This window comes from Centruroides vittatus, unplaced genomic scaffold (genome assembly GCF_030686945.1).
Source record: "Centruroides vittatus isolate TY-2023 unplaced genomic scaffold, ASM3068694v2 contig_361, whole genome shotgun sequence".
NCBI lineage: Eukaryota > Metazoa > Arthropoda > Arachnida > Scorpiones > Buthidae > Centruroides > Centruroides vittatus.
Genome location: NW_027122185.1, coordinates 1004819 through 1132131, shown reverse-complemented (window position 1 = coordinate 1132131; position 127313 = coordinate 1004819). Strand labels below are relative to the sequence as shown.

At 27.0% G+C, this 127313-nt stretch overlaps 2 protein-coding genes across 3 annotated transcripts; both read right to left on the bottom strand.

Annotated features, from left to right (window-relative positions):
- Nucleotides 1–8094: 8094 nt before the first annotated feature.
- LOC136975010 (monocarboxylate transporter 10-like) lies at nt 8095–96843 on the bottom strand. Of its 2 annotated transcripts, none has more exons than XM_067269998.1 (5): nt 96404–96843; nt 11813–12146; nt 10508–10790; nt 9512–9893; nt 8095–9436 (listed from the first exon to the last, which is right to left on the bottom strand). In XM_067269998.1, the coding sequence occupies exons 1-5, from the start codon at nt 96747–96749 to the stop codon at nt 8820–8822; spliced, it is 1962 nt and encodes a 653-aa protein (XP_067126099.1). In that variant the 5' UTR covers nt 96750–96843; the 3' UTR covers nt 8095–8819. The 2 variants fall into 2 exon arrangements, with proteins under 2 accessions (XP_067126099.1, XP_067126098.1); XM_067269997.1 differs by lacking the exon at nt 96404–96843 and adding an exon at nt 38785–39466.
- An 11283-nt stretch (nt 96844–108126) lies between these two features.
- On the bottom strand, nt 108127–114907 carry LOC136975034 (monocarboxylate transporter 12-like). Its single transcript, XM_067270025.1, has 5 exons — nt 114433–114907; nt 113198–113531; nt 112299–112575; nt 111840–112221; nt 108127–108560 (listed from the first exon to the last, which is right to left on the bottom strand). Exons 1-5 carry the CDS (start codon nt 114905–114907, stop codon nt 108127–108129), a joined length of 1902 nt encoding a protein of 633 aa, XP_067126126.1.
- Between the last annotated feature and the right edge of the window lie 12406 nt (nt 114908–127313).

Sequence of the window (127313 nt, the reverse complement as noted above, 5' to 3'; positions counted from 1 at the left end):
TGATACATGAATTTTTTTTATAGTTCTAACGAATTGTTAATTATATTAAATGTATTATCAAGAATAACTTTTTTTGGAAATGATCCAAATTAGTATTTCCCACGCCAGAGACGGTGGCTATTTCTGTTGACTGTAAACATATTCAATCATTTAAGGTTGCTGGCAGCCAAGTTTTCTTATTTACACCCATGCTGACAACAAAAATGTTTTCAGTTCGATGTAATTAACAGTTAAACGAATATTTTAAATAGTTTTAAATAGATAAATGATATATTCATCAATCCTCATAAAGCTCTATGAACGTGAGCTTGCCCCTGTAATGTTTGTTTACCTGGAATGACCTGGAGTTTAACACAAAAAACGGTTCTTTACACGTGGTTTTTATCTAAAACTAATGATTTAAATTAAGTTTTTTTAAAAAAAAATATATATAAATATAACGTTCATTTATTAAATAAATTAAATAAAAATTGTTTCTAAATTTATTTTATTGTTATTTTTAATTAATTTTCTTAAATATAAAGATACTTTTTTATAATATATTTCTAAATAAATATTTTTATTTCATAAAAAAATATTATTAAGTAAATTTAAAATTGCATAATACTTTTTAAATTTTTTAATAAGTTAAAAATTTTATATTTAAGAAGAAAAAATTGTCCTTAAGATTTGAATATATATTGAATTAATTGCTTGCGTTAATGGCGCCATCTGTTGTAGGTGATTGTAATTATTTTGAATTAAATTCTTAATTTATTTATTTTATTTTTATAAAAATAAACAAAAATATTATATAGAAACAATTTAAGAAAATATTGTGATTAATTGCTAATATACAATTAAATGTATTTTAATATCTTATTTAAATTTCGAATTATTATTAAATATTTAAATAAATGAAACCTTAAAAAATGTATTAAACAGTAAAGTTTTAAGAAAATGGAAGCAATTAAAGAAAACCAGTGAAAACACGGAATAAAAAACGCAAAAGAAAAACAGTGAAATCCAACGAATTGAGTAAATTTCCGATCAAAAACACTTAAATCTTTGTGTGGCGCCATCTGTTACGAGATTTTATTTTTAAAATCTTTTATATTTTTAATTATTATAAAATGGCTTAAAGCTTAATTTTGAAGGTAGAGATGAGTTTTATAAAAAAATTATAAATTTCAAAAATAACGAATAAAATCATTAAGTCGGATCGAAATCGAGATATGACATATGACCCCCACCCTCTATCTCCACACCTTCCATTTATACTTATAACTATAATAAAAGACTGTAAATACAGAAATTACTATTGATTTTACCGATTATGTTGCCAAAAAAATGGGGTTAACGTTCATTATATTTTCAATTTTAAATTTCGAATAATCTTTAAAAAGAGAATTAAAGTGGGTTGTAATGTTTTATTTATACACGAACATACTTAAAAAAAAAAATATATATATATATATATATATATATATATATATATATTTTTAGTTCAAAATGTTTTTTTCCTGGAGTTTGATGAATGAAAAGTATTTTTATTTCGTAATTTTTAACGTTGGAATGATAAATATTTAATAATTTTCTGAAGCAGTAATTAAATATCAATATTTAAATTGCGCATTATATACGAGTCACGAGCAAAACAGGCAAAATACATAGAGAGAATGGTCAACAATTTAAAGATGATTCAAGTTTAAAGGACAATAACGTAACCTAAAAATCTATTATACATTCCCACTATCGTATGTCTGTCCGTCTGTCCTTCGTTAATATCGAAACGGAGTTAGATAGATGAAAATCGAGAACAGGTATGGAAAGCTTAGGTGCCGGAGACACTAATAAACTACGTACGAATTTCGGATGTGGACCGAAAGTCAAGTGATTTTTGAATTAAAAAATTTGATTAAAAGTTGCAGACGGTGTTATAATAACATACATTCATTTTTTTTTACAGAAAAAATAATATATATAATTATTTTAGAGTATTTTGTTTTTAATTATGCAATTTGAACATGAAATTGTAAATTTGTGTGTTTAATTGTAAGACATCAGTTTGGTTTTTCCCGAAAAATTCTATTGAACGATAATGTGAAAAATTACGTAAGTACTAACCCTCGCTTTACGACCGCTTTCTTTACGACTGATTCGACTATAATTGTACAAATTTCGTGCTTTTTGGCCATACCTTTTTGACATTATATAATTAAAATTACATTTCTACGAGTGAGAACTCAGTTTATAGGCGAAAGAAAGAGTATGTCTCGCTTTACGACGGCTGTTTTAACTATGGTTTCGCACTAAAAATCTATTATAAATGACAGGATTTATTTATTCATTGTGGCAACTGACATGAAAGTAAGTAAAAAAAATTCAGAACAAGAGAGTTCAAATTCGATTTTTCTTTGGGAAAGATACTTTTGCTTAAGGTAATCTACCACAAGAAGAAATGGAAATCGAATTCGGATCCTTCTGTAAAATTAACTAACAATTTAATTACTTCTTTATTAGAATTATATAAAGATTATATAAATTATTTCTTAAATAACCTTTATAGAAGATTTAATAATTTAGAAATAATGTTTATTAATTTCTGCTAAAATTCCTCACCTTACGCTAACACAATTAGTTTAGAATTTTAAATACAGAGAAAATGGCACTTCTGTACAATTATAAAATAATCTTTATAAGGTTCAAATCTATAAAAAAGATGTTAAAATCTTAATTATAAAATGTTGGATATAAACGGAGAATTTCAATTAAATTTTATATTTTCCTATATTGTATAGGAAATCTTCATCAATGTCTTCATTACAGCTTCGTATAATTTACAGGCAAACAGGAAGCTATAAAAAAGACATTAAAAATAAAGGAATTGATAATGTTTTATAGTCATAAACATAGTTTCACGCATTCTTCGTAACAATAGGAAAAAACAATGTTGAAGACTCAAGAACAATGTTAAACACTCAATAAAAATTGGATGAAAATATACAGTATTTTAAGTATATTTTTTTAAAAAAATTCTGTAATTAAAGCAGAATTTCTCAACTTTTAACGTACTGAAAGATGTTGATATTATTCGCGAATCATTTATTTTATGTTAGATTAGAGTTAGCTAACATAAAACAAAACATTTATAGCCTCAAATGTAAGGAATATCCTCGAACAGGAATGTTTCTCATGGAGAAATTATATCAATAGATCTTTAAAAGAGACACTTATAAACATTTTAATGTTAAGAGCGTTTATATTGGATTTAAGCTAACTTATGAGAATGCAACAAGAAATATTCTGTGCAAAAAAGCAGAATGGAAAGCAAGAATAACAGAAAGAATTTTCTGCCAGGTTGAGCACAAAGAGAACAAAAAATAAGTTGAGCAATGTTCAACTTCACCGATTTATCCTATCCTTCTGTCAAACTGTAGCCAATGGTAACGGTGATTTTGGACGATTTTGGACGTCATACAATGAAAAAATGGCGGAAAGAAATATAATATACTCTTTACTGAAAATATATAAGATTTTTGTGTTTGTAACAGAAAAAAGGAAGGAACATAATAAAAATTTGTTTGAAAAATATTGAAACTGTTGCAGTTTTATTATTAATGTAATAGGAAACTAGTGTTAGCTTTCTAAAAAAAAAAAAAAAAAAATTATTTAGCAACGTGTTACTTAACTTTCCCGGCGACATTTAAAACTGCGCGTGGCGCCATCTGTTATGATATTTAGTAAAAAACTTTTTATATTTTTAATTATTATAAAATGGTAAAATTTTTAATTTTGAGGGTAGGAATGAGTTTATAAAAAGATTGTAAATGTTAATAAGGAGTAAAATCGTTGTTAAGTTCGAGTCTACTCGAGATATGACACATAACCCCCATCTATCTATCCACCCTTTCGAGCTTTAACCACGAAAATTTAATAGCATTAATTCCTCTAATATACAAAAATCTTTGCAAAATTTCAGAAAATTTCGACAAAAAGCATGGGTGTTATTAATCTTCAAAGGGAGTGAACAAAGTCGTGCCTCCCACGTACTAACATCCATACATACAGGGAGAAAAAAACCCGAATTTTTTGTTACATTTCTAGACGTAAAGTTTCCCTGGATTTAAAAATGTAAAAATCTTGGGGTGGTCATTTTTGACCGATTGCCATACTTTCCTTCTGTTAAACATAACAGAGCCGGGAGCCATTTTTTGAATGAGTATCAACCATTACTTCCTATTACGTTAATATTGCGACTTACCAATGCCAAATTACTTGTATTTTTTTAGTTTTGTAAGATAATAACTAAGTAAATTTTGGCAAAAATATTCAGAACAATGGACAAGATCCAGTAGGACCATTCAGCTAGAGCTTTTTACTCTCTCATTTTTAAATTATCATTAAAATATTAATAATATATAATTGTAGCAAATAAAATGATAATTTTTATTTAAACTACTAAATTTTTTTATGATTATAATAGATATTTTTATGATGTGGGATTAATTTTATATGACATTCATCATCGTAAAGATTTTGATGATATAGAATTTAAATCGAATTCTTTGATCAATATTCATATATTTACATTAAATTTAAATATCTTAAGAACTTAATTTAATATTGTTTAATAAAAACGAGACAATAAAATAAAATTTCAATTAAATTAAATTTTTATTGAAATAATATACGAGTAATTTTCGCATAAAATTCTGAAAAAAATTTATTCATATTAATTTATTTTTAGAACTGTTCTTTTTTAAATAAAAAATAAAAATAAGCTTTTTTAATTAAAATTGATTATAGAAAAACGTTTTTTCAATATTTAAATTTGAAAATTTGAAATATTTGTCAGTTTCACTAACGTTCTTTAAAAAAAATATTCTGCCATCTGTTGACGGAAATTATGACTAAATTTATAGAATGAGCTTATATATATATTATTTTTATCGCCAGCAGAGGGCAACCTTGTAGAATGGTTAGGCAGCCATATATAAAACAACATAGAAGCCCTTCAAAAACATTAATTTTCTTATTGTTTATTTGTTAGCTGTAACAGCTCTTAATATAACTCTTAATATAATTTTTGTATTTGAAAGTATCATTTAACTCTTCATGAAATAAAACATTTCATAAACCCATTATTTATTTTTAAAATATAAGAATTTAATTTAATAAAATACTTTAAAAATATAATTTATAAAAATGATTTCTTGTTTCCATTGAAAATTTTAAATATTTAATTTAATTTATTATTTATATTTTAATCAATGCTGTAGGGAAAATGAAATTAAAAAAATTAATTTATATTAATTAAATTTATAATTTTTAATTAAATAAAATTGTAATTTTATTTTCGTTTTGGTACTGTACTTATTAAGTATGAAATGTAGAGATATTTATAATTAAAATACATAAGTAACGCTTGTTTTATAGCTTCGTTTTTATCAATATATAAATACTAACGTAAATATAACATTTATTTTTTATTTACCTGTATATCCTTTAACATATGAAGTTTACTTCAATAATTAGTTGTATGTATATATATTAAAACATTATCTGTACTATGTTAGTGTTCTATGACTATATAACACTAGGGATCCAGGGGACTATAACCTCTAGAAAAAGGACAAGTTGAATAAATACCGTATTTACTCGGATATAATTAAAAATAAAATTAATTTATTAATTTAAAATGTATATTTTTAATTCATAAACACTTTCCCCGATATCTTATTTCAGAAATTTTATATCCAAGGAAAAATTTTTGATTTTCTCATAAATTATCGAACAATTATTATGTAACGAAATAACAATTTTCAATAGGGTTTCATCAACTTTATAAACCAAAAAGAGTAGAAAAAGAAGAAAAATCACAACTGTTAACGAGTAATTTTAACTTAAACAATTAATAATCTCTTGAACATTTTTCTAGAATAATAATAATAATAATAATAATAAGAGATTTAACAAAGAGTTGCACAACTTTCCGGCGAAAAATATTTATGTTTGAGAAACACTCAAACATAAATATTTTTCAAACATAAATGCTTAATTTTTAGAGTAAAGTTTAAAAAAAATAAAATAAAATAAATTGTAAATGCCAATAACGAGTAAAATTTCCATTATGTCTCAGTCCACTCCAGATATGGCACATGACCGCCTCTATCTTCCCACTCCCTCGACCTTTAACCACAAAAATTTATTAGTATCAATGTCCCTTATATACAAGATACCATTCCAAATTTAGTTTGTTAATTTCTACACCGATCCTGAGATATTATACGAAATGACGCCAAAACACATACACAAACACAAACACTAACACAAGCACACATAAATACCTCAGCGGAATTTTTTCCTTGTTTTTATTTTTTATTGCTTTGGTTCAGAGATCTCTAAACGTCGAGATTTTCGAAGAACCCGGAGGATCAAATTTGACACGACTACAATACTTTCTAGTGTTATATATATTAATACATAACACTCGAGAAGGTAAAATTATTTTATAAAAATCTGATCGAATTAACTGATAAAAACTAAAATATTTTTACAGCATTAAAATTATTTGAGACGATTTTTAAGCTAACATATTCTTTAAAATTTAGCTTCTGTCTCAAGTAAGCCGCATCCATAATTTGGGAACTTCACTCAAACGTGTGATGCATAATAACTTCAAGAGATAACGTTGTGAGTTAGTAATTAAAGTGTTTATAAATAACAGTGTTGTATACGCTGTTGATGATGATGATGATGATGATAATAATAATAATAATAATAAAACTAAATATAGTTGAAAATACATGTGATGCATATAATTATTTATTTTTTTTTATAAAGTTGTAGCATGCTAAACATTTTTTACACTTTTTTTTTTATTAATTAATAAATTATCGAGAGGCTAAAATTGCAGAAATTTTATATAATTTTCTTTCATTTTATTATGCATAATAACTTTAAATTATAGTTAATGAGATTCATTAAGTATTAAATATGTTTTTAAAAATGATTAAAATTAATTACTTTTTAAAATACTGAATAATTAATTATGTTAAATTATATATATTTAAATAAGTTATTTATTTTATGTTTAAAAGTTAAGGAGAAAATTTACATTTTAAATAATAATTTTGACTCATAAAAATAAAATTTTTAAATTTTTTTATACTTAATTTTATTATAAAAATTATTAGAATGAAGGGTTATAATGGTTTGATATCCTTCAAGTCTGTTAAATTGGCCAACACTCGCCTACATTAAGAAGAAGAATAAGTGCCTTATTATATTAAAGGCTTTAAATGTTTTATATTATTACAAGAGGTAGAAAGAAGCATTACAAATGTTTTTCTAAACCCATTTTAACATTTGTAATTTGTCTACACAGGAAGCTCTGGAGCGAAATTATCTTTGTCTTATATCTAGAAAATGCACGAAGAACTTTTTATATAAGTAATAAAAGCAATTAACAATAGCAAGATCAACTTTTTATTTCAGAAATGTTATTCTACATCAAAGAAAATAGTGAACAATACTTGTACAAATCACTTAGCTTTGACTCAATGGACGGCCATTCGTTGCCTGCTAACGCCACCTGTCGGTGAAATGGAGAACTAAAAGGCTCATGTATATATATATATATTTTTAATATATATATATTGTATACATATATAATATACTCTAGTAAAAATTTCGCATGTAGCAAAGATAGAAATATATTTTCTTAAATATTTAGAAAGTGACAAAATATCAGATAAATAACAAGATAACAAATAGCATTTTGATTTAAATTCTACTTTTATTTATGCTAAAATCCTAACAATATCGTAGAATTTTTATTTAAATATTTTAACAGTTCATAACTTCCCCTTTTTTTTTCTAAAAAAATTGCTTAATTTTGATTTTCTCTCGTATTAGTTAAACATCAACAATTCATCGATAACAATTCATCAACAATTCATCAATATATTTTGCCACTTTCAAATTTTTTCGATAACTTTCCAACTGATTTAACAATTAGGGAGTCAAACCCTTAAAATTTGAAAATTATAACTGATTTTTAAAACAATTAATTCGGCTTTTTTTTTAAAAAATATTTATAATTTTAAAAATCAATTTTTTTTTCAACTTTCCAACATTACTTTTAGTACTCCTACGTTTCTTTCAATCAACAAATGACAGAAAAACAGTTTATATATATATATATAATTCAGCTTATATAATCAACATCAGGCCTATAAAAGCTCTGAGAAACATTTTAACAATAAATTAAACAATGATTTTTTTCTTTTTTTTTTAGTGTTTTATAACGAACTTTACAAAGTGTAGACTTATACAAGATGATTCGAATCCAATCTTCTACATCTTTGGCTTTCTTACACTAAAAAATACATTACCCTGAAATATATTGCCCTATATGGCTGCAGCAATTTTCTACAGTAAAATACATAGAACATGAATCATATGGACTATTTTACATTCTCTCGAGTCCATTGAATAAGACATCACAGTATGAACCAACGCGTGGCTGGAATTTTTCTACAAAGTTAAGCATATTTATACGTAACGTATGCACAATAATAACAGAATCCATAGACTAAAAATGTAAATACCTAATAAATCTATACAGTAACAAAAGTCTTATATATACATACATATATAAGTTCTTGGACTAGATTTGAAGTCTTCAAAACTAAGGAAGACTTTTGATTATTAAATCAAAAACGTCGTGGAAGACGTAATATTTTCTTTTGATGGCATTTTTTTTTTTTGTTTTTAGATGGTGAATTGAAAAAAATAAAGAATTTTCTTCTTTTGAAGAAATACTTATAACATGGCTAAAGTGAAGTAGTGACTTCCTCAATAACGTCTACGCTGCAAACTGCTCTTGGACCTCTTCTTACTGAACTTACCAAAACTGTATCTTTGCATTCTTCTTGATTGGCAATTTGGCGTTGGCAGTTTGGGCATTGCTCTAACGGAGTTACTACACTGACTTTTTTCATGGGTTTTGTACGTCTTTCGAGGGCTTCTTGAGTCTTATTCAGATTATTTTCGTATTCACTCAACATTAAAAATTTCTCTTCCTTGTTGCATGAAGTAATGCAATCGAGTTCATCCAGGATGTTATCCATTACTACTTCTTCAGATATACATGTCAATTCTGGTTTTTTGATGTCGCCATAATTACTGAAAGTAAAACTTCTTTGATTAAATCGTTTTAATTGGGCATTGCTTCCATTCATTGAATCTTGATACGATGATCTTCGACTTTGAGGATGGCTATAACATGAATCTGAGCATCTTCTATCATTATCTGTAAAGATACTCATTTTTCTCTGTTGAACTTTCCATTTATGTACGTCGATAAGAAACAAAGTGATGCTACCTAAAAGTGTCAGAGCAGATGATAAATAATAACCAGTTTTGTAGCCATATTTTTCGTTCAAGTATCCTGGTAAGAGAGAGATATAAAAAAATTAATTAAATAGAAATAAAAAAAAATTAAATAACTGCAAATAGATTGTACCTGTCAAAGGAATACCAATTACATTGGGCAATGCTTGACACCATTGCACGAATCCCCATGCTCTTGCAAAATTTCTAGCTCGAACTTTTTCGAAAGTGAACATCTTTAGCGAGTAATGATATCCTCCATAGAAGAGCCCATATATCCATACAAATAAAACATAACCGTTATATTCTTCCAATGCCGTGAATGCCAACAACGAGACTCCAACCATAAAAGAAGCAGCTTGGCATAGATATTGTCTAGCTATCATACATTGTACACTGTTTTTAACAACAACGAACCCAAAAGAGGCACTTCCCAGTATAACAGCGAGTCCAATAAACGCTTGAAGAACGAGAAGAGATTGATTATCGATGCCTTCTCTTTCTCCTTGATAGATCTGTAAGTAAATTAATGAAATAATAATTATACAATTCGTCTCATAGGATAATTTATATTGCTAATACATATACATATATTCCCATCTAAATATATCAAAGCGAATTTTACGACTCGGAATTTGCATGGAAGATCTTTCACAAAAACTGACGAAACTTGTTTGAAAATTTTAACATTTCCGATTATGGAAGTAGATCTTTAATCCTCTGGTTCCGTGACGTCAAATTCGGATGAGTTTTAACGACCCTTACTAGAAGAAAAAGTCATAAAAATGTTTATTGTTTTCCGCACATCTGATTGTCGAAGAGTTTTACAGACAGTGGTTTTAACTATCCAAAATAGTAGGTCTCTCCTTTATTTTCTCCATCAAGATTCTATTCTTTTTTCTTTTTTTATTCGAAAAGGTACTTTAGACAAAGAATAGAATATTATATATATATATACATACATAAATTTAGTTTTATATTCGAAAAAATATAGTTGCGTGCAACTTGTTTGAAAAATTGCTTTTGAGTCTTCATCATCAACTCAACGTCGATAGAAACGGGAATACATTTTTAATAGAATAAATAAATTTGAAATGCTGTAGTTTAATAGAAAAATCTAAGTACTTACTAACAGGAATATAGGTACGTTAATACCAAAGGCAGCGAAACAAGTTCCACACATCAAAATTTGAATAGTTCTGGACTTGAGCACTCCAAAATCAAAGAATGGTGGCCTTTCTTTATTTGAACTTTTATCTTTTGCCTTGGAGCGTTTTTGTAATCCTTTTAAGTGAAGGATCGCTCTTCTTTGAGGATGATACAGTGAAGCTGGTCGATAAAAGATTCCAAGTATGAAAGTGACGAATACTAGGCCCGTCACAGCTTGAAGTCCTAGTCTCCATCCTATAGAACTATTTAAAAAATAAGTTAAATAAATTTATAAATATTTAAAAAGAAAATACTGTATATATACCATTAAGTAGCATTATTAGTATTGAAAAATTTATATTTATTATTGAGTATTTGAAAAATTTATTTTTTTATTTTATTTATATATATATATATTTTAAATATTATATATTGTAACCTTTATAAACAGTTTCTTGTCGGCTCGTAAAAGGAATAAGAGGTTTGATTATTTTTATGTATAAGAATTTTTACATCCGCTACTTCTTCTAATTTGCTGAAAAATATTTTTCTGAGTCACAGAAGCATCTTTGAAAACGAATTTATAAATAACACAGATTTTTATTATGGCATCTTTACAATCGTAAAATGCTGAATATGCTCCTTTAGTAACACGTTTTTTGAGGAAGAAAACATCATTATATTTATTTCAACGTTCATTTATCATTTGTAAAAATGTAAATTTAAATATAAACTTTATACAAATTTAAGTACTGTATATAGGTCTATATTACAATGCCTTATAAATGCAGTATCTAATCTAGTGCTTAGTATAGGCCCGATTTACAGAAATGCTAAATAAGCTATAGCTTAGGGCCTCTTACTATATATTTTAAGATACAAGACCTCGTGTATTATTATTTGAAGGAAAAAGAGCCTGTTATATGTTATAGCTTACGGCCATAAGAAGCTTAAAAGCGGCCTATGTTAGAGATAAAAGATAAACTAAAATTATTGGTTTGTTATCATATAATTTACAATATAATGAAATTTTTGAATTAATAAATTCAAACCTTCTTCATAATCTTTAACAATAGGAGCCATAATACACCGTAAAAAATACATAATTACACGTAATATTTGCATTTGTTTCCATTTAAACAATGGTTACACATAAAAAAGAAATTTATATTAAAAAAAATGTGAGTAAAAAATGAGGAATTTGTACATTAATCTTTAAGAGAAACATTTTAAAATAAATTTTATGCCATTGAATTTATTATTGAAAAATTACCTGAATACTTACTTGATAGTTCTAGTAACAAATATAGGCATCAGAGCCATTCCGATACCCATTCCAGCGAAGACAATAATTTCTACAAGTTCTCTTTTCCTTTTGAAATATTGTCCAACCATAATTGTGGAAGTATCTCTTACCATGCTGACTCCACATCCTACTACGATACCGTAACTGAAGTAAAGTTGATGAAACTGTGAAGCAAAGGAGGTGAAAAGATACCCAAGTGTCGTTACTAAACCTCCTAAAACTGCCAGTAATCTAGTACTCTTCCTTCGACAAACGGCAATAATCACAGGTGAAAGGAATAATGTTACTGAAGTTGACATTGCTCCTAACGATACTAGGGAAAATATAAAAAAAATTCAACAAGTAAATTTCGATTTTTTCTTGAATAAATTAAGAAGAAATTAATTTAATTTTCATTATCTCCTTGGAAGATTCACGAAGAACTTTTATGTATTCCTTAGATGTTATCGTATGAAGCTTACAAAATAGGTCATTTTTGAGGATGCTTCATAAATATTAATGTCATAGACCTTGTATATGTTACTCGTTACTTACCTATAGGCCATACCCACGCTAAAAATTTATTATTCAACTATTTTAAAGCCATATTTTACCTTAAATTATATTCAAAATTTATAATACTTTTCTATATAAACTTCTGCATACAAAATAGTAATTTTTATTTATTTAAAAGAATAATTAAAAGAAAACAAGCTTTTAAATCGATTTACAATTAAAAAACAAAACTAATTAAACTGATTTAATTTAAGTTTTCGATGTGGGGCTATCCATTTAAATGTCTACATGTAATAAATAACTTTATACCGAAGATGATTAATCAATAAAGAATATTATTAATGTGTAATTCCCTTCCTCTTATTATTATTTATTATATATATATATATAAATAAATTCTCTAATCTATAGTTCTTATTCAGTATGATAAATTACATCTTAAAATTTCACTTGATATTGATATTCTGACAGGATCAATAATATGTAAACATTTTTGATATAATTTAAGATTACAAATGTTGGATTTTTCGACATCGATTTCGATTTAAACTTCAACATCAGATTTCTTTAGAAATAAAAGAGAAAAATCCTTCCATTTTTTTCCATCATTCAATAGTCAAATCTGTCTTCATTTCATCCATAAACTAGGTCTATATGTTATTTTTATTATTAGCCATTTGTAAAAAGTTTATTCTTCTTCCTTTCCAGTATCCGAATTTCTAGCAAAAATATTGATTTTTCTTGATAATTAGTGTGTTACAACTTCTATATCCCAAAGCTAGTCGTTCCGACATAGATACAAATAAACACTTCTAGCACATCTAGTAGATCTGTACAATCTCTTTGTCCCTCGAGGCCTGATTCTTTCTCTCTATGTGATTAATCTGACTCATGATTTAACTTCGACACCTACATTGCAGCCTTTTGATAATTGTAACTGTCCTGATTTCCAACATGTAGGTGGGGATTATAGTTAAGAATGGAGTTGTTAATCGCTTTGTAAATTATTTTGATTAAAAGTTTATTTAAAAATAGAAAATAAAGATTTAACAAGAGACGAAAGTTATACACTCCTCCCTCTCTTACGGTTCGAATTTTCTCTAATTTATATATATATATACACGAATACGTTTGCGCTGAATCACAAGTAGTCGCTAATTGTTCCATTCTAAATCCAGTAAAAATTGAGTACTCTCAAACGCCTCCTAAATTATAATGGCAAACCTCATACTCATATAAGATCTTTTCCATCGGGAGCTTGATCATTATAAATCCGATCTGTGTAGAAGCCAGTCAACTCAGTTTTTACGATCTCAATTGGCTGTAAATCTTTCTGCTGTCTCGAAGAGGTGGTCAGAAAGGGGTGTGGCTGATAAGATTTGGCGATATAGATCCTTTGCTGTAAACATACCCTGCTCACTTCTATCCAATGACAAGCCAACTTTATACTGTTCATTAAGACAAAAGCAATAAACGAGATATAACGATGCACCCTTCAAAAAATATAATAATAATAATAATGAAAAGAAAAATTTGGCATAAATCTCTTCGATATCATTCTAAAAAAAAATATAATATATATATATAAAGAATCAAATTACACCTTTTACTTAATAATTAGAATATTGATTATTCATCAAATTTTGACAAGAATATATATATATATATATACATTTTTAAGAACAAAGTTTTTATATATAGGAAAAAAAATGTTTTTTACGTTATTCAAAACAAGTTTATAAATATTTATTTTTCGTTGACAACTTAAGAACGATCCGAACTTATAATTTTAAAAAGAAGTGTGATAAGATAATAGCACCGTACGTCATTAAACAAGAGTGTGCAACCTAGGCAATTTAATTGCATATTTTATTTATTTATTTATTTATGTTTTAACGAGAGAATTAGAGAGAAAAAAAAAAATGGAAATAAAAATGACTTCTTTTTAGTCTTTTAAACGTTAATTAACTGTACGTCAACATAATTTAAAACATTTTAGGAATTATTTTATATGCAAATCTGTAAATAATTAACTTATTATTAGATGGCTGCATAGTCCGAAATTCTGTTTAACATTTAAAGCATGTTTCTAAAGATATCAGGTGTTATCAGAATAGTTTTAAAACAAGGCATTAAACGGTCAAACATCTTGTTTATTTATGTTTTTTCTCTATCAAACTACCGAAAATCAATGTACGTTAATTCTATAAAAAAAAACCACATATGTTATGTATATCGGACGGTGAACATGATATATTATGATATACATAAACCTGTTTATTTACCACCTGTGAGGTGCTACATCTTGCGAAATGAAATAAAAGTCCGTTGCAAGACCCTCAGGGTGTTACACAGCTAACTAAAGATATTCATTCATATAGAATGTAAGATAGAATGTATATATATAATACAGGCATACAATGCATTGTATATTATAAAATATCAATTTTTTAAGAGCTATTTATGGAATTTTATGCACATATATGATAAATTTCTTCATATGTAACGGGTGGAGTGCGTTCACACCTTCTACGAAAGGTTTCGGGGTGACCTTAATGACTTTTCTAACCGTTATTCAATTGTTTTTATTTTAAAAATATGTAAAAATTTTACATCCAAAGAAATTTATAATTAAAATTCCTAAAATTCTAATAAATATTTTTCTAAGTAATTATAATATATTTATAAAGAAATGTAATTTGGGAGGAGGATGAATTAATGTGAGAAGAGTAACGTTGTCATTTGTATAATTACACTGCAGATATGACATATTTCTGTCTGCTTTATTATGAATCGCTATTGGTGCTATCATTCATGTGTAAATTGTAATCCATGCCGCATACCGATTCTAAACTAATAATATTGTTTAACAAGTCTGTAACAGTTAGGCTAATGAATATTATATGCAAATAAACAGGGAGAGTATAATATTAGCTACTGTATTTATGCAATCACTTTTTTTAACATTTGATAGGGATCAAATAACTTTTCTTATATCTATAATTATAAAATAAGAGAATAAATTAACACTTTAACAGTTCGAATTATAATTTAACACTTTAATATTCTAGTAATTTAAGTTTTAAACCCATTAAAGAGCTTATATTTATATAATAAATAACAGGCCTTTGCTATAAATTAACGTTAAAAACAAAATAAAATTATGGCCCGGATTTTTTGTAAAAATTTATATATTTAGATTCAATTTTTATATTATAATTCATCTAATTTCTATATTTAGATTATTCATCATTAGACTCTAATTCATAGAAGGCAGTTAATGATACATTGTCACAATAAATATGCTAGTTATTTCCTTATCTCAATTACCATATGTTAAAGGACATTAATTTATTTTACTTTATTTTTTTCTTCAGCTAAAGCTTTGTATTAAATATTTTAAAATATAATAACAAAAAAAAAACAGGGCATTAAAGCATATAATAATAATAATTAATTAACAAATAAATGAGTAATTTCATTAAATTGCAAAACTTATGAACTTGCTCGATAACAGCGTTATATAAGGGTAATGGAGAAATGCTACCTGATACTAAAAGGTTAAAACACGCTTGTTTTGTCATTCATTAGTATTTTATGAGGTATAAAATGAATCAGTAACTTTATATGCAATAAACTTATGGTTATTAACAGAACCGGTGTTAAATTTGCGTTTGATAAAAAGAAATTAATGAGATTCGAAGATGCTACAAGGTTATTAAAAATTGATTGTGTAAGAGGATATTAGTTCAATTCATTATATATATATATATATTTTTTTTTATTTTGTATTTTTTTATACGGATGATCGATCCTCCAAAGAACTTCTATAGCCTATACATTAAAAAAACACAATCGCAGAAATAGGACATCGCCCACAAACGCCAACTATTATAGCAAAGAATGAAAGAAGATAAAAAAATAAATAAAAAAAACTTGCTCGTCCCATTTCGGGAGATTCAAAACGTCTAACACACACACACACGTGAAGCGAGCAACACCTGCAGGCTTTGTCATTATACCTCACCCCAACTGACGCCCCAATGGTGTCAGCATTCAGCCTAATGATGCCCTTATAGCAATTAGAATATTTCTTGAATTTTGGGGTGGTTCTTCGACCCACTAATCTTATCGTCACGTATTTAAAAATCTTCTCTTTAACATTCATTTTCAGACAATTTTGTTTGTTTCTGCTGGTTCATTACCCAGTCATTAGACTCTAAGAAATTATTATTTCTTCATTTACAAATTGATGAGTAATTATTGTAACTAAATCTTCAGCATCCGCATCACACTAATTAATTTTTTATAAATAAATTTTTATTATTATTTCTATACTCACAGCTATTGTTAATTAAAACAAAGATTTAGGCCTACTATTAATATGCTTTTTCTTTACGCTATGAATGCATTTTTCAGCCCAATAATAAACTTTATGATACATTAAACTACTTTAATAAATCACTACTTAAATTATATAAGATATTAATTTATGATATTAATATTTCATATCATAAAGTAACAATTGCTTCAATCACTTCAAGCATCAATTTTCTTTGCTTTTTAAAAACATTCCATCAACGAGTTGCGTGAGCTTGATTTTAAGGGTGAAGATGAATTTTATATATGCATATAAAACACAATTGTAAATGCTAATAACGAATAAAATCTTCATTAAGTCCGACCCCTCGCGAGATATGACACGCCACCCTCTCTATCTCCCCTTCCCCTCGATCTTTAATCACCAAAATTTGATAGCATCAACGCCCCTAATACAGAAATCTCTCTGCAAAATTTCAGAAATTTTCGACAAAAAGCACAGGAGTTATTAAGTTTCAAAGAGGGTAAACAAAATTGTGTCCCTCACACAAGTACACGCTATAACATCCACACACGCAGAAAAAATCCGTAAATTTCTCTTCATTTCTCGACGTTTCAAGGTTCCCCTCGAGTCCAAAAATGTAAAAATCTAGGAGGGGGAGTCATTGTTTGACAGGTGGCCATACTTTCCAGCCAAGAAAGTAAAAGTATAGTATATGAATTGAAGGTAGAAGTAACATGTAAGTATGAAATAATAAAACTAGTAATGGACAGAAATTCTATTTTATTAGCCCATATAAAAAGCAAGAAATCAACAAAAAAAAAAGTGTTTTGTATATTATTTTAAATGTAATTAAATAATAAATTATTCATTATAATTTCTCTCCTTACAAGTCATCGCCGGTGATGAAAATTCAATATTGTGCTAAATTTTCTATTATTTGGTTAGGTTTAATATATTATTTACACATTTTTCTTTATTTTATAATTTAAAAATATACTTTAGTTTTTTTAATATCTATTACAAGTAAATTGATGGCTTTTGAAAGTTAGTAACACGCTAAAAATAAAGAGAAAACAGAGCTTAGTAACATTATAGATTAATAATTCAAGCTGTTTGTTACAGATATTTTGTAAATTTATTCAACTTAACGCACGTAAAGATTTTTATATCTAGATTTTTAAAGCAATGGAGACTCATTTTATTATAATTTTTTAATAAATAAATTTTACTCCGATTTATTTATTAATATGCTCTGTTAAATATATTAAGAGCTAATAACTTATAATACATTTTAAATTGTTTCTCTGTATAAGAAAAAGACGAATAAATTCTTTAAATTACTTTAAAATAGCTTGTAATATTTTTAAAAATTTATTTTATAATTTAAATATTTTTGTTAAAAACTCAGATTACACAGCTCTACTTTAAATTGTGAGTATAATTATATATATATATATATTAAAACAGTAATTTGTGGCTTATATAATCGTAGAAACTGTATATTTTGGATTACATTTGATTATAGATTATAGTTTTAATAGGTTATGGTGTTAATATATATAATATAATAGCTTATATTTTATGGACCTAACAAATACATACATGGCTTAAACAGGGCAGAAACAAGTTTAATTCTATTAATTTTTCAAAAAATTGCGGACAGACAAACAAACAAACGAGAAAATTGGACATAATGCAAAATATAGTTGTTTAAACATATATTTTATATCTTAATTTAATCTATTAAAAAAGAATTAAATTAAATATTTATAATTTTTGTTAACAATCCAATTAAATTACATAAAATTTCGTATTTACTCAATTATTTTATAGCTATTATTTTAAGATATAGAATTAAATTATTAAGCGAAGTATAGAAATAAATACAGTAAAAAAGTGTACAGATGTAGGCCTAGTCTATAAAATCACCACAAAATTTGATTAGGCTTGTTCAAAATATAAATGTTTAAATAGTAAATTCAATTATATATTAAATATCTTCGATTCGAAGACAACAAATTACTCGTATATATAAATTCAATAGAAATATATTCAATTTTAATAAATCTAAAGTTTAAATACACTTGGTATCAAGAGCCTACACCCTTTATAACTAATTTGATCAAGATTCGAAATATATAAAGTGCAAATTCCCTCAGTAGAATATTAAATAACACTGCAATCTCCTAGCTATTTTCCTATTAGGCATTTTATCTAATTCAGCCGTTAGTCGCATCTTTCACTTCCTGTCAAGATAGGATACATTATAATGTATGTGATCAAAGTACAATATTATATATATCCTAAGGTTTCAGATTAGAGTTATTCTATCCGTTTATTAATGTTGATGTTGCCATGTGACACCGTTACTGTTAATCTAACAATTTCTATACTCGATACACAGTACCGGATCTTCGTGTATGTAATCACATGCACCCCTTTCTTTACTTGAATTTCATTATAAAATATTAGTGGAGTATATGTTTGACCCTTTCTGATTTATCTACCAACATTAAAGTAATTTTTAAACAGAATATCCCGTTGAGACAATCGAATAAATTTTCAAAGAGTAGGTCTTAACAACTCTATTACTTGGATACGCCTATCATTTCGGTGAAATAAGCTTCATTTTATCCTTATCAATACTCTAAAGTTTACTTTTAATATGTAATAAAAGCTTTCTAGTTCTAAATAATTTTAATTTTATAGTAATTTCTTTCCCATTTTAAATATTAACACGTTATAAACGTCCCTCAGAGGAGACAAACGTAGCACTACCCATTGGGATCCAGTAAAAATTCTTTTGTCCTTTATATTGTACATTTATATACGTTATGTATGTGTTTTTCATTGATAAATTACTGTATTCTATAATTTACTTGTGGGGGAAAAACCCTAGAAATTAAATAATTAAATAAAAATGTATTTGTCTCCAAGCTTCCCCTCATCCCTGGAAATTTTCTGAGGATGCCACGAACGTCACTAAACTGAATTATTATCTATTTTATTCTCTAATTCTCTTCTAATTTTTTATTAAGAAATTCTAATTATGTAAATACATTGTTAAATATAATTAAATTGTATTTATTAATTTAAAATTTATTTGTAATTATCTTTTAAATAATAAATCAATATTATTTTAAACATTTTATTATAATGAATGTGAATTTTAGGATAAATAAATATTTATACATTTTGTTTTTACATTTTAAAATAAATAATTAATTATTTTTAATAACAATTTAAAAAATAATTTTCAATTGAGAAAAGTTATTAAAATATTCATTTAAATAAGAAATGTTTCGGTATTATTCGAATGAAATAATTAGAAAAAAAAGGAATTTTAATTACCTCTTCTATCAGTGTAGAACTTAATAAAGAATCCGTATATTTTCGTTAATTTTTCATATTATCCACGTTTTATTCACCGTAAATTATTATTAATTTAGATTTATAATTATTCGAAACATTGCTTTTATTCGTGGATTACAATTAAAGTGAATAATTTAATAAATAATTACATTTATACTTAAATTCAAGCTTATACTTTAACATTAAACTATTCACGCTTATGTCAATTTTAGCATCTCCCGAACGTCGAAGTGCAGCTTATTTTCTTATACTTTATTTAAAAAAAGGGTCTTTTTACTGCTAAATCTTATGTAAAGTAAAACCTGCGTAAGTCGGAATCGTACGGTACCGAATATTTCTCCCGCTTTTGGCAGATTTCCGTTTCGAACAGGGCATTTTTAACATAGAAAATCGCTTAGTTAGATCGTTTAGGCATGTTTCCGTTTTATTCGGGTTCCGTTTTGGACAAGTTTTACTGTAATTATGTAGCTAAGAGTTTATATTCTTTAAATTATACACGATTGTTCAATTACGTAAGCTTGACTGATGTTTTTTAGTCATCTTTACAACAATATCATGGAATTTGATGGATTGACATAGAGTAATTGTTCTACTCTTCAGCATGGAAGATGCCTTCTTAAATTGCTATGAAGTGGCATTTAAATCTACGCGACTAAATTATAATCTTTGCAATTAAGTAGGATATTCATCACCAAAGTAATATTTAAGTGTTATAATTAATAGATTTAATCTTTATAATTAAAAAAATTACATTACAAATCCACATATAAGTATTCAGAGCATAGATTATAGGTCTCTAGGCTAGTAATTAAATCATACTAGATATCAAATATTATAGTAAATACTATAAATTCTAAGTTTATAATTAAAATATGAATTATATATCCGAAATTAATTAACATAAATTTAAATTTAATATAATATAGGCCTATCACATTATCAATTTATATTAAATCGTATACAGCTTGTAATTGTGTATCATTTAAAATTGTTTATTTAACTATAGCTTAAAATATTCACATAAAACTTAATGTAAATACAGTGAAACCTGTCCAAAACGGAACTTGAAACCTTCGTAAACGGAAAAAATTCTTTGGAATGGAGAAGTTTTCTGTGTTAGAAAGAAAAATCTGTTTAAAACGGAAACATGCCAAACCGGAAAAAGTATTCGATTCCGGTTTACGCAGGTTTTACTGTATCATATTTCGAATTTAAGATTAACTTTTACATAAGTCTTCGAAGGTCTAGACTCTTATTTTAAAGCATTTTATTTTTAAATTTCCTTCTTAAATTCCGAATATGCAGTACAATACTTAAACAGACTGGCAAAGATGTAATATATATATTTTTTCATCATTTACTCACTTGTTTCTGAAGAAAGATAGATTTTATGATCAGTTTCGAAGTAATTTTGATAAGAAAATTACGAGAAATAACCTGACAAAACCATTGTTTACTATACTAGAATAGAACTTTCTCACCCCTCACAAGTCCGTACGCAGCGTAAAATACTATAAAATTTTTATTATAAGCTAAATCTTATTTTAAGTACAGTAAAACCTGTGTAAACCGGAATAGCACGGTACCTAATATTTTTTTCCTGCTTTTATATATATATATATTTGTTATTTAAAAAAGAATTTTGGCAAAATATCTACTGAAACTAATTAAATTTATGATAACTTTATTTTTATTTTCAATACAGATGATTTAATAATCTTACATTTAATAGAGAATTTAGAAACTGATAAAGAAGTTTTAATGCTATTTTCAACTTTCTAAACATTGTAAATTAAGAGATAAGTATAAATAAACCCGTATTCAATAATTTAAATGTCAGAGAATCCTTTCGATTTCGAAAGGTCTTCTAGGATTTGTAACTTCATTAATTTCTTTATTAAGTTATACAATTTCGTAATTAAAATTAAAATAGAAATTGAAGTACAGTAAAACCTGTCTAAAACGGAACCTGGATAAAACGGAAACCTGCCTAAACGAGAAAAAGTTTTCAGAACGGAGCGATTTTTTATGCTGGAAAAAAAATAACCTGTTAAAAACGGAAAAATATTCGGTATCGTACCGGTTTACGCAGGTTTTACCGTATTTAAAAGCTTATTTAGTAATTACGATTAGGATATTAAGAAAATGATTTCTTAAATTATGTAAACAACATTGAAAATGCTCGATATAAAGCTGCTAATTTAATATATTAAATTTAATATATTCTGTGAAAACAATTGAAGATCACTTGAAAAATAACAATAAATAAATTTCTAAAGTAACTTGATATCCAAGTAATTTAATAATTTCAAAGATAAAGAAGATTAATTCACTAAATTCTTAAAAACATCTTTCAGTACAAGGTCATCAAATATTGTGACGTAAGCTTAACGTGATCTTATGTATAAATCAAGTAATATAAGGTCAGAAGGTCTTTAGGACATGAGGTTAATCCACGATAACCAATCAAAGCAGGCCAAATTTTCCACGACTCCAAAAAAAAAAAACCCCTTATCGTCATAAAGAATTTAAACTTAAAAATATAACAGTATATTTTATCTTTAAAAATCTTAAAATTACATGTAACCTGTCCAAAACGGAACCTGAATAAAACGGAAACCTGTAAACCGGATATTGGGTCCGGTTTACACAGGTTTTACTGTAATTTTAGTTCTTAAAAAAATTAGACTTAGTGCTTGAGATGGAAAGAAGTGAGAACAGGTATTACCAAATCCCAAGTAGGGTCTAGACTAATGACTAAGTGAAACATTACTGGTAACACGTGGAGTGCTGGCAAATGACTGTTTGATACAATGTTCTAATCTCGATTCTTTGGAGCAATTGTTTGGTGAAGACATTAGCAGTTCACGCTCGATAATCGAACTTTGCTTTTTCTTTAACTGTCATTCTATAAGCTCAGCCTACTTTGATTGTGTGTAGATTTGTATGTTCTGATTTAGGAATTTATCTTGCCTAATGTTCTAAATTCTATTTTAAAAACTTTTCCTGTAAAGTTATTAAATTAACACGTCGCAATTGTTTGATTTATGATAATATTTACTAGAAAGATGGACTATTACACACTACTAAAAAATGGAGTTTAATACTTGTATTGTCAATTTAAATTGTCTAACATTTTAATTTGATAATAAGAATAAGCATTTATATATATATATATATATAACTGTAATCTATATTTATATTACTCAGAAAGCAAATAAATGTAAACATTATCAAATGCCCTTCCTTAATCATAAAATCAATATAATCAATGTATATTATATTGATAAATAAAGCAATTTTCTAAATTTCATTTTAATTTTTTCTTTCTTTTTTAACTTTAGATTTACTTTTACAATTTTAAAGTTTATAAATGTAGATCATTTACAATAAGATTTATCGTGTAAATAATTTAGATGTAAGAATTGTTTATATAAGAAATTTATTAATACCAAAATACAACGAATGTAAATTAAGAGAGAAACATTTATATATCCGGATTAATCAATAATAATTTCTCGTTTTTTTTAATGTATATATATTTTTCTTCCTTTTCCTTTCTTGTAAATCGCCCTCCTGATGATAATCCAATTGCTTCCTTTTCATTCAGGAAACCAGCATGGCTGCCACAAAAGACAACCCACGCGACTTGTTCGAATTAAACAACAAAAGACGTATAGAATTCCCAAGACAAAATCGTTGTTTGATTTAACTGAAGGAAGAGAAGAATCCTCTGGATCGCCCACACGAATTTGTCGCAAAGAACCCACACATACCTTTACTACGGCTTACCTTTTCAAATATTGATAGATAACTCATCGTATTTTTTAAAAATAGGACATGAAAAAAAAATAGATACTACAAGTATTACGTCTTTAGAAAAGAAAAAGAAATTCTTAAAATAGAATCAAAAATCCTTAACATTTCTGTTATTTATTTTCAAACATTAAAATAAAAATAAAATTTTACACACGTTAATTTATATGGAGGATGTTAAATAAAATTATATCTATAAAATCTACGATAATTATAAATTAAGGGATTAATAATTATTATTAACAAGAAGATAAGTTAAGGATTTAATACATAGCTTTTTTTTAAACACCGATACGTAGTACAGATCATGAAATTTTCATTAAATAATTATATAAATATTTCTAAATTGTTGTTATTATATTAATACATACAAATATTAAGGAACTGTCTGTGGATAATATTAATATTTAACTAAATGAGATTAAAAAAAATAAAAAAATAATGTTATAAGATTTCTAAGTATAATTCCAGCGAGCGCATTAATCATTCAAATCGTGAGTGGTAAGAAAGTGAACCAATTACAGTCATCCTCTTGACAGAGCTTAATGCAGCCTATACTTTCCACTTGAAAGAAAAGGCTTTAGCTCATTGTTGCAGGTGCATACCAACTTGGCAAATAAATAAGAGAACCAAATAAAAAAAAAAGAAAAAAGAAAAACTAAGGACGAGCATCGAATCACAGGTGTCATTGGAATAAACGGACCGTTAGGTCACTGGCCCGAGTCAGAGAAAGAGGTAAAAAGATGATGGAAGAGAAAGAAGATAAGCTGTACAAAAGAATGGTATGAAGATAAGTCTTTCAAATCTTTTCGTTTTAACACTTCTTGAATGAATTCTTATACAATAACAATTTGATAAAAGCCACGAGTAGAATGGCACTCTCCACGTTGTTGTACCGATTGCTTAAAAACTTGAATTTCCATCCAAATTTATGATAATAAAGATCTCAATCAAGTAAACGTCACGATAAATACCACATCATTCATTATTGACAGTATTAACAAGACTCGGACGAGTGTGGTATTGTTGATAATCATCATTAGAAATCATTAGAAGCAATAAGAGAATATTTTTCTTATACCTCAAGGGAACTTATTAACTGAATTAAAGATTATCTAGTTTTTTCGTATAAATATTATTTATATAAATTAACATTCTAGCATAAATCTTAGCAAATGTATTTTATCGAAGATTATTATTATTATTATTTTTTAAATAATAAATCATTTAATGATACAGGAATGACGCGCAAGATTATAATTCTTATTTTATGGAATTAAATAAATAAATAAATAAATAAAATCGTTGCGGCTTAAAATAATATATTGAAGCGTGTCGTCAATTCATCATTGATGCTCTTATCATTTAAGACGTGTCTTGCAGTAGGCATCTATTATTATCGGTATAAATAAAAGGACAACTTATGGGTCGACGATCGAGAAGTTATTGCAATGACAGAGTACTATTAACATGGCATTGACAGCTTTACAGCCTTCAAAGTACGTTGCTTCTAAGAGAAATGTCAACTGACTGTAAACTATCCCAATTATAGTAAGGTAAAGCATATTCACTTTCTCTAGTTTCCAGTGTAATTTTTCTTTTATTATTATTATTATTTTCCCTTAAACAGATCAATCCTAAAGCACGACCTAAATTAGAGAAAAAATATTTTTCTTGTTTCATCAGATAGCACCTGTGCACCACCAGTTGCTTTAAACAAATCAATTATTATATTAAAAATCTAATAAATATATAAATTTTTATTGTAATTTATAATTTTAATATGTATTTATAATGGTTTAAATGCATAAGGTGAATAGTACTTGGAGTTCCTAGCGTACTAAATCACTTGTAACATATTATTTTTGTATATCTCGTAAATAATTCTAGTAATTTTTTATAAGTAAATTCTAATAATTTACTACACGATTATAAGTAAAATATTTGCGTGTATCCATTCGAACATATTTAAAGCGTATTATTTTATAGAAGAATAGTTTGTTCAATTATAGGGAAAGAGATTGTTGCTTCACCTAAATTGCTAACTTCAGTGATTAATGTACAATGCAGATACATAATTATTTGGCGTATAGAGCAGGGTTAATTGTCACAACATGAAGCCTATACTTCATACAATGGATCGTAAAAGCGCTACCAAAATTGCCCATTTATATAATTGCTATAGGCAAGAATCGAATGTTGGGGCGTAAACTATTTTATATTAAAGATTATTAAACTTTATATCCATTTAAAAAAAATTATATTTATCATCATGAAACAATTGTTCTTTGACGTAAATTAATTACTAGAAGAACTGACCTTTAGCGTTATTTTGACAACATTATTTAAATTCCAAACGTTAATGAAGACTCTTAAAAATAATCAAAGCAATAATTCAATACTAAAAAGTTTAATAAATTAGTTATAGTCTCACGTACATTAAAAGAATACAAATAGATGTTTAAAAATAATGTAATCTTTTTTTTTTTAAAGCTTCAATAATAAATTTTCCTCGTGATGAGGAACACAAAACAGCAATTTAAAATCAAGATCATCTTATGATAGCCCTATTCCATCTTACTTCTTCTAAGGTCGTCGGATCTTAATGAAGGAATTACTTATAGAAGACGTCGACTTCAACTTTAAGCAATTAATAAAATTAATTCTAGAAACATATAAATATATATATATATATATATATATATATATATAATAGAATTAAATATAGATATTCTCAGAAAATTTCGAGATAATAATCTATTAAAAATTGTAAATATACTCAATTGAGAACTTGCGAGAGTTGATTTATTATCGGATTTAAATGTTGAAATTTAGCAGAGAGATTTAATCAAATTTATTAAATTTATATGTAAATAAGACTATTACAAATCAGAAAACTTTTTGTTTGTCTTGTGACAAGATTTTCTATCGATTTGCATATCTTAATATTATATTCATATCTGTTTATAATGGTCGATGCACCTATCCCATTTGTTATAACATTAGTAAGACTGGAGGAACTCAGCCTTGGTATTTATTACTCTTCTCACATGGTGCCGGAACCTCTTATTACCTTCATTTATGGTTCGATTACATCGAAGAGCCCAATCTGATGTAATTCTAAGAAGTTACGCAATGTCGAAACCTGCTTAAGGAGTTTGTATATAAATAGAGTATTTATACTATAAAGACATTTTTATATAATTTTAATTAATTAAACTATAATTTAACAGCTTTTTAAAAGTAATATACACGTGTTACCAATTAAATATACTTTTTTTTTCAATTTTTTTAATTTAAAGTAAATAAGTAAAATGAAAGTATTCCACCAACAAACGATTTGTCATTAATATTATTTATCTTAATTTAAGAAAATAGAAAATAAACACGATGATCGAATCATATGTCAACAGTCAACCAATAGAGACACGCCATTATCAACTAACTAAAACATAGGGAGTCGACACCACCTGTGGCTAAAGGCAATGATTAATGATGTTTGAGTTCGTACCGTAATGTCTGATGACCCAAATTTGAAAGCCCTCAAGGTACAATTATACCAACCAATTTCAGAGACAACATATTGTATATAAGGCTTTGATAAACGGCAAGAGAAAACCAGCAAAGAGGCTTTCTTTAAGGGATGGACTAGTTTGACCTAAATCGAGTTAACTTTCGCTTAAATTCTCGTATATCTAGAATAATTATAACTTCACCCAATGACGTAAAATAAATGATAAATATTTAAGTTTCGTATAGAACTTTATTTATTTTTTTTCTTTAAAGAATTTTTGTAGATTTTTTTTTTTTTTTTAAAGTTTGGTGTGCTTCAAGAAATATCATTTTTATTGGAAAATTGCGGTTTCAGATTAGTAAATGTGATAAATTTTTTATCATTTTTAATGGCAGAAAGCCAAGTTATAAAAGAATTAGAGCAGCGGATTCTAATTTTCATAATTTCTTTTGTTTACAAAAGATTATTTTTATAGCTTCTATAACAAGCGAGAGAAAAATAAATTTCTTTGATATTTATTAATTTATTTTAATTATATACATATATAAGCATACATAAAATATTTTTTATTATTTTATTAATTATTATCGAGATTACAGAAAAAATTATTTAATTTAAAATTATTATTATTATTATTATTATTATTATTCCTCCGTTAATTAATTTTCTCATTTATTCCAATTTTTCGTCGCGAAATTTATTTATTTTATTTATTTATTTTTTTGACAAATTTATACTAAAATAAACAAAGTTACTGGAAAATTACTCATGATTTTATGATTATTTTTGATTGATTGTTACCGTTATTCACACACAAAACGTGCTCCCGAATTCTTCAGAAAATAATTTTCTAAGGAAAATCGTAGATCATAGGTTAAGTTAAAAAGAATAATATCGAAATTCTAGATTTATTATATAAAAATTCAAATATAGAACACCTTCATCCCACATTAAATTTACGCCTACTTAATATGTAATTTACTATCTAATCGATAGAGCGTAACGGTATATAAAGCTTTAAAAATTACATAAAACGCCTACGTATGAGAAAACATCACAAAGTTTACTCAGTCTAGAAGCGAGTAGAGACGAACGAAGATGAATGAATAAATCAATGAATGAGTAATGAATGAATAGAAAATGGTCGAGTAATTATATCGCCTACAACGACATTGTCATTAGCGCTTAAATCCTAATTACAACCCATTTCATTCAACTCCCACATAAAATTTCATCCCTGGTTTGTGAAGATAATAACTTCAGAATCTCATTTACTTCACCTATTACATAAAATAATTAATTTTTTTTTCTTTTTTAAAGATGGAGGAAGGATTGGGCTATTCAATAAGTTCTTTAATTCTTCTGTGCGGGTTACTAAAAATACAAGTAATTACTTGGGAATTCTTCGCGAATGTGGGGATGCTTTACAAATGAAAATTATGTTCAGTTGTATTTTTCTAGATTTTGGATATCCTCCAATACTTTACTATCTCTTTAAGGGGTGGAAGAAATATATCTTCGCACCATTTCGCAACAGTTGAGGCGAACAAGTCAAACTGTATCGAGTCGACTTTCTATCATAGCAAAGATGTGGTACTGTGTACAGTTGCCAAGCTAAACATGATACCAATTGGGTATCCTTCTCTGCTATATACTTCATTTTAAAAATTACTACTTTAAATTTGGTGTGAAAAAATAAATGGGGTATCAAATAATATCATATTTTTCGTAGTTTAATTGCCTCTTGTTTTTTTTTGTTTATATGGTTAAGATGGGGTTACCATCTGACGTGAAAAATCTCAAATTTCTTATTTTAATTTCGATTTTCATGAATTTAAATGTTAAATGGATAATTTTAAAGGTTTAAATTATAAATTATTTAAATCGTTTTTGCTTTAAATTTAATTAAAATTTAATAATAAATTTTTTAAATGTGGATTCGAACAGCGGTGAATCCAATAGGTACTCCTATCTCCGGGAGCCTGTAAAAATTTAGTGAACGTTTATAAAGAAGAAACTTATTATTATTTAAGGATTTTATTGACTTTTTAATATGGAAAAAATAAGGCTTTTACGTAAAGGCCTTATAAGAAAATTGCGCCAAGGACTTCAAAGGAACATATTCTATATATAAAACGAAGAATTGTGGTGTATCTAAGCATCTTTTACACCATTCGAAATTCATTTTTGATCGAATTTATCTATTTAAATATATAAAAATATCAACTTTTGATAGAAATTTCAACCGAAAATGAATGTAAAAGTATAAATAACTTATATGATTTATCCCATAAGAAACGTGGTTTAAATGCAAACTTCGAATCATTGATTTTTAAGTTGCAACCATTAAAATTTCGAATTTTTATAGCTTAACGGTAGATTAAAAGTAAAGTGATGCATGATGAAACACGCTAAGCCAATAAATAATAAAACGTTCTAATGAATAATTTAAATATGTAAAATAAACTTATATCAGTTTATAAATATATCCATAAGGTTTTATAAGAAGACGTATTTTTTTTTTCTTTTATATAATTAATTTTCATTAAGTTTTATCATTACTCATTGTGTCTGAATGGCAGCCATGGTATATAAGTTTTTCTCTATATAAGAACAATGTTGGTTCAGTTCTATTTATAAAAAAGGAATTCGGCATTTTCCCATTAATTCTATCTTTTCTCATTATGGAAGAATAAACACAGATGACCTAATGGGTCAAGTAACTTCACTTTCATCAAAGGAAGCCGATTCTTCGAGGCCTTCTTTAATGGAAAAGCAGTTTTAAAATTCCCCCCTCAAGCTATCATGTCACAAGTGATCATAGAGATAGACATGTTTACGAAAATTATTAAAATATATTATATTTTACACTCGAAAAAATATATGTAATACGAAGATTCGAAGGTAAAGAAGTTGTATATTTAATATAATCTCTGTTTTAGTTGTAGAAATAAGCCATTTTGTACGTAGAAAATGTAAAAAATTGAAGAATTAAATTGAACAGTTTTACGTGTTATCTTATTTCATTGTAAGCCAAGAAGCTGATGTATTATGAAACTATCTTTATTTTTATTATTATTATTTTATTTTTCTTTATTTTCAATTCGTTTCTAATACTTTTTATTGCCCTCTTCATCTTTTTTTAACAACTGTTATTTAGGAATGCATTTTAACTCTAACTACCTCTTATTTCTTATATTTTTTAAGCATTTTTTTTTTTAACTTTAAATGACACTTACGGGTTATAATTTATCCAAAATATCCACTAAACTATACTTTAAGACAATTATATTTAAAGGGGGAAAAATAAAATATAAAATTTAAGTTTATATAAAGTATATACATAGTAAAACCCGTCAAAACGTAACATAAATAACGAATAACCTTCTTCTCTATACCTTGAAACTAAATACTAAATACTTTATGTAATAAAGAATATTTTGAAACTTTAAATATAAAATTCAAACATTCAGAAATACAAAGAAAATATTAATTCTTTTTTGTTTTTTTTTTTTTTAAATTTAAATATAATTTATTTCATATGAAACTTTTAAAAATTCAAATTTTAAAATGGAGCGAAAGAATTGATATATTTTCTGATACCAGGTCATGCTAAAGTGATTCCTGTTCGATTTTTAAAATAAATAAAAATATATATATATATTTATATTCAACTTTTACCAGGACTGAAAAATTTAAATTTACATGCATGTTCTTATTGGCTATACATCATAAACATGATAAGAAAATGTATTTTGGAGAAGCCAAGAATTCTTTATTTACAGGGCAGAAGGTATTGTGCATCTCTTACAAGATTCTACAAAAGAATGAGATACAGAAAAATTCAAATTTATTTGATAAAAATGAATAGAAGCTTCAAAGATGGAGCCATTTAATTTTTAAAATATTGAATTATTATTATTTATTAAACTCTTCTCTGCTATTTTATATATTAGAAAACATTCCTATTATATAATTAAATGTAATGTTAAGTAATAATTCAATAAAACCTGCGTAAACCGGAATTGTACGTTATTAAAATTTTTCCGGTTTGGCAAGTTTCCGTTGTAAACAGTTTTTTTTTTTTTTTTTTTTTAATTTTAGAAAATCGCTTCGTTTTGAAGAATTTTTACTGTTTAGGAAGGTGTTTTATTCGGGTTCCATTTTAGACAGGTTTTATCATATATTTTCTTTAGTTTATGAGATAAATTAAGGTTTAAACTGAAAATTCTTAAAGTTTAAAATTTTTTCAGTATATTTTTTATTTAGTTTCAAGGTATAGAGAAGAGAAAAGGAAGAAGAGAAGAAGAAAATAAAGCAAGTTTAAAAGGAAATTGCATGTTTAACCTAAAAGAAAAAAGTATATTTTATAATAAAAAGACGTAAATAAATCTTAAAGGAACCTATTTCCTATAAAAATGTTGCATCTTTTTGATGTTAAACGTACTAAATCAAGATAAAGTAGGCAGAATAATAAAAGAGATTATGTAAGGTCATAACAAAGTATGGCCACACTTAAGACCCATCTAATATCAAAAGATATGAAAAGTCGAACAAAGTTAAGTATCTCTGTACATTTTCGTTGTGGAATAGAGACATACTGTATTGTAATTTCAGCTTATCCCAATGTTCATCATTCTATATGAGGTTTTGTTCATCACAGCTATAACATCTTATTGAATCCTGACAATCTTTACTGATGATAGCATGTCCGCAATTATAGGGTAGCGCTCTGAATCAATTTTTATTGATCTATAAGTGTCAGAATTGGAATATTTCTAACTATAATAAAAAAGAAAATTCAATTGGGATATTGAAGAAATCGCATGATATTTTTTCCCCTCTAAAATCGGCGTTTTAAACATACCTTCTATGTAAATGATTTAACGTTCAACACGCGAATTAACAAGTTTAAGTCGATTTTTGCGCTTTAAAAATTTAAAATTTGTATATTTTAGTACATAAATTTGTTATAAAATTATAAAAAATAGGACGTTAAAGCGGAGTTAAATGTAATTTAATACGTTTAAACCGTACTTAAAAGTTAGGCGTTTAATCCAAGAAGTGTGTCTATTGAATTTCAAAATTTGAAAAGTATAAGGAGAATTTTTGATGCTGTTTTAATGTTTTGTAATGGATCTGATGCTAATCCTTCTGAATCATCTTATAGTCCATTTACACTTTTCCTGCTGCATTTGATTCGGAAACACATTGGTGGATATCTGATCTTGCAAAGGAAAGGATGAACACTCATCCTGAGCCAGACATAGATTGTGCAGTTGATATACTTTACCAAAAATAAAAAAAGAAAAACAGGAAAGTCTGGCATTTCTTTGGTATTTAAAAGAAAACAGAGAAAGTAATTAGGTGCAAACTTAAAATATAACCATAAATAGGCACAATATCTTTTTAAATACTCATTTTTCACGGATAATTAAGAAAATGTATAATTACTAAAGCTTTATATATAAATTAATAAATATATTTTTAAAGTAATTCTCTTCAGAATGATAAATAAATCTTCTATAAACGTAGCATCCCGACAGAGAAAAAAGGAAATTTCTTCACGGATTTTAAGCTGTCTATTCTTATGAGATGACACTTATGTTATCGAAATTAATTTTGTCACTCCATAAACTTTAAGGATTTTTTTTTTTAAATATATATATATATATATATATTTCTCCCCTTTTTTAAGAGAGGTACTTCCTCTTTACAATCGTAAGTTTTCTAGTTATTTTAGTAAAGCGGTTGCTCAGTAGTTTAGACAAACCTATCAATTAATGCAAAGAAAAGCAAAACCTTGTTGAAAGAAAATGAGGTTGACGTGATTGATTCTCGACGTCTTTTTCTATTAAGACAGAAAAAGATCTGAAAACAGATCAGGGTAATAATATGACCAAAATGAAGTTAAGCAAAATACATTATAAATTCATAAATATTTATAAACGACTTAATGATTAGCCTACTTACTTTTTAAAAAATTGATTTCTTTACCATCAAAATTTAAACAGTTTCTTCTTTATTTTTTATCCTTTAAAATACAGTAAAACCTTTCTAAAACGGAGAAAAATTCTTCGAAACAAAGCGATTTTCTACGTTAAAAAAAAAAAAATCTGTTTAAGACGGAAGCAGGGAAAATATTGGGTATCGTGTGGTTCCTGTTTACACAGGTTTTACTGTATAAAAAAATTGATTTATTAGATACAAAAAAGTGCACTTTTTTCTTCCTTTTTTTTAAAAAAAGTTTAATTTTATAGTTGATTTAATAATTGAATAAATATATATATTTTTATTGAATATTACTATGCTTTTATTATGGCGATTATATCAACTATTGAATTTTATGACTGTATTTGGCCCACTTTACTAAAAGTAAAGTTCCATAAGGACTCGACTTTACGATGTCTGCAATTTTTGGTCGTATCCTGTAAATCATTTTGAATTTTCTACCATAAAAATATAATTATTTATATGCAGTAAAACCTGTCCAAAACAAAAACCCTTCCTAAACCGAACGGAGCGATTTTCTATGTTAAGAAACCTGTCAAGAGCGGAAGAAATATTTGCTATCGCGCTATTCCTTTTTACACAGGTTTTGCTGTATAAATCCACTTTTATTTTATAATTAAAAACCACTTTTTTTAAATATAAAACTGTAATAAATTATAAGAAAAAATTATATTTATAGATAATCCTTAGAGAAGAAAACTAAGCTCGAGGATTAATCGTGTCTTTCCGTGTTTTATTGCATGTTACTACTAATTTTTATATCGGTTAAGATGAATATCAGTATTATTTATGCAAGATTCATGCATAAATAATCCTGATATTTATTTTTTAATTTATCCTGATCATTTTTTTTTTAAATTTGCCAATATCTGATTCTAAAATTATACTAAATTGGATTACTTCTTAAACCTTTACACGTGTTATTAAATCGAATAACTGGAACAATTAAATTATATTTAATTAAATATAGACTTTTATTAAAGTAACTCTCAATAAAATTATATTTAAATCATTATTTTCACGTTAAAAACTTAAAAAAAATTAATCATATTTAACGATAAGAAGTGGCATTAACTACAGTAAAACCTGCGTACGACGGAATTTTCCGTTTTGGACAGGTTTTATTGTATTTTATTATACAGTAAAACCTGTCCAAAACGGAAAATTCCGTTGTACGCAGGTTTTACTGTAGTTAATGCCACTTCTTATCGTTAAAATATGATTAATTTTTTTTAAGTTTTTAACGTGAAAATAATGATTTAAATATAATTCTTCAGTATTTTGTTTTATTATGTTATTAAATTATTATTTTTTTTTTAAAGGAAATTTAAATTTATTTTATCCTTTAATAGTAGAAGAAAAGTAAATTAAATGTGTATGTAGACATTTAGAATTTTGCTTTATTTTTTGAATGCATTTTTGTAAAAATCGATTGAAAATTTTTTTAAATAATTCCCTTTTCAATCTCTGGGAGCAAATTATTTAGACATTCGATTTAATATAACAACCATAAAAAGTAATAAAAAAGAAAAACTATATTATAAAATGGTATCCTGCGGCGCGTATATCATGCCAAAGTTTTCTTATCCTTTACAACAATCTTAATTTATTTTGACCGAGTTGATGACACCAATCTATAATTAATTACACTTTAACCTGGCTTTAACGATATTATGTCAATTCTGAATTTTTTTTCCCTTCCCTTAAAAAAATGTAATTTCTTCCTAAAAAGTTTACACGAAAAATTAAACTATGAACTGAAAAAAAACCATTAAAAATCTTACTTTCTATAGTAAAACCTGCATAAACCGGTGAATATTTCTTCCGCTTTTGACAGGTTTCCGTTTTAGACAGGTTCTAATGAAGTTTCCACGTTTATTTTCTTGTATTTTAGATAAAATCCTGCTATTTTTTAAGGATTAAAGTATTGTTTTCTTTTTTTTGTTTGTAAAAAAAAGTACAAAAATTTGCTGAAAATTTTCATTTGAATAGTAAAAGTTAATCGGATCAGAAAAATGTTTTCTATATTTAAATGTAAACAAAGTTATAAATAAATAAATAAAGATTAAATTGTAATTAAAAAACCAAAAATCATCGAAAAAATTAACTAAAATTAACCAATTTTCTGTACACGAAGCTTAAGTGATACGCGATTTAAACTCAGATATAACATCAAATAAACATAATTTATACAAAAAAAAACCTTTTATTGACTAAATAAGGAAGATATATTTGATTTCTTTATATACGTTACTTAATATTATTGCTGAATTGCTAAATTTTTACTAAAGAAAAGATTGGAAAAGGGCCTAACAGAATCTGGAACGTGAAGATCAACGCACTTTCTTTAATTAAGAAAAAAAAAAAAAAAAAAAAACACAAAATTTTAAAATATAAGAGTAATATTTAATAATATTTTAACGTATTTAAGTATAGAAAAGACATAAAAATAATTATTAAATAATATTTTAAGGTATTTTTACTTGTAAACATCCTTAAAAATTTTAATTGACTTCTAACGTCTCACATCTCACGAACTCGTTTAAGTGTGTTTTAAAGTTTAAGATAATTAAAAATAATTTTAAATATTAAGCTTTAAATGATTAAAAATAATTTTAATTTGTTAATTTTTTAGCTTAAAATCGATGAAAATTTGAAAATATTTTTACAGCATTATGAGACATTCAATTATATAAAATTAGCTTTAGTTTAATAAATTTAATTAAATTGGTCGGATATATCCACTGTAAATGAACCCTTCACCTTTTTTAGTATTCAGTCCGGAGAAAAAGTAACATCTTGTCTTTGTGCTGACAACCAATGCGTCGACACCCTGCTGTATCTACCAATTTTGACAGGTAATCATAAGGTGAAACATACTGAAGTTAGATATAGGCTCTACATTTATGAATAAATTTAGAAGCAGGATATAACATATAAAAATAACACATAGATAGATCTACCTATAATTTAATCTATAATGAAATTCAGATTTAAATATTTTTTTTTTAGATTTTCGCTTGGCCAACGATTGAAATTGTGCATACAACTTTAAAAAATTCCCTATCCGCTCTCGTCTACGTACTGTACAAACCTATTTTATAACGTAGAAAATATAGGAGAAAAAAGTAACATTTAATATTCTTAAAATTCAATTTAAAACTTTAAAATTTTATGAAGTTTGAAGCTTTAAAATAATCTTTTGTAAGGAAGAGCCTTAGTACAAGTTATGCCTTGGTTGAGTTAGGCGCTTAATTTATATAATTTAAATAGTTTTTTAAATATAATTATTAATAAAATTAATTTAATAATATATTTTATATTTTATATTAAACGTTTTCATAACGTAAAAACTGTAAAATTAGTAAATTAAAGAGAGTTGTAGTTACTTTAAATAAAGGAAACTTTGATTTGCAAATTCCTTTCTGCAATGCCCAAGAGTGCCTCAACATTTTGTATTCGAAACTACGCTATTTTGCTCTTGGCAATACTTTAACAATCGATAGTTACAGCATAGAGATGAACATCTTTCCTACCTGTAGCAATAATAGCCATTAGGCGGAAAGACTTATATACAAAACTTTGTTAAAGGAATTCTAACTAAAATTACTTAAATATATATTAATTTTTAATAATAATTTATTATAATTTACATTTCTAAAATGATTTAAACATATAATAATACAATATGTATATATTTATTAACGTAAACTTGTATATAAGTATAGAAGTTTTGCCACTAAGTAACCGCATAATGCATCTAGTTTACGAAGTAAAATAAGTATTAGAAGCATTGTTGATGTATATTTATAGATTTTTACATTGTTTAATTAGAAAAAGAATAATTTCATTTAGTTTATTACGTATAAAACTGAATAATAAACTCGAAAATGTAATAACAATACGCGCACTCGAGCTACAGAGTAGAGCGGAACATGCAGTAGGGCCTATAAGAAAATACTAACTTACAACGATATTTTTATATATAAAATTGTTTTAACTTATCTATAACATTATTTTCGTTTTATATATAAGCGAAAATCCTGTTGTCGTTATCAATTTACGACAGAGAATCAATTATCTATTGTGAATGATGACATAAAGGTTTCTGTAATAAAGGCCTAAACTAAGCGAAGTAAGAACCTGATTTTTCGCACCAAATTTTAACATTCTTTAAATATTTTGAATAATTATCTTCATGCCAAAGTAGAAAGAATATTCTCTTAAAGGTTTTAAAATGTTTTTAAACCTGTTTCGACATATATTTCATTTATAACAAAGTAAATTTACTGAGTGTTCGCTCAACTTCTTCATTTCAATCGATAGGATATTTTTTGACAAGATAAATGCTAGAAATATATATATATATATATATATATATATAATCGTAAGCATTTAATCTTGAATTATGAAGTCGTATATATCATTTATTTTTTCTAAAAAAAATAAATAATCTTAAACGTCGAACTAAATCAGCTCTTGTATTCACAAGGGACGTGTTACTAATTATTTTCACAAAACTCAATAACATAGATTAAAAAATCATACATAAATCTCTCCATCTGATGCCATATATAAAATTGTTTATTATATGTTTTAATCTTAATAAATTTTTTAAAAATACCATTAAATTTTATCTAAATTTTATGTTAAAGCTCAATATGTTATCGCGAAGATGTTCATTTGTGTACTTGAAAATTCTGTTAAGTAAAACTTAATAAAAGTAAAAGTAAATAAAAGTTTCAAGAGTTTCGAGAATTAATTTCGGAGTTTAGTTTTAACATTTGAAAAGATTTAACTTTAAATAAAATGCTTAAAATGTTATTTAAACATTTAATTGTTCGTTTAACTCCGAGAAATTCGTTTAAAAGTAATATAAATTGAACTATAATCAATATCGAATTATTGCTTTTATATTACAATTAAATGTAATTTAAAGTTTAAAATTGAATCTTATTTTATCAATAAACAATTGAAACGTCTTCTCTGTTAATTAAAATAGAATTTAAACAGGTAAAATACATTTAGGCTCCTATAAACAAAGCGACGATTATCGAGAATGTTTTAAACAAAATTTTCCTCTTTAATTTCTCGAAGAATTTTTTAAAAAAGAAGTCAAAACTATTAAAGTTTCGTTATTCCATCATTTATTTTAATTAAATTTTTATACATAAATCATTTAAGCAGCATTATTACTACTTTGTGAAAAAGATTGTAACGAGCACAACAGGATCTCTCCCTAGGGTCGAGTTTGTTTGAAGTTTGATTTAGAGTAAAAAAATAAATAAATAAAGCATAAATTTAATCATAAAATTTTAAAATATCCTATCTCGAGTGTATAGAGAAAGTTGACGTAACGTTCTTCAACAGTTATCTCTCGCAGGACCTATGTATAATATATGTTAAACTTGGACTTACCTGCTTCGACGATTCCAATTTCATTACCAAATTTTCGACGCGCTTCTAGGATAAGAAAACCGTAAGTGAAGTGTAGACCGGTAGTTAAACAATGAATTAAAATGGCACAGGTACATATAACCCATCCCCAACCACCTTCTGGGTAGTAGTGCTGTCTAATTGTAGCAACTTTGGGATCATCGGGTGACAAATGTACACCAGGTAATTCCCCGTTAGCTTTCTGTTTATTATCACCATTATTATTCTTCTGAGATTCTCTAGAATCTTGTTTTCTGTAGTCCTGCAAGGATCTTTGTCCCATCGAACACTGATCGTATCCGAGAAGGCATGGCACACTGGGCGATTTACATAAACGTTCCTCAACATCCATCGGTTTACCCGGGCCCATACTCGTATAATAAGGGCTCTGTGGATCGGTAGATATAACTGATTTCGAGCGATATTTCTTAGTAGGATGGTTCCTCTCTGCTCTTTCTCTCGGCGATCCATCGCCGACTTCGCGAGTGTCCGTTCCATTAGTTGGTTTTAATGGTTGGACTTCATCTACAGCGGTCACCATAGCGATGTTGCCGCTCCTCGGAGTAACGTCGTTCGTCTCATCTCCGACGATGCTATGAGAATAGTTGAGTGCTGCGGCTCCCTATAAGGAGAATGGTAATCGGGGGCGCTGCGATCTGTCGCGTGGTCGTCGTCGCTACCCAACAACTCTCGCAGAAGCGACTATCTCGAAGGGTGTGGTTGTCGGAAACTGGTTTTCCCCGACGCAGGTGCAAAAAAACGCGCGATTTCTCCTCCCCCCATTCCATGACGTTTTCCGACACTCCATTGATTTCCGGTTCCGCTCATGTTTGTCTCCATCTCCTTTTATTCAATTTAACAGTCTTGAGAGATTTGTGAAAAGGAGAAAGTTATTGCCTCTTTTGTAAATGGCTACGCTATTTGAACCAAACGGGGGGACTCGATGTAACTTTAACTAAAGATCACTTAGATAAATCTATACTAAAGTTTCCAACGATTTAGTCTATTAAATTCCTTTAAAAAAAATAGCTACAAATATTGAAAATATCAACATTTTTCTATAAATTTTCATTTTTTTACGCATTTAATAGGGAAAATAATTGTTTAGATTACACGCAACCTTGTAAATAATCTAAATAATTATTCTACTCATCAAAAACGATTAAAATAATCGAAAGTTTGTGATAAATTTAATTAAATTTTTTTACAATTTTTATCGATTTTTCTTTATTATTTATATTTTAAAAATAATAATAATAAATTCAATTTTCTAGCTAAATTTAATGGAAGAAAATAACTATTTACATTACTTTTAAACAAATAAATAAATGTAAATAATTATTTTATTCGTTAAAATAGTAAAAAAAATAAACTATAAAATAATCCTTAAACTTCCATAACGTTAGAAGAAAGATTAAAGTTTGTTCTATTTTAAAACTTCAAATTAGTTTTGAATCAATTGTAAAAGAAGATTTTCAATTTTCAATTTAATATTATAATAAAATAAAATAAAAAGATAAATTTATTCACAACAACAAAATCGAGAAATCTCTGCTAAGATTTTTGTCGTTAGAAAATAAGTTATTCGATTCCACTAGTGAAATCGCACAAGTGTTTTTTATCAGGAGAAACTATCGAATTTCTAGTAAAATATATAAAAATTTTGCAGATAAGGAGAAGCAGGTGCAAAATTTAAATCTGCTAATTAAATTTTTTTTTATTTTTTAAATTTAAATTAAGGATTTATTTTTAATAAATCATCGTCAAACTTCAACATCTTCATCTTCGTAAAAATTATACAGTAAAACCTGTCCGAAACGGAAAAAACTCTTTAGAACGGACCGATTTTCTATGTTAAAAAAAAACAGGAAACCTGTCAAATATTCCGTTTTACACAGGTTTTACTGTATAAGAATAATACTTAAACTATTCAAGAGTATAAATTATAGTGTTTTATTAATTTATTCTTTTAATAATTAATAAATTTTAATTAAAATTTGCTAAGAAAAAAAATACATATATATATATTATATTTTTTTTTCAAATTTATTCTTTAGCTTAACTTCTTATCCTTTAATTAAAGAACTGTGTAAAACTAATAAAAATTCCAAGGTCCATTTCTAAAGAATGTTGATGATATCTAAGATAACACTAGTTTAATTTTGAGTCAATTGTAGGGTGAAGTTAAATTTATTTAGTTATAGTAGGGAGTTAGAATAACCGTTTAGAATGGAGAATGTCTTTAAATCTTTCGAAAACAAGAGAGTAACATCAATTTTTGGTTAGTAATAGTCATCGAAACGTCACAGAAGAATTCTTTCGGATACTACCTTCAACCCTTTCAATATGCACGATAGTCTATTGAGACCATCTGGCTTGACAGTCAAAGCTATAGTAGTTATATATAGAAGAAATATCGCTTCAACTAAAGTGTACAAGTAAGATGAAGTGCGAACGCTTAACACTTTCCTACCTCGTCTCAGGCCAAAATAAACAGGACGATTCGTCTTCGTTTCCATTGATAGCAGTCCAGTTTCAGTTGCTGTAATTGTCTCCCTTTGTTGAAGTTCTTCAAGCGTACACTGTGTTTTAACGTCAATAATTCTTGTACTAGTTAATACTTTACGAGAAAAAAAGGCGGTGAAGAACATTTAAAACGTTCTTCTCCTCCTTTACACGCCTAAAAATCAACCCTTTTTTCTTAAAATAATTTTTTCTAGCTTAACCAATGCAGCTAAATTATTAAAAATATAACTTATTGATGTCCAGTTATGTGAGCAAATATTAATTTATATATAAAATAATTTATTTTATAAATTCCCTTTAAATAAATAAATAAATAAAAACTTAAATTTAATCGTATATATTTCCTATTAATGAAGATTAAGAGCTTCTGTAACGTTAATTAAGCTTTTTATAACGTTAATTCGAATTAATTTTAAATTAATTAAATTAAATGAATTCATTAAAAAAATTGAAATGAATCTTTATTAAATATATTTTGTTTTGTTATTTTTTAAAAAAATTTCTAATATAAAAATACAATTTTCTTAGATTAATTCCGATATTTTTAATTGAATTACAGTAAAAACCTGCGTAAACCGGAATTGCGCGGTAACGATTATTATTATTATTATTTTTTCGCTTTGACAGGTTTTTCGTTTTGAACAGGTTTTACTGTATAAATATTTTTATTTTAAAATCGAATAAAATTGATTGTTAACGCAATTTTTGTTTAAGAAATAATAAATTATGAATATTTTTATCAGCATTTTTTTAACCGAAAATGTACACCGATCGACTGAAGTAAGTTTTTTTTTGGCCAAAAAATTCATTAAAATTACTTTTTTTTTTAAAAAATATCATATTTATTTCGTTCTAAGTTGTCTCAGTCGGAATGAATTTGACATTTCTTGTATTCATTACTTAAATGGTTTCTTGGAAAATAAAACTATCGATCTTTTAAAAACACCAAATGCTGCAAGCAACAACCTTCTTATGAATAACGATCCTATTCTTTTTCAATTTGCATAAAAGTTTTTTTTTTTCTTTATTTTTATATTTATTTTCATTATAAATGTTTTCAGAATTGCTTCTGTGAATTTATATATATATACATATTATTTAATTGGAAGTTTCATTGAATAAATTAAATTAAATTCATTTATTTTTATCTTTAACTTCATCATCATCATCATCATCATCGTCATTTTAAAAGCATTTAGAAGAGAAAATAATAAGATATTGTTTATAAATGTAAACATTAAATTTGATATCTTTTTTCTTTTTAAATTTTTAATTTTTATTAATTTTTGGGGGGTATACTTTCCCTCTGTTATATATAAAAGAGAGGAAAGTATGGCCCTCGAGATTTTTACATTTTTGGATTTAGGGGACCTTGAAACGTCGAGAAATGCAAAACAAGTTAGGGGGGGGTTTCTTGTGTATATGGATGCTAGTGTGTGAGGGGGTGGCTCGATTTTGTTTACCCACTTTAAAGTTTAATAACTCCTGTGCCTTTTGTAGAAAATTTCTAAAATTTTCTGTGTTAGGGGTCTTGATACCATTAAATTTTGGTGGTTAAAGGTCAAGGAGTGGGGAGAGGATTGGTCACTTTTCGTATCTCGAGTGGAATCGAACTTAATTAAGATTTTACTCGTTGACGGCAAAAACAATTTTCAAGTTTGACCGGGAAAGTTAAGCAACTCGTTGCTGGATTAAAAAAAAAATAATAATAAAGATCTTGCATAATAAATTAATTAAAGTACTAAACTGTTCTTATTTTAAGAATCTTCACAAATTAATTGAAATAATTCACGATTGGAAACAGCTTATTATAATTAATATCTTACTAACTTTACTAATATCTTCTGCTAACGTGAAACCTGTGTAAACCGGAATCGCAGTGTACTCAATATTTTTCCGCTTTAGACAGGTTTTACTGTATAATAAAACTAATTTATGCGAATTCTTTTATTGAAATATATTAAACACGAATTTAGAAATTGCAGCTAAATAATTCACACAGCTGGCCCATTCTTTTGTATTTCTCTTTCCCCCCCCTCTCTCTCTTTTCTTTTTACTTTCTCCATCTTATTTGCTTAAAGGCAAAAATCTCTTGGCATGGTGAATGTGAAAGAGTGTGACAAATGTTTTAAAACGGGTAAGAAATACTGAAGGTCAGTTTAGAAAATATATGAATATAAGAATGAAAAGAGAAAGAATTTGTTGACAACAAAGAGAGAGGAGGAAGAAGAAGAAGAAGAAGAAGAAAATATAGAGAAAAATCGCAAAAAAATTTATTATACGTGATATATGTAGTGATTCGTGAAAGTAGATAACAAAGTGAGTTTTATTTTAAAAAATTTACAATTCTTTAGATGTATATATATATAAATATATAAAACAACAACAATCGCATTCACGAAATCCACGGTTGGTAAGATTTGATACATCATAATCATGTCATGTTTATGAAAGTTTTGACTAAGATATATTTAAAAACTGAGGTCTTCAACCTGTTTTAAAAACCGTAATTAAAGATGATCCTTACTTGAGATACAGAAGATGCACTACTTTGACGTTTTAATATAAACTCTTGTTGCTTTTTAAAAAAAATCTTTATCAAAATAAAATAATTTTAATGCGTTTAAAATCGTTAAAATTTTGTATTTTTAACGAAAATTTTGATACAATTTCGTTACTTTTAAGTAGAATCGAATGTCAGTGTAATAAGTTTAGCTAATTATCTGAAAGTTGATATTAGGAAGGATACATTACTATATTTATTTATTGTCATGTAAAACTATAATATACATATAATGACTTATGTTTATGAATGAGTCATAAGAGAAATGTAATGGAAAGTCGATAGTCATGCGTGTCCTGCTTATAAGTAAAGTAGTATATAACACAGTGCAAAACTTATAAAAAATCTACTATTATATTCATTTCTACAAAGAAAATAATACAAAATATCCTTTTAGAATTATATAGATTTACTTTTTCTATTTAAAATACGAAATTATAATAAAACTTTTGTATTTTCTATCCCTCAAGCTGTTGTTGGGATCATACAATCCTCCAGAGTTATGCAGATATAAATTTTTGTCACGTTTTAAAATTTTCTAATTATCTTACTTATTTTTCTAACGTATTTTTATTTGATTTAAGAGGTTAAATAAGTAATTTTATCAAATGTTTAATAAAGATATTCACGTCTAACACGTTTTAAATAAGTAAATATTATGTTCAACACTACTCTTCGTTATCACAAAAGATACTCTTGATTTCTCATCCCTGTAGGAAAAGAAAACCAGGATGCAATACACGTTCTACCGATAGGATCACCCATATCTGTCAAGTTATTAAAGATATATAGAAGAAAAGGTCATCTTAACAGTGTACTGTCACGTTTTATAAACTTTATTCCTTACGTGTTGAAATAAATTGTCTGAGGAATTCTGTGCTTATTTTTACTCTTGTTTCTTAAAAAAAATTGCAATTTTCTATGCCGTTCGAGCTTTATAAAGTGCTGAAATGGCACATAATAATATTATTCTTATTAACAGAATGGGGGGAAGAGTATTAAAATGAAAACGAAATGATATACAGCGTGAACATATATCACTTCACTTAATGGAAAGGAAAGAGGTCGTAAGATGGATAGGGAGTAAATTTCAACTAATGTTACAGAAATGACAAAAATGAAGCTATATTTTAACTAATGAGTTAAACTTGATATCTTAAATGGTATAATCTAATGGAGCTTAACGGAGTGCGATAAATTTAGGTAGATTTCTGGTAAGGATAAATGTTTTGTTTAATCTCTATACAAATTCCTAAGATTCTTCGGTTCAACAATTTGTATGTGGATAAGAATATAAATAGTTCTCTCCTTTCTTCTTTTTCTTTATATATTTTACTTCTTGTTTAAAGATATGCATTACAATTTAGAAAAATTACCTCTCATTTAACATGTCTAATAACTAGAAAATGGCTATTAGAACTCACAAATTACTAAAATTAACTAAAATTTATTGTTTAAAATAGTTTAACATCGTAAAATAGCCATTTTTTTTTTTTTTAAAAAAGTTAGACATCAATTTGCTATAACACCTGACTATCTTTATATGAAAGAAAAACCAGAATCATTTATAACTTGATCTAAAAAAGTGATATATCAGCATCTAATTAACATGGAAGGGATAAATGATGTCATAAAATACACTGAAATAGAAAAATCTCATAATTAGGGATATAAAGAGGAGAGTGAACTGGTTCGTCGCACTTTAATTCCATATACGTTCTCCTGTAGCCTTAAGCAAGGTTAAGTTTTGAAAAGATTTTTTTAAAAATCTTTTTCAAACTGACATATTTTTCCTTACTTTCTTAAAGACAGGTTTCTCTATAAGTTATGCTAATTATTCGGTAGTTATGTATTGTATATCAGTAAGAAAAGTCGAGTCGAAGATAAGTTTATACTCTTAAATATAAACACATCAATGAAAACAGCGCAATTTTACTTGCTAATAATAACACGTATCTTCTAAGAACATGAATGAACATCGTAAAATATTTGTTAGTATAGTGCTTTTTTTTTATAAAGAAGAAGGATTTGATATGGATTATGGAATGTTAATAGCCCATTCACACCCCACTCTTAAGAACACTAAGCTGTCTTATGAAGTTTAATGTACACAGAGACTGTAGGGGAGCTGTTTGTAGCTCACAAATCCCAACTAATGTAAACAAAATTGTAAGAACTGTTTTCTAATGCCTTACACTCTCTGCCTTCTTAGATAATCCAAAGAGAATTAAAAACAACAGGGTATAGAGATGTTTACAGCTGTATACTTTATTTAAAAAAAACCCCCTCAAAATTTTAATTTCTAGACCTTAAACAAACTTATTTTATAAGTCAGAAATTATAAAATAATATATATATATATATATATATTTTAGCTTTTATACCAAACTACATACAGAAATATATCGATTAATGACTAAGTTTTACGATGATTATATTTACATAAATTAAAATAATAAATGGAGGTCATAGAATCCTTTTATATAAATATATATAGAATATTTTGAGTCAACATTCCATAAGAAATGACAAGAACAAGTAGCTTAAAACCTTTGGCCGCTTATTATAAACAAACAGTATTTGCTAAGTCAGGATGTCGAGACACACCTGCTTGCCAGAAGGGTACAACGATTAATTACGAGACTGAAGTTGTCAGTGAAGCATGTTATGGACTTCATACTGTCATCTTATGCTATATGTCTTAGTTGTATAACTAAATGTTTTGAACTTTTACTAAAATGTTACACTGAAGAGTGTGTATGGCAAAGATTCGCTCTTGCCAACATTTACATCCCGCTTTAACTCTTTCACTTTGGCAAGTGTTTAAAACCTGTATAAACGATATACGCGCACATATATATAAACACATAATAAAGAATTTTATAATATACAAGTGCTTAAAATACTAAAACTAGAACTTCTCACAAGAAGATTTTCGGTATGCAAAGGATTAAATCTTCAATTCATTTCGATGCATTTAAACGTGAACTTTTTAAGCATTCGTACATTAAAAAAAAATGATAAAAATAACTGAATAATATGAAGATAATTCTTAAAAACATAAGTAAAATAAATTAATTTTAATGATTTTGTAAAGTGGGAATCCACGTTGAAGGCTTCGGTAAACGGCGTATCTAATAAATTCAAGACTATCCGAGCAATTGTATAAAATGATACTATCGATCAATTCATACTTAATCGATCACTAATTAATTATGATCAATAGCGATGATCAAATACAGCTATTATAATGATTAACCCATTAAGTTGTGTGTTGATGTCTTAATATGTGAATTGATATAAAAAGCAGAACTGAAAACACCTAAAGTGTCCTAAGTAAGGTCATAGATCATCCCCCGGAGTGGATGCTCATACTTCTCTGCATGTTGTGCAATAAATCACTTAACTTCTCAGGTTATTATTCGTTGGCAAGAATACCAACCAGACCAACAATATCAGTAAGTTTTTAATAATATAGCAGCTTTCTATATATATATATATATATATATAAGATTATATAAAAATTTTTTATATATATGTAAAAAAAACAATAAATTTATTAACGTTTTAAATTATTATAACGGTTATTAAAACAAATAATTTTTTGTAAAAATTAAGTTATAATATAATAATATTATTTAATTACATTTAAAAATTAAAATTAAAAAATATATAATGACGTAATTTTCTTAATTATAATCGTTTTAATAATAAAACAAATAAATAAACAAATTTATTGTGTATTTAGTGAATAGCGCCATCTGAAGTTTAAAAATATTATTATGGAAAAATAACAATATATATATATATATATTTTTTAATTTTAAATATAACGTTATTTTTATTTATAATATCGAATTTATTCCTTTTTTAAAGTATTTATAAATAATATTTAAACGTTCAGAGAAACTAAATATATTTCTCAGTTTACTACTTTATATATTATAGTTGATACATCAACTTAGCGCAGACAGGAAGCGAAATTCGTAAACATCTTTCGGTAATTTCACCTCGGAAATATTCTCTTCAATCATCTCGGTTATTAAGACTGTTAAATCTGATATATCCTTTGGGACATAACGAGCTTCAAGCGTAGGTGCTTTAAAGCATAAGAGAAATTCTTAAAATGTAAAATATCGAAATTTAGTTATAAACTCTTTATAAAAAATACTCAAAATATTAATTTCTATTCAAGATAATTAAAAAGTAATTTTAAAAACCAACAGATTAATTTTTTTTTTAAAAATAAAGCTTTTAATAATTGACTTAAGGATTAAAAAATAAATCAATAAAAAGCGATCGATGCCGACGAATTTTTCAAAATATTATTATTTTTAATGTTTATTTTAACACCAGATGGAGACACTAATAATAATAATAATAATAATATTATTATTATTATTATATATATCAATATTTTTTAAAATTAAAATTATTTCATTTAATTTAAATAAGAAATTAATTTAAAATATATTAAATTCTTAATTAATTAATTTTTTAATTGATATAAATAAAAAATACGAAAAATTAAAGAAAACTTTAAAAAGTTTTTTTTTATGGTTTTGAATAGGAAATTAATTAAAAAAATATATTAAATTTTTTAAAAATTTATATGTGTATTATTAATATAAAAATTAATACCACATAGATGGAGAAACCCCTAATGTAGGAGAAAAACCTCTGGCATAGAAGGAAAAACCCCAATACAGGAGAAAAAAAAACCCCTCATTTTCAACAAAAAAAGCAGAAAATCCTACTAGAAATAAGACAGCAAACGTTCCCGCACCCCACAACCAGATAAAAGGTTCTATCAACACAACTGTAAAATAATCATAAGTAATTTAAATGTATTAATCATAGAATCATTAAAGTTAAATTGTCTGGAGCTTATCAAGATTTATCTAATGATGTTTCTATAGTTATCAAGTTTCATTGATGAAGACACAAGAAGTTTTCTTCACCCGGATCCAAATAAAGAACATTTACAGATTGATATAGTTTTCATTTCAACAGGACGTTGAAAAAAATTGAAAAATTATCGGAAAGTATTCAGTAAGAGTAGAACCGTATCTAAACACTTAGTTTTAAGACGTAAGTTATATATATATATATATATATATATATATATAATGTTTTTTTGGGGGAGAAAATTTAACCCGAACTTCCTTCGTTGCTAAATACAGCGTCGTCAGCAAACGGGCTCTACTTTCGAAGTAATGAACTCTGAAACTTTATCGTCATTTCTTTATCTTTTTAGTAGAATCTTGAACAAATTTACTTCGATTCTAAGAAATTTCCATTATTTAAACCTATCGAGTAATTGTACTTGCAATTACTTTGTGTATTAATTGTTAAATAATGGTATTTTTAAGTGGAGAAAGTGGACGAATATACGGTAAAACCTGTTCAACACGGAAACCTGTCAATTGGGTACCATGCGATTATGTTTTATACAGGTTTTTCTGTATATATAAATGTAATGGGTCTTCAAAAAATAATGGCCTGGGCTGTTGGAGTGGGGAGAACTCGAAGACAAATAATTACATCAATAAATTTTTATTTAATTATTTAATTTTTGGGAGTTTTTTTTTTTTAAGATAGAAAAGCAAGGTCGAGGGTGCAAGGTTACGTATCTCAATCACTGTTACGATAATTTGTGTAATTTTTTACTCTATCTTAGGGGGAAATCCTCGTTTATCCCCCCTCTGTGTCTGGGCCTTTCTTGACCTCTGAGAGGCCCTGATCACCCCTCTATGTTTTTCATAGATTCTTAATTAAACGTGCTTCAATCCTGAGGAAATTTCGATGGAAATGTATTAATTAATCATAGATTTAAACCATTAACATTTTTAAAAAATAATGTAAATTAATAAATTCAATTAAATATGAATGCTGATTAATTAATTTATTTTTAGAGAATTTTAATGTTAACTTATACAAAAATTTCCTTCATTTTCTTTACATTAATTTGCTTCATTTTCATAGTAAATAATTGTATAAGTGAACTTCATTAACTGAGAATATTTAATTTTTGTTTGACTTTTTTTCTTTATAATTTTTGAAGATTATTAATTATTTACAATTTTAATTATTTCGACTTCATTATTAATTTTTAATTAAATAAAATGTTTAATTTATATCTAATAATATAACTCATTAGCTTACTTGATGTTCTTTTATTTGCTTCGGAATTCTTAATAAATTTTTATTTATTTTTTTACGAAAAACTAGACTTTATTTAAGGATTTTTAATATAAAAAAATATTATTTTAAAGTATTTTTATATTAATTTAATCGACTTAAACAAGTTACTGCAGAAGTTAAGGTGTATATACACCTTAACTTCTTGTTTAAGTCGATAAATTAAAATACGCGTATGTATGTATGTGTATATACAGTAAAACCTGTCTAAGACATAACCTGAATAACACGGAAACTGCCAAAACGAAAAAGATATTGGTTACCGTGCAATTCCGGTTAACACAAGTTTTACTGTGTTTTAAATAAATAAATCGCGTGGTGCCCAATATTTTTCTGCTTTTGTCAGGTTTCCATTTATTCAGGTTCCGTTTTAGACAGGTTTTTACTATAGATCAGTTCAATCTACTCAGCATTTATACTTAGTTATTATCAGGACACTGGTTTTACAGTAAATCATTGGAAGTGATAGGAACATCACTGGGTTTCACTTCCCTTTAACCACATCACGAGATGTGGTTCGACATAAAACCTTCTCGATATTAAACAAAGTGATGTTATCTGTATGATTTGTCCCTCGTCTTGGTCTCTGAGTATAAGAGAACAGATAAATTCAGATTTAAGCATTATCATTGATACGTCCATCTTGTAATGTGCCTCAATAAACAAAGATTAAATTCAGAATTCTTTGTTTTAATATCAAGTTAAGGTTAAAAAAAGAAAAAAATCAAGTTGTAGTTAAGGGGGATGTTTATTTATTAAATAATTTTTAAAGTATTTTTCCATCCGTTCTCTTTAAAATTCTAATAATAGTAAGGTTGTATATATATCAAGAATAATTTATTTACTCGGTGAAATGGTAACAAAATGTTATCTTAAAAAAACCGTGATGTGAAAATTGTGTTAAGGATATTAATGAAGTATGTTAAGTGATTTAAGGAGGACATTTTCGGGAGATTTTTCTTCGATCGTTTTCCTCATGCATCAAGCGTAAAGTTAACAACTCCGCCTCCTGCCAAAAACCGAAATTGTAGATGTTCTAAATAGAAAAGAAAAACCGAGATATCTATTTATATACAGTTGGTTACTTATCACTATAATCCCCCCCTTTTATTCCCCTTTTTTTTCTTCCTTTTTTTGCCAGATGAATCGAGTTAAGAAAACCGAATGACTCAACACTAACAACAATACTTTGCCCATCAAATATATCAAAGCTACACCTTTTAACCTTGAAAAAAAAGTGAATTTACGTTTTATACACTTTTAAAAAAGGGTGTTTTTTTAAATATAAACCTGTCTAAAGCGGAAACCTGCCTAAACAGAAAAAATTCTTTGAGATTTTCTATTTTAAAGAGAAATATTTAAGAAATTGGCCAAAAAATAGGTCAAAATGTCCATGAAATTTATCAATTCTATACTTTTTTTTTAACCTTAAATAAGCGAATTTATACACTTTATAAACGTTTTCTAATTTAATTTTAGTATAAAATAACGTTTATATTATTATATTTAAACAGATTCGTTAGAAAATATACAGAAAAACCTGTATAAACCGGAATCGTATATATATAGGGCCTATATATATTTTTTTCCAGCTTGAAAAGTTTCCTTTTTAAAATCCAGGTTCCGTTTTGGACAGGTTTTTCTATATTAAAATTTAACACTAAATCTTCATTTTAAATGACATTTTGTATATTTGATTGTATAATAATAATAAAAAAAAGTTAGAAAAATGATGATTGATGCTGACTTTATTTATTTAAACTGCTTTAATACATAAACACAACTTAAACCATAATTCATAAGTTTTAAATGGTTTAATTATTTTTAAAAATAGTTTTTATAAAGTGAAAACGTTAAATTTATTTCTATATCATATAAAGTAAAACCGTCCAAAACAGGACCTCAATTAAACGAAAACCACAAAAAATATTGGGTACCGTACGATTCCGGCTTACATAGGTTTTACTGTATTTTCTAAAGTAAATTATCTTCTTCTTCTTCTTCTTCTCCTTATTATTATTATTATTATAAAGAAGGAAGCACGAAAAGATATATTTGGCGGATGGAAGAAAATGTCAAAACTAGTTTGAATAGAATAAAAGATGTTGGTACCCTCCTCACGTTTTGAAATCCTAAGAAGATTGACAACGTAGCCTTGTTATTAACAAGGCCTTTTGTGGTGTGATCCATCACAGCTTCCTGTCAGTCGTGTTCAAGCACTACGAGAAACGATTACACATGTTTACTGCTCATTAAGATTGAAATATATCATATTCTTCGCACGATGCTTTTAAGTAGTTTCCCCCCTTTTTTCTCCCTTTTATCCAATTTCCTGAAGGTGAAGGTGGTCAATAAAAGAATTTTATATTCACTCTTGCTAAATGCTAACGAATTAAATTAGCAAAAACATTTTATAATCTAGTTCTATAGAAGATAAAGATAAATCAAAGAAGAAGTGCTTCAATATCGTTAACGTTTCGATATTTTAAATTATGAAGTATGGCAAATCAATGGTTTAAATGGTAACTTAAATGCTTTAAATTATAAATTTCGCATATTGTAATATTATATAAGTTAAGTAAATTAATCAAAATTGAGAATATTAGTTAAGATATCACTTCCACAATTAATAAGTTATTAGGAAACATGCGATTTATTCATGAGGATGTCACGATATCTTCAATGCTATCATCTACAGGCCAGGTTATCCGTAAGGAATGTCATGCAACATAATCTATACATCCCAATATTTCGTGTGGAGAGAGTTATAAAGTATATTCACGAACATTTCATGAATAAATGTATAGAATAACTCTAATGTTTTCCTGATTTCTAATCTATCCTATCAATAACAAATGTGACAAAGATGGATTTTTGTATAATACTTAGAATATTTTTATTAGCATAACTTGTTACGGATGTATATAAGGGTGAATGACATGACAATTCAGAAAAATTTCAATAAACATAAACATAAAGTTAAGAAATTTCCAACAAACCAAGCATTTAAAACAGCTAGATGTGATTCATATCAACTAGAGACAGAAAGATCCTTTCAATTCACTCATGTGTAACATGAAATAATGGATTTCATCGATTCCTTTTTGTCTAGACAAAACATTTACTTGTAATATTTTCAAAAAAAAAAAAAAAAAAAATCCCATGTTTAAATAACCGACATCAATATAAGGTATAAAAGTAAAGTCCAAAGTGGAAATCACCATCCAAGCATCCATGGACACACCAATTTAAGTAAGTAGTTTATATAAGAATAATTCTATATAAAGGCTAATTTTTTAAGTGAAATAACTTCTGACACACTGACGAAACATTTTCAGATATTTTGACATATATAAATCGATAGAAATTGAAAGGATTTTGTAATATTTTCTTTAAAGAAAAAAAGAAGAAGAAGAAGAAGAAAAAATAAGGAAACCATAAGATACTATTTGAGATTTAATAACTTACTGTAAAGTGACATAAGAACATGTAACTGTCTTGACAGGATAAGCAATCTCATCTTCTTGACATGACCTATCTCTTCAGAAGTCATACCGTGAGATGCCTCTTCGTCTACGTCAACAAATCGATGGAAATCACCCCTGCTTCTTTTGAAACAGGATATGCTCTTTAACAGAACGGCAACTCCATGTATATTTTTGTAAATGTATTCGAAATTCACGCCATTTTCTCCTCATTTCTCTATCTTAAAATTAAATTCATCTTTGGCACGTTTAAACGCATCAAAAATTATCAAAAATAATATATAAATATAATTATAAAAACGTAATATATATATATATATATATATATATATTATATGAAGTATCTTATAAAGATCTTTATGGATCAATAACAATTATATTGACGTTTCTTCTATAAAAAAATTCGATTCTAATACTTTTCTATTTTGAAAACTTGTAAGTATAGCAGCTCTACAATCTTTTCAGCCAAGTCTAAAGCTATCTTTTGTACAAAAATCAATCTAACGATCGATTCTACGAAAGAAAAATTCGGATACTTTTAGAAAATTTTTGAGCTGAACAAAGATTTTTTTAAATATTTTTTTATAAAGTAATTACGCAAGAAAATATTTTTATAATAACTCTTATAAATAGATTATCTAATAATTAATCAATTTTTAAAAAAATAATATAAGAAATTTTAATTAAAATTAAAGAAAAAAATAAAATAAAATGGAATTTTGAAACCTTAATTGCTTCGGGCTAAATTATAATTCTTATCGACGATACGATTAAAGTAAACAACAATTGGGATATCTTTTCAGATAAAAAAATAATATAAAAATGAATTACAGTAAAACCTGCTTAAACCGGAATTGTACGACACTCGAGGCAAGTTTCCGTTTTGAACAGGTTTTTTAACACACAAAATCGCTTAATTCTGAAGAATTTCCCCGTTTAGGTAGGTTTATTTCGTTCAGGTTCCGTTTTAGACAGGTTTTATTGTAATTATAAACGTTTCTTGGAGGGTTTCATGTATGCAATTTAAAAATATGAATGAAGATAGGGAATATTGCGTAAAGAAAATGAATTCTTGAGCAATCTCCCTTATTCCCTTCGCAAAACATAAAAGTACAAAGTTGTAGGGAGCTCATATTTTATCGTTTTTGTTATTGCTCGACAGGACATATACATTTCTATTGATTAAATTCGAAGATTTCATTCAAGAAAAATTGCAAAAGTCTGAATAACTAGCATATATATATATATATCGAGTGTATAGTGATGGAGAATGTTTACAGGATGTCTAATGTAAAAAAATGCATCCTTCAATCTTCAACATAAATGAATATCTATGCATCATCCTTCATGATCAAGTTTTCATTCATTTATATCCTAAGTAATCATTTATGTATTAGAAAACATTGGAGAAGTCGAAACATTCTTCATGGATTAAATTCGATTTTACAATTATATTGATTCTATTTTTAAAATTAAAAAAAAAAAAAAAATAGGATCAATATAATTGTAAAATAAAATATTTAATTTTATTAAATATTAATAAAAATAATTGCAATTTTAGCAATTTAAGTGGACATAATGCTGCTATATAGAGCAAAAGATTCTATCCTGTGTATAGAAAGAATGTTGTTATTTGTTCTACTGTACATTATCTTATACAGAAAAGAATATTGTTGTTTTTATTATTGTTTCTATATTGTATATAGAAAGAATATTATTATTTCTATTCTTGTTTCTACGTTTTATTTAGGTAAGATGTCACTGTCTTATTTTATAGTGTGGTTGTATACAATGAATATTATTGTTTTGTAATTGTTTCTGTATTGTATATAGAAAGGATATTATTATTTTTTATATATTTTATTCTATATTTCTGTATAAAACATTATTAACGTTCTTACAGGATGGCCTATAAGGACTTTAAAATTTAAAAATATAATAACTTTTTTACTATTATATATTATTTGGAATTTCGTTTTAGAATTTGAAAAGTTGTTTCCTAGAAATTTTTTATGGAAAAATTATGTATAAAAATCCCCGAATTTTATTTCCAAAATTGGCTATTTATTGTTTTAACGCAGAGAGCGTACACGCTTTCGCCCCAGCATCACCAGACCAACAGCACCAGCACCACACTTCCTTTTCTGGGATCACCTAACAAATGGGCGTGTGTCAATAAGCTCATAACAATTCAACAGCTTAAAGACAACATTCGGGAATAAATTCGAGAGCTGGAGGCACACATGTTAAGAGCTATTATGGAAAATGCCTTAGAAAGAGTCCACCTTACGAAATAAAACTGCGGGTTATATAACACGCGACATCATTTTCCATACATAGTTTTAAAAATTTCCATTTTTGATACTTTATTTTATAAAAAAAAATAAATAAAAATAATTAACAAACATAAATTATTCAATTTTTAAATGGCAAAGCGTTTTGTAAGGTCCACCCTGTTTTAATGACAAATTTCTGTATAAATTCCCCTATAAATATTTAAATAGTGAACTCTTCAGTATTTGTAAATTACTAAATATACGGTTTTGTATTGCATGCAATATTATTTTCACCAAATTACCCGACTTTCAGACTGTCAAACTCAAACGAATTCGTTACTATAGATAATTCGTATTGTTTGACGCCCTTCAGTCTAACGTCACACTCGACATAGCGCTAATTACAGAGGCCAGAGAGTGGTGACACTAAATCGAAGTTTGCTGTATATATTTTTAAATACAAAGAGTTTTATTGTACACAAACACATGATATAACACAAGTATGGGTTTATTTTTTATGCAAATTAAAGGAAAATAAATGATATAAAAATCCTCCAAGCATATTAATTCGATAGGTATAACAATACGCATTTAGTATATTTGTTTTTTTTTTTTGTTTTTTTTAAATAATGATATTTTATAAAAATATAAAGAAAGATTGGTGTAAGAATCTACGTGACTGATTTTCCAAGAATTAAAGTAAATATTCATAAAACGTATACGATTTGTCAACAGAACTCTATTGCTCTATTAGAAATTCATTAATTCAATAGTTACGTGCTTGAATTTAAGAGTTATTTTATATTTCTCCAAGGTATAAGATGATATTCACTTATTCAAACCATGTACTAATTGTAATCTGCAACTCAACTAGGCTTTTAAATTTATATAATCTATTAATGCTTAATGACGTGCAAGCGTAATATCGAGGAACATTATTGTTATTCTTTAACAAAATGGGTTTCAATCCATTTGCAAATGTTTTGAAAAGAATTTAAAACTTATTAAAATTCTATATACAAATTAAATAAGGTTTCATATATAATTAAAAATTATTGAGTAAATTCACTGAAATGTGCTTAAATAATTCAAATTTTTGATATTTTAAAAGGATTTTTTTTTTTATATTTGGCTGTATGGAGAGGGATCGAAAAATGACCCCCCAAAATTTTTTATATTTTTGGACTCGGGGGCCTTGAAACGTTAGAAATGCAAAAGTGTAGGGATTGGGTGTGTGTTTGTGTGATTTTATTCACTCACTTTAAAGGTTAATAACTCCTGTGTTTTATGTCGAAAATTTCTGAAATCTTGCAGGGAGATTTGTATATAAGAGGCATTAAATCTATTAAATTTTGGTGGTTAAAGGTCGAGGAAATGGGGAGATAGAGAGGGGTCGTGTATCATGTATCATATCTCGAGTGGGGTCGTATTTAATGAAGATTTTACTGGTTATTATCATTTACACTTTATTTTATAAAATTAACCTCTAATGTATACAACGTTGAAACAGATATTATTGTATAGATTTCATTTCAATTTATTGTAATTGTAATTAAATTAATTGTAATTTATTGTAAAAGAATAAATAATTTTCTGGTAATTGAAAAGGATTTTTGTTTTTTATTATTCAATTAAAGATTTTCTTTCCTCAATTAAGCATTTTAGTGTTAGTAATTTAAAAAACAAGGTTTTTAGTATTAATTTAATTTATTTTCTCTATTTTTATATACGGTAAAACCTGTCTAAGACGGAACCTGAGTAAAGCGGAAATCTGCTATAAAAAATTTAGATTAATTTTCTATTTTTTTTCTTATTAATTTGAGAAAAATTCCTTAATTTTTTTAAAAGGAATTTTTTTCAAATTAAGGAGAAAAAATAGGAATAAATATAATTAAATTTATTAAACGAATTTCAATATAAATATTTTAATAAAAATTTTCTAACCCGCTTTACATTTAATTATAATTATAGAAGATTAATTATAATTTAATGTAATTACAATTAATCGAACGAAAAGTAATTACATTAGGGAATAATTTAAAATTTAAATAAATCAAGCGTTTCTTAAAATTAACGTTCGAAAAGTATCTATAACGTTGCGCCATCTTTCGATTATTTTACGAACTATTTATTATTTTAAAAAATATTAAAATATTTAAAATATCATTAATGATAATTTCCATAAATTTTTTACAAAATATATAAATTTTAATTTTATTTTCTTAGAATTTTAGTAATAATTTTTTTTGAAAAAATGACATTTAAATATAATCCAAAATTATAAAAAAAAACAATTCGTTGAAGATAATAGAAATAAATATAATTTATTTATTTAAAAAATGTCGAATATATTACACTTTTTTTAAACAGATATCACCAATAGTTCTAGAATAAGCCGCTAGGTATTACCATCAATGACGTTATTCATCTGGTAGATGCACGTGACGCGAAACACATACATCACATTCCTCGTGACGCCATTCACTTTTGACTGCACAATGATAAATCTATTATCCGACAATCTTTAGAGAATAAGTTAATAATGTCCTTCTGACGTCAACGAACAAATGAATAGTCAATTTTGCTTCCGGCTGACGTCATTAATTCTATCACTTTTTAGTGATATAGAAAATTTATTGAGTTATCGTAATATGTGAATGGGTAAAGTGAATATAATCAATGGTATTCACATAATACTGATGTATTACGTCAAGGCATTCTTTATTTGTTTTCTTTCCTAGTAATTGATACCATTATTTTTATAATTCTTTAGATTAGTTCGGGAGTTATTAAGAGGATGGGCCATATCTTTCGAACCAATGACCCGATTTTCTTGAAAATTTATAGAAATATTCCCCTCTAATACACAAAACAACAAGCAAAATTTCATAAATTTTCGACGAAACAGACAGAAATTATTAAGCGTCAAAATGGGTGAATAAAATCAACCCCCCAACACACTCATACATACAGAAAAGAACCCCCCTCTAAACATTTCTCGACGTTTCCTGAGTCCAAATATGTAAAAATCTCTCTCTTTTTTGACCAATACATAACAGTCAGGAGAGTAAAATTTAACTGTGACGTCATTAATTTGATCACTTTTAGGGTAATTTGAAAATTTACGTATGGGTAGGCGTAGACACATGAATGATATAGATGAAGTTAACATCGCATACATATGTTATAACACATTAATATGACATAAACTTGTTATGACACATACGTATCAACACGTGTATAAATAAATTATGTGATTGACATTAATATAGATTATTTATATAAGAAGTAACGTCCTCACGTTATATACATATTACTTTTTACGTATCACCTGAATTATAGTATATATCACGATACGTAACGCGTAACAACGCTGTAAGTAGATATCATATTAACATAGATTTTTTAATATCAATTTATATCACACGTTACGTGCCACGTGTTACGTTACATACACACACGTAACGTAACAGTGCCTGGCTTACAACGTACCAACTTTTAACCTCTTTATGTTACTCGTTACGTAGAATGTAAGAGCAGAAATTACATTAACTTTACACAATTTATTTTTTAAAAAAAATTTATAAACTTATCGTACGATCAAGGACGAGCGAATTATGTTAATTAAATCATTAAGAAATTTATTCACGAAAGACACTTTACAGTCTTATCTAATTTATTTTAATTATAAATATTTATAAGAGTTAAGGGGAAAAAATATATATAGAAATTTAAAGAAACTTAATTAGAATTTATAATCAAATCATTGATAAGGAATTTTAAAATTAAAGATCCAGTCCTGGGAACTAAACTGAGAATTATTATCTATGTAAATTCTGTTTAAGATAATAAAATAAATTAAAAAGAAACAAGTTGTCGAAGTCACAAATTGCTTCGATGCTATCATAATAATTAATGATTTGATGGATAATATAACATTTATTATATAACTTTACAGGTCAGAATTTTACTATCTCAAAATTAAATTTTTATAGAACCACATTGTAACGATTTTTTCCACTTTAAATTACATTTATGCCCGTTCGTTTGTCGATCCGCATAATTTTTCTGTAACTAAAAGAACTACACATTTAAAATTTGTTGTTTTGAATAAAGACTCTCTTCTTAGAATTTTATGTTAAATTATGTATAAGAACATAATCTTATAAAGTGATTTCTAGTATTATATTATAATTTATAAACTGAGTTATAACTCTAGCATCACCTGTAGTATGATGCAGAGTAAATTTTTTTTTTTTTTTTTATAAATTCGTGTAATAAAATAAGTAATTTATTAATAATTATTTAAACTTAAAACATACAAAATTAAAAATTAATTGTAAAAATATTAAATTATAAACGTATTTTATAAGATTCCTTCCACGGTATCTGTTCCATTTTATATCAATATTTACGAACAGACAAACATACAAGCTCTTTATTTCATGGGTATTGAGTAGCATTAATTGCTACGTAATTCCACCTTATTTATTATTAGTTATTAATTTTTAGTATTCAATAAATAAAAAAATGAATAAATTTAGATATATTTGACAATGTAAGGTCTCAATTTCATAAAAATTTATAAGTGACAAGTGTTTTCAATTAAAGAAAAACAACAACTTAACAGATCAAAAAACAAACAAAAAAAAAAAACATTTACGTTAGAATTTACAGACCGACAAACATACGAACTCCTCATTTAATTGCCTGGCAGTTCAACTATATTTTTTTAAGTGTTTATAAAAAAAGGAACGAATAAATATAAAAATATTTGACAATGTTATGACATTAAACATTTTAATTTCGTAAAAGTTCCAAGTGTTTTCAATCAAAGCAACCCAACAACGTTAATTATTTTTAGAATATTTGTAGGAATATTTAGTAAATTAAACACGAAATACAACTTTTGCTTCTTTTCACTTAGGTAAGAGACTTTTAAGATGTCATAATGTGTTTAGAAAAGCATTAAAAACTCTTATTTACTTAAAACATAATTACTTTTGAAAAGATCGTTTAACATTTTGACAGTCTGTAATCATTATTAATATGTCTAAACGTCTATTAATAATATACAGGATGGTCACTTGACTGTGTGTTCCTGATAAAATTTACGATGTTAAACAATTACGTACAGGCCAACTTCGATTTAACACCATCAACTCTTAACAACTGCAATTGTCAGTAAATCGAGTATAGTGTTAAATCGAAGCATGGCAGATAATAAAAATGTAATAGTAATGAGGTCTACACACAATTCTGAGGGTTTGAAAGTCAACGTAATTTGATGAAAACACTCGTGTACAATTCAAAATCGTGCTGTACCGTACGTAAAACCAATCTCTTGAATGGGCCACCCTTGTACGAATTTAATTTAGAACGTAACCTAAACCTTTTTATACATAAAAAATAAGGTACAGATTAAGTTACAATTTAATGCTTTTCTTAAATAATAACTTCTAAAGTTAATTAATAAAATGAACGTGTGCTGTTCACAATTGATTGATATGTTTAAAGAGCGAACACCAGAATTCTTTTGTCAACATATCGATCTTTAAAAAAAAAAGGAACCTTTAGACAATGTTCTTTAGACAAAATTCTAAACTTTATCTAACAATTACTAAGATAGAACGAGTATTTGATTTAGTTTACTGTAGTAAACGATTTTATTGATTAATTGTTACTGTAGTATTAACAATGTTATCTCAATCAACAGATGTCAGAAGTGAGGGAGTAGTATGAAGTTTTGTTACAATGATAAAGAATTTTATAAAGTTTTATAAAAATTTATTAAATAAATAAAAAATAGTAATAAAAAAGCAATTAATCACATAAGAATTTCCGGTCTACAGACTTTTCTAGATGTTTATCTCCATACTTTTTATGTGTAGGATTAAGGTAATAAATCGTGTTAAGTTGACTTTAAAATATATTTACACCATAAATTATTAAAAATTATAACTGCTATATATTTTATTATCTAATTTAATATGTTTTTATAACTTATAAATAACCTTTTTATATTGAAATATTAAAAAAATTGTTAAACAATTGTTATTAACATGAATTACTTCAAATATTATAATTAAAACAATATATATATATAACTAATCTTCACATTAATCGACTAAAACATTAATTAATTTGTTTTATTTTTAACATTTTTACATATTTTATAAATTATATTATTTAGAAAAGATGGAAAAATTTAATATTTTCCATCTTGGTAGTATTGTGGAAAGTAATTGAATATGGCGTATCAGAAAGTTCACGAATACACAAATATTTTAGGAATAAGTTTAATAATGTGCTTATTGCAAATTGCGGGGATAGAGTCTAACCCTGGGCCTTTGGCTAGATCTCCTCAGGAGATTGATCGTGCAGATATGCAAAGTAAGAGGCGTGGAAGACCCCGGAAAGGTAGTGCGAAAGAATTAGAGAGTGGAGATGAGTTATTGAATCTGATGCAGGGTGAACAAGAACAAATTGTAGAAATCCCTTCTATAACTAAAAGTGGGATAGTGAGAGATTCAAACATTCAAGACTACTTTGCAGTGGCCGCGGAAGAGGACGAATGTGAAACGGAAGAGACCCAATATACTTTAAAAGGAATATACGAGTTAATTCAGGAAAAGTTTATGCAGTTAAATTCAGATTTAAGTACGATAAAAGTAGAAGTAACCTCACTAAAAGTAGAAGTAACCTCACTAAAGGAAGAGAATAGAAAACTGAAAGAAGAATTGGATAAAGCCTTCCAGAGAGTGACCGACCTCGACCAGTTAGTTAAGTCTGGTAAACAACTGCAAGGTAAGCTGGAGTTTCAAATTGACTCTTTGAGAAACGAGAAAGTAAAGAATAATATTATAGTCCTGAACTTCCCGTTTAAGACAAACGATCTCGCGGATGAAATTAATTATTATATTAAGAACGAACTAGAATTACCTGACTGTTTGCCTGATAGTTTGGTCAGAGTGTCGGGCGGGGATGATAAATCTATTGTGAAAATTATATTAAGTTCTATCTATGAGAGAAACTCGATTTTGCGAGAGTTCTGGAAAAAGAGGTCAAAATTGTCAGGTACAGGAAAGGGAAAGCCTCTATTTATAGCAGATCTATGTAAGAGATCCAGGATCAGAAGGAAAAAATTAACTTCGATGATAAGTCAAGAAAAAGCAAAGGGACATAAAATAAAGGTTAGAGACGATTGCTTCATAAAAGATGGTAATATCTTTACGTATGATTTAAATTCGGAAGAAGTAATACAGATTAATTATTTTTTATGAGTCGCCAGACTGTTGATAGAGAGAGGCGGGAACAGGAGAGGTTGAAATCTGATGTTAAAAAACTGACTAATATTAAGGAAAATAGTAATCTCTACCAGGAGAGTTCATTAAACTTGTTACCTCTAGACCAAGTCGAGGAAAATATTCAGGCTATCTTAGACAAAATTAGTATAAGCTTTTGGAATATCCAAGGCCTTTTTAAAAAAATCTATAAAGACCCTGTTAAGCAGTTTTTACAATCGCATGAAGTAATGGGATTCACAGAGACTTGGATACCAGATATAAATAAGATAGGGAAGAGACCCCTAGAAGATAAGTTTTGGATTCTATATAGTAATGCTCAAAAGCCACAAAAATTTGGTCGACCAGTTGGGGGCTTGTTACTATTAATTAAGAAATCGTTTGGTCAACTAGTGCAAACACATATTACTTCCAGTTTTATATTCGCCTTGGTGGAATTAAACCAGAGGCTACAATTGTTGTGGGGAGAAGCGAGATTGGGAATCGTTCTAGTATATATATCCCCATCGTCAGCTGCTATAGAGCATATTGTAGAGATACAAGAAAAAATCAACCAATGGTTAATATATTCCGACCTTTGGGTGTTAGGTGGAGATTTTAATGGACGTATAGGCGACAAACTGGATACGATATATAAAGGAAAAAGTTTGAGAATTGATAATGCGAGGATATCGAAGGATAGAGTGTCGAACAATAATGGAGAAGTACTGTTAAATTTTACACGTGAAAATAATTTCTTTATGCTAAATGGGAGATTTACCGGAGATATTCCAGCGGAATATACGTTTATAAGCCACACTGGCAAGTCAGTCATAGATTATATCATTTGTTCAGAGGAGATGCTTAGTAAGTGTATAAAGTTGTCGATTCTTGACCTTGATCACTCAGATCATTTTCCAGTACAGTTGTTGTTGTCCGGAGATAGTCCAAGAGTGGAGTTCTGCCAGAACAAACTACAGAAACATAAAGAGGCGGGATCGTTGGGAAGTAGAAGGTTTGATAAACAGAAATTGTCACAAGATTTGCCAAAAAAGTTTGAGGAGATATTAGTCCAAGAATCACTCCACAGACCGATTGATAATTATGAGAATCTAATTGCGATAATAGATGCGTGTCGTGTAAAGTACAGGCAGGGATGTGAACCACGGAGATTTAAACAGATTTGGTATGATAATAGATGTTACTACTACAAGATAAGGAAGCAAAAGAGTTTAGCTCAGTTTAGGAAAACAAATCAAGAAGCAGCCTGGAAGAAATATGTACAGAACAAAAGATGGTACAGGAATTTTGTGAAGGCAAAAAAGAAAAGATATTTATCCGAACTTAACGATAGGCTGATAGAAGCTAAGGACTCGAAAGTATTCTGGGATATCATAAATGATTTTCGTCGACCCACTGGTTATTTACGAGAGCCAAGTTGTGTACCGTACACTAGTTGGCTACAGTATTTTGAAGGGTTCTCAGCCGATTATCGTAATAAAATGGATCAAGTTTATGTGGAAGAATCTTATACTGAGGTAAAAACTAGTGAAGAAGTGTTTAGTGTCCAGGAATTACAAAGATGCGTTGCGAAACTTAAAGTGAAATCAGCACCAGGTATAGATAATATTCCTAATAAATTAATTAAAAATTTACCAGTATCTATACTTAGTTATCTTGCAAGACAATATAATGGCTTTTATTCAAGAGTAGTAGTTCCAGTTGACTGGAACAAAGTAATATTCTTCATGTTATACAAGAAAGGGGAAAGGTTAATACCTGGCAATTACCGTCCCATTGCATTATTACCGACGTTTCGTAAGCTGTTTACATCAGTGCTGCTTTCCAGGTTTATTGCATGGATTGACAGAGAAAATCTTAGGAATCCCACGCAGTTTGCCTTTGTCAAAAAAGGTGGGACTCAGTTAGCTCTATTTGTGTTAATGGCCATTGTACAAATTCAGCTGTATAAGAAGAGACAGAAAGTTTTCGCCTTATTCCTAGATATAGAGAAGGCATATGATGCAGTAAATATTAAAAACCTTCAAAATAAAATGCGATACTATCAAGCGGAGACTTTAATGGTAGAAATGATAGGATTGTTATTTGGAAGCTATGAAGCGACTATTAGACAAGAAGACACGCAGTGGGCGCCGTTTAGGATAGATCGTGGGCTGTTACAGGGTGACCCATGGTCCCCCCACCTCTTTAATTTTTATACTTTTGATTTAAATAACAGTTTTGAAAGGGAAGAGGATGGATTCTTGATTGAAGAAAATATAGTTCACTCCATTGTCTATGCAGATGATATTGTGATAATCGCCCCCACTGCTGCTGCTCTACGGAGGAAAATTCAGCAAACAATGTTATATTTTAATAAATTAAAATTGAATATTAATCCGAAGAAATCGGCTATCATGGTGTTTAGAAATGGTTCTAAGCTTTCAAAGAGGAACATGTCATTTTATATTAATAAAGAGGAATTAAAAATAGTCAATGAAATAAAGTTTTTAGGGGTAATCTTAACCCCTATGTTGTCCTTTGAAAAACAAGTCAAAATGTCACTGGTCAAGGCAAATAAGTTAATAGTAAGTATAGGAGTGTTATTTTCAAAAATTAAATTAAAAAACACCCAAACGCAATTTAAACTGTTTAATTCAATAATTGTAAATGCAACAAGCTATGCAGCCCCAATTTGGTGTTTGCCAAAATATCAGAAGTTAGAAGCGATTCAAAATAAGTTCATACGGAGAGTGTTTTTACTGGACTATAAAATCCCTGGAAGCATACTAAGATTAGAGTTGAATAGATTCAGAATGACGTCAATGTTGGTTAAGAGATGTGTAAAATTTTTAATGAAGGTGAGAGACAGTGGGCAGTTGTTGTTTAGTCTTTTGAACCAATTATATAGGAAATCATTACGAATCGAATCGAGAAAGAACTGGGTAAGTCACCTGACTAGAGTAATTAATAATTTTGGATTTTCGATGGGCCCGTTTATACACCTTCCGGAGATTAGTGGAGATTTATGTGGACAGCTTACTAGAAATGTAATGGAGAATTCATTGATACTTGATGTGGAGGATATCCGGACACGAAAGATGCCGATTCCATATAATATAATACTGGACTACCCTAATATTAATAATTACATGTTGTTTAATCTCCCCTTTGGTGTTAAGAGGTTCTTCGTCCAGCTTCGCCTTAATAATGATGTAATAACGATTGAAAACAAGATTTATATTTATTCTAAAATTGAATGTCCGAGGTGTTTAAAAAACTTCTCTAAATTTCATCTGGTCTGTGGATGCGAAAAAGCAATAGTGCTAAGACAAAGTTTCGATTTAAATAATTTAAATGAGTGCTCCTCGGAAAAAGAAATGTATATGTTTTTTCATGTGGCTAAGTTAAAATCTATTTATAACTTGTATAATTTTGTTAAAAAATTTGTAACTATGTAACTGTTTATTTAATGAATGTTGATCATAACTCCCCTTGTAACAGGCCAAGGCCTATTACAAATAAAGATGAATTGAATTGAAAAAAAACAATATTTTCCATCTTTCATTGTTTCTACAGAATTAAAGCATTTATCTAAACTTTTTCATGGTGATGCTATTATCCAGAGAAAAATTAATTCCAAATGTTACCACTAGGCGAAAAAATAGCGCTGTATTTAGTAGAATTACCAGACAAATTGGTGAAATCAGTATACTTGTAACCAGGGTATGAGAGGGGTGAGAAGAGAGAGTCATTGTTAGACCTCATCCTTCTCTAATATATATAAATAAATAAAAAATTTTAAAACTCATTTATTAAAATAAATTTTTAATTTATATTTGCTTTTCATGATTTTTTACATAATAAATTAAATTTAAGGGCCAGGTCTATGTTAGGGGTCTATTCGAGTAATTGTGTTGTCCTCCTTCTACCTGGGCTTTCTTGTAACTCCTAAGGTTAATGATTATTTTATTTTTAAATTCTCAATAATAAATTACGAATTTATTCGCTATTTTATCTTACATTTATGGAGTTTGATTGGAGTTATTTTACATATAAAACGGATACTTAATTTTGTAGAGTAATCCTCCATCTACCAATTTTAGAAGTGCTAATACAATAAAGTGAGGAAGGGAGACGTTTGCACTATTTATGAACCTGCTGAAAAAAAAGTTAATAGAATGAATTGAATAGTCCTTTTCCACTTCCACTCCTGCATGAATATTGAGTAAACATTTCTTTGATTGAATTTAAAATACAATATATAGGCTATATATACATATATATAAGCCCATGACTTGTATAAATTAATTCAAAATTATTAACAAATTATATTTTATATTACTTTTTACAAGTGGATAGCTGAATAATTTTGTAATTCTGTGTTTCTGTGTTAATAATATTTAGAAAAATCAGCTGCGAATAGGAAACAAGCCAGCAGCGAGTTGCTTAACTTTCCCGGAAAACAAACTTAAAAATTGTGTATGGCGCCATCTGTTACGAGATTTTTTAAAAGAAAGTTTTTATAATTATAAAAAATGGCAAAAAGGTTAATTTGGAGGATAGACACGAGTTTTATAAAAAAAATTGTAAGTGTTAATAACGAGTAAAATCTTCACTAATTCTGATCCCAACCGACATATGACACATGACCCCTCTCTATCTTCTTACGTCCTCGACCTTTAACCGCCAAAATTTAATAGCATCAATGCCCCTAATGCACAAATCATTCTGCAAAATTTCAGAAATTTTGGACGAAAGGCATATGAGTTATTAATCTTCAAAGTGGATAAACAAAATCAAATTGTGCCTCCTCCTCACACACACTAACATCCATATACATAAGAAAACCCCCCACTTTTTGAATTTTTCAAGGTTCTCTCAATCCAGAAATGTAAAAATCTTGGGGAGGTTATTTTTTTTATCTATTCACAGTATTATTTTTAATAGCTGGAAAAGTAAAAACGAGAGAAATCCTTTCCATTTTATTATATTCGCTAGAAAAATTTATTTTCCTATGCATTTAATTAATAATTATGCCTATAACTTTCTATACTACTTCAAAACGAAAGCCTCTTCCTAATCCTTCCTCTCCTCTAAGGATAGGATAAAAGGGAAAGAATGTCTTCTCTTTGTCCTATCCGTAGTAAATTCACGATTACAAACAGTCCTTTATCTGGCAGTGAATCGAAAATAATTGAATATGATGATAATTTATGTTATCTTTATCACAATCAATAAAATATATTTGTAAATTTAATTATAATGGGCATGGCTATAACTTTGAATGTTATTTATAACCTTATCTAACCATCTAAATATAAATCACCATCAAAAAACTATTACGTATTTAAACGTATATATATCATCAAGATAAATTTGATGTTAAAATGATTTATTTTTAGCTTTTTATTCATATTTAAGCATTGATTATTTCATTCTGTATATTTTTTAAAATTTATATTCTATAAAATATCTATAATTAATTAAGTCTTTCAGGCTAGATTTAATGAAGTAGATAGAATGAAATTCTTACGATTGAATATTTGATTGAAAATATTAATGTCTGATGTTCATTGTCATAAATATAATCTTTTAAAAAGGCTGTCAGTGCTGTTTTTGGTATTCTTTATTTGTTTTTATTCCTAACAATTACTTCCAATACCTTTATGGCTCTTCAGATTGGTTTGGGAGACATTAATGGCAATATCTTCCGAACTAATGGTCCAATTTTCATGAAAATTTCAAGAAACATTTCTCCCTAATACATAAACCTCCCTACAAAATTTCATAAATTTTCGACAAAAGACACAGGATTTATTAAGCCTCAAAATGAGTGAAGAATTCGTGCCCCCACATAAACAAACGTTCATACATACAGAAGAAACACCCAACTTTTTTTACATTCCTCCATGTTTCAAGGTCCCTTGAGTTTAAAAATGTAAAAATCTTGGATGGGAGGGGTCATTTTTTGACCAGTTGCCATACTTTTCCGGCTGTTATATTACAGAGGGAATGTAATATCGTTTTATTGCACTGTTAATGCGATATTAATAATCATTATATTGCATTCATTCAGCATAACTGAATTATAAATTCTTTTCACACATTATATTACATTATTAATGCAACATAACACAAATTTGAACTATTTTTACTTTAAATTATACATAATTTAGATTTAAAAATAAATGGTTTGGTATTATAAATTAATTAATTTTTATCTTATTTTTTAAATTTGAAATCCTGTCATAAAGTATAAATTTACTTAATGATGGGCGAGAGTTGTTCTGCTTTTACGCTTATCTCCGAGTTTATTCTTTATTTTTTCCTACAATAAACTTCTAAATTAACGTTATAAACGTTTATTAATAAATATATTACACAATAAATTAATATATCAGCACATAATTTTACTTAATTCTATTTTATATTACGTGTAACGTAACAATCAACGGCAGTTCTGTAACTAATCGTGTATAATAAAATAGATTTATGTATTAAATAAAGTTATAAATAAATAAATTATTCTATTTTTAAACATTTTAAAACTAAATTAAACAATGTATAGAGCAGCAGTTCTCAACCAGTGGTACGGGTACCACCGGAGGTAAGCGAGAAGGGGCCATTAGTTCTACAAGAGTGAAAAAAAAGGTTGAGAATGATGGTATAAAGCATCGTTGTACACAAGAAATAATAGAAAATTTCGAGAAAAATGGAGTGCCATATCCTACATTCATTCACGCTTAGTCTATTGTGGGACGTGGTTGGACTACTTATTAAGTTTTGATGGCATTGACTGGACATTTTGGTCTAACACTCTTGCAAGCAATTTATCGAACAGTACTTAAAACGTTACATAAGCTACTCATGTGTGATAGGAAGGATGCGAAAAATTGCCAAGCAGACTTATATATAAATATCATTAACAATATTTTATGTACTGTCTGTCCTATCTCATTCTTTATTATTAATTAATTGGGTTATTTCTTATTTAAAAAATCTGAAAATGACATTTATAAGTACAAGAAAATTAATATTGTAATTTGTAATATATTTAGCGAATAATCTTGAGATATTTTAAGCATTTTTTTAAAGTTTGAAGAGCTTTTTAATCTGAAAATTACAGTAAAAATGGAGCGAAAAATCTGTTCCAGTTTCATTTTCTTTTATATACTTATAACTGAATCTGCTATTTGTATTTAGATGCAACGAGATTATTATTAAAGGATAAGAGTTAATCGAGACCTCTGGCCCGAGCTTTCCATATCTGGTCTCGACTTTCATCCATCTAATTATGTTCTTGAGATTAATGGACGACGGACGGACAGACGGATGACAGTAAGAATGTATAAATCTGAAATTTGAAAGTTGCAGCCAAATAATATGAGGAAGAATTAAAGAGAAAATGAAAAAAAAGAGGAAGTACATAAACTTATGCTTAAGTTTCAAATTAAAAAAATAAACAGAAATAATCAATTAAAGACGTACTAATTTACATGAGAAAATATTAAAAATAACTAAATCAGTTATATTATTTAATGAAATTTAGGAATAAAATAAAACAAAATAACCTCAAGTTAGTAGTGGCTTGCCCCTGTAAATCATACTTTTCCTGTTAGCAACAGAGTCCTGCCAATCATTGTCTATCTCCTTTCAGGGAAAAACGTTTGAATTAAAATAACGTAACTGCCGGTTTGCATTGGAAGTTCATATACAATTAATCGGGGCCTTCTGCCCCAAATCTTTTTTTATCTGGTCTCAACTTTCATCTATCTAACTTCTTTCTCGAGTTTAAGAAAGGGCAGCCGGACGGACGACAGAGGAAATTATAAGTCTACACCCCAATTAAAATTTAAAATATTGCCATTGGATGTGCACAGCGAAGACATATAAGATGTCTTTATAGCAAAGAATATCAACAATTTAATTGTTTTTTTCTTAATTTTTATATATAATATAAAAAGAATAAAAATTCTAAATTTCTTTTTTGTTAATTAAAGTGGACTGTAGTCATATTTATATGTGTTTTTTTACTGTTATGAATAGAACGGGCTGATCCTCCTCTTTTCGGGAATCTTGTCCTTCCCTGACAAGGAAAATTATACGTAAATCTGTTTTCATTGTCACATGTAAACTGGTCCTTGCCTCTTCTCCATATTTGACCAGGTCACGCCTGGTATTTTCTTCTTGCTTTAATCTATCCTTTTCTCATTGTCCCTTTACGAACATTTTAATTACATTAATTTAACTTATAAAAGTTTATAATTCACTTAAAATGAATTAATGCTTCATTTAATTCTTATTCAACTGACATTTAAAAAAAAATTCTATAAATTTGAGCCTAATTTATCAAAATAAATAGTAAAATATATAAATTTTTAAATCGTAATTCTTGTTAAATACACGTTTAAACATCTTAGTCAATGTTAAAAAGATTTATAAAGAAGAAAAAAAGAAAATTGAATTAGAAAATAAATGGATTCAAACTACGTTAAATTACTAATTTAATTAATTTAATTCGACTGTTTAATTTTAATTACATAGTTGAATACGTTAAATCGAATCTAAATTGTAATAAATATTTAAATATAATTTTTTAACAATTAATTTACTTTTATCAATTTTTATCAAGTTAATAAGAACGATAAATCAGGTGAGAAGTGTTAATGGAGCAGAATTAGAGCAGAAATTGTCATTTCTGAGAGCAATAAGATATAAATTTAGTATTTTTTCTTAATGAAGTTCGACATAATTATATGATTTTATTAATGAAACAGTTCAACTATAAGTACGAGATGTTATAGATAGAGGAGTATTAGCTTTGAAGATTCATTATATTGGTGAGTTATTAAATAGTTTGCATAATTGAAACAAGTAGAGATCATGTTCAAGTTATGGTCGACAGAATCTCTTGTTAATCAGCTATATCGCCATTATCATTATTGCATTTAAGATACTCATTGAAACATTAAAATAACAGAAATTTATCACAGAGCAGAGTACACACACGTACGAAGAGAACTTTCAACGTCTTAAAAAGTAAGGATCATCGAGAAAATTTAAAAGAAAAGTAAGATGAACGACGAAAAAGAAGACCTGTTTGTAATTTTTTTTAAAAAAAAGATAGCTTTTCATGTTTGAAAAGGAATTTTTACTATTTTTAGATAGTTAATTCGCTTAGAAAAATGAAATTGCTTTCTGTTTTTGGTGTAGGAATGACGAAGCAATCAAACCGAATGGGCTAAAAGGAAGAAATAAATTAGTAAAGTCACAGAAGAAAAGAAGACTTACAACCGTACAACCAATAATTATCACTTTGTTTTATGAAAATGAATTAAAGGTGACTATTTTTGATGGACTTAGTCTCAGTTTTATTAATTATAAAGATGTGTTTTATATTAAAAGAAAGTTAAGACGACATACACACAAAAGTTTGTTAATAAAACACTTTATTTTTGTTCTTGAAAGCTGCAGATGGGTAACTTACTTGATAGTAAACAAGTTGTTTTTCTGCTCGTTAGTGGTGTTTTCATTGCTAACACTTGTATTCAGACAGAGCAATGTGTTTATCTAAAAACTTATAAATCTAAATCATGCATCATAATGGCGATATTTACAATATTCTACCTAATTTTTTTACGTAAGCGGGTACACCATTGTTTCGTTTGTAGATTGCATTAGGTAGAGAAGACTATTTGGCTCGAGTCACAAACAGAGCCTTCAAAATTTAAGTTTATTTTTATACATAAATATGATATAAACGTAATGATAGACCTGTTTTACTTATTTTGTTGATTTTATTCATGTATTTTTATGGCTTTCGGGAAAAGGATATGACTCCATCTCACCTCTCTCAGGCCTCAAGCTATAAAAAATATTCTCTTTTTTTATAATCGCAGAAGAGATTCCTTTGTAGATTTTAAATATTATTGTGTCTTGCTACATATTTAACAACTAGAGGAAGTGTAAATAAAAAAAATTATTCAAATATTTATGGATTAGATGCTTAAAAAACAAAGTTTATAAACATAATTTTACTCAAACGATGTTGAACTTTTCTTGACAAAATTGTAAAGTTAATCTATCAGCCGCATTCCCACTGAAACTATTACCTTACAAGTCACTACAGAAGTTATTGTGGAGGTCGTTGTCTAAATGATCTTCTAGAAAAATAAAATAAAATACGGTATATTTAAATTATTTTGCATTTTTTTTTCTTATCTGTAGCAGCTCGAGTTTAAATATATCGCATAATTTTCCAATTATAATAACACGGATTATCCATAAATTTCCAGACAGTCTTCAAATATATTTTCCTCGTTTATGATATGAGATATTTAATTCATGTTTGTTGCAGTCGAAACGTCAACTAATTAATATGTGTTTACTTTCAAGTATTAATTATTACTTCCATTGAAAGTCCTGTAAATTTAAATGAAATTTGAAGAAAGTAAATACGAGAGCTTCGATATCATTAATGAGCAACTAAGGACTTCATATTGGATTTGAATGATTAAATTATAGAAGGAACTATATACCAGGCAAGTTTAATTAATGAAATTTACTAAATCTTCTATGCAAGAGAAAAATATATTAAGTCAACGAACTCGAAGATTTTATTAATCTATTCAGAACAAAATTAAGAATGAAAATTTAGATTTCCTCTTTGAGAAATGCAAAAAATTTTGTATAAAAATAACTTTATCTTACAATACTTATCAACGTTTTAAGATCTAATGTCTTTACCTTTTCTGTGCCGCCATTTTTTTCTGATGAAAGATTAGATGAAGATTCTTGGTAAGATGAAATTACATACATGAAGAATATTAAGAACAAAAACATTCTTTCTTTCTCGTCTTTGAAGTCGTTTCCCACTGTCTAGCTTTACAATTATAATTGATAACAAGATGATCAATAATTTTTTAGAAGTAAAAAATTCCGCCTCTAAACTTTTCGTGCCTTTATTACATAATCAATCATGCCAAGTGAATTTGTAGGAGTGAATTAGTAAATTAGTTATGCTGAAATAAAGCTACAGTTTCCATGTAATTTTTTCCCCTCCTTCGTCTATGTCACTTAATGCATTATATTAATGGATTTTAAGTGATAGATTATGTCGGTTCTTTGCATATTTTTTTTTTAGTTATATCAAGGTCAAGGATAGCTGAACAATACATTAATTATTACACAAATCTTAGTATCTAAATAGGAAAAGAAATATGTAACATTTTTAATATCTCAGAAAAATGTTTTAATACGAAAAGAGTTATTAAATAGAATATAATAATGATATAAATAGTCGGTTTGGAGAATTAATTAACAAAAACCTTTATCTAAATGTATCGTCTTACAATTGAAGTCCTAAAATAACAGCTATTTGAGACTGCTTTAAGGACTTCTAACCGTTCTCTGGGCACTAAGAAATTCTTTTATAGTAAATCTATTATAGGCTAGGACCATATAAATGGGGTGACCGGATGGTGAGGGCCAGGACAAGTCCCCGAAAGATTAAGAAAATAGTTCTTCGGTTATCAAAAATTTTATTTTAATTTTTGTTGAATTTTACTCTATGTACAATAATTTATAGGCTTATTTATTTTATCTCATCTTTAAGATAAAACACCTTAAGTATTCGTAACTCTTTAATTTAATTACACCCAAATAGAGACCACTATAGAGAAAACCGATCTTATAAATAAATTAAATAGGCTCCTATTTACACTCAAATAGGGGCCAGTTTTCTATAGAAGACCTTCCGGGAGGCATTCCTCCTCGGCAGATTGCCCATGTATATGAATAAAACCAAGCCAAACTTGCAACTGTATTGTAGACTATATATTACACTTGCACACTGACTTTTTGATGATACTATACATTTTTTTCTTTAATCTTTCCTCCCTGTAGACACTAAGAAGGCTTTTTTTTTTATCTAGTCCATCCTGGGTTCTGCTAGGGCTACAGTTGTGCTTCCTAGTGGTAAGGGACGGGCCTTAAATATTTGAGATGGACCATCTTCCGAAAAATTCCTGAAGATTTTCGACACTGTCCGGGCTCGTTTCCGGGTCCTCCAGAGTGCTGGGCTGACATCTTAACCGCTTGGCGGATTTTAAGGGTGTCCTTCTTCGTGCCCAGTATAGGTTCAATCAGACCTTTAATAGGCACGGCCAAGCGATAAGAAATAGGGCTTAACATACCTGTATTTAATTCATTCTTAAATATTTATCAGCCGACTCTAGTATGAATGCAGATCTCTAGAGTACGTCTCTTCAGTATCTAATAGTCCTTAATTTAAGTACAGCATTTATAGGGCAATGTTTTCCAAGGTGTGGGTTCACTAGCGACCATTTGCATTGCTTATATCTGAACAAAACAGCGTAAATATCCATACTTTCCTATTCTATATTTAAATGTACAATTTTTTACTTTTTTCAAAAATTTCTTGAGGGGATGGGATAATTGATTTTTGAAAAAAAGCCAGACATGAAAACTTGCTGTTGAGTAATAAAACTACTTATTAATAATGTGCCATTTTTATAATAATAAAACAAAAATAGAAAAATCTTCGTATTTAAATGATAAATTCTTCTGTTTACATGAAATATATCATTTATAATGTTATTTTTTAAAATAATATTTTAGGTATTCACTTGCAACACATCTTTCTCTGTCTACGTAACTCAATTTAATATAATCTCGGATAGATAAATAACATAAATATTAACATTTTATGTATCATATTGCCTAAAATCTGTTTTGATATCAAATTTAGTTTGGTATAATGGCAACAATTCAGTGCATTTTACGTTTCAAAACGTCATTATTACTTAAAATTATTCATTCTAACTTTACTTTCGTATGTTTAAGATAAGAAGTTATTTTAAACTAGCAGGTAGGCCCGGCGTTGCTCGGGCAAAAGTAACGATAGCGAAGATTAAGATTATTACATTATAGTCACAAAAAAGAGAGTAATTTCATCAACGAACTAAGTTTTTCTAAAGAAAGGTCGAATTTGAAAATCGAACGTTCTAATATTGTTCGATTTTCACGACGTGTTCTGATTATATCCTTCGATTTTCATCGAATATCATAAAGAAGAAAGGTCGAGAAAAACCTTATTACTCTTTTTCTTTCTTTTTTTTGCCAGCGCCCGTAAATCTTGCACGTCACTTTCTCTTGTTCTCCGTTGTTACTTAACACTTCCATTGTTACTTAACACTTTGGTACTTAAATCTGGTACCCTAACTGTGCACCAAATTTCAACTTTCAACCCCTGACCGTTTGGGCTCTGCGCTGATTATTATTATTATTATTATTATTGTCAACTCGTCTCGATTATATATATAGATTAGATAATATTTTACACACAAGTATACATTTTATTAATGTTAATATATATTAAATTTACAAATGAATAATATAAATCGAAAGAAGAAATGTTTAGTTTAAAAACATAATATAAGTAATAAGTTTTTCGAAATTATATGATAATAATTGAGACTAATTTAGAGAAAGAATATGCAATTTCTCGCACTGTGTTCTGGAATATGTGATTGATAAGACCACGATTTATATGTAAGATACTTTGTGTATAAATATATATACCACGTATATTACTTTCATCTAGTGGCTGAACTACAATGGCGCAATATGGTGTCAAGCAAAACACCTACTCTCCATGATGAAAACAATTACTGTGATCATGTGTCAGGTGATTCTTCTTTCAGTCAAGAGCTAGACTTTTTGGGGATGCAAGTCCCATTCTTTGCAGCGGGAGTGGAGTTTAGAAGGGAGGTACCCACATTAGAATTTTGAACAATGGCTCGAAGTAAACTTTTTATCTGTTTATCAGTTTATAAAATCCTTTTAGTACAAATTCCTTACCGACATATTAAAATTTTATGAAATAACATGAGTATCAATAAGTGCACACAGTGTCAGGAAGTTAAACTAGAAATTATGAATATACTGGATAAAATATAACAACAAAGAGCATATATTTGGACAGTTGGAAAAGCGATTAGAGCATAGAAGAGGAACCAACAAGATCATTTGTTCCAAGTTCCGTATATAGAAAGCTTCAAAATTTAATTTTTTTATTTAGAAAAACAATACAGGAAAGTAATATAAATTAAAATTTCTTCCGATAAGTGTTCAAAATTCTGTTTTTAATTATTTTATTAATTTTATGCATATATTTTTATACTTATCAAAGAGGGATAGAGTCCTTAATGGCCCATCATTTTCCTCATTACCTAACTAGGATGATGTATTTATAAAACATGAATTTATACGTTTATTGAGCAACTTAATTCAAGAAAGTAGACAACTTTTTTAGCAACAATTTTTAGCGAAAGAAACACGAAATAAGCACTTAATATCTTATTATCAGCGCCTAGTCTCGAGTTGTGCGACTAACAACATGGGCGTAGTGAAGTGTCATTTGGTTTCACTGTTCACCATTCACTGAACGAATTCATACCACGTGACGTCCTCAATTCGTTTGTATTGCTATTCGCATGACTCGAGACCAAGCACACAGCATGATTACTATATGTAAGTTCATAATTTAATAATTATATGTTTATTAAAATAGATTAAAAACTTTATTAATATACATAAAAATTCCAAATGTAGTAATAATAAATTTTTAAATAAATTAATTAAATAATTTTATAATCTTTATAATTTAATCAAAAAATCTTTTGCATTAAATGTAAAGATTTCTATAATGATTTAATATTATTCTTATTATCTTTTAAACTATAACTTTACTTCAGTTTAGAAACCTGAAACAATAAATTACGTGCAAAATTAATTGCATTAGGAATAAGAGAGAATATAATTAAATATAATAATTCAATTTACTGTGATCAATGACTCAAGAATTCTTTTTAAAATATTGCCATTAAGATTTATTATTAATTAAGTCTATGTTTAGAAACTTTTTATCACAAAATTTCAAAAAGTTCCTTACAGTTTTCATTAAAATACATTTAATAATGATTATAATGATGAAGTATTATTCGGAGATTACAGTTAAGATAGACAAGTTATAGCCTTATTTATGATAATTTCGTTAATTATTAGCCTATATCGCAGAGTATTATCATAAAAGATAATTTTCAGAATTCGTATTAGAAATGATCACTGGCGAATTGACCACTGTCTAATTTCTCATGGAATATTCTACGACTAAACAGTAAAATCATTTAAAGTAGATTATTATAGTAAATTATCTTCTTATTAAATCACGTAGAACGTATTATCATACCTCAGAATTTCACAAGCTTTTTATAACTCTTATTTATCTAAATTTTTTATACGTTGTTTAATTTTAATACAATATTTCCTCCCAAAAATTAATTCTAAAAGTGCCCATAAAATATCCGCCATGAAATTGTTCAGTTATTTATTTATTTATTACTTTCCCGGCTGTTATATATAACAGTGGGAAAGTATGACAATCGGTCAGAAAGTGACCGAAGATTTTTACATTTTTGGACTCTGGACACATTGAAACTTCAAGAAATGCAAAAAAATTCGGGAGTAATTTCTGTATGTATGGATGTTTGTGTGGGGGGAACATGGTTTTGTTCACCCTGTTTGAAGCTTAATAATTTCTGAACATTTTGTCAAAAATTTCTGAAAGTTTGCAGGGAGGTTTGTATATTAGGGACGTTGGTGCCATTAAATTTTGGTGGCTAAAGATCGAGGAGATGGGGAGATAGAGGGGGGTCGTGTGTCATATCTCGAGTATGGTCGGACTTAATGACGATTTTACCTGTTATTAGCATTTACAATTTTTGTTTAAAAACCCACTCCTAACCTCAAAATTAAGCTTCTTGCCATTTTAAAATAGTTAAAAATATAAAAAGCTTTTAAAAATAAAATATGATAACATATGGCGCTATCAAATGTTGCCGGGAAAGTTAAGCAACTCGCTGCTGGATTTTTTTTTTCATAAGTCTTTAGTGTGACGAATGCCAGTGCGGTCTCAAACTCTAGAGTCAACAATGTGACTAAATTATTAGAAAAAATTAAATAACTCTATTTAAAATCAATTCCAACACAAATCAGTTGTTTAAGATAAGTATTTCTATTATTTCAAATAAGTTGACATTACATATCATACGCTACTTTGCTCTGTAATTGATGTATTTAAATTTCAGTCATTTGTAACCATCATTACCATAGATTATCTATACCAATACGTGTGTAAGTAGAGAATAAGCCGAAGAACCCCTCGGAAATGAAAGAATCCACTATAATAAATTTCATAAGTAAACAGAAACTGATGTAGATAAAATAGTAACTAATCTTTTGTTTGTTAAGTTAAAATGTAAATTTATTTCATTTAATATAGTTTTGTTTTCTTTCAACTTTAGTCTATACATCACATAGTCTACGTTAACTTTAATTATTATTGTATTTCGGCTATTTAGGAAAATAGTAACAGCTAAAATTATAATATTATTGCTCTTTAAGGCTGCTATAAACGGAACAATAAGTAAATAATCAGATCATTATCTTCAGTGAATAGCGCAATTAAGAGGTTAAGTAGTCTACTGATGAATATTCAATCATTCAATGTCTATTGAATAGTGAATCCGGAAAAAGATCGTGAACAGCGATTAATATATAACTATAACAAGTAATCAATTAAATTAGGTGATTTAACCATCATTAATCAACTAATAATATGTTTTTGATCCATAATACTGTGTAAGTTACATGTCTTTTGATAGTTCTTTTCAGGATTTTCAAAATTCTCCAAGTAGTTTGCAATGTTATATTACTGTATAAAGATTTTGAAGATTTTAGTTCGAAATGCAATATAAATTTTATTTTGTTTCTTCATAAATTAAATTTTTTACAGGTGAAAACTTTGATGCATCGTTCTGTAAATATCACCTTCGTAAAATAAGGTCTATACAGTGAAAAAATTATGTTTACTAAAAATTCAATATACCTAGTTTTTATTCCTAACAATAAAAAGAAGAAATAGAAAGCACTAAATTATATCCGAAAACATTATTATTTAAGCAATTTAACATCTCAATAAAAAACTTATTAATGTACTACTATATCTATATTTTTTATTAACAATTTATCGTAGTATATCTCAACATATTAATATTACGCTTCATTTAAGCTATATTGAGATATATTATGACGATAATACTAAAAACAATTTTATTGCAGAGTCTAAAAGGCCAATTTCAACAAGGAAAGGAATAAAAATCGAATAGATTTTTACCTTGAAATAAATTTAGAAAATTTCTTAAGTATGTACTGTATTGTACGTATAAGCTTGACAAATATAAAGCTTTTATACACTTCATGCCCTATGAGAAAATGTCAAATTGAACCTCGCAGTACCGTATTTTTCTTTTATCATCTCTATATCGTATTATATAACTAAAACAGCATTTCCAAGAATATAATCTCTATTTATAACGGTTATAAAGCTTATAAATTGGCTCTACTCTGAGGACTTATCACACTTTTTGGGGAATGTTTAAGTCCTCAGATTAGAAGCCAATATATAATAACCATTAAATCTTAAAAGGACAAGAAGCAAAGTTTTATCCATTTAAACACTGAGCTTATAAGAACTACAGAGTAGAATGGCTCGCTTTACAACGATTTTATAAGAACTAATATAATAGACTCCCGTATATACTGACACCTATTAGCGATTATTCACTTTTACCCTCATATTAATATAATTAATGTAATATTATGTATTATAGTCAGATTATACACATTATAACTTTACTATCTGTCTTTTAATATATAAGTATGCTAGTATTTTGTATTTTTAACGCGTTGATTTGTCGATTTTCTTAAAGGACGACACTGAATTCTCCAAGTTTGCTTGCGCCGTCCTGGTGACCCAGATTTATTGTTGAATTATTATAACGTGACATCAATTGGTCCGCCAAAATCGTTAATCCAACAAGACTTTAGAACCAAGTGTGCCGGAGAATCGGTGATCAACCTGTACCTAGTCATAATCTATGAATATGAAATCTGCTATCATTTATAAACAGTACCATTTAAAGACAATAGATTAGAAACAGCACAAAAGAATATTGAATGATCTCATTATTCTATTTCTAATTTATTGTACTGTCCATAAATGGAGAAAGGAGAATGGAATGTTAAATACTGTTGCCTGTTCCACATTTAGAACGAGACGACACACTTCTTCACACACACACACCTTTAAAAAGATTCTTGGATCTTCTCGATATTGCTGAATGATTACAATTTACGAATAACTATAAAACGTGAACATATAATTTAATGCTACAGAATAATTATAAAAAATATTTGGAAAATACAAATAACATTAAATTAAAATGACAATTAAACTGAATATAATACACTTGACAAAAAAAATCATAATTTTAAAGTGTCGACGTATAAAAACAGAGATATGAAACAAGATTAAAGTCTCCGATTGTCTGTCTTTTACGAATAACTAGTTACAAGCCTTCCAAATTTCCTATAGACTTTTCCATCTTTAATAAGATGTAAGTTAGAGTTATAAAACATCGACTACTTGTTTTACAACTCTAGCTTTTATGATTCATATAAATTTTTTGATTGAATGGAATGTTATATTTAAGTATCGTATTTTTTATTTTATTATCTCTACATGGTATTATAAAGGATGAGTCAGGAAGAGAGGAAAATATCTTGGGAAACATTGTATAGGTCATTGTAAGCAAAAAACTTTATATATGAACATAGGTATTTTTTTTAGTAGTTTCGGAGATACAGCTGCATGAAAGTCGCTCACATACAATAATAATAATGGATGGCTCGTGTGTTGCATTCAAAACAAATGCTCAAAAATAGAATCCTGAACTTCAATACACTTTACAATCGAGTCAATCGAACTTTACTTCGCTTTGACTTGCATCCCTATTCCCTATTACTATAAACATATCCAACATCTGTTTCCAAGAGATGCTGTGACGAGACTCGAATTTTATCTCCGAGTTACACAGTTGTAATTACTGCTAATTCGGAGAAGCGGCATGTGATGTTCGAACACAAGTTATAAAGTGTATTGAGATTCAGGATTCGAATTTTGAGCATTTGTTTTTAATATAACACACGTGCCATTCATTATTATCGTTGCATGCTAGCAACTTTCGTACAGCTGTATATCCGAAACTACTGAGAATAATACCCATATTCATATGACGTTTTTTGTTTACAATGACTTATATTATCGTTCCCCAAGAAACGGTATTGCCCTCTCCTCCTGACTCACCCTGTATAACTAAAACAGCATTTTCAAGACCGTAATTTCCATTTATAACACTCAGATTATCCATTATTAGATAAATTAATGAGGAATTCTTATATAAAATTTTACATAAGACTATTAATGTTGAAGTTTCCAAGTTAACGGCAATTAATTTACCATAAACATCTCGAATGCAGATTCGAATCAATTCAGTTATGATATCGTTAAATCGAGAATATTAGCATTTACATGAAATTCAAATGTGGCTGACGAAATGCATTATTAACGAAGACGAAGAAAGAGCAAAAATAAAATATTTTCTTCTTCTTCTTTTTAATTTAAAACGAATTTTTAATGTATTTTAATTATAATTTTGCTCACGAGAAAGTTTAAACGTTAAATTTTGAATCTAAAAACAACAACAACAATAATTTGTTTTTAAATTTTATACAAAAGTTCGTTTATTTATAATTAAATTTTCCAAGATTACAATACTAATTATCATAAATCTAATTAAGTATTAATTTATAGAACTTTATATATAACTCTATCATAAGTAAAAATTTAATGATAAATTCATATTTACATTATAATTTTCTTTTTATAATTCATTAAAAAATGAAATTTATTGAAATATCTTCATAAAGATATGCATTTTCTCGACAGATATATAAACATAAATAAATTTTCTCTTTACAAATAATAACATCCTTTCATTAATAACAAATATAAGAGGCTCACTCTTTTATATTACAAAATGATAAATGAGTAGAGACCATTATCAATTTTGATAACATTAATGTAAAATTCTAAAAGTTTCAAGACTTTGGTATCGAATTTCTTAAAATCGAAGAATTTATTTAAATTTTAAGAAAATCTATTCATAGATTTATGTCAACATATTATAAATCATATCTATATAGATAATCGTAACATCTTCATCAATTTCTTTATGGAAATTTTGTAGTATTCCCAATTTCATAAACTAACTTCTACAATAGATAAACTAGAGTCAACATTGCTTAAAACTTCCACGGTATTTGAATATGGCATCATACACGAGACGATTTCTTTTGACCATTTATCACTCTATTCATGCAGTCAAACAAATGGACGGACGTGGTTATGCTAAAGAATGGCTCTGTAAAAATTTCTATCGTGACACCTCATTACTCTTGATATATGATTTTTATATTTTCCTCCTTTTTATTACGGATATACGGGTTCTTTATTGTCACCAGCGATAAATTTTTACTGTTAAAACAGTTTCTATAATCCATTTCTAATGGCAGAAGTTAATAAACGAAACAAATATTAAAAAATAATAATAATTAAAAATTGTAAATCTTATTAAAAGGTTTATGCGTGTTTTTTTAATTCGAAATTCTGTTTTTTAAAAATATATGCTCTCCATCTCAAATTAGTAGTGGCTTGCCCCTGTACATCATACTTTTCCTTTAACAAGCGAGTCGTGCCGGTCATCTATCTAACACCTTTCGGGGGAAAATTTTTAAATTGAAATTAATCGGGCCTCCTGTCTCTTAGGTCTCTATATCTGATCTTCAATTACACCTATCTAACTCCGTTCTCGAGATTAAGGAAAGACAGACAGAGAGACGGACGGACAGAGAACAGTAGGAATTTATATGTCTACGTTCTTTTTAAATTGCAGCCCAATAACGTCATAATGATACCAAAATTAATTTTTTAACCTTAAAAATTTTTAAGGTAGAAATATTGTTTTGGAATTCTCAAAATTTGAAGAAAATATATATTGAATAGATTAAAACTATAGAAAAGAATATAATAAATTACTTTGTATGTTTATTCCTATTTTATATCATAAATTATATGAGTTAATTTGGCAATTTTCTTGATCAGTTATAGCTATACACTAATTTATAGATAAACGAGAAGTTATTTATTGTGACATCGTCACAATACCGGGCTGCACTATTTCATCACAATGTTCTCAATTTTAGTGTCTTTCCCCTGTAAATCACACTTTTCCTGTTAACATCGGAGACATGCTGGTTACGTATATAATTCAGTTTAAAAGAAGAGATTTTAATTTAAATAACATGACTTTCAGCCTAAATAAGACGTTCATGTATAGTTAATCAGTGTCTTCTTTCCTCAAGCTTTCTATATCTGATCTTATGTTTCATCTATCTAACTCCATTTTCGAGATTAAGGATAGACAAACGGACGGATGACAGTGGGAATCTACAGGTTTAAAATTTTTGAAAATTGTAGCCCAATGAGAAATAATTTCTACATAATAATAGTTTATATATCGATTTTAAATATTATTACATAATTTTTTCACTTTTATGATTTCATTTTATGTATACATCAATACTATAAAAATACTGTATAATAATTATAAACATAATTATTATACAGTAAAGTAGATAAATTATCGATAACTTTTGAATATAATTAATCAAAGAAGCTATTTTTAAGTTTAAATATTTTCAATTCAAAAATAAAGTAGGAGGGAAAGGTGTACACATTGTATAGTGGATAAAAACAAAATCGATTTTATTTAAAACTTTTCAAAAATATTCGAAGTGGCAGAATTTCAATCCCTCAATCAATCAGTATGCTTTCGAGAATTTTTGGAATATTTTTTCTCTGATCTCCTAGAAAATTTTCTTGGTTAAAATGCAATGTTCCAGCATGTTCAATTTAGTGAAAAACCAAAGATATTTTCAATAAATATTTATATGTAAATAATAATACATAGTCAAAATGAGTAAACTTTAATATTTTATTTCAAATTAACTACATAGTTTAATTAACAAAAACGGCCATCAAATATTATAGTTTTAATTGTATCTTACAATTCTTTAATATTGCCTCCTCATTAAATCGTACATGTGTCAATGCAGTAATGAAATTCATATTCTAGTTTCTCTCGCGTATTTCTATTGATCTGTGTATGTTAGAGCCTGATTTGTACACAAGCTAAAGCTTAAGGCCTCACTTATTTTCAAATTGTTCATTAATTCGTAACTATAATTGAATCTCGTTAAAGAGAAGTATCTTTATTAAAAACGCATCTAATTTTGGTATTTTTTTAAATAATATTTGGTAAACGGGAAGGACCTTTTTATATGTTACAGGTTTACAGTTAAGGGCCACAAATCTAAATCCCGCGATAATGCAGGGATTAGAAGTAAACCCACAAGATCGAACTGGACAGAAAATTAGGCCTGGAGAAAGCCGCAATGTAGGTTAGAAAGAAAAACTGTAAGTTAATTTTAAAACTTTTATATTTATTTTATAAGACATAAAATATATAAATTTCCATTGCCCATCAGTCTGCCTGTTTGTCTGTATGTCTTTACTCAATCTCAAGAATAGCATTAGATAAATGAAATTCAAGACCAGATATGAAAAGATTAGGGATAACAAACCCCGATTAACTATATAAGAACTTTTGATACAAACCGGAAGTTATGCTATTTCAATTCAAAAATGTTTCCCGAAAGGTGTTAGATAGATGACCGGCACGACTGTATTGTTAAAGGAAAAGTATAATGTACAGGGGCAAGCTATTACTAATTTGAGGTGGAGAGCATATATATTAAATTAAAGAAATTAAAAATATGATTAAAAATTGCAACCTGGCATTGTGACGATGTCACAATAAATAATTGCTCGTATAATGATTATTATTTTATATTATTGTTTTTAATATATTTTTCTTTTTCACCTGATCTTGAATCATCATCTGAATCAGAATCGTATTCGTCTTCATACTCAACTCTTAGGGTTTCATTGAAAAATTATCCAAGTTTTTTGCAAAATTTAATAGTTCTGTCTGTAAAATTTTCTTTTGTCACATTGATATTCAATTTTTTTAAAAATTTATATTGCGTTCTATCTTCTATTTCTATATTATTTATGAATTAGCAGTCACATAAGGTAGAAATTTTATTGAATTTGCAAATTTGTTTATTCATTCAACTCGGTTCCTCCCAATTAAATCCTGAGTGCGCCACTGATCGGGAGTAATCACGATCAATCGGGTACCAATCGAAGACGTCTGTACTTGTTCGAAATGTACCCACCGATGATTGATTCCTAATTATTTTCACTGCTGTGAATCAACATTCCTCAACAGTTACCAAACGATCGCAACGATGCAGCAATGTAACAAGCAAGACACCAATATGGAATTCTTGCTATAAAAATTACTGTATACAGAATTTAAAAAAATTAATAATTAAAATAGCTATACGTAGGTAGAACTATAAAAAATAAGTTTAAATTTTATCATTATATTTATCAAATTTATTTACTTTTTTAAAAGCAAAAAAGAAAAATAATAATCTTTAGCTTCAATTTTCCAAAAAATATTTCGCTATAAATAACAGTCAAATATTAGTTACAAGATTATAATAAAAATAAAATTCCTTTTTTCCAGCCATAATTTTTAAAAAATAAGTCCAATATTTGTCGTGGTCTCTTAGTTACTTAACGTAAAATATAATAATGGAGCACACGTGTACATTTACACTGTATAAATATGTAGAACTGTTGTATTTCGTGTTAAATAAGTAAGGGAGTACAGTAGAAATTCAATATTTATATGACTATAAAATAATTAAATATTGTAAAATGAACAATTATTAGAATTTCGATATTAATTAAACTGCTCTACATACTTGAAACTTCTGATGTGATAATCTCTCTGCACTAAATATTAATCAAAATAGTCTTTATTCATCAACTGCTTGCTTAATTTTATTTAATTAGTTTTGTCAATGGTGGATTTACCAATAAGAAGATTAAATAGTCGCTTAATGCTGACTACTCGAACAATAAACTATGGACTCATCGACGTTCCATTTAATGCCTTCATCTCTCTTGTTACCGAGTTCTTGGTAATTCTGAAAATTTTATTAAATACAATGCTGAATATAAGAAAATATTTTGTCTGTCTATTAATAAGAAAGAAAGTAATAATATTATATAAAATACATACATTTTTTTCATGAAAAATCGCATAATTGAATTAAAACCTATCCAACTCGAAGAAAATGATATCATCTGTAAGTTTAGTTTTACTAATATTTAGATGTTTTGCTTGAATCTATGAAGGAAGGATATGAATATGGATCAAAAAAGACATTTTTTGAACCATATTCATATCCTTCCTTCATAATTCTTCTGTCTATAATAGCTTGGCAATTCACCTAGAATATGAACTAAGTAAATTTCTTGAAGGAAGTGGAAGAGAATTTTGATGTAAATAAATGGATCGGAAAATCTGAAATTGGTGGAAATATTATTTTAAAAATATAAATGATAATTTTACGGTATGTTAAGAAATTTATTTAATGAATTATTTGTAATTTAAGATACATTCGTATTGCCGGAACATAGTTTTACTCCAGTTTAACGTCAATGCTCTCATTTTGCGATAGGGAATGCCAAGATGACTTCAAATTAATGCAAAAGTGTACACTATTTTAAGAAAATGAATACATTATAGTTAATTAAATTGTTAACTAATTTTTGGATTAACATTCTTGTTTTTTACTAATTAGCTTTATTGTATATATATTATAATCTTAAATTGTTTAATTAGAAGTTGTAATCCTTTATTGTTCTATCTCCAGTTTCTTTCATAGGGTACATAATGTTTACGAATTATACACGTCATTTTAATGCTATTGTTTAGATAATTTTAAACAGAATTTTTAAAAATAATCAATGATTTTATAAAATACATAAAATCTCTCATAGTAATATATTTATATTACTATGAGAGATTCTTATTATATATTCTTATTATATATTTCTATTTTATATAATAAGAATTAGCTTTATATATAAACTTCTTTTATTTAGTATTATTTATTGTTTTAATTAATTTATAGTTTAATAAATTAATGCCTATCTTATATTTAGAATATTCAATATCTTAAATGAAAAAACAAAATCCAGCAACGAATTGTGTAATTTTCCCGACAAGAAAGGTTAAAATTGTGTGTGGTCATCTGTTATGAGACTTTATTTCAAAATTTTTTAATAGTATTAATCGTTATAAAATGACAAAATGCTTAATTTTGAGGGTAGAGATAAGGTTTATATTAAAAAAATATTGTAAATGCTAATAATAAGTAAGTCATTAAGTCCGACCCACACTCGATATACGACACGTAACTGCCTCTATCCCCATCCCCTCGACCTTTAACCACCAAAATTTAATAGAATCAATCCCCTAATACAGAAACTTCTCTACAAAATTTCATAAAATTTCGACAAAAGACAGGAATTATTAAGCTTCGTGAAGAAAATCCGGCTCCTCATACATACACCCTACACATACAGAAGAAATCTTCCCAATTTATTTTATTTTATTATTATTTATTTATTTTGCATGTCTCGACATTTCAAGATCTCCTGAATCCAAAAATGTAAAAATCTTGGGATCATTTTTTGATCTATGGCCATATTTTTCCTCTGTTATATATAACAGTCGGAAACGTAATTATGGATAAGAAATGAGACTTTTAAGAATGTTTAACTAGTTTCCTATAATCATAAGTAAATAATAAAATGTTATATAAATAATATAACCAAATTTTCATATATAAAATTGTTTAATATTATCATTTAATAAATAAATTTTTGTCAATTTAAAATAATAATTTGAACTCGACAATATTATTATAAAAATCGTAGAAAAATCGAGGAAAGCTATTACAGGAAATTTCAGAGATTTAGAAAAGAAGAAAACAGCTTATGCAAGCAGTTTGTCCGTTCGCTTGTTCGGATGTTTTCGATAGATATCTCGAAAACTATTTGAGATGGAGATTCGAAATTTTTAGGATAGTTTTATAGATCTGATGCACATTCTTATACCAAATTTCATCAGGATTCGATCAAGAATTCAAGCGACTCAACAGATATTTTGAAGAAAATAAAAATATTTTTAATAATAAGAAAACTTCCCAGAGTTTTAAATAAGTATTTTTAATCGTTTGATATTAAAACCGATATTAAAATTAATATATTATAATATATATTATGCAAAACAAAACAAAAATCTTTGTCGATCCTGTCAGTTCGTGGCTATTTGTGTGAATAAGAAAAACCTTAACTTCCGTTTCCTGTTTAAAATTATTCTGAAAATCATTAAATATATTTCTACGAAAGCAATAAATTTTATTTTAAATTTATTTTTTATGCCTGTCGTGTTTAGCTTATTATATAACTACAACGTGAACCAGAAGTCAACCATTGTAGAGCCTAAATTGCCGTCTTATTCAAATATTTAATCATTTAAAAAAATCACTTAAAATGTATTGGAACATGATTAACTGAATTTTTGGATACTCCAGTTTTTAAACTGTTTAATAAAATAAAAATAATTAAAGGAAAACAACTAAGTATTTTAAAATTCCTACGTAAAAGTAGGACAAACTAAAATGGCAAATATATCGTTAATCACCTTAGTTGACAGTGTAACTAGAACATTTCGATAGGTATTCTCTTAGAGAATGCTTAGGGTGTAATATCAGAATATGGTGTAATTAGTCACAAGTCGGTTCCTCATTAGTAATAGCAGAGCAGTGGCCATTCTGTCGAGAAGTCTAGACAATTGTTGTGGCTAATATAATACTAAATTCTCATTATTATTCACAGTTGCTTCTTTGGTATATATATACACATATATATATACACACTAAAGTATTGTTTTTGCTAGCAGAAGAAAACATTTACATTTACTTATATTTTAAAAGACGTGTATTGGAGAGTAAGGAGAGAAGTTTTACTTGAAGATAGAGGATCAAAATGCACGAATAAAAAATAATAAAAAAAAATTCCTTTTAGAGGAGAACGTTTTCAAAAGTTCTATTTTTGGTAAGATGATCGTTCTAGTAGAATATAGATTTCGAAAAGTATTATTATTTGCGAGAATCGTTTCCTTATTCTTATAAGTAGTTCCCTGCGGATGGAGCTCATCTTCATTAACTGATACTTCTAAATTTATGAATTTTATCTTTATTTATACCTCCCTTATTAAAATATATTTACAGTTAGATAAAATAATAATTTTTCGGTAAATTAAATGGTTATTTTCTTCTAAAATTAAACAATTCTTTGCAATTATAAAAACTTCTCTCGGGTGGTAATTATTATTCGTATTTTTTAAATATTAATTTGAGTATTAATAAATGTATATATATTTTTTTTTAAATTATACGTTTAAGGTATTATTATGAAGTAATTCGACTGAAAGGTCATTCCCCTTTACCAAATCGTTCGACAGTATCATGTTTGAAACACTGATCGATGAACCGCTAAATAAAATTCTGTTACCGTAATATCGCATTATAAGTCATTGGAAAACGATTAACACAAGAAAATGCAAATTAAAGATTATACTAAAAAAAGTCCTATGTTTTATATAAGCAAAGCGAAGATATTAATCGCTTTACAAAAAGATAAACAGGTTCCCTGTAGAAAAAAAATATGATTATATAAAAATTTAATATTCAAATAACTTGTCCATAAAAAATGGAATTATAAACTTGATAGATTATGTTTTATATCTGTAGTTTTTAATCTAAAAATGATTAAAATTTTTTATTTATTAAACTACACATCAATTAATTTTCTTCTCGAAAAACTAAGTTTTTATTTTTAGATTTAAAAAAAATCAGAGATAAATGTTATCAGTCATAATAAAATCCGATTGAAAACAGTAAATATATCTCAAAAGAATTATATAGAAATTCAATGAAAATTGATAGTTTTATCCGCTCTTTTATCAAGTGACATCCGATGATAAAAATAATTCTAAATGTTGGAGAGAAGATAAAAGAATTAAATAAAGGAATTATAGAAGAAAAATGTAAATATTGACTTATATTATTTTCTCGTTCGTATTAAACTTGAAGAGATAAAACTTAAATATTCGAATATTGTAATAATAAAAATAGAATTTTTCACTAACACACCGTATAAAAGTTATTAATAACAACAATACTTTGATATATTATCCATACGACAGCTATAAAAGGATAACATTGATAATTTCAGGTGAAAATAATCAATATTCTTTATTCTATTGTTGTGTTCTCGTTAAATCTTTTAGAAAAATTACCAATAATCCAATGGAACCCTTGAGATAATGGAGGTCAATAACTTCGAATGTAATTCAACTTCTGTAAGTTAAATATATTGTTTCGATATTTCAAAGTCTTTGTCATCCGATATACAGTAACAACGTTACGTTTTAAAAAAAATTCAGATATAAATCATACTTAAATATATTAGATTTATACATTTATACTTCAATTTTACAATTATATATTTATATTTATAAGATACTTCTATATTTATCGTGAAAACAAATTAATAATTTATAATTTTTTCCGAAGAAAAATATTATTTTTATCTTCAAGAAAAAGTTTTAAATTTATTGTTTAACTAAATTTAATAAAATCTATTATTTTTCAAATAGTAATTTTTCCTGTAAAATTTAAATCTGTGGTAAATGCTGTATGATGTATTGATTATTATTTTAATTTTTATTTAACTTAGGGCATCTCAGTAGTCAGGTAAGGCAACGTAATTTTGAGGCCTTCAGTATATTAAAGAGCAGCCTAAAATTGTATTATATTTTTTAGATAAGAAAATTTGAGGAAGATAAAGAGATTTTTCCCTTTAATACATGCATTTTATTGCATGTATTAAAGGGGAAAATGAAGGTCCTGTAAAGACCTGAATCGAAGGGTCTTGTTTGTCTCCTCAACGATAGGACCTGATTTATATAGACTTGTGGTGTACTTATGAGGTGCGTGGGTGTTTGATCCCTCAGAAATATTATGGTACGCTTAATTTTTATTCATTCTGATTGTGCTTTTTAGATCATTCTCTCAGATCACCCCAGAGCGAAATCTTAGTTATAAAAAAGAATTTTACATGTAGTTGTAACTGTTTATTTGTCATAGAAGCTTCATAGGAAATTTATTAAAAATAAAATTTTATAAAATTACTTTTTTAGAGTTTAATATAATAGTTTGATTAATTTTTTTTTATTTACTCGCTACTATAATTTATTTATTTACATTCAATTCAAATTCCAAAGGCTGTTGAACCTGGTGAAAGATTTTCTGCCATTGAGATGACGTGCTTGCAAATTTTATTAAAATCGTTTTTTTCCGCCCTTTTCTTTCGCAGATCGCTGTCAACAAATAAAATATTAGATAATCTGTTAGATTTAGATAAAGTAAAACTAGTTACTATATCCATCTTGCCACCGAATGAATCATCCGAAGCCAGAACGGATTTTGTGAATTCTGATTTATCACACGAAACCTAGGATAACTAATGTGCTGTTCATCTTATTCGAAGAACCTGACGTAATCTCTTTTATCCGTGAAAAATTTTCTAAATGATAATGAAAATATAATGGTAAGTACAGTACAGTAACGGAGACTGTGCTGATAATGAAAACAATGCACCATTATATAAAGTATAAAAAAAAGCAGAAAAAAATAAAGTAAATAATCGAATGTTACGTAGAATTTTGTTCGAGTTATATTTAAAAAAGTAAAATAAAATTAAAAAAAAAATGAAAACTTGACTTAACAAAAATCAATTCAAAAAATTATTCAACCAAAAGCCCTTTTTATAAAATATAATAAAGGAAAAAACGTAATAATCTCTAATGGAATTTTATTCTTTTTTAGTTACAATAAGTAACCAATCACCATATTTTTTTTTTTGGAAAGCATCTACAGATGTAAACAATGCCGCATTCTGTGATGCTACGAAAAGAAATTCGTTGAATAAAATAATGCTTCGATTGCATTTTGTAGACAATTTGAAAATGGATAGTGACAGAGATGCATTATGATATAATCAGAAAATTCATTGGATGGAGAAAATGTATCATCCAAATTCGAGACGTATCATGAAGGACGTATGACTTAACACACACGAAAAAAAAAAATTCTTTACATCTGACTTTCAAACATTTTATATCAAATTTCATAAAAATTTTAACAATAAAAATATAATATATAAATTCTTCAAAATAAGAGTATTAGTGAGTTGAAATTTGCAAGAGTATTTGGGGTTGACACAAATCATCCACATAATTTCAAATCAAATCTCACTCCATCTTATATTACACTTTTTCTTTCTAAATGAGAAATTCTAGCTTTATAAGAAATGAAAAAAAAGTTAGAGAATTTAAGGTTTAGTCGCTTTTTTTTTTGGTGTGTCTGCTTGTCTGTTCGTCCTCAATATTTTCGGAAAGTAAATTGATTGATATAGGGATGATGTTTTCAGTGGCGGATTATTCTGTAAGTAAGTTAAGCGCTTACTCGAGACTCCCGAGATTAAGGGGCCTCAAATAGAAATAATAGTATATTGAATTTTAGTCAATAGGCCCTAAAATTAAAACTTTAGACCTCCAAACGTGTTAATTCATCATTGGATTGTTGTAATGTTAAAGAAGTAGGGAGTGATAAATGCTAGATATAAAAATATAGTATAAAATAGATAGTTTATAAATAATAACTATATTAAAATATTATTTTCTTATATATTTTATGAGTAATATTACTTATAAAAATATTTATAACCTATAAAATTCTTCTTTTTTTTTATTAAAAGACTTTTTGGCAAAAGATCAAAGTCGATTTATATCAATTGTAAATGTAATAATTTAAAAATTTTCAACTCAATTTCTGAAATATATAAAGAGAAATTTATATAAATTATTAATTTTATAATGTTCTCATTAAATAAAAGTGAAATGATTTATTATATGAAATTTTATAAATAGAACACTTATAAAAATATAATAAAAATAAATTAATTAAAAAAATATACATTTAACAATACTATTTATAATTTATTATCGCATTATATAAGTCAGCTTTAAGAATTATTTTCTCTAATTTGAATTTATTTATCTTATATTAATGGCCAATTTAATACTGTATTATATTTAGAGTCAAACCTCGAAATAACGTCCTCCTAAAATCACCCTCTTAAAGCGCCTATAGAATACGCCATAAATATTAAATGAAAACCTTTCAGTATCGGTGAATTATTAAATACAAAATTCTGCATTGCAGATTTTATTAACATTAAATTACACGACTTTCCAACTCGAATTCAAACAGGGTATATAGACTTTACTACTATACATGATTCCTGTTATTTTAGTTACTTCAGTTTAGCGCCTCTTCGATTTAGTGCAGAATCGAATAAATGACGACACTAAATCGAGGTATACGTTTTGTTTCCTTAATTTTGTGTGTGTATACAATGTAATCCTAGCCAGAGGCAAGGCTCTGTATAGCAATTATTATTAGAGTAAAAAGTAAATTTAAGAAATTTTATTGTCACTATATTAATAAAACATCATACTAAAAATATTCTTGCAAAATCAATAAGAAAGAAAGAGTTAAGTTAACAAAAAAGAATCTTATTTAGTCTTGTTGTTCCTTGAAAGATTTACAAAGCTGTCCACTAAATCTCTCTAAGAGATTATTAACCTAATGCAGAAACTTTTCTCCTAATTACTCGGTTTGTAAGTCCAAAAAATTAAGTAAAAATATCATTTAAAAAAAAATTTTTAAGCATTACATTCCAAGATAAACTGTTAAATATATATTTCATTCTACCAAGTTTATAACAAACGACATATTGAAAATAAAAGAAAAAAAAATTTGTGATAAATTCATTTTTCTAAGGAAAAATAGTCTAAATGTAATAAACTTTTTTAGGTTTTTCTTTTTATTATTATATTTTTTAGGCAGATAAAAAGAAGAATTCTTTAGTTAGACAGGAAATAACTGTTGCTGAATTTTCAATTTGTTTGTTCCATCCATTTCTCAATAGAAAAGCTATTGTCGTTAGGAAAAAATTATCTGTAACAAAAGCAAAAAGTTGTAATCCATTTCTCACGAAAGAGTATGACGACAGTTGGCGGATATCTTCGTGATTCTAGTTGAATCCCTCTACTTTAATGTTGTACGGCATCAAAAAGTGAGTTGAATATTCTTTTTTCGCTCCGATGAACGTTTTGCTCTTCTCCCTCTCCCCCTCTCTCTTTTTTTTCTATATTTTCATTTCGGTTTTCTAACCAATAGGGCATTTAATCACATCTTTTGTAGAAAACTAGTCCTATCTATCACTGAAGGTGGCCAATGACACCTGATGGTGACATCGACCGATAAGAACTTAAAAAAAAAATTATTTCCTTCGTTTCTTAGAAAACTTTTCTGCTCTTTTCGACGAGAATTTTTATATTCATAATGGCAATAGTAAAAAAAAAAAATTAATAAAAATTATTTAATCTTAATCTTCTTCCATTTTCTCTAAAGTAACAGCTTAAAGTTGTTTAATTTTAATTATTTTTTTAAATATTTAAACTACTGAGTAAATTCAAATTTAAATTAATAAAAGATAGGCATATAAAACAGTGAATTTTAACTTTATTTTAGATAAAAGTAGAGCTTAAATATGTATCGATTAAGTTAAATTAACTTAGTAAAATGTCAAATAAAATCACAAAGTAGTTAGAAAATGAGTACGTAATTATTAAATTGTCACCAGAAGTTATTTTTAACATAATTTTTAGAATAATTACATACACTCCAATTATCTTACCGAGTTTATTACTACTGCTAATTTATTATCGTTTTAAAATCGTTTCTTAATTAAATTATCAAATTTAAAACACGCAGAAAATCAATTAAACCCATTCTATTTCAAAAGTGACAATTAATAGACAACATAAAAGAGATTCCAAAGACAATTAATTCAATTTCATTAATCAAAAATTGCTTTTAATTATGACACTGTAAATATAATTTAGTTATTATATAAATATTTAATTATGTTTAAATCTAAACAATAGAATTTATATATATTATATATATATATATATTTATAATCAATTTATAATTTAAAGAGGAAAGTTTTAAAGGTAAGAGTTGAAGATAACTTACCAGCACTGACAATAGGTTCGGGTGGTCTGATATTTTTTCTTATGTCAAGCAAGAATACTCCAAACCCAGATGTCACTCCACCTGACACAATTGAAGATAAAAGAGCGCAGCAACTGATCATCCATCCCCATCCTCCTTCGGGATAGTAATTCTGATATATAGTTGCATCTTTACCAACTTCTGACTTAGCGTAGACGGAATTCAAGGAACGAGTATCAAACTGTCTGTCTTCGCATTCGAACTTTACATCACCTGGGTATACTCCAGAGTCTTTTGAATGAATGAATAAACCTGCGGGGGCACTAGATGCCCTCTGCATACAATGTGGGCGTGTAGAACTGGCCATCTTACATAGAGGAAAGTACCCGAATTCTTGTAGCTGAGGAGTGAGGGAGTTGTGAGTCTGTCAGAACGGTTGATGGAGAATGTTGGTTCGATACAGAGACTCGGTGCAATCATCTCGGGAGTGGCGAGCTTCCCATTTAAACAATCGTTAGATGCTTCTGCTTTCTGTTCTATCTCCGTGTAAAAATAAAAATAAAATGTACCTGTTGTAAGATTTTCTTTAATAATTAATTTCATTTTCTTCGCTTACGTGTCATAAACTGATTTAAAATGACAGAATTAAGAAGATTAATGTAATAAATACTAATTTTAAAATGAAATTTAGTCAAATTAATACTATTATCACATTATAATTAATACTATTTAATTAATATACTTTCTTTTATAAAGAAACTATCTTCTTTCTAATGACGTTTTTGTCTGTTTATTGACTGCAAACATAAAAGTAATTGTAATATTTAGAGCCTTTCAGACCCTTCTGAAAGACACTTATTGAACTCTTATTGACTCTGTCGACTCTGAGAGAAACTCTGAGGGGTTCTTGTTGATGATGTGGTATATTAAACACTAAATTTAAAAATTGTATTATATTTTTTAAATAGTAAACGTAACAAAAAATTAAAGATTTTTAAATCTCAATACACACAAGAAATACAATTAAATTAATAATTTATGTTTTTGAGATTCCTACAAATGTAAGTCAAAGGCACTATTACTCTCCTGTGAAAGGACCTGATAACATTTAATAAAAGAAAATAAATTTAAATAATATTATATTAGATTTTTATATATAATAACGTTTCAGTACAGGAAAAAATATTACTTTGAACTTGTTGCTAGTTTAAATGGAAAAGCAATTTCATTTTATTTATTTATTTTTTATATATTTCAAATCAAAGACTCATTTGTGCTTTCAACTTTAAACCAGTTAATCGGTAATTTCAGTACGTAAAATGGAGGTGGTTAACTTTGGGTGGTTCACTTAACTTAATTAATAAAACAACCGGTTAATTAACAGAATGAAATGTTTGGCCACTTGCCGAATTTTTACAGAAACTTTAACAGATGTTCACCAACGATCTGAAAAGTTAGTAATGCAAATTATAGTAACACATCAACAGTTTTATATATGAAAAATTTTTCACATTAGAATAATTAAAATCTTTCCTCCTCCAAGCTTGAGTAATTAATAAATTAACTTAGTTATTTTAATGTATATCATGCCTAAATATATCTAAATATAATAAAAAAAACTATATAAAAGAGTTTTTTATTATATAAATAAAACATTTTATTACAATACATAAAAAATACAGAACACAATTTATTACAATCAAGTTTTCTTTTCCAGTAAAGGATGCTAAATTTCAGAAATTTTTATATTTTTAAAATTAAAATTTAAACAAATATATATATATATATATTAAATAAATAAAGGAGTAGGTACAGAAAAAGCATTCAGTTCGATGTAACTAGTTCAGAATGACATATCAGTTGCATTTGATAGAATGTCAGGAATGTTTCCGCTCGATGTTTTATTTATTCTGATTAACTAAAATAAAAATATAAAACATTAATATATAATATAATAAATAATAAAAAAATTCCTTATTGAAAAATTGTATTTTGGTATATTTTAGCTTCTAAAAGAGCAAATTCTTATAGCTAAAAAGATTTAAAAAATAAAATTAAAGATTTAAAACACGAATTATATAATACAGGGTGGTCCAAAGATTCGAAATGAAGATTAAATGATCAAAATTTACTTCGAATTTCATGGATTTACTGCAAATGGTAAACAAATTCAAAGTAGTTACGTTAATCCCATAACAAATATCAAGATCTGTCTAGCCAATTCGACGTTCTTCGAGCAGACAACCGGCGATTAACTAATGCCAATAAATTTTTGGTATTTCGCATTGTTATCGGAAGCACAATTCAAAATTGCGTGATGTAATTTTTGAAAATTAAACAAACGGTCAGATCAGAAATGAATTTTCTTTAGTACCTTTTGTCGTGTATCAATCATTTCAAATGAAATTACTCGAAGGCTCTTGAACATAATTTATGGATAAAATAAAATTATTATTGATATAAAAGATAATACTCATTTTTTAAAATAAGACTAATATTTCTCATAAATATTATGCAGGGCTTGATAAAAGTGAAATGAGACACGAGCCAGTCACAAATATGAGGCCCCATTTTTCTCCGGAAGCCATAAAAATATATTAATATTATCAATAAAGCAAATAAAAACAGATTTTTCAAAATTTATCATAAGAAACTTTGATAAATGTGTGTAAAAGAATAACTTTTAGAACCTTTCACGTATTAAGTGATATAACCGACTGATCTGATCTGAGGGATCTCTGTTTCAGTTTAATATTTTGCATATTTTATGTTAATATATTGTTGCAGAAGCTACAGATAAAGCATATTTAGTGTAGAATATATATTGCTTGATAGAATACTTTTCAAAGCGGAATTGCAAATTTGATTATTTCAGGAATTCTTACATCTATACATTTTGTATTTGTGATATGAAAATTGATATTTTTGAAAAAAATTCCTATGTAAAATTAGTTATTATATTTAAAAACGAATAAAAATCTATCGTGTTTTAGATTTAATAAAATCTTTTCTATTATTTCGTGTTTATTTAAATCACACAGCTGTGCAAAAGTGTATGTATGGTTGTTATGGAAAAAACATAGAAGAAAAACATTTATTTTTATGCATAAATTAAATAACAAAAGAGCAATTATTTATTGTCTCATCGTCACAATACTAAGTTACAATTTTTAATTTACTTGATAAAATATATGTTCTCGATTTTAGTAATAACTTACCCCTGTACATCATACTTTTCCTGTTAACAATAGAGTTATGCCAATCATCTAACATTTAGACAAACTTTTTGAATTGAAATAACACATATAGTTAATCAGGGCATCGTTCCTTTAAGTTTCCCATATCTAGTCTCGACTTTTTTCTATCTAATTCCTTTCTCGAAATTAACGAATGACAGACATTCAATGGAAATTATAGATCTGCAATTTGAAAATTTCAGTCCAATAATTGAACACCAAACATATGTATTTCTCAGATTCATAAGTGTATGCCTATTTTTACATCCCCTGTATATTAGGTATATTAAAGCCTAATAAGAAAATTGATATTTAACTTATCCAACGATGATATACTATGATATACTATAAAACGATGATATACTATAAAACTTTTACGAAAACTAAAATAATTAAAATTATATTATGAATTAATATAATAAATCACTAAAGATTTATATTTGTAATTTAGGTTTCACACTTTAGATGAAAATTTTTATTAATTTCATTGAAATATCCCTTTTTATATAAGTACATTTAACTTATTACAGTATAAATCAGTGAGGACAGCAGTGAATTTGGTTTTTTAACTTCAATTATTTACTTTTACTAAAAAACAAATAACTGAATTGATTGCTTTATTTAAAGTCTAGAGAATTTAATTGCTGCGCTTAATATTTTAATTTAGGCTTATTATAATGAGATGTGCTGAATTAATTTTACAAGCTATGTATAATTTATTAACTTTTTTTAAAATCAAATTCTATATGTACCAGAATTACCAGATTCTATATGTACCAGAATATCAGAAATACCTGCTATTTATTGGGTTGCAGTTAGCCTAAATGTAAGGTAGCTTAACAAATTTCATTAAATAGATCCTTAACTCTTGGACAGAGAAAGAGTTAATGAAAATATTTGATTACAGCTATGATAGTAAATTTATATCATCGTAAAATCGGGGTTTTATTGTATGTTTCGTATTACATAAAAGTCAGAAATTTAATTAGGAAAAATAATTAAATTATATGTTTCTATAATTCCAAAATGACATAATATTTATTTACATCTTACAGAAATTTTAGATTTTTCGCTGCATTTTATTGTAATATAAAATTTGAATTACATTTAAAAAGGGGGCAGGGTTCTACTAAAATAGAGAGAAGCATATATTTTAAATTAAATAAATTAAAAATAATATAATTAAAAATTGTAGTCCGGTGACGATGTCATTTAATTTAATATAAAATTTATATGAATTAATTTAATTGTAATTTTTTACTATAAGCGCTATTTAATATAAAATTTTTTAAAATGTGTATAAATTTTGGTGATTTATAATAATTTAGAAAGCGATAAAATTGAAAAAATACGCAAAAGTTTCACAGAAGATTGTCTGAAAAAGAAATGAGAAATTGCAAAAATATGAATTATGCAATTTATTTATTTTTTAATAAATTGTTTTTTTAAATAAAATTATAAAGTAGTACGGTAAAAAAAGAGCCATCCAGCTAGATGCGCTGTTAAAGATGTTCGTTTATCTCTATGAGAAAGTCGAGTTTAAAGCTGGTCTAGATTCCCATAATTTATTATGAGCTGTACGTATCGGGGTACTGTTGTACCCCGATACGTACAGCTCATAATAAATTATTGCCACATCGCCACTTCTTTTCTATGCAGTTCAATCCCATTGTTGGCCACAGCCGCTCATAATAAGCTTAATTGCCCCAGCCACAGAGCTTACAATGTGCTGATGTCGTGTATAAAATCATCTGAGGATATGAAGTTAATGTTAATGTGAGTTTATTAAATGTTAAACAGTGAAATATATTTCTGAAATATTAACACAAGAATATATTTCAAAATGAAAAGTTTAAAAGCTTCGAAAACAGCTAATTAATTACTTATATGAAATAGATAACGAGTAATTATTTATTGTGGCATTGTCACAATGCCGGGCTGCAATTTTTCGTTACAATGCTCTCCATTTTAATGGTTTCTTGTCCCTGTACTTTGCCTGTTAGATGACTCTATTGCTACCTAACTCCGTTCAAAGGAAAGTTTTGAATAGAAATAACCTTTATAGTTAATCGAGGCCTACTGCCCCTAAGCTTTCCATATCTGGTTCCAACTTTCATCTATATAACTCTGTTCATGAGATTTATAAAGGACAGACAAACAACAACGCTCACCAGTGGGAATTTATAGGTTTACAATTTTTGAAAATTGTAGTCTAAAGATTATAAAAATATACTTATAAAGATTAGGAAAGTATGATATTATTATTTAAATAACAATAAATAAATCATACATATAAGTTATTTCAGAAATGTAATATAATCAGGCTGCAATTTTCAAATTGCAGACCTATAGATTCTCACTGTCGTTCGTCCGTCCTTCCGTCCATCCTTAATATGAAGATTAGAGGTAAAATAAAACAGTAACTAGATATGAAAAGCTTAGAGACTGGAGGCTTGATTAACTACATATGAACTTTCGGTCTAGACCAGAACTCATATGAATTTTTAAATCAAAATATGATTAAAAATTGCGGTTCGGCATTGCGACAATGCTCTCCATTTTAATGGTTTCTTCAAATATTAAACCATTATAATATAATAGCAAATGCATATTAATTCTATTAAAATATTTTAAAAAGTATTAAAAAACAAGATTATTAAAACCAATTATAATACTAAGTAGTAATCAATATAAAAATGATTACTGTTTAGCATTCCTATGGCAAAGCTTATGAAAGTGTGATAGGGCATTTCACCGTGCTTCAAAAACATTTGTTAAAAATTATTTAGTTTTTGTGTATTAAGAAAGTATCTTCGTTTATTTGTCAACTCTCATTATAAAAAAAATAATACGATTTTTATAATTCCTCAGAGTATATAGGAATTAGGAGCCTCAAAACAGTAAGTTGACCCCTGACAAGTTCTGATATATAAAATCAAAATACAAAGAATTTTTTCGAAAATATACAATAAAATTTATCCGCAAACAAGAAAATAAATACAGTATTTCTAGTAAACAATTTTTAAAATAATTTTATTAATTTATTAAATATCAGCTACAAAATACGCATTTTTATCAATAAGTAATGTAACAAATCATTGTAAATTTTAAATATTTGTACTTATAAATTTATAAATATATAAAATACTAATTCCATAAAATTACTTAAAATTATATATATATATATATAATTTTTAAAAAAAGAAAATGGTTTTTATATAAGGTATTATTTTTAGAACCTTAACACTCTGTTTAATATAGGAGTAATAGAGGTATACGGAGTGTAATCTCTAAACAAGAACGTAGTTGATTTACAGCTGAAAGATTTGATCATATCATGTTGAATTTCATTAAATTCCTGTAGTGTTTCAAAGTTTTGACAACAGTACAAGATCCAAATGAGTAAAGCCACTCCCGATTTATGTACCTTGGAAATTTATTATGAGAAGAGACAACTCATCTTCAAAATAGTTCAAACTATCATAAAGATTTGAAGCTATCTCTTTTATTGTTTAAAAGTAATTGAATTTTTTTTTAAATATAAAAATATTTTAAAATTTTAATATATTATCAAAGATTTTTAAAAAAAATTCACAGAAAACATTGCAGTAATTAAATATAACACTAGCATAAACAAGAGGAAGAATAACTATAAACCCTTAAATGAAAAATTTAATTTAAAAAATTAAAATAAAAATTTTCTTTAACATTAATTTTAATTTAGATTTAATATAGAATTTTTACTAATACTGTATAAACTAATTTTTATTTTTGAAAACGTTCGTATTAATAAAATACAAGAACGTATACATACATAATTGTACTATTGTAATTTATTTGTTAACCTTACTACACTTATTTCCTCTATTCTAATATATAGTGATATGTTATAAATGATAAAAAAATATATAAAATTATAAAGAATAACATATTTTAAGAAAATTATCAAATTTAATTATCAACGTCGACTTAGTTACTGTACTTATTTTTATATGGGATGATCGTTGTGAGACTATCTGCACAGAGTATTCTGACCTTAGCTACTCCCTTGTCTAAGTCCTCATTAGTGTAACTGTCCTCAGAGTCTATCCATCTTCTTTTGGAACCTTCTTCATCTTTTTTCCAGGCAGTTCCATACTTATCACTCTGCCTTCAATGTACAATAGTTATTATCTCTTCTGAGCACGTGTTCCTCTAAATCCAATAAGTGTGTAACCAATTTAAACAATTTATTATATTTTTTAATTAAAATTTTAATTAAAAAATAACGTTTATTTGTGTTAGGAATATTTATTTTTATATTAGAAAACATTTCATACGTATTGATTGAAAACATAGTGAGAGGTATGAAGGTTTAGAAAAGTGGAAACTTTACAGAAACTTTTATTATTTCACTCGATAAATTTTATTTTTAAAGTATTACTGTAAGCTTTCAATTGCATTTTATCTAAAAATAACCTTTAAAATTTCAGATTTTTTATATTTGTTCATCTGAAATATAAAGAACATACATAAAATTGGATATCAGTAAAAAAAAACTAATTTTTTTTTCTATAAAAATATCTATAGAATTTATTATATTAATAATATAAAATTTATCTATAAGCAATTTATTTTAAAAGCTTTGAATAGAATCTATTTATCTCTCACATATCATTTATTATAATGATTGCTTCTGCATATATTCCTACTATAAAAGTCAGGTGTAACTGAACGTTGAAATCAATCATCTAAAACTTATATACAGTTTCTTTTTTAGAAAGGAAAATAATCGAATTATGTCAATATTAAAAAAAATAAATAAAAATTTTAAACTATATTTATCATTTATACAGTACTTTTATACAGTAGGCAATTAAGAATAATGTATTCTTATATTGGAAGTTTCCGGCGTATTGACTTTTATAATTGTATCTTTTATAAAATAATTAAAAAGGGAGAGGGTAATTTATGTATGTATAGGAATTAAATAAATTCGGGGGTAATTTACTGTATGTATGTATGGATGTGTGTGTGTGTGTGTGGGGGGGAGAACGATTTTGTTCATCTTTTCTGAATCTTAATAACTCCGGTGCGTTTTATCGAAAATTTCTGAAATTTTGCAGGAAGATTTGTTTGTTAGGGGGATTGGTGCTGTTAAATTTTAGTGGTTATAGGTCGAGGGGGTGGGAACATAATGGGAGTCGTGTATATCTTCATAGGGTTTGGACTTAATGACGATTTTACTTGTTACTAATATTATAGTTTTATAACTCATCCCTACTCTCTAAATTAAGCTTTTTGTTATTTTATAATAGTTAAAAATATAACAAGTTTTTAAAATAAAATATGATAATAGATGGCGCCACCGAAACTTTAAATGTTGCCGGGAAAGTTGAGCAACCCGTTGCTGGTTTATTTTTGTAAGTAATTCAACAATTGTTTCAACAAAGTCAGCAATTTGTGAAAAGCGTTGTAATTTGTTTATTAGACAAAAGGATATCATTTTGAACAATATTTTGCAAACTTTGTACAGCACATAATAAAGTAATAAAAATATTTCGTCCTTATAGTGGTTAATTGAATTTCGGGATTACTCTCTTCATACACATAAACACCGATATACACATGTCTCATGGGTGTTCGCAGGTTTATCAAAAAGGAAAAGCGTGGAAACACATAATTAAATAAAAATTTATTGAATTTATGTAATTTTGGGGATTTTTAAGACAAAGTCTCTCATGGTCAAGGAGGTAAGGTTATATATCTCAATCATCTCAATCACTTTTACGATTAATATATATATATATATATATATATATATATAGTGTTTTGGGTCCGACTTATTATGATAACAATAGCCGAGCCGATTGATCACATTTTTAGGATATTATAATCATGGATAATGTTGTCAATCGGTTATTGTTATCATAATAAATCGGTCCCAAAACACTATATAAAATTAGTTTAAAATAATATTATAGTCAAACTTTGCCTATTGTTATCAATTTTGGTAATTAAACTTCAGTAAAAACGATAAGAATTCTTACGATTTTGCAAGTTTAATTTTATAATCTTTTGAATTAAAAATAGTTGTTTATAAGATATGTAGCATATGTAAATGTGTAATGGTGTATTAAGTGTACTTTTTGTAATAAATATAAATTATACACATTCACACTGTAATAAAGTGAGTACAATTATGAAAAGTTTTTATCCTCTGCTTAATGTTATCAGCCGGTTATTGTTATCAAACATCCTAAATCCCAAAGTGATTTAATAAGCGGATTCCACTGTATATGGTGGACGTCCTGCGTATGTATATTTATATCTACATACATACAGTACTCACTACAAGCAGGCGTTATTCTAAGGTCTTTTTACTTCTGCACAAATATCAGTTTTATTTTGACCAAGCCGATAAATCCTAGAGTTAATAAGCTGTTCTACAAGACGTAAATGAAAAATAAAGACAAAAACACAAATTTCAGAATGTGTAAATATACATTAAATGTGTAGATGAAAAAAATAAAAGAATTAAATTAATTCATTTAAAAAATAATTGCATTTTTGTTATTAAAAAAAAATAAATAAATATTTTACACATTTATGTAAAACACATTTATATTTTACACATTTATTAGATCAGTCACTTGTTTCCTAAATTTAAAATGAGTAGAAATAAATTTAAAAACTCTGACATTTCATCTAACACTCTTCACTTTAATGAAATTCCAGAAAATGCATAGCAATATTACTTTAAAAAAATTATTTTATTCTATCAACATCCATCTAATAAATACATTTTTTTTTACACAACTCAAATTCCTTCAGATTTACTACATTTTAATTAAAAAAATATACAGAATATTCCTAAATTTATAGTAATATTATAGTGTATAATCAGTAGGAAAATTATTGTTAAATCAACGAGAGATATCAATTGAACAAAGGGTTATACAAAGCTTTGATATTTGCCATTTATCTTTTAAGTACGCTACTTCAATATGTATAGTAAATGCTGTAATTTGTCACCCCCACCGAATCTCTATCTGATGACAACGATTTATATTCCCGATTAGATAAAGTGAAGCATAACAATTTATTATCGGATATTATTTTCATATTATAAATATAACGAACAACTTGCCAAAATAACAAAACTTATTGATTCGATAAATTAAATTTATTATAAAGCCATTTACTTTTTTCTTCTCGACACAAATTTCCTTTTTTTTTTTAAATATATATAAATTAACAAGCTAAGTTATTAAAATTATTAATACAATGTAATTAAAATAAGATAATTTAATTTCTATTCATTAATTTTATTAAATTAATATAATATTTATATTAATTTCAAGATAAATTCGATAATTTTGTGTAATTAAATACTTAGATTGCCAGTAATAAAAGTTATTTATTATTAATGTATATATATATATATTTTTTTTATTAATATCGTAATTTATTTATTTATAAAATGGCGATTATTTTTAATAGAAAATGTAATTTTTCTTCAAGGACTTAGTTAAATAATGCGTATCACTTCTTTCACAGCACATCAGTTATTTAGCACAAGACATTAATTTAGAAAAATAAATAACTTTATTAGTGGAAAAAAATTAATTTAATTTTGATATATCCATTTAATAAAACATTTATTCAAATTGTATGATAATAAATATTTTATTTAAAAATTATTTTTTTTATTCTCTTTAATTTTAGAACATTTTAAAGATTTTCTTTAATAAAAATTAATTAATTAATTAGGTTAATGTTACCTTAGGTAGCCAAGATGGCGGCTCGTCTCTGAAACAGTGGGGAGACACGTACTAACCTAACCTAACCTATTCTAAAAATTACCCCTATTCTAATATTGGTTGGCAATAATTATGGTAATTTATTAGAATAGGTTAGGTTAGGTTAGTACATGCATCCCACTGTTTCAGAGACGAGCCGCCATCTTGGCTACCTAAGATAACATTAACCATTAATTAAATCATTTATCGCGTAATTTTTGTTGTGTTGTATTATATTTCATTTAAAAATTATATATATATATATATATTTCTTGAAATATAACTAAACTTAATTAAAATCACGTTATATAAATTTTAAATTAAAATATTTAATAAGTCAGAGCCACATTTATAAATAAATTAAACAATTTAAAGGTTTACGCCAGGCCCTAAGAGAGTGGGGTGTAGCCGTGAGCTTTAGGGGGTCCACCAAAGAGGAAAAATTAAGAAATGGTCCGTTTTCCATGGGCTAACATTTATACTAGATTATTATTCTACTTTAATATCATTATGTTATTTGTTATTTGTATAAGCAGGGTCTCCGAAAGGAGAACTCAAAATGGTCTTAACACCGACAGCTCTCGAGGGACCTAGCTGACGCTACGAGGATACAGTTTAGGGCCTCATTTTTAAATTCATAATTATTTAGTGGAGGGAGAAGGCCTCATATTTATAGCTTAAGGCCGCAACAAGTCTAAATCCAGTCCTGCAATGTGATGAATTATATTTAAATTTCATCACTCGGAGGTTCAATAACAACTTCCGTCGAACATTTATTTTCTAAATTATTCTTTTCTTTTTTAGAATTATTTTTATATTCATTAATCATTAAATCATTTTCTCCTTTATTACAAGAATCGATAAGATTTAATTGAATATCTGAATGATATTTATTTACTGAAGAGATTGAATTTAAGTCTTGTCTATTGAAATCGCTGCAATCACTAAATGTTAAATTTAAATTTCTGTTGTGATAAATTGAATTTTGGCTTAATTCTTGAATTGATAAACGTTTATTAAGAAGTTGACTTATGCTTCGTTTACCACTTGATTTTCTTGATTTATTCATATCAATTAAGAAAAATAATAAAGTACCAAGGAATATTATTCCGGAGCAGAAGTAATAACCTGTTTTTATTGAAAATTGTTGATTTAAATATGCTGAAAAACAAAAAGAAATTATATATAAATATTAAATACATATAAATATATTGTGTATAACATAATACAAGGTGTCTTACACGGGGTTGACCCTTTAAAATTGCAAATAACTCCGGAATGCCAAACTAAAAAAAAAAAAAAAAAAAAAAGAGTGGATCTCTTCTATACTGACATGAGCTGTATGGCTACTCTTGCTCTATTTATGGCATGCAATTCTGTATGAAATTTGAGTTGTATTTCGTGCACGTGTTGCAAAGTTATTCAGAATTTTAAAGAGCCATCCCTGAATGGGATACCCTGTAGGTTATAATGTGAACATACTAACATAAAGTATAATATAACATGTTAAAATATGTGTAAAACGCATTAATGTTTTATATTATATATATATATATTAAATCACGTGTTAATGTATTATATAGAACATAACACATTTCGCTACATCACCCGATGTAGTGTAATTTGCTGTACAGTAGACTTTCGATATAGTAAACTCTCAAAAATCATTCTCTATAACGAGGGCCACTATATCAATGGTCACTATTTAAACAATTTACTACATTTTTTATTTTAATTTAAAGGAATTTTCAATAATTTTATTCTAACATACACCACCCTTAAATTATATGAAAATTTTACATAATATCATTAAAAAAATATTTTTTATGGTTACATACATAAATATAAAATAGTATATTATAATAGATAACTATACACTATAAAATATTATATTAAATGTGCAATATTATGTATATAAGTGGAATCCATTTAATTATTTATTTGTTCTCATTAAATAAAATATAATTAAATTTTCTTGTGCTAGTTTTGGAAAGAATTTATCATTTGTTACTAAAATATTACAAATATCATGTGATATTCTAATAATAGCAGCATTTATTATTTGCAAATTTTACGATAAAAATACAGTAAAACCTCGATTTAACGGACAAAATTTCCGGTCCGTATGTCTTATAGAAAAATATCACCCTGTTAATTTTAAAATGCTTTTTATATGTAATTAAATTAACGGGTTCTTTTTAAATTCAAGAGTCACTGCTCCTATAAACATTATTTATTTGTGTATACTTGTTTATTACAGTTTCATAACTATGGCGAGTATATAAGCAATAATACATAGAGAAAACTTTTCTGTAAAATTAAATTTCTCATACATACTTAATCTTAATTACACATACGTATCTACATAAATAAAAACAGATAAACTAACTAATTTGTCAATTTTTTAACACACACATTTGGAAAAACCTACTTTATTATATAATGGACACCGTCTCGTCCGAATTAATCCATTAAATCGAGGTTTTATTGTACATTACAAGTTTTATTCAGGTAATAATATTAGATTAAATGGTAGCTTCTTAGTCAGTCCATTAGCAATAGAAACAAGAAGTCAGGTATCTCATTCGAACTTCTCACGTATTTATTAATTTTATGCTGTTTATATATATTATTATATGCTGTTTAATATATATATATATATATATTTTATTTATATCTAACATACTGTAAAATAACGACGAAGTAAAATATGGGATAAGAATTACCCCGTAATTAAAATAAAATTCAAGAACAATGCATTAGTGGTGATTTGGTGTCTTTGATGGCATGCGAATTTGACTTTGTACATTGTTTTTGATAATGCTCGTTTTGGATATGGTGATTTCTACAATCTTCTTATTTTCAATAAAAATGACAAACTGTAGCTTTTGTATTTGCATAAAATACACTTTTTTTACAGTGTTATGGATTGATAATAGGATAGTGTCGTAGATAAATTGTGAGGTTCTTTTCTACTGTTACATTCCTTGAATTTTTGATAGTACATTTGCACCCTCACAAAAAATCGTTAGATTTTTTTTAAGGAGGGAGGGTCATTTCATATTTTAAGTGTATCTTCTGCAAATACAGAAAATAGACATTAATGTTATTGATGCTAAAGAAATAAAATTGAGGATTTTTCAATTAACTTACTAAAGGTTACATTTAAACGTGAAATTGTTTCTTAATAATCTCATAATTCATATAAGTGTAATAAATAAATTGCCGTAAAACAGAAAATGCTATAGGAACCTAGCTAAATTAGATTGGCATGATACTGCTCACTAATGACGAATTCTATTAGTCCCACCAGAGAAAACACTATTTCAACTGGTCGTCGATAGGAAAGTTAACCTCTTTGATCATATATGTTGAATAAGTGACAATAGAGAAATCAAAATCATAATTCTTGGAATCGTGGAGGGGACAAATAAAAGAGGCAGGCCACACTAAACGGATGGATGACATAAAGGAATGGTGCAAGAATAGTATTCAGGAGCTGGTTCACTGTGCTCTTGACAGAGAGGAGTGGTGAAAAGAATGGTGAAAATGGCATCAGATGCCAATGGAATGTAAGGATGATGATGATAATAATAGAAAAGAAAACAGGAGACATTTAAATCTCGATTTTAAATAATTACTTTAATTATTATCTTGCTTTAAATAAATGCCAAAATATTTTAATATATTTTTTTATAATTAATATCATTAATCTTTTAATCAATTAAATAGTGTTATACTACGAACTTGATGCATTAAATATGATAAATGATAAGATTTTATGTATGATATCTTTGTGTGTCATCCATAGCCTTATGCATTATAAAAGATTAATTAACGAATTAACAAATGTGTAAAATATTTTAAGAAAAGTATAACAAATTAATGTATTTAAATAAATATAAACTGGCCAAAAAGCCATGTAACCGTGAATTTTGTAAGCAATCCAACAATTTTTACAAGTCATCAGTTTTTGAAAGTGTATCAAAGCGTTTTAATTTGTATATTAAATAAGAGGTATTTCAATTTGGATGATGTTTGCGAAGTATGTAATAAAGACAACAATTTAGTTTTTACAACAGTTAATTGACATCGGGCCACCCTATATAAAATTGAAACCAAATTATTTCTATTGCTAATATGTAAAAATTATTATTACATAATTTTATATATTTTAAAATGTTAAATACAGATAAATGCAGATGAAAACCATGAATGAAAGGACAAATACATTTTTATAAATGTTAAATAGATTTACCATATTTTAATAACTGTGACCCTGAAAGAAAGAAACCATAGACAAAAGCTTAGTTTTCTTAAGCATAATATCATCACTGAATATACAAATACAATAATTTAGAATAACATTATAATCTTAATTTATAATTCCTTAAAATAACACCTAAAAATAAGTAATAATCCAATTTTTTCTTTATTTACCTGCAGTTGATATTCCGATAAAGATGGGAAGTGCTTGACACAACTGAATAAGTCCCCAGATTCGAACAAAATTTCTTGCTCGAACTTTTTCTAACACACACATTTTTATGGAATAATAATATCCGCCATAGAAAAAGCCATAAAAACACGAAAATAATACGTATCCGTTGAAATCTTCAAGAACTGTAAAGGCTAAGAAAGCCAAGCTGATCATTAACGATGCTAATTGACAAAGGTATTGTCTAGATATCATACACTGAGTACTGTTTCGGACGATGATCAATCCGAACGATGAACTACCTAAAATTGAAGAAATCCCAAGCAAAATCTGTAGAACGTATTTATTTCCTGTGTCTAGTTTATTTCTTTCGAGTTCTAGATTCTGCTCATACAAAATTTAAGTATAATATTAATTAAGATACTTAATAGAATAGATTAATAACGATAGGAGATACTTACAAATATATAAAATGGCACCATACTTCCAAAAGCGATTAAACTATTTCCTAGAAGTAATATTTTTACTGTCGTCGATCTGACAAGAATGTATTTTAAAAGAGAAATAGCATTGTTATTTTTAACACCATTGCAAGTGGTTTCCTGAATTGTCCTCAAGTGAAGAATGGCTCTTCTTTGTGGATGATATAGTGAAGCAGAACGATAAAATATACCCAACAGGCAAGATATCATCATTAGACCCGAGATGATACTAAAGCCAATTCTCCAATTTGTTTTCCTTTTTAACAAAGAAATTATATATAATAAATATATTATTTATTATTTTATTAATGCTACATAATTATTTTTTTTTAAATAAATAATGTAAGAACTTTATCAATACGTTTATTGTAAAATAACTATTATTAATTACTGACAAGTAACGCGTATGAAATCATTAATGTATTGAGGTTGATGAGAATCGATCTACCTTTAAATTAAATAAAAATTCATACTTATTTATTTATTTTTAGAAGGAAATTTATATTAAAATAAACTAAGTTTATATGATTTTATAGATTTAAAGATCTTAATTTTTACATTTTTCTTCGTAGTATTTGTACATCTGTCACGAATTTAACAACCGTATGCATTCGAGATTACGAACGGAGCATATTAATTTATTTCTATTGACTTCATGTAACTTTACAAGAATTTCCATTTATATCCATTCGAGCATCAAACACTACTTCTACATTATTTTCAGTAAAGGAAATTAATGCCAGCAGATGTTTAACAAATTCTAAATCGTTACGCTCGAACGAATAAGAAACTTTTATCAAAAATTCAAATTTCTGTATATATTTTTGAATAAATTATATCAATTCCACTATTTTAAAGAATATTTTAAAATGAATTACGTTACGCTTTCCGTTTGGATTATTGGCATCACAATTATTCCTAAACCCATTCCGGAAAAGATGATAATTTCTACAAGTTCTCTTTTCCTCTTGAAGTATTGACTGATCATGATTGTGGACGTATCTCTAATCATGCTGATTCCACATCCAACAACGACACTATAACTAAAATACAGTTGATGAAACTGTAAAGCGAAAGATGTGAATAAATATCCTAAAATTGTTATTAAACCTCCTAAAATTGCAACCAATCTGGTACTCTTTTTATGGCATAGAATAGATATTACGGGTGATGTAATCAGAGATACGGAAGTCGATACTGCTCCTAGAATAACTGAAATTTAAGAAAATATATATTATATTATTACACTCGTAAAAACTTTTTATAATGTTTTAACATAATAAAAGTCGTTAACTTTTATTCTATTTACTAATTATTCAATTTGTTCAGTTCTTTTTACTATCGTAATGTCTTTTGTTTTAATCTAATCTGATACTTAGGGAATGGGTGGAGTGTCAAGTAGAGTCGCATAAGAGACCCTCAATCCCACCTGTCGCTAATTAAGAATAGGGTCAATGAACTCTAGAAAGAATGCATTGTTTTTATTTCAACGACCGACTCTTCGTTTTGATGATTCCAACAATCAATAAAATTAAATTGATTTCTAATGATCAGTTCGATTAATCGTCCTTAAGTAAAACGAGTGATTTTCAATTAGATGTAAGATAAACTGTAGAATTATTTAAATTCTTAGATTCGAAACAACAACTAGAAGTGTACATTCAATACGTAGTGAAATTTTAAAATATATTTCTTGAATTTATATATGATTTGTGCGTATTTTTATATAACCTCACTGACCTAAGAATTTTATGTTTTATGAAAGATTGAAGAACTGCCAACGTCCTGTGACGAATGAAAACAGGACGTAGACGGATATCTATTCTCATTTCTTTCTTGCATTCTTGATTTCCATTTGTTATAGAATTTTCGTTCTTACTCAATGTAATTTTTTATTCTAAACCAAAAAACATTTAATAAAATAACCTGAATAAAAAGCGCAATATATTATAAGAGAATTTATAACTCTACTGCAAAGATAAATCATAAAATATTTATTAAAATGTATTTAATAAAAGCCATTGATTAATTTAAAAGTTAGTATATAAAAGCAATTAAGTTTATCAAGTTGCTACTTGGAAAAAAAAGGAGGTAAAATTATAAAGATAAATACCTGCTTCAATAACATTGACGCCATTAAATTGATCTAGTATTTGAAGAAGTAAGAAACTGTAAGAGAAATACAAACCGCCAATTATGCACTGCACTAAAGTGGCGCACACACAAATTATCCACCCCCAACCACCTTCGGGATAATAATGTTGTCTGATAGTAGATATTTTAGCATCACTAGGATAATATATACAACTTTGTGACAGAGTTAAATTTGTCGATCCTCTTAAACTCGATTCCATACTTGATAAATAATTCTTTTTGCAATTTCTACATCTAGTTTCATACGTTGGCAAAAAAGAAATCGTTGAAGACTTGTGAAAAGTTGTGACTTCGAAAGATTTCTCATTTATAGTTAAAGACTTGGATCTATTATGACGATGAACATTCAGATGCGATCCATGAACTTTAATTTCGACATTTGAATTACGTTTATCTTCATTTTCGGACGATGATATATGGTTAGGTGCAGACATTTCTTTTGTAAATAGATGCAAAGGTTTGAATTTTTCGATCGTCTTCTCTTATCAATGTGGTACTGGCACGTGTAGGTAAATCCCGTGTTGCATCACGGTTCTAACTTAAATATTATTGGTTGTTGAAAATTTTGAATTGTGTAATAAATTAGTCTTTTATTATTATCATATTCTATTTTTCTAATAAACGTCTTAGTGTTTGTTGGGTGCGGTTCATTGTATCTAACCAACAGGGCCTCTGAATGAATTTATTATTTATTATCCTAACAAGATTTATTATAATTTAATGTATGTTATACAACAAATTCTCTTAGACCTATTTTATATGACATTTTACAAATACTATTCTATCGTGAAAATAAATCGAAATGGATTCTATTGATATTTTTATTTACTTAAAAGGGAACAATAATAATTTATAATAAAATTTTATGTACAAAAATTCAAAAATAATACAGCAAAACAGGGAAAAATTTCTCGATGTCTTTCATATTTAAAAGGGCGTACTCGTAAGAGTGTAAGGCAATAATAAAGATAATTAGAGGTTTAACTTAAGTACAAGTAGAAAGAATTTATCGTAAATATAGAGAATAAATTTTGTATATATATTAAAAAAACTTAATCATTTACTGTTATTTAACACTTTTAAATTGATAATTTATTAAAATTTATATTAAATAAATCACTCGAATTAAATCAGTTTGGTATTAAAATACTATATTTATATTCTATTAAAAATAACTAAAAGAAATTATCAAGACAGAAAGTTTGTTAGATAAAACAATTCTTAATCAAGTTAATTAATTAATGAATTAAATAAAATAATGATAAGTTTAAAGTATCATCTGTGTTATTTATTTTAACTTATAATTATTGTATATAAAACAATATATATCGTTTTTATACAAGTTATATGTATTTAATATATAATTAAATTAATTAAAAGACTAATTAAATAATAATAAAAATAAATTTATAAGAAAATAAAGATAAAGTTTACTTTTCTATTTTTTTTTAATTATTTTTTTAAGATACTAATTATCATGAGAGAAATTCATCTAACAAGCTTAGACACTAGGAAGATAATAAAATTTTTAATGACTATTAATCCTAGTGAAAAGTCTTCAGTGAAAAGTCAGAACCAAACAGAAACCATTGACCTGGATGTTCAATAATCTCTTCCATCAGAAACACTAATGCTATCTTGTACTTTCTACATCTTTGACCTCTTTAAGCCACTAAGTACTTTTTATCTAATTATTCCACAGATATTAACGAAAATTAAATCTAATTTAGGCTACATATAGATTGACCCTATTGTTTCCTATAAAGAATTATTTTTTTTAATATTTTAAAACTTAATTAAACTTCATTAATATATTAAAATCAATTTTGTATGACTTATTGTTATTTCGAACTTATAAAAAAAAGCGTTTTTTAAGGGGGAGATATTTTATAAAGTTACTTTAAAATATATTTAACAATAAAATCCACTTTACGTGCAATAAAGATGTTGTTATCAATTCAACTAATAATAAATTAATGTTATCGTCTTTAAAATTAATATTTAAAATATGTTAAGATTAATGTAAACTTTAAATTACTAATTAAAATTAATATTTTAAATATATAATCGTTAAAATTAATACTTTAAAGGGTGTAAGCGACGAGAAGAAAACAATAAAAAGGCTAATTAGTGCTTTTTCGTGGGTTTTATACTTAAAATAAATATTACTTTTATATATTTTAATGTTTTAAAAACCAATTTAAGAACCTTTTTAATTAGTTTTTATCAGAAAATTTTAAAATCTGTAATATAAAATACATAAAAAAAATGAATAAATTTGCTCAAAGCATTGACATAAGACATTAAAAACTCTAACTAGAGCTTAGATCAATTTTATTATTAAATAAATATATATTTAAATATTTTTTTAAAATTATTAACGAATTTCATAGTCTCCTTATAAAGTATAAAAAATAAATAAATAAAAACTGCTCAAATTTTAATTATTAAATTCGATTTAATTCAAAAATAACGTATATAATTACGTTGACTTTGTATGTAATTATAGGAAGAAAAATCTTTTAATCAATAGCCTGAAAATATTCTTTGTAACTTATTGTATCTCAGAATTATTGTATTATCTGTATATCTTCCTGTTATTTGTACGCAATTCTTCTATTGTTTGGCATTAATTAGCTTATTAATCAACTCTAATTACAATTAAGTAATAATATAATTTAATTAATTAACATATTAAACAATAGAAAAATTGCTTTAAATTGAACAAATAAATATGGAAAAAATTGTAAACATTAACAATTAAACAAAATATAAAAATCAAACAATTAATTAATTAATTAATTGTTTGATTTTTATAATAAACAATTAATTAATTGTTAATTTAGTTAATTTAATTTTTTCTATTTAAATATTAAATTATTTCAAATGCAATTATTGATTTTTTTTAAAGGTCATCCATAATAAAAAATTATATATTCAAATATTATTCCTAAAGCAATTAATATTTTTTCTTTATTTAAAAAAATACAAAAATATAATTTATTTATTTAAAATTTTAAATTTAATACATAAAAAATTAACAGAATAACTGGCTCCATCTAAAGTAAGAAAGCAGAATATTTGAGTTTTTAATTTAAATTAAATGAAAGTTAAATATAAAATAATAATAATAATAATAATAATTATTATTATTATAAAATGTTTTAATATTAATTACGTGTAAAAGAATTAATAAAATAATTAAATAAATTCTTTTTAAAATGTTTTTTTATTTCTTTTATTCTTTAATGATTGCTTTTATTGTTGTATAATTTTAGTAATAATTTACAATGTTTATGCAGTTTAATTAATTATATTATAATAAAACAATTGAGTATATTTATTCTATTTCTTGTAATTTAAGTAAATCAAGTTGTAAAATTTATTTTTATTCCTAAAGAAAAAAAATTGCTTTAAATGAAAATAAATTATTATTTATATCTTAACACTTTCTACATAAATAAATTGTATTCATTCATATAAATTATGCATTATATAATGAAGGATTGTAGAACAATTCCTTGATCTTATATGAAGAATGATGAGGATATCCATTTATGTTTATATCTTGTAACAATGATAAAATATTGTTGCTGTCATTTAAAGAAATTATGAAATATTTAGCAGATGAAATTTCAATTCTACGTTAAGTTTCTCATTAAAAAAAATATATTTTTAAAGCAATTTTTAACGATTTGAATTAGGATTTGCTAGTTCTATGACGGAAGTTTTAAAGGAGTAAAATAAAATTACTTAAATCACTTTAATAAAAAAATATATAAAATAATGTTAAATTAGTTAAAAATCGAGTATATTATACATTAAAAAAATCTTATTTAAGTAAAATTTAATATATATAATGCTTTTATACCATTATCCACTTATCTCATAAGTTTAGAGCTTTTAGTTTATGAAAAATCTTGCAGATAGACAAACGAACGGGTAAAATACATATAGAAAATATCTGATAAATCGCTAAAATAGTGAAAGGTAGACAAAAAAAAAATAAGGTTAATATGAAAAATATTGAATTAAATAAATGTGTTAAAGTGCATTTTCTGAACAAAATACTAAGATATTCCTCATGTTGCAATCTTCTAAAAGGGAAGTAATGATGATGATTATGGTTATTGAAACTTGATGCAAATAGATATGGTTACTTGAACAAATTGATTGAATTAATATACATCAAATTTAAATGAACAAACGATCGAAATATCGTTTTTTCTTTCAAATTAAGCTATAAAACTTATTGCAAATTTAAGCTATTTATCAATTAGACTTTTGTACATATTAAAATCTATTACAAAACTTCTAAATGGAAACTAATTTTCTCATTATTTTCACTATTTTCTCTTCTACGCAAGTTACCAAAATACTCAGATGAAAACAAATAAATGAATGGTAAAGTTTAGGTAACGTTTGTATTAAAATTTATATTATATTTATGTCCAGGAAGAGTTAGTGAAGGATCCCCCTCTGCAAAATTATGCAACACAGGCCATTAGCTTTATTCTTTCATGTAAAAGTTAATATAAAAATCTATTATTTATTTATTTTTTCATTTTACTCATATATTATTTTATGGTTTTCAGAGAGGAATGTGGCTTATTGTATTCCTGAGTTATTAGTCTCGAACCTCTGCCCTCCCAGCTACGTTTTCAGTTACGAAAGAGGTGGAAGTCGCTCGGTGCTAAATCGGGGCTATACGCTGGTAGAAGTCTTCACACATCTTTAATGTGTGAAGGCTTTCACCACTTCCCTGAACTGAAAAAAAATGACTAGGATAGGAGGGCATAGGTTCGAGACTAATGACGATCTTCAAAACAACGTAAAGGCCCATCTCGAGTCACTGGCGGAAACATTCTATGAAGAGGGGATTTCAAAGCTCGTCCACAGATATGACAATTGCTTCAATCTTCACGGTAATTATGTCGAAAGGTAACCATGTTTGTACCTAACTTTTGGTGATAAATTTATTTTGTTATTTACACTTGTCTATGTTTTATGGACCATCGGAGGTTAAAAAAACCTCCCACGCGAAAAACAGCATCAATGCCCTTAATATTATATATACAATACTTATGTCTTCTTCAAGTTTTGCTGTTCTACTTCATCGTATGAAGGGCTGTTCATGGATGAAATGTTCAAAGTAAGTTGAGAGTATTGATCCTAACATGAAAGCCATTCCATCATGCTCAGAGAAGCCTGCAAGTGAGAAAAAGGATGGCGAATAACTCGACTGACGGATTGTGACTCTTCTATACTCACGTTTGGTGCCTGAACTTGGCAGCCTCATCAAGTAGGTTGTGAATGGCTACTAACAAACCCAACTGAAAATTGCACATACTTTCAAACCTCAAAGAAACAACTGGACTACATTTTCGAATTCACTGACGTAGTCTGTAAGAAGGACAACGAAACGAATACGGAATGGAAAATAAATATAAAGGGCATTAATTATAAAATCAAAGAACTTGAGAGCGGATTACAAAACATGAATGTCAAAATTTCTGTAATATCAGAAACAAAGAAAAAGATGAAGGAAGCGTAAGAATTACACCACTATAGATTTATTTACAGTGGGATCCATGACATGAAAGATCTTCAGCAGGAGTAGCCATAATGTTAAGCAACAGTCTAAGAAAATAAAGTATGTTCTTATAAATGGATCTTCAAAAGAATAGTCAAAGTATCAATCAACCTAAACCTAAACTTTGTGACTATCTTTGGTATTTATGTCCCAGAAGACAGCAAAAGAGAAGAAACAGAAAAGTTCTACTAAACTCCTCACAGAGAAAACTGTGTAGCTTACAATTGACAGAGATTTAAATGTAAGGATTAACATATAAACTTGATAAGAACTGTAAATATATGTCTCTTTAATCCAAATGAAAATTGGTTTCGGTAGACTATCACAACAGCTTTCAGGTTAGGTACTACTTGAAGATATAAAATTTGATATAGAATTAGAAAAACATAACCAAATAAATTTTTTAGATATTACAATAACTAATGAAACAGATAAATTTTCTTTTAAAACGTATAAAAAAAACCATGTAACGTTAATAAAACAATCAACTATCACTCTTGCATTCCAGAAGCTATAAAAAAGAACACATACGTGATGGCTTTAAAGAATATATACACAAGAACTACTAATATTACAGAACGTAAAAGTGAATTAAAGGAATTAGAAAATAAGTTTATTTTAAATAATTAACCCGTGAATAGTTTAAAAATTTGGCACAAATAATATTACAAAAACAGATTTAATACTAAACATAACAAAGACAAAAATTATAAATCCTTTCCCTACATTAATAATAATTATAATAATTGTACTGATATATTAAAAAAATATTATTATTTGGACCCATTTTTGACTAATAAAATTTTACATAATGTTTATAAGGATAATAAAAAATACAAAACTAATATAGAAAAATTGAAAAAAATCAGGAGTTGTATATAAAATTAATTGTAATTGTCAAACCCCAAGCGAATACATAAGTGAAACCAGTAGGCCTTTGGAGTTAAGAATTAAAGATCACGAAGCTGCAATAAGATTAAAATATAGTAATTCTCCGTGGTTTGATCATATAAAACATTGTAATTGTCAAATTGATAGAAATAACATAAAAATACTCCATTCCGAACAAGACACTTACAAACGTAAATTTAAAGAACGTATTGAAATCATAAAGTATAATAGTAAAAATTTAATTAACATTTCCAATGGTATGCAAATTGATCAACAGTGGTACAGTATGACAGGCAAGAAAAAGTAATGTAATTGTCATATACTGTAATGTACTGTACTTCCGACATTTTATTCTCAATTGTTGGGAAAATGTGTTATTTTGTGGTTAAATAATTGTAATGATATATTATTATAATTACAGTAATTTTATGACTGCTTTACAAAAAGAAAACGTGTACCTTTATAACATTTATTGTTTGTATTGATGGAAATCTTTTTTACGTAATCCGATATACACCCACGGTTTTAGATTTTCAACCAAAAAAAGTATTGTACGAGTGTAATAAGGGAATTTGAAAGGTGGTGACACCCCCCTTTTGTTGGTATGATAGTTTTTTGTGTCTATAAATATGATCTGCGTGCGTGAAATCTGTATTGTTACTAATTGTTTTTATTAATTTTTTAGTATTGCACTGAAGAGGGGCTTCGAAATTAAGTAAGCCCGAAATGCATTTGGAAAAACAATAAAAGAAGTACCTAATCTAAAAGCTGTTGTGATGGTCTACTGAAATCAATTTTCATTCGGACTAAAGAGACATATATTTACAGAACGTTAATACAACTACCATAATCGATATTTTGATAAGAACTAACGGACTCTCTCAACAATAATGGTAGCGACTTTGCTAAACCGCAAAATAACAAACACTGAAAACACAGGAATATGCTGTACTGTACATACTGTAAATTTACGTAGAAAACTCCATTATAGTTCGCATTATTCATTTGTAACATCTTTTTCCATTTTGTTACTGACACTCAGACCCTCATCTAGTATAGCAACATTAAATCTACTATGCTCAAAAGTTCTGGAAGGGTAAGGAGAAGTAACCGCCAACGGAGTCCGCAGACTACAGAAAAGGATGGACAAGCTATAAAAAAGGGCATCGTCATATATATGTATATAAATGCATATATACCTACACGGTATATACCTGTATATATATAAAAAATGTTTTTATATATACAGGTATATCCCGCGAATAACGGAATTAATTAATTCCTCGATGCTACCGCGTATATGAAAATCGCGTTAATCAAATACAGTGATACCTCGGGTACCGGACCGAATAACCATAAACCGTTAGAACAACTTTTCGATTAATAACAAATATTTTTTATTTTAGTTTTTTCATCAGTAAAAAGGTTTTCTGTGATCAAAATAAGTAACTAATTTAAAAATAAAATGAACCCTTGGGGATTAAGAAGAGGCCAACCCGACGACAAAGGAGAGATACGTGCCTTAAGTGTCCCAATGTACGGGCGCCTCTGGTACCCACAATACTAGTGAAATTTCAAAACTGAGCTATTACAAGAAAAGAGTATTAAAAAATCATATTAAAATAGCAATGTATAGAGTGCTAAATTGTAAACATAATAAAAAACGGAGAAAATGAAAAAATATATAATCATAAAAAGCGCAAAAGAAGCCATTGACACAAAGAAGAAAAAGAAAGGGACTTAGGATCTGGAACGAAGAAATAGAAACTCTAGTCAATAATAAGAAAATTACTTACCTTAAATGGTTAATAAAAGTACTGAAAATCTAATAGAGTGCAAAAGAATTACGGTAATTATCAGAAGAGAAACAAAAAAAAATAAGAGACAGGACGTAAATAATTTCGTTAACAGACTAGAATACAATATTAATGAACCACAACTAAATGGATTTAAAATCGTAATATAAAGTTTCTGACGTCAAAGATAAACTAAATTTACAAGAATCTAACATATGTCAATGACTAAGACACTACAAAGACTTTATCGGAGATCCACTTAAAGTGTTAGGTAGTGAAGAGACCAACAAAAGGGACAAAATCAAACTACAAACACAGGAATTAGAGGAGACGTTTCAAAAGTTAAAAACAGGAAATATGAATATTATATTTCCAGTTAACTTTATAGTATTAGAGGATTACATACTTTTCTTTTGGAATGACATATGCCCACGGTTGCCAAACTACGGCTCCTCTAGACCGTTACTGCGGCTCTCGTTATATTTACAGCGAAACCTGTGTAAACGGACTCGTACTTATCAAATAGTTTTTCTCGTTTGGCAGGTTTCTGTTTCATTAAGATTCCGCTTTGGACAGATTTTATTGTAATTATAATAATTAATTAAATATACGGATATATAAAATTATATAATTCATTATATAAAATATCAGATTCAATAGAGTATGGCTCTCGAATATATGATAGGAGATATATGGCTCCTGTCATGACGAAAATTATCCAACATGGCATGCATGATCCCCAGAGATTCGAGCACACCACCTGCCTAGTAAGCCCGAAAGTATTGTTGTGAATCGTAAATTTCATGAATTATGTAATCCTCTCTAAGAAATGGAAGGATTTGAGAGTTAAAAAGTGCGCTCTTAGGCAAATGGAATGCTAAAGAGTATTTGCGGATCGCATACTACCTCCTATAGAATGACCTTCTTAGGTTACAATCTTTGTTCAAACCATGAATTTTGTTTCGTTTCCTTTACCATGACAATAGCATGTAGAAATAAATATACTGTACTTCTTCGATTAATCCTCTAGATTCAAACAAACCTCGGGGAATAAAAGTGCTGATAAAAATAAATCCGGTTTCCTATCGGCCCGAGTTGAAAAGCAAGGGAAACATGTATATAAAGTAACGTAGTTTAGAAATGGTAGGCAAGGAGCTTATCTAAACTTCTGTCTCTTCAAATTGTCTGGAGTCCGCAGCACTTCTATTCCTAGGTTCACGAAAACACTTTTTTAAATAAAATTGTAAATATTTTTCGAATAAGCGAGAGAAATTCGCGACCGAATTCATAAATAGAGACCTATCAGACGAAGGGTAATAAAGACACGCAAAAATTATTGTGACATCACACGATGCCGGGCTGCAATTTTTAACAACCATATTGCTGTTGAACTTACTAGTGTCATGTCCCTGTTCAACATACTTTTTCTATTAAAAAGAGAGTCACGCTGATCCTCTAACTCAGAGAACCATGAAAAGTTCAAATGCAAAAAATTTGTGTTTTTTTTTTTCCTGTATGTATGAATGTTTATGTAGGAGGCACACTTTCGTTTACCCACTTTAAAGCCAAATAACTCCTGTGCCTTTTTTCGAAAATTTTTGAAATTTTGCAAGGAGATTTGTATGCTAAGGACAATGTTGATATTAAATTTTGGAGTTTAAAGGTCAAGGGAGTGAGGAGATAGAGAGGAATCGGACTTAATGAAGATTTCACTAGTTGTTATCATGTAAATTTTTTTTTGTTTTATAAAACTCATTTCTACCTTTAAAATTAGTCTTTTTACCATTTTGCCGACATGCAGGTACTGTACTTCTAAATTCAAAAAGTAGTTTTTATAATTTATTTTTTAAACAAAAGATGGCGCCACTGACATATAACGTTTACTCAATGTAATAAATATTGTGAATCAATGTTATATACTGTATTTTTTAAATAAATATTTATTCTTTTATGCAAATTATTTTATAAATTTAAATTTATTTTTCTTCTCAATGTTAATGAATCTTTTATAATATTTAACAAATTAATTTATGGCGCATTTTAGCAGAAAACATTGATTTTGCTATTTGTTACGTGTAACTCTATTATATTTAAGATTGCTGCTTTACAGTTATTAAAATACTCTCCTTGAAAATGGACCTCATATTATATTAGTAGCTAGACAAATTTCATTAATTAAAATTCAGCAACAAGTTTCTTAACTTTCCCGGCAACATTTACATCATCTGCTATAATATTGTATTTAGAAACTTTTTTATATAATTAATTATTATAAAATGGCAAAAAACTTAATTTTGAGGGATTGGGATAAGTTTTATAAGAAATTGTGAATGCTAATAACGAGTAAAATGGTCATTAAGTTTTACCCTAATTCAAGATATGACAGACGACTCCCCTCTATCTCTCAACTCCCTCAATTCATAACCATCAAAATTTAATAGTATCAATTTCCTTAATACACAAACCTCCCTACAAAATCTCAGAAATTTTCGACAAAAAGTACGGGAGTTATTAAGCTTCAAAGAGGGCGAACACACACACATCGATACATACAGAAAAACCCTCATTTTTTGCATTTATCGACGTTTTAAGGTCTCCTAAATCAACAATTATAAAATATTAGGAAAGGTAAATTTTTGCCACACTTTTCCTTTGTTATATACAAATAATTTTGTTCATCCTTCATCAGATTGGCTGGAGCTTTCTCCATTTAACATGATCAAAGTATTAAATGATAAATGAAAAACACTTCATTGATTAGAGCAACACCTAAAATATGAACAATGAACTTTTATACGTACTTTCTACAGATTAATCTCGGTTTCCTCTGGGAAAAATTTATTAAAGCTGCAACTTAGTAATGCTCTTTCGTTCCGCAAACATTGACCGAAAGTAAGTTTCAGGCAAGATTTCTTTTGGGTAATGGAATAGACTTTTGTGCAAATAAAAAATTAAAAATAAATAACGAGAAATTAATAATTTCTCGTTAATTTTTTATTTGCACAAATTGCAATTTTTCATCACAATGCTCTCAATTTTAGTAGTGTCTTTCCCCTGTACATCATACTTTTCCTATTAACAAGAGAGTCATGCCGATCTCTAACTCCGTTCAGAAGAAAATTTTTTGAATTGAAATAATATGACTTCCGGTCCAAATTCATAGTTTCCGTACAGTTAATCGGATTCTCCTTCCTTCCAGCTTTCCATATCTGTTCTCGACTTTCTTCTCCTAACTCCGTTCTGAAGATTAACGAAAGACAGATAGACAGATGCCAGTGGGACTTTATCTGACGACAAACTGCAATCTTGCACAATAAACTTATAATAAAATATTACCGAATTTAGTTAATATTTCTTTTTTGAAGTCGAAACCGTCTTGGATTTCTTCATTATTGATGCTTTTCATGTTTAGAGAAAGTAATAGAGGTGTTTGCTCCCATTCCTCTTTCTAAAAAAGAAAACAGCGCTGAATAGTTTGAAAGTCGTTCAGAAATTGAATTCATTGAATCATTAGAATCGACTATCTGTCTACAAGAATACAATCCTCTCAGCTTCATCATTATTCTAAATGCTATTATCGTAGACTGCATTGGCCCGCTTCAACAATTGAACCCCATGGCAATTTAACTACTTTGTCAGCTTTATCTGTATCAACTTTATACGGTAATTATGTAAACACAGTTTATTGCTTCACAACCATTCATAATGTAAGAAACTTACTCCATTGTCCGTTCTGATGTAAATGTCTCTCTTTGTAGAAATTCTGTACGTTGTATTGCCCCGTGGAGCCGATACTGCCAAAATAAAGTGTACCCTGTTTATCTGTCTGTCTGAAAATCTCAGATTTTCTTCTGAAGAATATAGCAGAGTTCACCTTCTTTTGTAAACTCTTCTCGTTCAAATATAAAAGCTACTAAAACAAATGTGTGATGTTTGATATTTACAAAATAAGCTTTGTTCAAGTTTTGTATTGTCATACAAATTATATTTAAATTACAACTACATTAAAGCGACTATTTAACACAACTTTATGTATGTACTAGGCGAGGAACGGAGGAATATAAAACAATATTGACTTTTGTGTTTCTTTAGTGTGTAAAAATAGAATTTACTTATTGTGACATCGATACTATGCCGCACTGAAATTTTTAGTTATTTTCTATATTTATATATAATTCAGTAGTGTGATTTTCATTTATTCCCATTGAGAAAATGGATCATAAAGAAAACATCAATTTTTATTTACATACTTAACGGCAATTTTGAAGATAATATATCAATGGGTTCAATTAAAGACAAAATCATTTCATCTAATATATGAAAAACTAAAAGTTGTATAGTAAAATATAGTATTTATATTGTATTAATTGATAAATACAAAAACAACAAGGATTTATAGGAATGTAGTGTAATATAGAGTTTGGATATAATGAATCCTCAAAGGACTGAGTTCAATCATCAGTACATCAAGTGTTTACTATATACATATAGAGTATTAAGAAAAATTACTTTTAAAATCTAAAACAATAATCTTTTATTTAGTAGCATGACCGAGTATTA

What these genes read in the sequence shown, in the direction of transcription:
- LOC136975034 (XM_067270025.1), bottom strand. Translation starts at nt 114,907, where the DNA reads ATGTCTGCACCTAACCATATATCATCGTCCGAAAATGAAGATAAACGT. An exon ending in ATCCAAACGGAAAGCGTAAC is followed by an intron (nt 112,576 to 113,197) that starts GTAATTCATTTT and finishes TTTGTTAAAAAG; the next exon opens with GAAAACAAATTGGAGAATTG. An exon ending in TGGTGCCATTTTATATATTT is followed by an intron (nt 112,222 to 112,298) that starts GTAAGTATCTCC and finishes TTGTATGAGCAG; the next exon opens with AATCTAGAACTCGAAAGAAA.
- LOC136975010 (XM_067269997.1), bottom strand. Translation starts at nt 39,343, where the DNA reads ATGGTGACCGCTGTAGATGAAGTCCAACCATTAAAACCAACTAATGGA. An exon ending in ACGTACCTATATTCCTGTTA is followed by an intron (nt 9,894 to 10,507) that starts GTAAGTACTTAG and finishes ATTTACTTACAG; the next exon opens with ATCTATCAAGGAGAAAGAGA. An exon ending in AATTGGTATTCCTTTGACAG is followed by an intron (nt 9,437 to 9,511) that starts GTACAATCTATT and finishes CTCTCTTACCAG; the next exon opens with GATACTTGAACGAAAAATAT.